At 43.3% G+C, this 142,500-nt stretch overlaps 5 protein-coding genes, 2 long non-coding RNA genes and 1 other non-coding gene across 13 annotated transcripts in view; 5 read left to right on the top strand and 3 right to left on the bottom strand.

Annotated features, from left to right (window-relative positions):
• gipr (gastric inhibitory polypeptide receptor) overlaps positions 1–30,712 on the top strand; it is a 74,697-nt gene extending 43,985 nt beyond the window's left edge. The window contains 5 exon segments of the mRNA XM_063205933.1: positions 2,763–2,901; positions 3,468–3,509; positions 28,010–28,174; positions 28,679–28,714; positions 30,154–30,712. Of these exon segments, the coding sequence (XP_063062003.1) occupies positions 2,763–2,901; positions 3,468–3,509; positions 28,010–28,174; positions 28,679–28,714; positions 30,154–30,306 (535 nt within the window). The 3' untranslated portion in view covers positions 30,307–30,712.
• LOC134454120 (uncharacterized) lies at positions 9,800–13,315 on the top strand. The gene is made up of 4 exons (XR_010035797.1): positions 9,800–10,302; positions 11,471–11,553; positions 12,134–12,165; positions 13,139–13,315. It is a non-coding gene; the product is annotated as an uncharacterized LOC134454120 (long non-coding RNA).
• Positions 16,398–19,433, top strand: LOC134454121 (uncharacterized). The gene is made up of 4 exons (XR_010035798.1): positions 16,398–16,496; positions 17,719–17,801; positions 18,381–18,479; positions 19,375–19,433. It is a non-coding gene; the product is annotated as an uncharacterized LOC134454121 (long non-coding RNA).
• A 12,645-nt stretch (positions 30,713–43,357) lies between the features above and the next one.
• LOC134454118 (adenylate cyclase type 10-like) lies at positions 43,358–83,860 on the bottom strand. The gene is made up of 32 exons (XM_063204917.1): positions 83,695–83,860; positions 83,141–83,245; positions 81,469–81,507; positions 81,003–81,146; positions 80,341–80,546; positions 79,868–79,958; positions 79,663–79,751; positions 78,735–78,926; positions 78,063–78,184; positions 76,956–77,032; positions 75,660–75,849; positions 72,685–72,740; positions 71,906–72,077; positions 71,228–71,420; positions 70,928–71,014; positions 70,185–70,465; positions 69,636–69,844; positions 68,897–69,049; positions 65,581–65,949; positions 64,643–64,960; positions 64,256–64,295; positions 63,696–63,909; positions 62,669–62,806; positions 60,970–61,136; positions 59,561–59,714; positions 58,371–58,575; positions 57,573–57,669; positions 55,634–55,749; positions 49,250–49,367; positions 47,916–48,111; positions 44,591–44,779; positions 43,358–44,015 (listed from the first exon to the last, which is right to left on the bottom strand). Exons 1-32 carry the CDS (start codon positions 83,843–83,845, stop codon positions 43,461–43,463), a joined length of 5,433 nt encoding a protein of 1,810 aa, XP_063060987.1. The 5' UTR covers positions 83,846–83,860; the 3' UTR covers positions 43,358–43,460.
• trnai-uau (transfer RNA isoleucine (anticodon UAU)) lies at positions 76,594–76,686 on the bottom strand. Its single transcript is given in 2 exon segments — positions 76,594–76,629; positions 76,649–76,686. It is a non-coding gene; the product is annotated as a tRNA-Ile (tRNA).
• A 272-nt stretch (positions 83,861–84,132) lies between the features above and the next one.
• On the top strand, positions 84,133–89,541 carry LOC134454117 (uncharacterized). 4 transcript variants are annotated; one of them, XM_063204915.1, is made up of 15 exons: positions 84,133–84,274; positions 84,695–84,970; positions 85,150–85,184; positions 85,306–85,338; positions 85,480–85,557; positions 86,443–86,541; positions 86,771–86,818; positions 86,962–87,042; positions 87,154–87,611; positions 87,846–87,915; positions 88,004–88,090; positions 88,329–88,421; positions 88,517–88,603; positions 88,699–88,803; positions 88,924–89,541. In XM_063204915.1, the coding sequence occupies exons 2-15, from the start codon at positions 84,715–84,717 to the stop codon at positions 89,062–89,064; spliced, it is 1,671 nt and encodes a 556-aa protein (XP_063060985.1). In that variant the 5' UTR covers positions 84,133–84,274; positions 84,695–84,714; the 3' UTR covers positions 89,065–89,541. The 4 variants fall into 4 exon arrangements, with proteins under 4 accessions (XP_063060985.1, XP_063060984.1, XP_063060983.1 ...); XM_063204914.1 differs by having other exon boundaries at positions 84,664–84,970; XM_063204913.1 differs by having other exon boundaries at positions 84,133–84,970.
• A 5,456-nt stretch (positions 89,542–94,997) lies between these two features.
• LOC134453478 (cytochrome P450 2M1-like) lies at positions 94,998–107,903 on the bottom strand. 2 transcript variants are annotated; one of them, XM_063204283.1, is made up of 9 exons: positions 107,693–107,903; positions 105,685–105,847; positions 104,984–105,133; positions 103,738–103,898; positions 102,792–102,971; positions 99,049–99,190; positions 98,404–98,591; positions 95,559–95,700; positions 94,998–95,296 (listed from the first exon to the last, which is right to left on the bottom strand). In XM_063204283.1, the coding sequence occupies exons 1-9, from the start codon at positions 107,885–107,887 to the stop codon at positions 95,112–95,114; spliced, it is 1,506 nt and encodes a 501-aa protein (XP_063060353.1). In that variant the 5' UTR covers positions 107,888–107,903; the 3' UTR covers positions 94,998–95,111. The 2 variants fall into 2 exon arrangements, with proteins under 2 accessions (XP_063060353.1, XP_063060354.1); XM_063204284.1 differs by lacking the exon at positions 95,559–95,700.
• A 27,614-nt stretch (positions 107,904–135,517) lies between these two features.
• Positions 135,518–142,500, top strand: part of clip3 (CAP-GLY domain containing linker protein 3) — a 42,506-nt gene continuing 35,523 nt past the window's right edge. For both annotated transcript variants that reach the window (XM_063204282.1, XM_063204281.1), the window contains exon 1: positions 135,518–135,643. The gene's annotated coding sequence lies outside the window, so the exon portion shown is untranslated. The remainder of the gene's footprint in view (positions 135,644–142,500) is intronic.

The following is a 142,500-nucleotide window of genomic DNA, read 5'->3' as shown; positions in this document are numbered from 1 at the left end:
GTTGGGGACATGTGGAACTTCCAGCTGCCTTTCTAAGCGATAGAGCCTATATATTATACCGGGGCATTACTGTCACATGCTTTTGATTGTGAGGCATTTGTAGATTATCACGTCAACGTGGACCACAGTACATTGTGACAAAAAACTTTCAAAAGAGAACTTTCAAAGGGCATATTTCTCCAGTGTCAAAGGGGTAGGTGCTTTACAGGACCAGTTTCAATTTCAATATGCTGTTGTATTGCTCACGCTACCCTTGACTTGTCAGTACCCGGTAATGCCACATTTTTCGGCTCAGCCCTTTCCGAGATATGAGCTATTCTAATGGGGGCAGCGTTCGTTAACATTTCTTTTTTTAAATTACCCTAGGCCTATTATATCTTCCCAAAAGGTACCACTGTTTGCTAGCAGGGCTGGACTGGGATCTGAAAAGGGCCCGGGCACTTTTTGACACCTGAGGGCCCAGCGCCTAAGCCTCTATCGGTGTATATATATATATATATATATAGTTATACAAAATATATTCTTGCCCACTGGAAAAAGCTGCTGTGAACCCTCATGTTCCCTTCATCCTGCTTCTAAAGTTCTGAGTATGTTTGGGGGTAGGAGATAGAGAGAAGAGCACAATTAACTTTATTCTTGATTATAAGCCCTGGCCAGTGAATCTCAAATACTCAAAGCAAAAAAAAAGTATTCATACCATTTCACACACACACACACACACACACACACACACACACACACACACACACACACACACACACACACACACACACACACACACACACACACACCAAATTGCTCCAGTCCACAGATAGGCCTAGGCCTACAGTCAGTAAAAGCCAGCTTGCTACATGGCATGTTAACACGCCCCCCCCCCCCCATTTCGTTTTTAAAAAAGCATAGCTGCACAAGCAGTACAGTGAAAAAATACACATAAGATTGTTGGATAGGCGGAAGGGGAAAGGGGGATGGCCGTAACACCAAATTACAAGACAGAACCAGTGCTGGTCGTCCTTGTGACCGCTGACATGTCAAGAGAAATGTAAGATTATATGTTGGCGCAACAGTACATGAAAAGTTTACGAAAACAAATCAAATGGGTACATATTTCTCACTGATTTGAGCGAGTGGGGAGGGAGTGTCAGGCAATAAATGGGGGAAACGCCGAAGTAGCTACCTACAGTAAACTGGTAGCCAGCGGGTAGCCTACTCGCAGTTCTGGAGAACAGGACATTAGCATAAAAACAGCAGCACATCATCACGACAACAGCTCAAGACAAATGAAAGAGTTCTTTGTGCTGGCGCAACATTACAAGAGAAGTGAATGGAAATGTATCAAAATTGGTACATGTTTGTGACTGATAAAGTCAGGATGACAACTTGGTCTCAGACAATAGGAAACGAAACGCCGAACGCATAACACCAGCGACGGTATGGGTAGGCTAATAGTGGGGTAATTTGGCTACACTGCATTGGCTACTATCGGGTGTGTTGGGGTTGAAAGCTAACCTCATTTTCTCCCTGGTCACGTCTCTTATATCGTCTCCTCCTCCTCTTTTCTTTCCCTTCTCGAACCATCTCCCACACCTCCTTTTCTTTCTGCTCCTGTGCGCTAGCGGCCACAGCCCCACTGTCTGTCCCAACCTGAGATCGAGCTTATGCTGTTAGCTTTAAATAAGTCAGTGATTTCAGCACATTTTTTTGCGTGCTCTTTAAGTTTTTGCTTTCTCTTTTTCTTGCGCTTGTCATAGCCACTATTTTCTTTCTCCGTTTTGTGTCCTCTCTGTCGTCCAGTTTTAACAGCATAGCCAGTCTACAGTTGAGGTGATGATGAGTTTTGTCAAAAGAGGGCCTGAAGGGAGGGGCGGGACTTCGAGACCCAAAGCATTTCATTGGACTAGCCAAATGTGCATCAAGAGAAGCATCCAATGGGCTCCGATGTGTCACTTTTTTACCGTCGCAGACAAAAAAAAGAAAATATATATTTTATTATTATTATTTCTGGCCCTCGGAGGGCCCGAGACGCGCGAGGGCCCACCGGGATTTGCCCGGTACGCCAGATGGCCAGTCCACCCCTGTTTGCTAGTTGTATGCTGATGTTGTATAACCTTTTGGATGTTTTTGGGAATAAATAAAAATGCCCCCATTACAATGACCAGGATCTCGGAAAAGGCTGAAGAAGGAAAAAAAAGTCTCAGGTACTGGCAAGTCGAGGGTAGTGTGAGCATTACAACTGCATGTTGAAATTGACTGAACTGGTCCTTTAACACCACCTCGTCCCTATTTGTGTATGCCTAAGATCAATACCATGAATACTGATATATCATGTGTTGCCTGTCCATTCCTGCTGACCTAGGGTGACCAGATTGTTGTAGTCTGAAACCGGGACACTTTGTGCGTGACTGAAGGACAATATTTGACGGGCGGGTCTGGGGGTCCTCCCCCAGGAAATTTTGTATTTTTTAGATGCAATTTCCTGCATTCTAATCAATTTTAGAGGGAGGAATGACAAATCGCAACTGACTCCTTCAGGCTTTCCATACAAGCGCTGGCTGCCATTAATTGTGGCAGGTAAACATGTCATCTTTTCCATATATTTACCCTGATAGACATGGCGCAATGTAGTGGGTGGCCAAAACCGGGACATATTTGTGTCCCGAGAGGGTTCGCTCGGGACCTGGGACACACAACTCCAAACCGGGACTGTCCCGGTCAAACCGGGACGTCTGGTCACCCTATGCTGACCTCTAAACCCCCCGCAGGCTAGCCAAGTCCACCCTGACCCTGATCCCTCTGCTGGGCATCCACGAAGTGGTGTTCGCCATCATGACGGAGGAGCAGACCGAAGGGACACTCAGGAACATCAACCTCTTCTTCGAATGCTTCTTCAACTCCTTTCAGGTGGGACCAGAGAGGCTACGTACGTACGTGTGTGTGTGTGTGTGTGTGTGTGTGTGTGTGTGTGTGTGTGTGTGTGTGTGTGTGTGTGTGTGTGTGTGTGTGTGTGTGTGTGTGTGTGTGTGTGTGTGAGAGAGAGAGAGAGAGAGAGACTCTGGTGTGTGTGGGGGGGGCTTATGACAAAGTATGTTAAGTAAGTGGACAGGATCAATCGTGTGTGTGCGTGCGTGCGTGCGTGCGTGCGTGCGTGCGTGCGTATATACAGTAAGTGAACAGGATCAATGCTTTCACCCCGTCCCACACAAATAGACAGAGCATGTGTCTGTTAGCAAGAGGACTGTAGTTGTTAAAAGTGTATATTTTCATATGATACTGTACATGCATTTGTACCGTATTTGCAAAATGACAATCCCATCAACATGTGAAATATGTGTATCTTGGCTCTGTGTGTGTTTCTCTCAGTCCGATCAACATGTGAAATGTGTGTGGCTCTGTGTGTGTGTTTCTCTCAGTCCAACCAAACTATGAAATGTGTGTATGTTGACTCTGTGTGTCTTTTTCTTTTTCAGGGCTTTCTGGTGGCCATCCTCTACTGTTTTGTGAACAAAGAGGTGGGTGAACCGTGACGTGAAGGGTGTCACTAGACACACACACACACACACACACACACACACACACACACACACACACACACACACACACACACACACACACACACACACACACACACACACACACACACACACACACACACACACACACACACACACAGCACTGTACAGTACATGCTCACACATGGATGAGTGCACAGACACTTGCGTACGCACACACAGACACGCATCCTTGCACACATGCATTGAAACACTCACACAAAGTTTGCTCTGTCCAGTATGACTTAAATGTGCTGAACTGGATCTGGCCTTGTCTGCTCTCAGACATGCATTCATGCACACACATGCATTGGGACTCTCACACACGGTTTGGTCTTTGTAGTATGACAGAAATGTGCTGAACCAGAGCTCACCTCATCTGCTCTAACTCCTTTATTCTCTACTTGTCACCGCTGATGTTGGTACAGTACAGTATAACCCTGCAAGGTCACTTCAATGCCATACAGAATGCCAGCACAACGAGCAAAAGTATGACATAGAATAGAACCGCGTCTCTCTCCCAATTCGCTTCCTGTCCACCTCTCACACTGTCCTATCAGAAATAAAGTCGAAAAAGACACAACAAATCTTTAGAATAGAATGGAATAGAATATACATTTATTGTCATTACATACATAGAGTTTAATGAGTTTTAAAGCTGCTCTGTACACATTCATGAATGTACCAATAAGCACAATGTACAGTAGCACTACTATAAAAGTACTAAATACACATAGACCAGTGTACAATGAAAACCCCACTGGAGGTACACAGACGGCAGAATGAATGAATGAACGAATGAACGAACGAATGAATGAATGAACAAACGAACTTGGGGATACTGTTCTGGAACACTTCTTCTCCCACAGCTATTTGTTGTAGAAAAGTCTGCAATTCTTGCTTTTTATTTTAGTGGGTTAGCATGACACAAACACAGACGTTTGGCCTGAGCCTTCTTCAGTGAGGAGGTGCAGAGAGAGGAGACGCTGAAGAAGGCTTTGGCTGAAACATCTGTCTGCGTGTCATGTTGACCCACTAAGTAAAAAAACAATAATTGCTGTCAAGAGTGCGGCTTTTGTACAAGAAATGTACAAATCCATTTGCTTGCACCTGAAGACTTTTTGTAAAAAAAACAACAAAAAAAAACAAGATAAGACCTGAAGTGTGCGGAATGTCTCCTTTTTATGTACAAAAAACCCTCTCCCATAGCTAGCCTGCTGCAGATAAGAGTAGAGGATTATCTCAGTGGTGGTATTCTGCTTCTTATCATACCTTTGAAAATAATATTTGCGCCACTGCTTTCATTTTGGCATCTCTTCATCTGTATGGTGTATGTACTGTATTTTAATTTTGATTTACCTGCCCAGGGACTGCAGATGGAAATGAGCTGTATTAGCTATAATCTGGCACAAGCCATCCTTTTACTTTGTACTCTGACTGTTCATTGAACTAAACTAAACTAAAATCTAGCATAATTTGATATTTTTAAAATTACATTAACCCTATTCAGACTGGGCTTTTTTGCCATTCCTGGGCCTGGGGGGCCTTTTGACCCCCCCCCCCCCCCCCCCTCATAACTCATGAACGGAATATGGTATGACCACCAAACTTTGGGGAGATGGGGGCGTTTTACAGAAACTTCCTATCTTCAGAATCGTATCTTATCTGTCTAGTTACCGCGGCAACGGCACTTTAGGACCGAATTTAGGAAAAGCGCATTACAGAACAGCGTCAGAGGTACTCTAACAAGGAGATAGAACACTGACGAATGTCTCCATAGGAATAAACGGTGTGAAATCGTAACGCCAAAACGTCGAATGCCTGCTTCTCTCCCGCCTACCCGCAACAAGAGCCAATCGGTTGCTGAGCTGTGCCATCATTGATCCAATCATCTCATCGCATCGACGCAAGCGCAAAAATGAGCTTTTACGACGGCTCGTTGTCGGTACCTTACCTGTCGCTTCTGCCTTATAGTTGGGTCATTTATAGCAGTTCCGTGACCGTGGAGAGGAAAGGTTCGTTTCTCACTGGATTTGTCATCTATAAAGGTTAAATAAAAAATTGAGCCGGGGTGCCCCTCACAAAAATGTGGGGAATTTTTTTAGAGCCCTATATCCCAAGTGGCTGCTGCCAGCCAAGCTGTAAAATAGCTTTTTAATGGTTTTGCCCACAATTCTGCATAATACATCGTTTCTGAGACTATTTGGGGCAAGAAATTCACAAATGGTGTAGATTTATTGATTTGACCTATTTTTGACCTTCAAATTCAAGATGGCTGCCACTTTTGGCTCTTTAAATGTCATTTTTTTTCAAAATCGTCAGAGAGCCTTAATATTAGGCTCAAATGAAAGGTCTGCTCATACTGAGTTCAGTTGTGGACAGTAAATTACAAGTAGGCTATGCAGAAGTCATCTGAAAGGTAAAAAAAGATCAAGGTTTGTGGTTGATGAGAATTAAACAGTCGGGTCATAATGTGACGTTCCGTGACCATCCTCTGGCAAGGATGTTTTGATGATTGATTTGACCTCTATGGACCCTTTAGAAAAGGTTTAGCCCCCATGTCCCTCCCAAAAATCCCGGCATTTTTTGCTAGAGACAAATGGCGTCCAGCGCCATTTCTAAGAAATAACTTTTGATCTGAATGACATAGAATCATGCATGAAGGCACTTTTTCATACAACTCAACCATGAGGATTCAAAATCTGACATCATTTTGATAATACAAATTTGTTTTGGCCGTGAAATTCAAGATGGCTGCCATCTAGAACAGTAGTTTTCAACCTTTTTAGGCAGTGACCCCCCAATTCAAGTTACTCCATTTCTCATATATAGATATTGAGAAAGTATCTGATCTGCCAGCCCACAATGCCTCACATTATGAGGAGTAGTGGGCTTGTAGATGGGCTATTTTCACAATGTTTGACTTCTTTGATAGCCTATTATTTGACAATTTGGCAATGTTTTAGCATTGTGTGATGATTATTCTGGATGGTCTTTAAAATTGAGAGTCCTTACATTGACATAAAGTTACTCTACTCTACATTGACACCTTCCCCCACAAAAAAGGGGATCTCAACCCACAGGTTGAGAACCACTGATCTAGCACATAGAAATTTTGACATTTTTCAAGCATTCTTGCATAAAGAAGCTCGTTGAGGGACTCAAAACAAGAGCTGCTGAAATGGACAGAAGTGCTCTCAAAAGTAGTGATAAGCCTGGTTCAAGATAGTCAACTTGAGCTCCCTGAGCTGCAAGAACACCATTTTGTTGAGGAATGTGTGGCCTTACTCACCTTATTCAACCCCACTGTCATATACAGGAAGATGCAAGGGAGCAAGCTCATCCAGAAGATCTCCGTCCAACCTATTGTGATTAAAGAACCCCATGTTGCTCTAATTGACAAGGGCATGATCTGGAGGATGGCAACTCCATTGGACACGGCACGGCACATCATACAAGTGGTTGGGCTGTGTCAAAAAGGTGTCATCCATCATCCTTGCCCGCCATTCTCATTCTCACCGTGTAACCAATGTCAATGATCCCTGCGATACAACATGCTCAACAGAAGATGATGAGCGAGACCTGCACATACAGGGAGCATCTTTTGCAGGATATGGCACGGAATCTGTGGCTGAACAGACTTCTCTGGTTAGCAAAGACTGAGTGCAAGGGGTGATGGTTATTGTCCACTACAGAGTCCAGTCTGCTCAGTGTCCTTTTCTCAGTTGTGGTACTGAGAGCCTCCAGTTCTGTGCCAACAACAGATCCCACTTTCCTCATCAGCTCGTCCAGGCCATGTGTCATCTGAGAAGAGCTGTTTGCGTTCATGAGACTGGTGATCTATGCACATAAAAAGAGTAGCACCATGGCTGAAGCCTGTACTTCCAAGTGGAAGACCATAAAGAGAGTCTTTTATCTGTCTCCCTTCAGATGCAAACAGCTTACGCCAACACTGCCTTCTTGACAACTACTTGGCGTACCTACAGCGCTACTCCACACTGGCAGGCAAGGATGCTGGAGACACCTTTTGGACATAGTCCAACCAATTGTATGGTGTGGCGTCCTGTGTCTGCCAATCTTCTACTGATGGAGTTGCCATATTCCAGATCATGCCCATGTCAATTAGAGAAACATAGGGTTCTTCAATCACAATATGTTGGAGGGAGATCTTCTGGATGAGCTTGCTCTTCTGCGTCTTCCTCTATATGCCATTGGGATTGAATAAGGTCACACATTCCTCAACAACAGTCTTCTAGCAGCTCGGAGAACTTTACACGTTTGACTGTCTTCAACCTGTCTGTGGGTCGAGACCCTTTTTTTTGGGGGGGGGGGGTGTAATGTAAGGACTCTCAAAGTGAAATACCATCACTGCATCTAAAGCTATCAACAAACAATGCTAAAACATTGGCCAAATTGTCAAATAATATTTAAAAAGCCGAACATTGTGAAAATCGCCCACCTACAAGCCCACTACGCCTCATAATTTAAGGTATTGTGTGCTTGTAGATCAGCTATTTTCTCAATATCTATGCATGAGGAATGGAGCTACACAAATTGGGGGGTCCCCAGTCCAGTTTTGGGGGGGTCATGACCAAAAAACATTGAAAACGACTGTTCTAGATGGCAGCCATCTTGAATTTCAAAATGTCAAAACAAAGTTGTATTATCAAAATAATGTCAGATTTGGAATCCTCATGGTTGACATGTATGAAAAAGTGTCCTCATACATGATTCATTCAAGATTAAAAGTTATTTCTTAGAGATGGCGCCGGACGTCATTTTGAATTTGCCTCTCTAGCAAAAAATGCCGGGATTTTTGGGAGGGACATAGGGGCTAAATCTTTTCTTAAGGGTCCATAGAGGTCAAATCAATCATCAAAACACCCTTGCCAGAGAATGGTCACTGAACCTCACATTATGACCCGACCCGACTAATCAGCAGTTTAATTCTCATCAACCAGAAACCTTCATCTTTTTTACCTTTCAGATGACCTTCAGATTACCTACTTGTAATTTTACTGTCCATAACTGAACTCAGTATGAGCAGACCTTTCATTTGAGCCTAACATTAAGGCTCTCTGACGATTTTGAAAAATTTACATTTAAAGAGCCAAAAGTGGCAGCCATCTTGAATTTGAAGATCAGAAATAGGTCAAATCAATAAATCTACATAATTTGTGAATTTCTTGCCCCAGATAGTCTCAGAAACCATGTATTATGCAGCATTGTCGGCAAAACCATTAAAAAGCTAATTTCTAGCTTGGCTGGCAGCAGCCATTTTGGATACAGGGCTCAAAAAAATGTCCCCACATTTTTGTGAGGGGCACCCCGGCTCATTTTTTTATTTAAACTTTATAGATGACAAATCCAGTGAGAAACAAACCTTTCCTCTCCACGGTCACGGAACTTCCATAAATGACCCTGTCGGTACCTTACCTGTCGCTTCTGCCTTATCTGTCGCTTTGGGGTCCTAGCTGCGTTGCCCTGGTAACAACTGTAAACAAAAGGCTGCGGTTAACTGCTCCGCTCCCTGACAGGATTTTTCGTTCATTCGTGCCAATGAAACAGGAGGCCTCGATTCATGCAGAAGATAAGGTACGTAACTGGGATATAAAAAATATATATGTAAGAAAACTATTTAACCTCACAGACTAACATTGTATACGGTACATTCTAACAATATATTTCTAATGTTTTGAGTCATTCCCGTTCATTTGAAGCGTAATTTCGCCCTTACTGTGGCTAGTTTGGATGAGATGACTTGACCCTAGCTAGCATAACATAAATGGCAGCTAGCTCTACACCAGGGGTCAGGAACCTTTTTGGTGGAGAGAGCCATAAACGCCAAATTTTTAAAAATACATTTTCATGAGAGCCATACAATATTAAAAACACTGAATACAATCAAAAGCATGTACAATTAAGCAAAACAATTTTAGAGTGTACTGTCAAGTTATTGCTTTTATTGATAACGTTGCCAACTGTCAACTTCATTATGGTGAAGGTCTGGGAGAATTTTTTATTTTTTGAATGTAATTTCCTGCATTTTAACACTTTCAACCTCCCTTGATCCGTTTCAACTCAATATGGAACCCGTACTTTTATTTATAAATACAGGACGATTCCATATTTCAAGGGATGGTTGTCAACCCTAGAAAAGTAAGAGCCATATACAGTTGCCAAAAGAGCCACATGTGGCTCTAGAGCCATAGGTTCCTGACCCCTGCGCTACACTATTTCGGATATTCGTTAACAATCAGTGTTCAGATAACTAGCGCAAACGTGCCGAGATATCTTGTTTATTATAAAAATAAACGCTTGTGTTGTGCCATGGCTTATATGGCGATGACGTTTGAGATTGTAAATTTACGGGCCACAGATGTGTCTATGGTAAGGCCGACCTGACGAGATAGCTGCCTACTGAGGTTTGATTGGATATGGACATTGTTTATTTCAGAAGGAAAATGTTTGGAGTGGAATTGTTTGGAAGACAATCTTGGGACAATTTTGCTCTTTGGGTCTTTGTGCCAACCATGCCAGCTATCGTAGGGTGCTCTGGGAACTTCTTAGATCTGTTTACTGTATGTACACTTACTGAAATAAGCATTTTGTTTACATAAAATCCCTTGTCATTTCACCACTAGGTTTGAAACCCAGACAGCACGAAGCATCTTGCCGACGTCAAAATCAGATCAACAGACAGGGACATCAGCCTTCTCTTGGGAATAGGCCAGATATGCCATAACAAGAAATGGTAAGTCTATCACTACATAAGATCCATAACAAAATACTCCTAATTAAATCTTAAATGTGACCTGGTGGCATTATTGTGTGAATGCTTATGTTGCACACTTAATGAATAAGGTCCTCAAGTGTGTAGAGTTCGTTTTACATTTTCCTCAGCATAACTGAACAGCTGACACCGCTGCCTTTAGGCTAGTGACAATGGACCCAAAAAGGCCTTCGTTTTCGAGATACCCCAACCGGAGGTAGAACAAAACCCAATAATGTTTTTCCTCATCTCTAGGGTGTCCCATACATGAAAATGATTCTTGGCCAAAGTGATTTTAATGCTAAGCCTAAAATTTTTACACATTTTCATATGCACCTCCAAACAAAAAAAGCACCCAAAATTAGGGATGCACCGATACACATTTTTTCACTTCCGATCCGATCCCGATATCTAAATTTGGATATCTGCCGATACCGATACTACTCCGATCCAATACCAAAACCTCATATATGCATGAATTTCAACTTGAGGTAGGCCAAAGATGACTATTTGGTCAGAAAAGGAAGTAAAAAGAACAGGAAACGAATTCATAAGTAAAAGTATCAAGTAAAAAAGTAACAATCCCATCCTGAAAACTAATATGCAAGTGTTATGACTTCAAATTAACATTAATCCTGGCTCAATATCAGTCCTGGGAAAATTCCGATACTTTGGGAAAATTCCGATCCGATCCGATCTCTGAAAATATGTTGATATCTGAACCCGATACCGATACACCGATACCGATATCCCATCCCTATTCAAAATGTGACTTCTCTTGGGTTTTGTTCTACCTCCGGTTGGGGTGTCTCCAAATTGTGAGGCCATTGTCACTGGCCTACTTCTGTATCATAACAAAGCCTGTCACTTCCACGTTTCGTTCTTTATGTGACCGAAGTCACTACTGCACCAGAGAGGGTCTCTGCACTCATTGCTGGTCCTATGATGCCATCTATTGGCGAAAACGTGCAAAAGCATAATTAAACTAAAAGACAACTTCTGACAGGACAACAAAAAGACAGGGAGTAAGAATAAGGGAATAACAAAAAGCCAAAAATGGGGGGTCCACTACACTTGCATATCTGATTGTGATGCTGTCACTCATTTTCTAGTCTATATCTTGGACTGAACAAGGATTACATGTTTTCAGGTGTTTTGCCCCTGCGGTTGTAAAGAGGATGCTGTGGAGGTGGCAGCATGAACGTGTCACACAGACATTGGCTAAACAACTCGGTAGGTACAACGAAATAAAATAAACCACCCCCTCAACCCTGTTTATGCTGCACTGTACCTATTATAACCAGTTTTTATATAGACCATTATTTGAAATACTATGAGAGCCTTTCTGTTAGCATACTGTACAGCAGGGATGGGCAACTGGAGGCTCGGGCGCCACATGCAGCCCAACTTCTCACTTTAAAAAAAAAAGACAAAGGACAGTTTTTAACCCCCTATAAATCAATAGTGTAAGCATTCAGGTATAAATAAAGAAAAAGTGAAGTATCCTTTTGTAAATTCTCTCAAGTGCGTGGTGATGTGGCCCACTGATTGTGGTAATTAAAAATGTTGGCCCACCTTATAATGAAAGTTGCCCACCCCTGCTGTACAGCCTACATCACTTGTACATGTCCTTACCAAATAGGACACTAGCTAGCTAAATGTAACTAATATGGCATTGTGAAAGTTGTATGCCTAAATGTAAACCATAATATTACATTGTGATGGACAGAATTCAACTAAACCAACATATTACATTGTGAATGTAGTTGCATAGTGATACTGAGACCGACTTATTCCTGTCTTTATTTGCCAGGCTTCTACACTTGACAACAAATGTGCTCTACGGTAGGTTGGTTATTACAACCCATATACAGCCCCTGGCAAAAAGTATGGAATCACCTGTCGTGGAGGATGTTCATTCAGTCGTTTTTATTTTTTAGAAATATGATGGATCACAGACCCGACTCAGAACTGAACTCATTTCAGCTGGCGGCTAACTGGTCTCATAGGAGTCCATGTTAACTGCTAGCTCGGAGGTAAAATTTGCACTGCCATTCTCAAAGAACGGTTGAAAGTACAGGAGAAAGGTAAACGTCAGTTATTTAACTCAAGGGGGTGTGTAATATGAGCTTATTTCAAAAAATGGGACAGTATCACTTTTAAATGGTCAATGGCAAGGTCCCAACCTGTAAAGATGTTCTGTCACTGTAATCAGAGACATTTGAAGCCAAATTGAGTTTTTTTCTCATTAATACTATTACTCCGAAGCTGTACGTTGTTCCAAAATCCAGAAAAAGTTTTTGAAGTGCTTGTTTGTGTGTTTCTTTTTCATGATTCCATATTTTTTTTCCTCAGAGCTGAGTGATTCCATATTTTTTTCCCCTATGCATGCTCTAAAAAAAGTAACTCTTTCTTACTAACGGAATTACTTTTCATGATTTCTTTTGGTGTTTCTTAAGGCCAGACAGTTGCCCTTTGAAATGAGTTCAGTTCTGAGTCGGGTCTGTGATCCATCATATTTCTTAAAAATAAAAATGACTGAATGAACATCCTCCACGACAGGTGATTCCATACTTTTTGCCAGGGGCGGTAAAAACCTAACTTGCTCAGCCTCTGAGGCACATAAAAACGTGAAATTAGTTGCATCATCTTGCATGAGAATGGACAGGAGTCTGCATATTGGAATGCACCCATGTCACTTCAGGCGCCTTGGACAATGCATCGTGTATGCAGCATCAGGCTAAAATGGGTTAATAACACACACACACGCACACACGCACGCACTCTCCTCTAATCTTCTCTCTTTGCCAAACTTTAGATGACATTTCCAGCATGTCCAACTCATCAGCATCAGGGGAGATTCGGTGAAGGTGGTGCACCATCCAGGACCAGTCATGGGTCACCAACACCTCTGCAAAATCTACACTTCTTGTGAACCCTGTAGAAGACACTACAACCACAAAACTGCTAATAAACCATCACATACTGCATCACATCATTGTTCTCCATGTGTTACTGCACCCTCGGCACAAGTTCTTTGCTAGATTGCCATCTGGCAGATGCATCAGGACAGGAATGTCGTTACTGTTTGTGATTATATCTCCCCACACTCTTACTTGCTTTGCATGGCAGTGTGTCTCAATGTGTGTTAGAATGGAAGGTGTCGCACCATTGAAGTCAATGGGCAGCGGCATTGCATCAATTTTGGGCCACCAGAAAAAAAAGAAAAGAAAAACATTGAAAATGAATGTAAGGTTTTGTCTGGTGATTTCTGGTAAATTAGAATGCCCATAACATCAAAGTGGCACTGGATTACTCAACCATTTGCCTCTTAAAAGATAGCTTCTGCCAATTTCAATATGCTGTTGTATAGCTCATGCCACCCTTGACTTGTCAGTACCCGGTGATGCTGGCATTTTTTGACTCAGCTCTTTCTGAGATCTGAGCTATTCTAATGGGGCAGACTTTGATTGCATTAAAAACCTTCTTAACATAGTCCTAATCCAAATACTATCCCAAAAGGTATCACTGTCTGTTTGCTAGTTGTCTGCTGATGTTGCATAACCTTTTGAATGTTATTGGGAATAAATGAAGATGTTTTTTTGAAATGTAAACAAACGCCTGCCCCCATTACAATGACATGGGTATGTGGAAGAGCTGTCCCTTACTCATGCACCTGTTTAACAAAATGTTATTTTTATTCAAGTATGCTGTGTGTCTAGGGGTATGCAGTGTATAAGGGGGTAGTTTTCTTTTATAATCTTTGTGTAGCAAAACCTCTTCTCAGTTGCATGGCTGAGACTGTTCAAATAGGCTACTGCCTGCCAATACTGCAAGCTTCTACTTAGTTGCATTTTAACCTTGATATGTTATAGAGAATATAATTATTATAGAATTGTTACCAGGTAAAAACGAAAAGCAAGTTAATGTAATCCAGTCACTCAGTCTGTCATAGTAGCAATATCAATGAGTGCATTCCCTCGTATTTTAGCGTTTTGCGTGGTATCTGTGGGGATCAAGGTAAGCAGATCGTGGAAATAGTAGGCTATAGATAGGTTATAGATGTAAAATAGTACACTGTATTAACTTACAGATGTAAAATATTTCGCGGCCAATATAAACTTAATGTACCGGTAGTCGTGTGTTACACGACGTGATACATTAGCTTAGCAGTAAACATAGTAAATCAGGGGGTATAACAAGCCTGTGTCGAAATTCATTTCAGTACATCAAGATGGATGAATGCGACGCGATTTCAATGTTAATGTTCTGCTTCACAGTGCTTTGTTTTTAAATAAAAACGAACAGTCTGCCAGGAAAACTTAAAATACGAGTGTTTATGAACAGGCGATAACCCGGACAGCATCTAAAACATGGATCGTTCATTTCAGCCAATCAGGTGACAAGAGCGACAGATAAGGCAGAAGCGACAGGTAAGGTGCCGACTAGAGCATGACACGGGAGTGGATTTTCACTCCTGTCCTGTCCCGCTCCCAGAAAAAAAATCCTGTCCTGCCCAATCCTGGTCCAGAGTAAAAAAAATAAATCCTGTCCTGTCCTGTCCTGTGTGGAAGGACTCCCAATCCTGCCCGCTCCTGCTCAAAAGTACTCCCACTCCTGTCCCACTCCTGTATTTTTTTTTTTTTTTTTTTTTTTTATGTTGTTACCTGTATGCATATTTGCCTCCTAGTAAGCAGTTGTAGCCATAATAATAGCCAATACAATTATACACAAGCTAATGGGGGTCTGGAGAAACCCTGGGTAGCCTAATAGAAAAAAATGTTTTTTCCCCATGTTTATTATAGGCCCTATTATTATTATTATTATTATTATTATTATTAGTAGTAGTAGTAGTATTATTATTATACTACAGGAGGGGGAGGCACCTACATCTTCATGCACTAATCAATAGCCTACAGTAGGCCTATATGCCATTTCTCTGTGCAACAAAAATACGGGGAGGAAATCAGATGCTACAATTAATAGTAGGCAATTGTAATGAAACCAGTTGGATTAGTTAAGACTAGTCATGCTACTAGTTCAGTAAGCATGAGTTTACCTAGGTCAACTTCATGATGCTGGTTACTGGTTAGGCTACTGAACTAGTAGCCTGACTAAATCTAAACATACTAGTTCTACTAAGCTAATCCAACGGTTTCATGACAGCGTTTGACTTAAAACACACGGTCTGAAACGGCGTGCAGTTAGAGCAGGGAGGCGGAGGCGGAACTTCTCTAACTTTGTTGGCTGCGCTTTTTGACACTCACAGCAGACGCGCACTGAACACTACTTCTGAATCCTCCTCATACTAGAACTACATCTTGACTACTTTGACTACGATTGCATTCTGTGCTAAATTAGCCTGTTATTGCGGAGTTGATTAGGAAATGCCATGACGGCAACGTCTTACGAGTCTGCAAACCCAGTAGTTCTACAAGTGGCTATTTCACTATCAGATTCAAGAGGTTTCATATCAACAATGCGAAATCCTGCCTGCCTTATTTGAACGTTTTAACCAGGCGTCTGTTGAAAAGCTGTAGAAGTTTTAGTACAGCACACAAAAATCAACTCCGACAAAGAAGGATGAGATTAAATCAATCGTGCGCGCCTTGACTGATGCCATGCGAGTCTGTTGTTCTTTCTCTGGTCTGTTTGCCACGGGGACAGAAGTTCCTCAATTATTGCCAACATGGAATTCAACATTCAAATAACATTGAGGACCGTTTTTATAGCGCATTCCCATTGACGCATTGACATTGTCGGACAGGCAGTGTAGGCTATGCGAGGACATCCCGCAGGAGTCAGGGAAAATGCGCAGCTCTCGCAATCATGCACACAAGGAGCGAAAATGCGAATGAAAGGTTTGAAATAACCGACATTCAGAACAATAATCATCCTATTTAACCATTCCCGCTCCTGCCCATTCCCGTGGAATATTATTCCTGTCCTGTCCCAATCACGAGATGGATAAATGTTTGACTCCTGTTTCACGTGTATCCCGCAGGAATCACGTGTCCCACGGGAATTCCCGAAAAATGTCATCCTCTAGTGCCGACACTCGTTCCTCATCAGCTGTTGCCATGTGTGTGGCCCGTTTTCCGACCGTACCGTAACCAGGTAATGGGATCTACCCGCCAGATGTACAACTGTCTTGGGAATCCTCATACAGACTAAAGGTACGTGATTTGGAGGAAATATATGTCAATGTTGGCACGTATATTACTTTATCCTCCGCTTCCACATTTGTTTTTTTTTTCACGTGTGTGTTAATAATGTGGTGTTTCAGACTCCATGACATCCGTAGGTAGGTCTACTACTGTATGCTAAAACTACTTCACCTCACCTGACAAAGTTTTCCAACATGAGCTCAACTTTACAAAAGCGTTTGATTCTAGGCTGCTTTAATCGTTCAATGTCTTGGCAGATATATTGTCAGTCTGTGTAATCTGACGTTGCTTGTGCATCTTGCTTTGGCTAGAACTTCTGGCTAGAACTAGCTTGTTGTCAGGGGTGTAGTGGGCATGGTACGCAGGGGTACGCAGTCCACCCACTTCTCCTGAAGTGAGATTTAAAAAATCCGATGAGTTACAAACTGTGCCTACTGACTATTTTAGTTGGCTGCCTGCATTCATTATTCTTGAAGATGTGGGATCGAAATTGCACCAACCATTCATTGGCTAACAATTTCATTAAGGTGACTGACAGGTAGTCGTGTTTTAAACAATAATCGGAAGTCACATCTGAAAATAAAGATTGGCTAATGTTACACGGCAAAGTGTTTTCGTGTGTCAGGTCGCCTCAGTCTTTGACATGTCCATCCTCCACACGAACCGCACTGTAGCATATTTCAACTATCGTGCCTGCTATTGTTTACATAGAGCTACTCACAGTTTTGTCCTGTGCTTGTTTCGAGCACAGTGCATATCGTAATCTTGCTTATAAACTGAAATGTGACCTGTGGCATTATTGCGTGAATGCTTATGTTGCACACTTAATGAAGTGTGTAGAGTTTCGCTGAGTTCGTTGTTTATTTACATTTTCCTCAGCATAACTGTACAGCTGACACCGCTGCCTTCTGTATCATAACAAAGCCTGCCACTTCCACATTTCGTTCCTCTTATGTGGCCGAAGTGGCTACTGCACCAGAGAGAGTCTCTGCACTCATTGCTGGTCCTATGATGCCATCTATTGGCGAAAACGTGCAACAGCATAATTAAACTAAAAGACAACTTCTGACAGGACAACAAAAAGACAGGGAATGAGAATAAGGGAATAATAAGGGAATAACAAAAAGACAAAAATGGGGGGTCCACTACACTTGCATACAAACTGATTGTGATGCTGTCACTCATTTTCTAGTCTATATCTTGGACTGAAAAAACCTTATTATGTTTTCAGGTGTTTTGCCCCCGCGGTTGTGAAGAGGATGCTGTGGAAGTGGCAGCATGAACGTGTCACACAGACATTGGCTAAACTGCTCAGTAGGTACAACGAAATAAAAGAAACCACCCCCTCAACCCTGTTTATGCTGCACTGTACCTATTATAACCAGTTTTTATATAGACCATTATTTGAAATACTATGAGAGCCTTTCTGTTAGGATACTGTACAGCAGGGATGGGCAACTGGAGGCTCGGGCGCCACATGCAGCCCAACTTCTCACTTTTTAAAAAAAGAAAAAGGACAGTTTTTAACCCGCTATAAATCAATAGTGTAAGCATTCAGGTATAAATAAAGAAAAAGTGAAGTATCCTTTTGTAAATTCTCTCAAGTGCGTGGTGATGTGGCCCACCGATTGTGGTAAGCAAAAATGTTGGCCCACCTTATAATGAAAGTTGCCCACCCCTGCTGTACAGCCTACATCACTTGTACATGTTCTTACCAAATAGGACACTAGCTAGCTAAATGTAACTAATATGGCATTGTGAAAGTTGTATGCCTAAATGTAAACCATAATATTAAATTGTGATGGGCAGAAATCAACTAAACCAACATATTACATTGTGAATGTAGTTGCGCAGTGATACTGAGACCGACTTATTCCTGTCTTTATTTGCCAGGCTTCTACACTTGCCCTCAGAGTTCACATATGGTTAAGTGCCCAGGTGTCCAGCCAGGTTCAGACTGATGCTGGTAACAAGAGGAAAACATGCTGATTGGTAAGTGAGATCCCTGCTCAACAAAATCCACACAGCACAACAAGTAAGCCTAGTTTGTGGTGTCAAATGTAAAATGTAAGTTTCATCAAAAAGTTGTAGAACACATCTGCATAAATTGCAGGCCATCAAAGTAGTGAATGGGCAGGGAAAACACAACCAGTAGGCTTATGAATGACTTTGACTCAGCACAGCACAGCAGATACGATGCTACCATTCCTTGGGAATATGACACAGAGGCCTGCTACTCCATTGTAAATATTGACTGGAAATGTTCATGTTTCAACTGTTTAAAAACATTGGACTCAGGGGAAAAAAATCTCTAGGTGTATATAAGTGAAAGCCCACCTTTGCCATTGTTACACAGCACACAAGTATACACTGTACTCAATGAAATTGTATTTTATGCCTCACCTGTGCAAGGGTGCAGCCTACATTGGCATCCCAAGGGAGCAGTATGTTGCAGTGTGGCGGGAAGGTACCATGCTTGGGGTACCTCAGTCATGGAGGATGGAGAAGAGAGCACTGGTTAATTACTCCCTCCACCAACCTGGCGGGCTGGGAGATGAAACGGCAACCTTTGGGTTGTTCAGCCCTGGGCTACAGGACACCCTAACCGCTTACCAATGACTGCCCCACTTATCCATGACTGTATAAAAAATACCACAGCGAGTACACTTTTAAATTAAATGGGTCAATATAGATGATAGACTTTTCATCCACAGGCAGGACTTAGTCTACATACAGTAGATGGTGAAATCCTGCTTACAAAACTGTTTAAATAAATAGTTGTAAACTTTTGACATGTCAAAGTCATAGCCTAAACTGTAGGGTATGTTATGTAAAGGGTGATTTTCACATCCGGCCCATGTTCACAGATTTTTTTTTTCTCCTGCAGGAATGATTCAACGATGGACATTTTGCTTAATTGTGGAAAAAAATAAATGGAAAAACTTCTATGGTTTCTTGTGTTTTCATTGGTGAGGCATATGGGTTAAGCACTGATCAGGAAGACCTCAAAAAAGGCGGAATTCCACTGCAGTGGTGAGAACATTCAGACGTCTTTTTTGTTTATGGAAAGAGCTGATTTTCTAGTATGCTAGGTTCATAACTGCAACCTAAAATCAGCTGTTCCTCGAGACGTCAGGATGCTTTCCTCGCGCAGATGGGGTACGTCCAGTAGGTCGTAATTAAATCGGGTAAATGTTGGCTGGATATAAAGCGGCTAAACGTCGGCGAGATGCATGTAAATAAATGCAGCGGCAAGATGTCTTTGAAATAGCGGCAGCTCATCGGCCAGATGCTGGGAGACGTCGAGATAGCCAATGCATCGGTAAAACATAGGCGTTCCATCGGACGCCGCACGTCTGCCCAACATCTTGCCGATGAGCAAACGTTCTTCTATAGACGTCTTGCCGATGTATTTTACATCTTGCGACGTTGGCAAGACGTAAGTGTGCTGTCTGGGAAGCGATGTCTGTCATCCGACAGCCGATGGAGGAGATGTGGATGGAGTGGAGAGACCCGGCAGAGATGGTATCTAGGAGACAACCAACAGACTGGAAAGCAGAACGTCATGTCGTGAAGTCTTGCACATGCGCAGTTCAAAATTAAGCTTGAGAAAAAACGTGTTTTACGGTGTTACAGTCATACATACGGTCATTCTAAGACAGCTGTTTTAATTCGTTTTTCATTGCGATTCCAACCCCGTGAGTTCTGTATCGATAAGTTGTCCCACTTTTGATCTCCCCATTAACTCCCCATTCACGAAAGTCTTACTAATCTGAATTAGAAGCCCCGACGCGTAGCCAAGATGGCCGCCGAGTGTTCTATCTCCCCTTAGCAACAGTATCTCTGAATGCGTTTCCTAAGTTGTTTTGCGCACCCTATCTTAAGTTAAGAAAGGGGTATTACAGAAGCATCCTAACTTCGAAAAATCCTAAATAATTGGTCCTAACTTTAGGACAGCCACCCAGCTGTCCTAATTCCAGTTATCCATTGATTTGTTAGCCAAAATTTAGCTGGTGTTCATCACCATTTACCCACACCACAGACTTCAGTGACCCACACTCAGCTCGCTGTTTCAGCCAGAGCTACAGTGAAGTCTATCCGGGAAAACAACCCAATTGTGAACGGATGATGTTAATTAAATTAGGCTATATTAACTGACCCAAACTATGCGTGAAGTGAAGAGTTGATGATAAATATACCCGACTTCGATGTGAAGTACGATATCAACTTCAACTGCGTCAAGCCAAGTCGGCTGTATTGTCATTTATACACATGCGCTACATTTCATGAAATTACGAAATTACGAAACTGTTTTGCGTGCATTCGCTTGGAAAAACAAAGCATTGGGATGAAAATATGGAAAATGGGAAGCACTTTATTGGGACTGAAACCACAATGCATAGTTTGGTCAACATGAGGTTTGCATGCAGCGAGAGTGACCTCATTTCGTCCTCACAGATGTTGCTGTATTAGAAATCCGTTCGGTGGAACGTCACTAATAAGTGCGTTATTTAAAAGTATATCACATCAATGAGCATAACAAGTTAAGCAAAATATTTACGTCCTCTTCCTCTCTGGTTTAGTATCACGCGGACCGCGAGATGCAGCAGCAGTCAAACTTGTGTATTCTAGCTTGCGTCGCACTACTGTTGCTAGGTAGCGGTGCATTTGTTGTCAGGTAACAGACATAAAAAGTAGATCGTAGATGTTTTGATCGCTACTTTAGGATTCCTAACTCAAGATAAGATAGGATTTCCAAAGATAAGATAAGAATCCTAAATGAAGTTAGGATTTGTTTCTGTAATACCAAACTGAAAAAAATCTTATCTCAAGTCAAAAGTTAAGATAGGACGACTGAAGATAGGACGTTTTCTGTAATACGCCCCATGATCTACATATGGACATCTATGAATGACATAATTTTTGTGTCATTATCTGGTATTATGACGTCATTATGACATCATCTGATTATAATGCCCAAAATCTCACCATAATGTATTTTCCATCAAATGTATGTAATTCACTTAAATTTTTATGATTGTATGCTTCAGACCACTTTAATGCTCACAAATCTGTCTGATGCTAATGGAAATAACAAAAAAATATGAAAAAGGAACAATAATGAGACTTAGATCATTGATTTTCGGTCAGACATACCTGTCAGAAAACCGTTGCCATGGCAACGGCAAAAATGATAAACATAATCTTTTGGTACTAAACCGTAGCCAACTAAATTTTAGGAAAAGTCACCAAGTTTCGTAGTCATAGCTTAAGTCGTTAAGGAATTATACAACATCAAAGTTGGTGCGGGCACTTTTAGCCCCCCCCCAGTCTGGATAGGGTTAAAGGTGGGGTTGCAGGTTAATCTTCTTAAGAATATGTACTATTATGACAGCACGTTGGGGTCTATTGTTGCCTTCACGGTCTCTGGACCTCTCGAGACCTCTCGAGACAGCTGACGTCTGTCAGCTGACGACACTGATCATGTGACAACCGAGTTTTGGACTTTGGTGCATGAACGCCACTGATCCCGCAACAATCGGGAATCATGCCTGTTTTGTTTTGGTCCTCTTTTCTTTTTTTCACCTTCACTTGAGCATCCACATCCACGACATATCATTTTAGCTGAACTAAGCTAAATTAAACAGTCAGAGAATAGAAATAGAAATAGAAAGCCTTTATTGTCAGTATACAAAGTATACCGAGATTTTAGCTTCCCTACGAAGTGCACAGTCCTTTATAGATGAACATTGTCCAGTAAGTGTGTGTTCATTGTTGTAACAGCTTTGGGGAAGAAGCTGTTCTTCATCCTATTGGTTCTGGCTGGCAATGCCTTGTAGCGCCTGCCAGAGGGCAACAGTGTAAAGAGATGAAAGCCAGGATGTGTGGGATCTTTAATGATACTCCTGGCTCTACTTACGCAGCGTGAGTTGTAGATGGTGGGTATGGGAGGCAGGGGGCAGCCTATGATTTTTGTGCTGTTTTGGTCACCCTCTGCAGTCTCTTCCTGTCAGCCTCAGTGCAACTTGAGTGCCACACTGACACTGTGTAGGTCAGCAGGCTCTCTATGGTGGAACGGTAAAAGGTCACCAGCAAGCTTGAGTCTAACTGTTCTTTCTTAAGTACTCTGAGGAAGTGCAATCGCTGCTGAGCCTTTTTTACCAGAGCCGAGGTGTTAGTCGACCAGGAGAGATCAGCGGAGATGTGTACACCTAGGAATTTAAATGAGTTCACTTGCTCTACACGTTCTCCATTGATGTACAGGGGGGCAGGAGCATCTTTGTTCACTACCAGCATTACTGACATATGTGCATCTGCAATTGAATGACATTAACCCTATCGCGCCGGATGCATCATCTATGATGCATCAAATTCAAAGCCCTCTCCACGCTGACACAAAAAAAAATCTATCTCAAAAACATCCTGCGTGTCATTTCCAAACGTCCTGCAGTACGCGGAAACCGCCACAAGAGAGCAGCGGTCAACAACAAGTTGATCACAGCTCGGCGAAAAATGCAAAAATGGAGTAGAAGCGGTTTCCCTGACCGACGCTGAGATATCGACAAATTGCAAAAGGTTTGTGTACAAATTTCCGAAATATAACTCTACATCCTTTAATTTGAACACTTGCTTTGTGCAATTAATCAAGGAAGAGTTTATATTTTTACACCGTGTTGCAGAGAGATCGTGCTAAAACTGATGAGACATATAAGCACCATCCGGCGGTGGCAGGAAGTCAGCCATCAATGCATTTGCTCCATAGGGAAACTTACAAAGCATACCACGACGATCGTTTAACAAAACACACAAGTTGTTTTACTTCAAGACAAAGATATTGCCTTAAGAAACACGTTTTACTTGCGATTTTGAAAATGTAATGCAAAATGTTGAAATTATGATCTCGTAAAAAATGCATTGAAGTGAATGGAGAAATGGTCCAATCCTAGTAATGGACCCATATATTCAAATTACACATCAAAAATGAATAATGATCTATATTACACTCATAAATAGGTTGTTAAGCATTCGATCAGCTATGTTTTTACATAGATTTTAAAAAATTACCCAACCAGGCTGTGGGAAATGTAAAATATGGTCCTGCTAAAACAAGGATAGGCTTAAAAAAATGGCAGGATCTCACTAAATATTTAAAGATAATCCTCAAATTAAATTGTCTGACAACTTTTTTAAATTAAAAAAAAGATGCAAATGCATTAAAAGTCATTTTTCAATGGTCATGAAATTGGAATTTTCATTCCCTTTAAAGCCTGATGCATCATATATGATGCATCAAATATCTCAGTGACCTTAACAAAATTTTGATTTTTTTTTTTACATTTCTTATAAGGGACCAATATTGAAGCAAATTCCAAAAAGAATATAATTTTCTCTCATTGCTTTCATGGTTCAGGTTTCACAGGGTTAACTGGTGTTGTTGATAGTGATTACAAGATGGTTTTGTCGTGGTTTCCAATCGATGTGTCAATCACCAGGCCATGTGAATATGGGGTAAAATACGAATAAGTTAGGAGACAAATCATTCAATAGGCAAATACAGCGGCATAGTTTGTTGATGGAGACTTTTATTAACTCGACTCAGGTTAGGGACATTGTAGAAGCAAGTTCAACGTACAAGTTTCCAATGCAATACATCTTAGACTTGAAACATTTCAGCAAGACAACAAGTTTTTGTAAAACCAAAGTCTTCTCCGGAGGCTAAGTTTTCTCCGGAGGTTAAGTTTTCTCCGGAGGCTAAGTTTTCCTCGGAGACTACGTTTTTCTTGGAGACTAAGTTTTTGTCAGAGACTAAGTTCTTTCCAGAGACTAAGTTTTTTCCAGAGACTAGGTTTTTCTGAGAGACTAAGTATTTTCAATAAACTAAGTCCCACAAACCAAAGTCGAGAATTACTTACTGCAAAGCCAGACAGCAAAGTTGATCAACTGAGGAGATGCGTCAGGTTGTCTCTTGGGATTCCGTTGGCATTGTCCTCTCGAGCTCTGGACTGGCCAGCTTTTATGCTACCAGGTCTGGGGCATCTTGTACACCTGACCAATCCCTGTCCTTTGTCCACCTGGTCCGATCATCTCTTGGCCAATCTAATCTCAGATGATGTTATGATAAGGTGACCACCTCTTGGCCAATCAAATATCAGATGACGTTATCAGATGTCTGCAAAATTTACGTCACCCTTCTGGACATCTAAGGGGTCCTAGACACCCAGACAGGGGCGATTCCAGACATTTATTTTTGGGGTGGCAAAGTGTATTTCAGGGGGCATGCTCCTGCACTAAGGGAAAATTATAAACACTATATAATCCACACACACACTTATGTGATACAGTGAATCCCTTAAAGTGAAACCCTGCAACCTAAAGTTCTATGTCTGAAATTGTCAAGCATTAAGGCTATTGGTCACAATCAGTTCTCTTAATTTGGGTGGCAAATCATATTTCTGGAGGGGCAAATGCCACCCCCTGCCACCCCTTAGAACCGTCCCTGCACCCAGGCATCTTCACTCCCTAATCTTCAAGGTCGCGCACCTGGTCTCTTACAGTGGAAACTTCCCAACGATGGCCTGGTATCACACAGTAAATGTTGCAGCGCCAATTCAACACCCAGAGAGTTCACCTAAGTCCAAATGATATCAAATCAACTCTCAAAGTGTTAAACGAGCACCGCAGAACCCACCGTGCACTTGGACTTTCAGTCAGTCACATTGTATGTGGAGAGGGACTCTCTATTATTATATGGTTATATCTAGGGATAATCACCTTTATCTTTTTTCATAAATAAAGCTTTAATAAGAACCAATTTAACGCCAACCTAATGTACTAATTAATATGTTTTTTCTTCTCCTTTCTTTAAGGCATAGGCGTTTAAGTTAAGGCACACACACACACACACAGACATTTGCCCACATACAAGCCTCCACTTGGCTGTCTGCCCAGATTTTGGCCTCTTATCAGGCGCAGCTGCCCTCACTAACACACACACTCCAGTTTCTGTGTCTCTGTTCAACATAAGAGAATTAAGATATTAAAAGTAAAAATGCAAATATAATAGAAATAAAAGTATATAAAAGTAATAATAGTAATATAAATATAATGCAAGTAATATAATATACTGTTCGTTTTTATTATCCTTAAGGTGCAAGCACTAACTAATCTGTCACTCTATATACCAGATTTCCTCCACAATATTTAAGCATTTATGATACTGTTTACATGCCAGTTGCATGCATGGACGCCATGTTGATGAGTTGATGTGTCGTCACACAAAACATAAGCTAGGGAACTCATTGTTCTATTCTTCCGCCAGAGATCAACCTTGATAATTATCGATCTGACATTGCGTCACCAAATGTTCACGCCCACTTTCCCGAGGTTTTAGGTCGGCTTTCTTGGGATTCTCGACTTTTTGAACGAGCCATATGTAGAACCTTAGAATCTTGGGGGAGTTCCCTCAACGTGATGTAATACCCGCAACCCCACCTGAAGCAACATTATTTAGGTATTAGGAGCAGGGAGTGGGTTGCAGCCCCTGGAGCAATGTGGGTCTAGGTAGGCCTACTTTAATCAAGGGCCCTTCAGCCATGGATGAAAGTACAGAAATGTGGAACACATTCTTTCTACTTCTAAGGTTTTGAATTTTGAAACTGCATTAGCATCAGACATGCATCTGACATGCTCTTCAGTAGGTGTTTATGGTCTGCTTTCATCATGTCAGATGTTTGAAGTGTTAATTGAAGACAGGGAGAGGTAACTTGAACACTACAGTAGTTGCAGAGATTCTAGGAGTATTATATACGTATATATCTTATCCACTCTCTCTGATAGTTGGTCCTACTCTCTACGTGTTGAATTGACACTGCTGCGTGTATTGTGCATGCTCTCTTCAGCAGGTACTGTATTTACTGCCCGTTCTTTTGATGTCGCTCTGGTGCTTTCCTCCACGTGCAATTGGCCACATGTTACGCTGGCAGAGGGGTTTTGCTTTGATCAAGTCATGGTTTATATTAGGCTATATTGCCCTCATTGATGCATGCATATACCGTATACAGGTATGTGCACTCACGGCACATACTAGATGCTTCAGGAGTTTGCGATGTTGCAATCTCACCTTTCAAAGTGAATTAATTCAGCTGCCACAACCTTCTCACAACAGGTTCCTTGAATATTCTAAGAAGTGGGAAGCATTTGTGATGAATACTGAATATAAATATTTCAGCTATATAGGCCTACTGAATATAACTTGGGCCCTCGGCACGCTTGCTGCGAGCCGCAAATTACGTTCATCACTGCGAACAACCGACTGCACATGCTTGCTTGAAAAGCAGTAGACCAGGGATGTCAAACTCAAGCCCGGGGGCCAAATTTGGCCCGCAGAGTAATTTTATTTTGCCTGCGAGATCATATCAAATGTGTATTACAGTTGGCCCCCCTTACACATGAATGTATTTTAATATGACTTGAACATGAAAGTTTGGGCATCACATGTTCAAACAAGTGCATCAGTGATGTGATGTCTTCCACTCATTTACAACAGACTGTGCAGGCATCTTTGAACTACAATCTGCTGGCATTGAGTGTAAGCATTTGAGTTAAGTATGTGTGCGCATGCACAATTTACGTACACTTTGAATATTGAGTTCGGCCCGCAACTTCGTCCCAGATTTAGATTTCGTCCCACTGTGAATTTGAGTTTGATACTCCTGCAGTAGACCAACACGAAAATACTGGCTGTGTCATCCAGGGGGCAGACAGAACAGCATACCCGGGCAAGGAGACGATACTGCGACTACTTCTACATTTGCACGCTCCTTTGTCAAAGTGCAACAGAGAAGTATGATCGCAAATCAAATGTTTGTAATTTCGGACAAGCTCGAGACGCTCTTGAAAAGTTGCTGCCATCGTCGTTTTCTTCAGAAGCACTCACATGGAACTGTGCAGTCTGTTGTGCGATCGGCCCCAGCGAGTTTGAAGATATCGCATCTAACGCACGTGTTTGGTTGCCGTATCTAACGCGCGTAAAATTGACATGAACTACGCAAGTTAACGAGCTCATGAACGAATCATGCCCTCGCATGCGTATCCTACAGCAAGCATACCGCGGGCTTTATATACTGAATATATTGAAGTGTCTAGTACATCTTTTGCAAATGGTTATCTACAAATAGTCTTACTGTGTAAGCCCAGGCATTTTCCAGATAAGTATCTTGTTTATCTAAAACAATTACTCAATTCTTAGTCTAATGGTTGCTCTCTGGAAAACATGTTAGCATGATTTCACTGCTTAAGTCATCATATGCAAATTATCAGCACAATTGTCAAAAATAATCAACAGCATATTTTCACATGTTCATTGAATTCATGGGTAAACGCATGACAGTAATTTGCAGTCAGGTGAAATTGGAATTTGACAAGTTTGTAGGAACACAATTCACCACAGCATCTTCCAATAACGGTTCCACGTGTAACCACGCCCCCCTCCCCTCTCTCCTCTCCCCTCCCTCCTCCGGCAGGTCCAATCAGAGATCAAGAAGAAGTGGCAGCGGTGGCGTTTAGGCATCAGCGTGCTGGACGAGCAGCGCAACACGGGAAGCCACACCCCTCAGGGAGGCGGGGCCGTCATGGGCCACCTGTGCCACCACAGCTCCTCCTGCTGCCAGGACTGCCCACACTGCACAGTAAGAACACCACTCTTGTTATAATCAGAGCTGGATAAAGTAGAAGTAGAAGTAGAACACTAAATACACCACTTTTATTATCAGAGATGTATAAAGTCAGGGGCAGATGGCGAGCAGGACAGTGGTGTAGTCTACTTTTTTTGTGGTGGGTATACTGTATACTTGAGCATTTTTTGAAGTGGGTATACTGTATATATTTGTGCTATTCTAAATAATGAATCAATCAATTTTAAGTGGGTATACTGAAATCCACTGAAATTTTGAAGTGGGTATACTCTGTATACCTGCGTTCTACGTAGACTACACCACTGGAGCAGGGCATTTGCCCTGGGGCCCAGGGCACTCTTGCATTGGTGGTGGAGGCCCTATTGCGAACTTGGTTGGCAATATAGGGGCCTCTATAAGTGTTTTGCCCTGGGCCCTTGTGTGCACTGGTTCCGCCACTGTATAAAGTAGAAGTAGAAGTAGAAGTAGAACAGTAAATACACCACTTTTATTATGCAGTACAAAAAATTATCTAACTAAGGCACTCCAAGTGGCATGAGTGGAGTGCCTTCTTCAGGGCAGTAACACAAAAGAACAGAGTAGTGCATTTGTTAAGGGTGTTGGAACGGTGGGTAGGACAGGTGCAGTAAAAACACCACGCATATTATCAGAGTTGTATGAAGAAGAAGTAGAAGTACTCTTATACATGTCATTACAACACTAGTAGTATGATATTACAAAGTTGAAACCATGTACTGGTAAAATCATACAAGTGTTGTTATTACACCTGTAAGTACTTCTACTTCACTTATTATTATACAGTTTTTCTCTTTTGGTTTAGCTCATTTCTTGAAACAGAGATGACATTCTCAAAACAGCATGGACAAATTATCCCCAACAAAACAGCATTTGTCATTGCTTTCATCCCATTTTAAATTCTTTGTATTCTATTTGCAGTTGTATAAGTTTACTCTTGAATATTACGTAACACCCCATTTTTTACTGTGCAGGACTGCCCGCACTCGCATTCCCACTCGCACTCCCACTCCCAATCCCCGGGATCCAATAGAGGTGGGTATTAGCAAAGGGTTCACGATTCAATGCGCATCAGGCCGAATTCACACCAAGGCGTCGCGGAACGGAAGCGAGACGAATGAGGTATTTCTGCTTAGTTTCGCCCGGTGTGTTCTACTCTGCCTTTCACACCGGCGTGCGTGGCCAGTCCTGTTCAGAACCCCCCCACAGCCAAAGCTAGAGCGCTACTTTGCCATTCATTTGAATGGGACACCAAGAGCTACTGCCGCCCAAACTCTGCTCGAGTTCTATTTTCCAAATGCAGCGCGGAGCGGAGCCGGCTCCCGCATCGCTGATGCCCGACTGCCGCTGGTTGGTGAGGAAAGACAGATGTGTTTCCATGTATTTTCGCCACCACCGGTAAAAATCGCTTCCATTCCGCGACTTCACTGCCTTGGTGTGAAGCCGACCTCACAATACACACATGCCACAATGCGTTTCTATCACAATGCAATGTGATTCATGTACTATTGCAATGCATTGTGATATTTACTTACAGTTTTACAGTTTTTTGTCAGTTGCTGTGTAGCATTCACAAGTCAATTCATTTTATTAAGCATTTTAGCATCTGGGAGAGAGCATCCGTCACAACAGAAATATTACCTACTCTCTACTGAGCAAAATGAACCAGTGGCAAATTAAATTTTATTATTATAAAATAATCGACTGTCATTAATCGATGCAGTATATCGTGAAGATAAGTATCACGATACATTCTCATGAATTGACGCAGTTTATCTTGAAAACAAGTAGGCAATAGCAATGCCATTGCCATGACGATTTTTTTTTGCACACCCCTAGGCTCCACCCAGGGCGAGCCCAAGCCTCTAGCCAGCAGCCAGGTCTCCTGTCAGCACAACCACAACCACAATCCCAACTCCAACCAGGTCCACCATCACCACCACCACCATCATCACCACCACCACCACCACCACCCAGGGGCCAAGAAAGGGAAGGCCTACTGCTACATCTCGGCACGCAAGCAGGCGGTGAACGGGGTGGACGGACACATGACGGGGAACGGGGAGGGAGGGGACGCGGAGGAGCTGAGGTATTCGGAGAGTTACTGCTGACCTCTGTTTTCACTGGACATGCAAGTTCATACTGCTGGCGTCTTTGCTGGACATGCAAGTTCACAGTACTGCTGGCATCCTGGACCTCCTTCTTCACCTGGGTGGCACTGCAGGCAGGACCTTGAGGGGATCTGACACATCTCACCTGGACTTTTACACCTGGGTGTCAGTACAGATGGACCGACTCGGGACCAACTCAGGATGGGTCCAAAGTTAGACCTTGAGCCGAGCGGATCATGACCAGATCTCACCGGATCTCACCCGGATCTTTCCCATAATGCACCTGGCTGTCAGAAGGTGACTGGGAATGGCTCATACATGTACATGTGTATGTGATCCAGAGATGCTGCTTTTGTCTGAACATGTGGACTCCTCATCCCTTCACACCTGGAGTGTTTGAGGGCGTGAATGAAGGGTCACAACTGGCTCATAAAGGCACATAAACACAGACACACAGATACACACACGCACACGCACACGCACACGCACACACGCACACGCACACACACACACACACACACACACAGATACGCACACGCACACGCACACGCACACGCACACACGCACACGCACACACACTCCTGTCGGTCAGGAATTATGAACATAAAGAGACATCAGCTGATTAACTCTAGTTTATATCCCTGCCTGAAACTGGCAATGGAATAACATGTCAGTTTATCTTGATATCCTTTCCACCACACACTCTTAGAGACGTGGAGGAATTTGCTGCATTCGCTCCCCTGAATTAACAAGAGGAGAATTATCAGTCAGACACAGTACAGGACGTTTGGTGAGAATGGAGAGACGGGATTTTTTTCTTCAGACATTCCTTGACAGACTTCTCAGACATCTGAAAAAAGAGATTTTCTGAGAAACCTATCTGAAGGGGCTGCTCTGAGTGGGAAGAGAGATGTGTTAGTGCACTACTGGAGAAAGGAGTCACAAGTGCATTAGACTCCTTGACCTTGAGCACATACAGTAGCAGACAATTAAACATACAAAGTGAGTTGCTCTGCTACCTTAAGTTTGGAAGGTAACTCAACTTTAGAAAGCCTCGAGTTGAGCTAACTTACAAACTTAAGGCAGCAGGGCAACTTACGTTTTTACGTTTAACTAGCTGCAACGTTTTACAGTGTAATACATGACTGAGGCCACTTTCAACTAGCCACCTCGGTACTATAACTATGTATGTACTGTATATCCAATGACCTTGGGACCTGCAATGTATGGTTTGCATTAGGGGTGGGCGATTTGACGATATTATATCGTGAATCGCGATATTGAGTAAAATATCGTCTCGAATCTGCCAAAGTGGAGAAATCGTATAGATCGTCTTGCAGTGAGGATGTTTATTATCAGTATCAGAGTGACGTTTTCTCACTTGTGTTGTTGTCTTCACTTCATTCTTTACATTACTGTATTCCAATTGTACACTTTATGAGAGTATCATCAGTGTGTTAACATTTTATTGACTGCAAATTACAAATTGCAAGTATATGAAAGTTATTTTTTGTTGTTTTTATTTTTTTGGATGGAAGATCGTGATAAAATATCGAAATCGTGATTTCATCTTAAAATATCGTGATACAACATTTTTGCCATATCGCCCACCCCTAGTTTGCATTTAGAAACAGAGAAGAAGTCGAAAGTTGGAGGGGACATACTATATCATGGGTTATTGTTGAATTTTGAATTTCTACCTCTTTTTGTCTTGTGGATCACAGGACCTGTACTGTGCCAGCCACAAAGCAGGTGTCACATACTATATGTTCATGTGATGTGCTTAAATTATGTTGACGGAATTAATAGTATATATTTTTATTCAATTTGCTTATGACATAGGAACAGAATTTGAGGAATGCTTTCTCTCTCTCTCTGACTCACTCACTCGCATACATGCGCACACACACGCGCACATGCACACACACACACGCACACACACACACACACACACACACAGGCACACAGACACACATGCACATGTACGCACACACACATGCACACATTGCAAACCAGAAAGTAAAAGGTAGCCCTACGACATACAACAGGTTAAAAAACTATTCCACTGCCTCAATCTGACTCCTTTTCACAACGTTGCCAAGACTTAACGCCTTGCGAATCATTCAGCAGAACTGGCAAAAATGTCATGACATTATTCAGGAAACCGGCATTGATTCACAGCCTGACTTTGCCACACGTTCCGGACAATACTCACGCCATTCAGACCAAGGGCGCTGGTTTTTAAGTGGTGGTGCATTTTTTTCTTCATTCTTTATTTCTTTCTGCTGCATTCAACTCATTTGTCTGCAGTAAAAGTTGACAAAGCCTCCTTCAGGGAGCCCAAAAGTGGCGATGCAAATGCACCACTGCATTCCCCTCTCCGGCACCTATGATTCACACTCATAGCGATGGCTCAAAAAGGACTCCTCAGCTGAGCTACATTCATATCATGGCAGTGTGGCATAGTGAAATCTACATCCACATCCGCTTACATGCACTTGGGAGTTTATGCAAATTGGTGTCTGCCAGAGCCATGGAATTAAGAGTCAGGCTAATCCCATTGACCTTTATGTGACATTTTTACACAGAGATGTCTGCTCATGGACCCTTTAACACACAGATCTCCATTGACATAGTTCCAAAATAGTTTCAGCAAGTGAGCGTCGAACACAGAAAGTGCATTAAAGGAAATTATAATGCAGAAATGTTCACGGAGGTATACTTGAGGGGGCATATACAAACGTAGTTGCATGTCAAAATTATTATTATTATTTAAATATGTTCATTTTTAGAGAGTGGGAAAGTGGAACACTACTACAATTACGATAAAATCTAAACTATTTATTTTGAAAATTGACGTTTCTGTCAGTCAGGCCTTCAGTAGAGTGTCCTTTAGTCATCCAGAATTAGCTGAACTCTCACATCATGCACATCATGTAGAAACCCTCCATGGAGAACTCTTGACATCCCCTATTGTTAAAACATATGAAATGTAATCCTTTACCTGCCACACAACAAAAGAAAACCAATTGCTTGATTTAACAGAAAGGCATAATGAACAAACGATAATACATCTACGGCTCACTTAGAAGTTTCTCAAGTTTCCTGTTTTCTTAGCACTGAACAATTGAACCTACGAGTAAGAAAGACGCTCATTATGGCCCATTGTTATACCAGACATACGGTACGCTCCTGACGGGTGGAGGAGTTGATATATTTTAATACAGTACTTTTATGCACCGAGGTAATGCAGTGTGAACAATGTGAATTTAACCAAGAGGGCAGAAAGAATATGAATATATTACACAGAAAAAAAACAGATTAATTTCAAAATGCAATTAAAAGTTTTGCTTCAAAAAAATTGAGCATAATGTGTTAATCCTGTGTTGACATGTTAAAGACATCACAAGGCTGCAGTTGTTAACCACTGGGGCACACTGAGGCACAATGTTAACCACTAGACAAGAGAAAAAAAAGCTTTTGATGTCAATTGACTACAGCACAAATACCTCACTGAATAATAAGCACACAAGTGCATTTTTATTGCAAAATATATTGTTAAAACATAGTAAGAGTATCCACTTCTATCAGAAATTCTTTTTTTTTGCAAAAAGCTTCCACTTTAATTTCAAAAGAAGTTAACACTTGTATGGATATTTTTGAAAACACATTGGTGTTGGCCTCTCAAGTTTTAGAATACGCATGTCAAAAAATATCCCATTTAGGGGACTAAAACTTACCTGTCACAATGGAGCTTTTTAAAATGTATCCACATGTTGTCTTTACATGTAAACGGATAAACACACATTTTAAAATATCTGCATATGTGTAATCAAGATTCAAGGACTTTTTTTGTCATTGTCAATAAAGTCAACGAAATTGTGGGTGGAGAAACAACACTGCGTAGTTTGAAGTAGGCCTATAGAAGTAACCAAAAAGAAGTAGTCAAATAAAGTCTAAATTCATGAAGTATATCATGAAGTATAATAAATTAAAGTAAATAATAGTAATAATATGAGTAATAATAAATTAATCAAGTAAATCAAACAGTAAAAAAAATGAGATCCCCTCCCCACAATTCAAGGCTAATAACAGAGTGCTATTGATATTTTTAAGGTGCACAACACACACACACACACACACACACACGCACACGCACACGCACACGTACACACACACACACATGTATGCACACATGTATGAATGAATACACAAATCAATAGGATGTTACAGTAAGGGCCATCCCTTAAAAGGAAAAGACACAGAACACCAGTCCAGAGACCTATGTGAGAGCACTAGAATTAAGCAGTCTAATGGCTTCAGGGTACAGGCTATTAGAAAGTCTTGTAGTTCGTGTCTGTAATTACCTGTATCTTCTGCCTGAGGGAAGCAGTTGGAACAGGTGGTAAGCAGGGTGGTGACAATATTTTGCACTCTTCGTAGACAGCGTGTGGGAGAGGTGTCCCAGTGATTCTCTGTGCTGTTTTCACCACATGCTGGAGTGCCTGCTGGTCTGCTTTTGTGGAGCCTGAGTACCACACCAAAGACCCATACATCAGAACGCTGCTGATCGCACAGTTGTAAAAGTTCACCAGCAGCGGTCTGGGGATGTGATAGCCTCTTAACTTCCTCAAGAAGTAAAGTCTTTGCTGGGCCTTACCCACGGCTGAGGCTATCTGTGTACCCCAGGACAGATCATCAGCCACAGTCACCCCCAGGAATTTAAAGCTGTTGACCCTCTCCAGACTCTCTCTCCCTCTCGCACCTGACCCTCAGCTATCAAACTTTACACTTTATACTGTAGTTTAATGAGGCCTCAGTACTGTGAAGAATCTCAGATGGCTAGACAAGGGATGGGCATTTGCACAAGCCACCACTCTAATTTAGTTTTGCACGTGAATCCTGGCTGGGAAAGCAGCAATTGATGACACACTACATAGGGCAGACATGTCAAACTTCAAAGATCTTTATTTGCCGATTTGTGCATGGACTAGTAGTGCAGGCACCCAGGAACTCTTGTGCAGGCCCTCTGAGTCAATAAATAGAATTAAATAGAAAAAAGGAAAAAGACATTTTAAAAATGGTGAAAAAAAAAACAAAAAAAACAAAGACATCAAAGAAGAAGGAAATCAATCAAGTCAAATGTTCTTTTTTGCCATCAGTCTGACTGTAGTTGGGGAAAAGCTGTTAAAAACCTTGCTTTTTTGTTAGAGATAGCCTGATCTACTGTGTCTGAGGTTGTACGTGCAGTGCTTGTGTCTGAGCAGAGAGTTAGCTGGATGGAGTGGGTCTGAAATGATTCTCTCTGCTGGATGCAAGATGGCTGGGACAAAGCCATCTGAGCCACCCCCACCACCACCAGACAATAGATTATTTTTTAGGGGTCTTTATGCCTGTATTGCCAGTGTGAGATGGAGACAGGAAGTGAGTAGGAGAGAAAAATTGAAGAGAATCGGGAAATGACCTCAGGCCTAAATCAAACCCAAATCCCCAGCGTAGCAGTGCAGTGCCCTACCGTTTGAGCCATGGAAGAGCCACCCACAACACACTCAATGTAATAGGGAGCCAATTCTGTGCCACCCTTCTCCCTGGCCCTGGGACAACTGACCCATTTGTCTCCTGTGTGTCAACTTCCCTGCTACTGCAGATAGTCAATCATCACCTGGCTCAAATGTCAGTCGACTGGCTGCCGCCTATTGATCTCGACATTGTCAATTATGGCATGTTCTCACATACAGTAGAACTCTTTTTCTTCCAAAGCCAAAAATTGATATAAACTTGGCCATGGCTAGTAACGATTTTAATCCACTTTGGCAGATAATTTGTTGTCAAGCCCTGAAACCCAGGGGCAAAATGGTCGCTCTTCATGTTAACACATGGTGACAATGACAACGTATGACTATTGGGAAGTCGTTGATAATTTGTTGCTATGTGAACGCCCTTTACCACTTATTACACTATCCTACATTTGGCCTTCAGCTAGGTGTGGCACATACAGAGGGATGCAGTGCATCAGGACACCCAAGGTCATCCAAAGCTTTTACAGCACCACGATATTCTGTCATACGGTTCTATATGTATGTGACAGGAAATAGATCAGAACATAACAAGGACAGACAGTCATTTATTATTTGTGACATACACAGCCTCAGGACTACACTCAAAAAAAGGTTGTGTGAAATAGAAATAAATTAGAGCTAACGGAATAAAATAACGAAAGCTAATGGAAAAGTTGTTTCTCAGAAAAGTGGAAGTAACTTTCCTCAAGTGGAGTTTTTATGCTGTTCTGTAATGCGTTTCTCGACATCCGTCTTTCTTCAAACCTTTTCACTACAGCAGACTTTGTTGTTATTGCCATACTTGATGGCTGATGGTCATAACCAACAATTTATTGAGAGCACTTTGAATGAGAGCACTTTTTACGTCCTTTCTAAACTTAGGTTCGATTGAACCACAGGAGTTTGGTGAGTCAGGCTTAGGTGGTTGGGTTGAGGTGTGTGTGTGTGTATGCGTGTGCGTGTGCGTGTGTGTGTGTGTGTGTGTGTGTGTGTGTGTGTGTGTGTGTGTGTGTGTGTGTGTGTGTGTGTGTGTGTGTGTGTGTGTGTGTGTATGCGTGTGCGTGTGCGTGTGCATGTGTGTTCATTCCATTCGCTTAGGTATATAAGGCGCAAATATTCATTGGGCAATCAGGCAAGCTATGTACTGCATTAATGTTTCATCATGACAACTTGAAGGATGTTAAATATTCTTGAGAGTTTCTCTGCCAAAAAAATCTGATACTTCATTTTCACTCTGTCAGTGTTCACACTGAATCATCCACAAATAGTTTGGTATTTGTTCATATGAAACTTCAGGGCTCAGTACTTACAACAAGGTTATATGTGATGTTAAAAATTCAGACAGGGTTCTTCTCTCATGTCTCACACACGTTAGCGTGCATGCACAAACACACACACACACACACACACACACACTGCTCTGAGTAAACGGTCTACCTTTTCTCAATACAAAGTCATATCGAAGTCAAGTGCATTGAGGCAGTGTACCGCATCAGTACATGGTGTTAGAAAGAATCTTTGAACACTAGCCTAAATTGTATTAAATTAGCTCTTTCCTTCTCCGTCTTTGAGCATTTTTACTTTGAAAAGTTAGAGATAGGCTGCTCCACTTTCAGCTCAGCATTTCTAATGGAGTTCCCTTATTTCCCTGTTACTTTCATTTGCTGATACTGTAGTTCAGGGCGTGAGTCATCTGGTAAAGTCAGTTTTTTGTTTGTTTTTGTATGTCTTAGGTGGACTATCATCTTAAACTTTCATGATTGACAGGGGACAGTGTTGAGTCTTTGTCATGAGGGGAAAAATAGATACAGGTACACAGAAGGAAAAAAAAACACGCAGTGTCTATTCAACACTTAAACATCCTCAGAGTGTGCGTATTTGGTCCCAATACACTCGAGTACACTCGAAGTCAGCGGTATCAAACTCAAATTCACAGGGGGCCGAAATCTATCTAGGATGAAGTCACGGGTCGGACTCAATTTCTTACATTTCCTCATGTATCTCCTAGTCCATAACCCCTAGTGCCCTAGTCCAACATGCATAAACTACCCCGCTCTCTCTCACACACACACACACAACAGGGATACTCAGTTTGAGTAGTCTACGTGTACCATATAGTATTGACTGTCAAGTGTCAATATCACTAAATGAGATGCTGTTTCATCTTCTAAAGCAGAAAACAACTCAATACAATATACAGTAGGCTATGTAGTATTAATTATACAGTACATTATACAGTATACTATCTACAGCATACTGTTTTTGGCATTAAAGATCATCTTTTTTGAAACATGTTGTGCTCTCGAAAACCTTTTCAAAGTAAACAGGATTGCAAGAGCACCTCCCGTGTGCACAAAGTGATCACTGCAGTGTGAAGGATGTCGCATAATTATCAGTCCTCAAGCATCTCTGACTATATCACTCTAATATCCATTCCCTTGAAAATCACCGTGACACCGCACAGACCAATGAGGCTGAATCCTCTCTTAAATGCAGCTGGAGGACAGAGCTTTGAGCCAAGATTGGATTTTTAAACACCTTAATCCACTGACATTCACAACACCTTCAGCAAGTGAACACAAAAGACTTCATCCACTCGAACAGGACCAACACAGTGAAAAAATACAAAACATCAGGTAACTCCAACTCTCATTATTAGTACCTAAATAGTCTGCTTCATACAGTCTTCTGATTAGGGCAGGTGTTGATTGAAGGGGGTGGGCACAGGTACAGCTATGCCTAATGCTGCATGTGAAGAGTTCAGATGCAAAACCCCCTAACTCCATTTCTGAAGACCTGCACTTCTATATTTTTAGAGAACCCCGTTGTTGGTTTGGTTTACATTTATGTACTTGATAATACATATAAATAGTTATATTATATAAATAAAATAAAAAATAAGCAATTTTAGTAGCTTTGTATTAAATAAAAATGAATTAAGATTATTTTCTGAAAAGGCACTTAGGGGGTTTTGCATCTGAACTCTTCATGTGTAGGAAACTTTTCCAATGTCTCCTCTCACAGAGACAAGAATGCAATCCATAATGGAACAAGAATACAATCCACAATGGAATCTGAATACAATCCATAATGGAATCAGAGCACAAAAAGTGATGGAATCAGAATGCAATCCACAGTGGGACCTGAACACAGTCCATAATGTCTTGTCACTCCATGAATCTCTTAGTGCTTAATATCAGGTCAGGTCATGCAATGCCTGTCAGAAAGGTGGTATATGTTCTTCGCTCTTACTTGTCGTGTTGTTTTTGGATCATCATAGATGTGGCTTCATGCTGGGCCTAGCTGTTTTTGTCTCCACACTTAATTGTTGGCTTATCAAAGTGAGTTCAGAGTTGGTAAAAAGAACTTTAAATGGTCATTAAATTATTTTATTAAATTATCTGCTTTCTTGTGTCTGATTATACCTCATTCCTTGAATGGAATTAGACTTGTGCAGGATTTTGACGGGGGAAAAAAGAGGACAAGCATTCATTTCAAAGAGATGAAAGTACAGGATGCACTTCACCATCAAAGTATTTCTTTAAGACATCAAAAGACGTAAGACATGAAATGAACAGTGCCACTGAAGGCCATAAACTAATGTAGCATGGTGTGGGTGTATGAGCATTCATGCAGAGATAAGAGCTTGATACGTGGTGTTCTCGCATCTCGCTCCACCTCCATGAGGTTGGCATAGGCTACCTTATCCTGTCCCATCCTGTCTTTTTTTTCCAAGGAAAAAAAGATATCAATAGTTATAGCCCTGCGCTCAAGAGCTGAGTTTTCATTAGAGAGGGACTACATGCACACACACACACACACACACACACACACACACACACACACACACACACACACACACACACACACACACACACACACACACACAGAATATGAGGGGAAATTAAAGTAAGCTCTTCCTCCCCTCATTCATCAGACACAATGAATGGAGCAGCAGAGCAGAGCGGGGCAGGCTTAAGATGAGGCACTGCATTGCCATTTACGTAATATACCGTAGGCCTAGTACATGACCCTGGGCTTGTTCCAACATTAAGAGTGTGTCATCCTTTGTGTTAAAACTTTAAAAACACTGACCTGGCATTGGCACTACAACTACTATATATTTTTTTACTAACACAAACTCAATCCAACTTGGTCATCGTCATTTTGGCTATAACAAACCTACAGTACTGTAAGGATTAAACATGTTGAGAAATTAAACAAATGTTTTGAGATAAATTCTGCTTTGCTATTTTAAGGTTCATTCATTTTAGATTTTAAAGTATGATTAAACTTGTGCTACCACTACTTGCACATCTCTTCTAATATTGCTGTCTGCTGATTACAACTTGATTTAGCAGCGCTGCTGCTTAAAAAGAAGTGATAAGTAAAGAAGCACTTAAAAATAGACATCTCACACTGAGAAAGGATGCCAGCTAGAAAAGATTTGTCAGGTGATTAAATATTGTATGCACTTTCAATTCCATGAGCAAGTTCACAAGGTGTGTAATCAAGCCCATCCATCTACATTGTATCCTTGCTGCACTAACCCATGAGGTGAGGTGAGGGAACATGCTGTCCTTGAGCCATGAGAGGAGGTTTTCAAGCTGTTCCTGAGATGCTGTTGACCCTCTCTCTTCTCTCTTAGCCCTGTAATCAGGCTACAGTGCTCGGGATACTAATGGCTGGAGAGCAGAAGAGGATGTGGAAATGGGCTTGCGATTTGCACTGCACGCCTCAGGTGACTGAAGTGGCCGCAGCAGAGAATAGCTTCCTCCTGACAACATGCCACTGACAGAACCAACTGTGTGTGTGTGTGTGTGTGTGTGCAGCATGTCTGAAGTGTGTTGACTGTGCATGGCTCCAATTGTTTCAGTCAGGTCTGCGTGTGTTTTCCACTCTTTATTTTTTTCAAGCTGTGCATCATAATTATAATAGCCGAAAAGACCCTTATTTTTCCCCCTTTTTTTCAGTGCAATCAGTGCCATTCCCTAAAAGCAGCCATTGATGTCTGTGGCTAATGCATGTTGTTCTACCAGTGGAACACTGCAATAGTTATTGACACTACTATGACATAACACAGGGCCTTTACTAATGCACTACAATTTGGTCATTGCCTTTCTGGTAACAGCAAATGTATATGCTGCGTCTTAAAGGGTTAATATTTAACTAGATTGCATTCTCACAGAAAATGCTGGAAGCGGCCTTGTCTTTTGGGGCAGAGATGAGCAGTTTTATTTTGTGATATCTCTATCCCTAAATTAAAAACAAAGTACTATTAAGAAAACAAAGCTAAAAGAAATGTTGGAAAAAATCCATCCACCCAGTCAGAAGTTATGGGCCAAACAATTCAGCCATCTTGGATTCAGCCATCTTGAAAGTGTTGTAGCTCCGCGTTTTTGGGATACTAAATGACATACATGGTATTTTAAGTTGGCTAAGGAACACTGCATATGATATAATTTTGAAAATCAACATGGGTCCGAGTGGGATTCGAACTCACAACCTCCATATCTGTAATCCAGCACCTTTGCCATTGATACTAAATGACATACATGGTATTTGAAGTTGGCTAAGGAACACTGCATATGATATAATTTTGAAAATCAACATGGGTCCAAGTGGGATTCAAACTCCCAACCTCCATATCTCTAATCCAGCACCTTCACCATTGAGTCAAGCAGCTGGATGTCATAAACATTCCAGCAAGACAATCATATTACATTGAAGAGCTGAACAATAGCCTTCTAGAACAGTAGTTGCAGGTGCTCGTTAAGAATAGAATGTTGAGAGAAAGTGACAGTTGAGATTGAACCCTATATTGGCTGCACCTGTTCTGATTGACTGTATGGCAGTTAGTATGGTGCTCTAAGGCAGAGGGCAGAATCAGAAACAGTTTATAGGTCTTTAGATTGCTGTTGTTAAAAAACTAAAAAAGATTTGGCACATGTCCTGTTCACAGATTGAAGTCATAAATGTGATCTTTCTAACAGTCTTTGAATGAAGTTTATAGGTTAAACGGTTCAGTCACAAATGGACCTCTTGTGGAAGATGTGCTGACCTCTTCAGAAAGGCACTTCAAGAGTCAATGGGAAAAGCCATTGGGCCAGCCCTGCCGTTTTTACACACCTGCCATTTAAAAAGTAATGGGAGTTGTGACATGATACTTTCACAGTTTGGAGACATCTCATAGAGCTCGCTAACAACGCGTCAACTAAACTTCTAGATGAAAGTGTTGATGTTTTATGAACAAAAAAAAGCTTCCTGCACTCTGATCCCTAGAGGGCTGGAATGCCTTGCACGAAGGTTCTACCATTGTTTTCAATGGGGACCCAAACTTGCACAAAATCGCCAAAAACGGGAAAACGACAAGAGACACGGACACGCTATAGCAGAACAAATGATCTCCAAGCCGAGCCGGTCGTTTTAGTGTTTGAACGCTGTCTCTATCTCGAAAGGCCTAGGAGGAGATCCATTTTCTATTTTTACTGCCCTGCACAAGAAAGCAACAAAGCAAGCAAGCATAAACGTACTTAGAGATTACTAGAATCGGGCCTTGCTCTGCAAGCCCGCTTAATAATAACTAAACAGGACTTAGAGATTACTAGAATCGGGCCTTGCTCTGCAAGCAAACATTGACAAACATTGACTTGATCTTATCTTTTCCACCTTAGAACTACTGGAACGCACATGTGTAGAATGCACGATGAGCAGCATCAGATGAGATGGAAAACATTTTGTGAGTGATAGACTGAGTGGATGAGTAAGACAGAAAGGGACAAATTAGCTAAGCATGTAAGAGCATGGTTGAGAGAGTGCTTTAGAGAGTCTGATGGCGTGAGGTGTGAACGGGTGTGTGCAAAGGGTTTTGAGCGTGCGTTCAGCTGTCCTTGCACATCGACAGTCTGCTTGCACCATTCAGGGCCTGTTCAATACTGCACAGAAAAAAACAAAGACTGACAGCGTTGATTTCAATGGAACCTTGCTCAACACAGGCAGAAATGCCTCCACACATTTGACATTCTATGTCCACGACGTGGGAGGACTTAGCTGTTTTCATGTGGACCAACCATTCCAAGTAGAGCAGGGAGCAATTCCGACAACTTCATTCATACCCACGCCCACGCCCACGCCCACGCCCACGCCCGACCTGGCAGACAACCTTGATGTGATGTGATGTTGATACTGGGTGACTGCAGGACAGAGTGCAAGGTGACTGACTGAGTGGCATGAATAATTTGTGTTGCAAAGAAGAAAAGGATATACTCTAGCTCAAACGGGTTTGAAAATGTGTTTCACCGCTTAAGACATGTTACACGTTCCCGTTCCAGAATAGCAATGACCAAGTCGTAGTGCATTACTAAAGGCCCAATCATAGTAGTGTAGTGCTACTGCTATGGTAGTGAACCTTTCAATGACTATTTTAGTCATCCACTGGTGGAGCGGAGTGTATCATGGGGCTACAATTAAGCTTCTTAAACATATGGTTTCTTGTATGTTCTTGACTTTATTTACATATTTTTCCTGGACAGCATCAGAAGAAAAACAAAACAAAGCGTGACAGTTCCTTAAACCATGTATAGGGCAAAAACCTATTCACACATTCCCGGCGACGTGCGGCGCCTCACTCTCAGCAATTTCGGAAGTGAGGAGGACGTCCTGCAATGACTGGAGGTCACTTGCCTCAACGAACGAGCCTGCCTCACCGTCATCGCCGGGCTCACCGTTGACCACCTCCCCATTGATGACCGTCGTGCCCGCAATGACCAGCTCACATTCTTCAACCCACCCGATCCGGGCCGCCTCCTTGTGCGTGGGGGTGGCCCACTCCACCCTCCCCGTCCTGGTGTCTGTCCAGGCCCCCTTCTCCTCCTCCTCGGGCGTGCTCTTGCGCGAGTGCGAGTGTGACCGCTCGGCAGGGCGGATGGTAGAGGCCTTGCCCATGACTTGCCCAGAGACGGAGCCCGTGAGCTGCGCGGAGGTCTTGGGGGTGAGGGCAGACAGCGTTGGCGTGGTGAAGACGTAGCGGTGCTGTCGCAGCTCCTCGTGCGTGGGCGGACACGAGTCGTCCCACTCGGGCATGGTCATGGTGGCCACGAACCACGACAGGTGGCCCTTCTCCTGCTCCTCCGGCGGCAGCTGCCAAACCTCCTGCGACAGAGAGAGAGAGAGAGAGAGAGAGAGAGAGAGAGAGAGAGAGAGAGTCATTTGGCATATTGATTAGCCAACGTGGGGGAAAGCAAGCAATTTCATGGGTGGGCCCAGAGTTGCCGACTGGGTCTATAGCCTATGCATCGTCAAAACCCAGAGTCCTTGGTTGTTTATTCGGCCTCTGCTCTATGCTGTAAGCAGCGTAATGGTTGAGGTGCGTTTCTGTGTGCACTACATTCCTGACCTGATGACTTATGACAAAAACCAACAAGGTCGGCGTCTGTGCCTACACTTTAAACCCGAATATTGCTTGGTGTGTCCGCTCCCAAAAACTAGTAATCACTTAAGGTAATGGAAAAAGAGGCACACACAATGCTTGCGTGAAAAATGTATATTGTAGCCGAAAATGTACAACTTAAGTCAGAGGTTAAAACTGGAGCAACAGACGTTTCGGACCTAGTCCATCCTCAATGTCTCCAATAGGAAGCGCATGGCAGGTTTTCTGACCTGACGACAAGTTTGTGTCTGTGTGCACATGAGTGTGTGTATGTGTGTGTGTGTGCGTAGTATGTTACCTGGTTCTGTTGTATCCAGCTCCTCTCCAGCTTGTTCCCCTGGGCGTCGCAGATGGTCAGGGCCTTCTGCAGCAGCTGCTGGGCCGCGCCCTCCTGGCCAGTCAGCTGGTTCAGGTAGGCACGCAGGTGCAGCACCCGCGCACTGTAGATCTGGTTGGTGCTGTAGCGCTGCTTAAAGTCCGCAAAACACTGGATGGCCGGGGGATATGGGGGAGAGAGAGGGAGAGAGAGAGAGAGAGAGAGAGAGAGAGAGAGAGAGAGAGAGAGAGAGAGGGAGGAAGAGTGACACAGAAACCATAATGAATGAATGAATGAATGAATGAATGAATGAATGAATGATGTGCTATCTACCGTCACTGTGGGATGTCTTGTATGGTTTTCTTTTCACCTTCAGTGTTTCCTGGTACAAAGTATATGTGGTATGTGTGCTGTATGTATCATGTACCTTGAGAGTGGCTTTGTTTAACTGCTGTATGTTGGGCGTCCGTTCGGTCAGGGCCTTCCTAGTATATGATGTATGGTCTATTACCTATCTTAAGTGTAATGCACCACACAGCGCACATCCACATTTTTTTTAAAGTATTTTTTGGGGCCTTCCCGCCTTTATTTACAGGACAGTGGAGAACAGACAGGAAATGATTGGGAGAGAGAGATGAGGGAGGGCCAGGAAATAACCCCAGTCAGACTCGAAACAGGGTCCCAATTCGAAACAGGGAAGGCAGCTGTCCTTCCAGTGAGCTAACTGGACATCGAGTCATGAAGTGTGAATCGAAACGAAAAATTGCTTTATTTCCTCCCTCGGCAGTTGACTGCATTTGTGGCCCTAACGAGGATATTTCGAGGATACATCAGATGTTGACTTCGCCGCCTTGGTACCCAACATGCTGTGCGCCACCTCCCTCTCAACCGGAAACCTGAAAAACAAACATGGCTACTACCCAAGCTACTACCTTATCATGCTCTTTATTCTGACACTTATGTATGTAGATATTGAAAATCGAATGGATAAATCAACATTGTAGTATCTAAATATGCTGTCGCTAGATCTATTTATAGCCTACTTTACGATTCCGCCGTCTGACGATCATTCACCTTTCAAATAGCATGCGTAAGCTAAGCGCTAACGTGATGAACGTAACTCCCGCCATAGAATCGCCATAACATCAAATGCACAAGGCAGCGCACTCGTTAGTGCCCTTCGTAACGGCTGCCTCATCAGCTAACTTCACCTATCTGAGTAGAGTAGAGTCATCGAGACACTGCCTCCCGTTTCGAATTGGGCCAGGGTCCCCGTGGGCTTGCAAGCCCAAATGTGGGGGGCTTAGCGCTCTGCGCCACAGTGCTCACCGGTGCATTACCTACCTTGAGTGTGGCCTTGTGTATATGCTGGATGTTGAGTGTTTGGTCAGGGCATTCCTGGTATATGTGATGTATGGTATATGGAGTGCTAGACGCAGGATCTAGTGTTCATATATATGGTGTATTATGTACCTTGAGCGTGGCCGATCTATGATGTATCATGTACCTTGAGTGTGGCCTTTTATATGTGCTGTATGTTGAGGTTTTGTTCAGTCAGGTCCTTTCCTTTCTGGTATATGTGATATTTGGTGTGCCGAATGGTTGATACAGGATCTAGTGTTCAACTTCATAGTTGTGATACTGCGCTATATACCGGTAAATACATTGCATTGTATTTATTGGTGGGCCGTTATCTGCGTTAACGTGCTGCGATAATGTGAGACTCTTATCGCGCGATAAAGAAAATATCGCACGTTAATCTATTCTCAAAATATGGGTTTGGAGTTTGGGTATGCACGTCACGTCTGTTTGATTGACAGACGCGTTCAGACTGCGCTCCAGTCGCTTCTCCTCTCCACCTGTTGCTTCAGCAGACCTACTAAATATGAACAGTGTTTGCATGCTGATAACATCCAATCTGTCTGCCGTGGTAGGTGTTGTTTGAGTGCTTTTTCATAAGTGGTAGACTAGAGAGACGTTATTGTTTGAGGTGAAGCCTAGAGAGACATTGTGTTTGAGTACCAGCCCGACATAGCCTACATTTTATCACGCATTGCATGGAACACATAAACAACTTCGAGAAATCTTGCCTGTGCCATAATTGCAAAACATTCCGTGTGATATGCATTTTGAAGATTGTCAAACTGAAACTGTCAATATCTACTCTCGCTGAATGTTTGTGTAATTGTATGCGTCACGAGTCTGCTCCATGCTCCACTATTGGGTAATTTCCACCACACACTGCCAGCTGCCACGCCTTCTCACACTCCAACTCTCAATCACACTCTAACTCTCAATCACCCTCTAGCGGCCAATCAGGTAGCTCAATTGATCAGTGGTCTTTATCTCTGCCACCTGTTCCTTGTGGCTGCTGCCTTTTGTGTTGCCTCTTGTGTGAGTATTTAAACCCAGGTCTCCACACACTCAGTGTCAGTTCGTCTGTGAAGCTACACTGTTCCTGCTCGCCGACTATCTTGAAGACTGATCCCTGCTACTGAACCTTGCCTAACCTGACAACGAAATCTCTCCTGCCCCGGATCTTGACCTGCCTTCGTCCACCGATTCTCCAACTGCGTCTTACTCCCGGTAAATCTGACCTGCCTTCTCTCATACGTTTACGATTTTGGATATTCCCTGAACAGTACTGCTGCCTCCCTTAACCTGCTCTGTTGTGTGTGTGTGTGTGTGTGTGTGTGTGTGTCCTAGGACTCCACATATCCTCCAGCCCTCCAGATCGTTGCTCTACTCCTGGGGGAGCTTGACTTGTTCCTGTGTTAGGCTACTCCTTGTGTGGGAACTTGGAGGACTTACTTTGAGGGAGCACAGCACAAGATCTGTGTTCCACTGACGTCTTTGGTGTGCTGCTCACTTGTTCACTGTCATCACAAGTCACTTGAAGCCAATTTAGCAAACGGGAGCTGATTCAAGTAAATTACACTTACACTTGTCTTATTAATGAAAATGTGGATCCTATTTATTTTGTTTACATGAATGTTGGCAAGAATGCATGGATAGTAGTAATTTGATGGATAGATCATTTACTATAGAATTGTATGCATCGTTGTAAGGCTACTTTGGTACCAGTGGGATTTCTTTTTTAATGGGTAGGCGTAATAATACATAGCATATCATGTGAGAGTCTGTGGTGCACTTTCAGGCCGAAAGTGTAGACTGGCCACCTAAGGTCTCTGTAGAAAAAAATCTGGTGGTTAGGGGTTTTTTTTGGGGGGGGGCATTGATATTTTTTTGTCCCGGGCCCAGCCAAACCTGTCAGCGGCCCTGTGTATATGAATGGTGTATTATGTACCTTGAGTGTGGCCTTGTATATGTGCTTTATGTTGGGGTTGAATTCCATCAAGGCCTTCTTGACGAGCAGCACGTTGACCTCCAGAAACATGATCCTGCCACTGATGGACTGCAGCGTGGAGGGGGCTTCACGAGACAGCGCACTCGCATGCATGTAGAACATACGCGAACGATTCCAGTCCGTCAACCTCACATACCTAGAGTAGACACACGCACACACAGTAGATCCATATGAATACATGAACACGCACAGACAAGCACAAACACAAGCACAAACACAAGCACAAACACAAGCACACACACACACACACACACACACACGTACACACAGTATAGACATGACAAATGCTGTGTTCCAGTATTCGCCCTGTGTACTGTGTACCTTGTTTAAGTGCAGTGAAGTGCACTTTCCACCCTCTGCCATTCACGAGGCGAGTAGGCCTTCACGTTCTGTCTGAACACTTCAAGGAAATGACAGTTTATCGCGTGTCATCAGAGTTTACCAACTGCCAACAATTCATCACGGAGGACACTGTTCGTTTTGTTGACACTTTTTAATGATACCCCGCCATACACATGGCGATTGTCTTTGGAATCAAAACTATGCCGTTATTACAGAAATTCGGCAGTTTGACAGATCAGACACTCATCTACGTAACAAACATGGCGGCCATTGAGTGCGAAAAGTGTATTTAATTCCTCACTTCAAAGATAGTTTTTACAGTACACTTCACTGCCATGATTACAAATGGAACACCCTGCGTAGTACCCAAACACAGTGCGTAGAGGGCGGTAAGTACGAGTATTGGAACACAGCAAAAGACTAGGGATGTCTGCATTTACATTTCTACTGGCCGATATTTGGCATTTTTTAGGATATCGGTATCGGTCCGATATGAAAAACTCGGCCGATATGAACAACCAATGTTATATAATTCCTGCAGAGTAGCCAACTGTGTATTGTTCACAGATCTTCCCAAACTGGGGGCCGTGACCTCCGTCCGCATACGGTATAGCGCTCGCTCATACCATTTTTTATATACATGTATGTATTGGTTAACTTAAACCGGTTATTGGCCATAACTGTAATATTAATATCGGATCGGATCTGGCAAATTTTGCATCCTTAACATGAACACACACACACAAACACTTGACTTTCTGTGAATAACATCTGTGTGTGTGGGTGTGTGGTGTGTGTGAGTAATTTGGTGTGTGTGTGTGTGTGTGTGTGTGTGTGTGTGTGTGTGTGTGTGTGTGTGTGTGTGTGTGTGTGTGTGTGTGTGTGTGTGTGTGTGTGTGTGTGTGTGTGTGTGTGTGTGTGTGTGGTGTCACCAGAGGGCCAGGGCTGAGTAGAGTGTGAACATCAGGCCTTTATCCGCCAGCAGACAGGGGTCAGACTGAGACTCCTCCACAAAAAGCAGACACTCATCCAGCTGCCTGACCATAAAACCTGAAACACACACACGCACACACACAGACCCACCGAGTAAAAATATAGCAAGAGCATAGTAACTACTTGCACAGCAAGCTCTGTACATTACAGTAGGTGATGCAAAATCAAGTCAAGTCAGGTCAATGGTCAAAAATCAATCTATGCAACAGGGTTAACACAGAAGTTTGAAATTCTGTTTGACCAAAATGTAAAAACTGTGAATGTGCCCTTTGAATGATTGAACAAATGTGCACTTGACATATTTTAGCAAATTATACTTCACGCCCGACCTTGCAGGCTCAACAGAGGACAACGTCACCCCTGAATGCCTGAGAGCCAGAGTAGCGTACCCAGGCCCGGATGAAGATGGCATGGGGCCCCAAGGCTACAGATTGCTGTGCCCTGACCCAGTGGTGGACAGTAACGAAGTAAATGTAATTCGTTACTGTACTTAAGTAACATTTTCATACTTTCATACTTTACTCAAGTATTTTTATTTGGTAAGACTTTATACTTTTACTTCACTACATTTCAAAGCGAAATTTAGTACTTTCACTTCGTTACATTTACAGCTACACTCGTTCCTTTTTTAAAAAATTTTTTAAGGCGATACACGGCAGGTGAATTAATTCATGTTTAATGCCCTGGTCAAATGAAATCTGAGATTTCATGCTGGTGTGAAGAAAGTGAAACTGAATCCGATTGGCAGACTCAGAGATTCGCCATTGTGATTGGTTGTAATGTGTCACGTGACAACAAGCTCTCCTGTACAGATTTAGTTTTAGAAGGAAAGCGAGCAGAGCAAGACCACTAAGCCCATACGACTTTGTTGCTGTCGACCAACGTTGACGGAAGCACGTGAGCGAGAACTTGTTGTCACGATGTGGGTGTTATTAAATACAGCGCATTTAAAGTCGCCACAAATATGAACGAGACGTTTGCTCTACTAACACACCACGTGTGAGGAGTGGGGGGACAGGCAGTGAGGAGGAGCTGAAGTGGGGACCTGCGCAAACTTGTGTAGAGGTGTGAGACAAGACCCATATACACACGTGAGTGAGTTGTTGACCAACCAGTTCATGGGCGCGTGACCTCGGAGGCAGTCCACCGACGAGCGTTGAAGGGGATAAGCAACTGCAGAGGTTGCAAGATCTGACTGCAGCCGCATTCATCCCGCGATAGTTTTACACCATGTGACATGTCACCTCGTCAACGCAACGTCGACGAAATTTCGAAGTTTGACAGGAAATCTAACCGTCATGCAGCATTTTCCATCCAGGGTGCATTGCTGTCTAAATGCGCATACATGCGTTGACACATATCGAATGCACCTACTGATGTGTCCACTGTTGCGCCTTGCGAGATGAATTGAAATAAGAAGAAACGGTACCTACTTTCTAGTAACATGCGGAAAGCACAGCAAAACAACAAAGCAGGCGACAATAACTTTGTTAGAGTGTATTAATCTGCACGTCGTATTCGTTGTGTGGGGGAGAGGTTTGGCTCGCACTGCAGGCTGCACTCTCCTGACAAGACGAAATTTGTCTGATAGGCTTCGCGTTTGAACTGAATAATCAGCGAATTGATACTTAATGTAGGCCCTACTGCTTATTTGACTTACTGTGCTATATCTGTGTTATGGCTTATAAGAGAGTCACATAATTGCCGCTTTTGTAGCGTGTTGGTTTATTGAGTCAAGTACACAGGATGCCTAAACGCTGCTTATTCCAAACCATCCAGGCGCACAACTCCGTGATAGCATTCTTTCCCCTCAATACATTGCAGTATTTTCTGAAGTAGTTGGGAATAACAATTACTTGTCTAATAGACTCCCCTGTCACCAAAAAATGATTTGCTTCAACTTTATGGAAAAGAGGCTTGTGTAAAGGGTTTGTATCTTTACATGAGGATTGCCATGCCCACCATATGTTGCAAAGTGAGGCTACATTCAACATGTATCCTTGCAACATGTATCCTTTCCCTTAAGTCAGATCAGTAGGCTACAGTGGATATGAAAAGCACTGGCAATACCACCAAAGTGAGGTTGTAAAAAACAACAGTAACAAAGTAATAAAAAAAAGAAAAGAGAGAGAAAAAAGTGGACTTTGGCTAAATATTGGCCCAGTGATGTGCACAGGCACAAAAGGCTTTTTCATGATCAGGCATAAGTGTTCCAATTAAGTTGTATCAAGTAGGCTATTGCAAATCATTGGCATCTAGCAAATAGAGACCATTACAAGTATATGAAGATGTTCCTATCTTTAAAGGTAGCTTAGAATCGCAAGAAGTCTGTTTGTCCATACATAGGCCTAAGCCAACCTTAACATAACCAAACACTACATAATAATAATAATAATAATAATAATAATAATAATAATAATAATAATAATAATAATAATAATAATAATAATAATAATAATAATAATAATAATAATAATAATAAGAAGAAGAAGAAGAGGTCTACCAAAACCATAATTATAATAAAAATTAAACATAAAGTACTTTATTGGCTACTACTCTAACTCCTTGCTGTCACAAATAAGTAGGCCTATACTGGACTAGGCCTACGGCTGGGGGGTATTGTAGTAGTTGTTCTAATAGGCATATAATCAATTTCAGCCTGATCATTCTTAATATTAATGGCCTTTCATGTGTTCTTTTGGGCATGTTAGGGTCAGTATTAACTGTTTAGAGAGGTGAAAATGAACTTCTGATGCTATAACATCCATGGACTTACTCCACAGTGTTTCTGAGGCCTGTTAAGGCCTAGTTCTAACATGTTCAGTTGGTATAGCCTATGCAAATCAGAGGATATTTAATTAGATATGACCAAACTAGGCCTACAACACTTAAATATTAAAATTGCACCAAAGGCCTCATTTTTAAGTTTTTACTTTTTACTTTTAGTACTTAAGTATTTTTGATGGCAGATACTTTTGTACTTCTACTCAAGTAAAAAAGTGAGGTGAATACTTTCACTTTTACTTGAGTAGTTTTCAATGCAAGGTAACTGTACTTTTACTCAAGTACATAACTGGTGTACTTCGTCCACCACTGCCCTGACCGTACCGCATTAGTGATTAAAGTTCCCTTTAAAAATGCATACATTGACTTTGCATGACCATGGAGACCCAGGTTAGAGTATGGCCTGGGTCATTTCCCAAATTTCCAAGGTCATTTACTCTCTCCCCATCATTTCCTGTTCACCTCTTCAACTGTCCTAAAAAATATATTTAAAAATGCATGCGTTGGTACAGAGGGATCAGGGGGTTTTATATCATTTTGAAGGTCCATGTCTAGTGCCTGCCTGCTTTTGAATTCAACTCAGTCTCTTTTAAAAGATGTACTCTGGAGATCACCTTGGCCGTACCGAAGTCCTGCAAAAGTATGATATTTAAGTTAAAAAAAAAATTGAAGTGAAAGTTGGTCCCCTTTCTTCAGTAGAATCACTCAGCACTTGGTCGTGGCTGAAACGGCTAAAGCTGGGCATACAATGCGCAATCTTTTCAGTCGTGGGTAATGTGATGGACAACTGTTTCTATTTCATTTATTTGTTTTTGTCCATTTTATTGTTTGAATGTGCTGTGTTTCAATGTAAGAACATTATTATTATTAATTGGGGTTGCATACAGTGTTTTCTGTGGTTACACTATTATTGTGAAAGATGAACATTTGACATGAACATTATGGGACTCCCCATTCGTCTAGCATGTGATTAATTTGGGATATTACGTGCAGTTCAGTTCAATTACAAGTGTTCAATTTTAGCTGATCAACGGTTGAGGACAATTTATCACAAGTCTCCTGACAAGGCAGACACAGCCGTTCAGTCTCTCAGTAGTGCTAAGTGAAAGCAGAATCACCACGCAGCTGCTTCGATGTTCAGCACTTTGATGGACATATATTGTTCACATCTCACAACTCATGTCCTCACACTATACGACCCGATGATAGAACGCTACCCGAGGGCTCACATTGTATGCCATGACAGACTTGTTTTCCAGAACAATTCTGGCCCTAGGTCATTTCCCAATCCTCCCTCATCTCCCTCTCCCACTCACCTCCTGTCACTGACATTACACTGTGATATCAAGACATAAAAGCCCCTAAAATGACAAATCGCTGGAGTGGCTTTGTCACTGTTACTGTGATTGGTCATAGCATGTAGAGGCAGTTTGAATGATAGCAGTTTGGTTCGCCCTACAGCACTGGTCTCCAAACAACGGCCTGCGGGCAAAGTGCGGCCTGTGGGCGGCAAACTTTTGGCCCGCCATGAGGTCCTTACAAATGAAACCATAAATGCGCCTATTTGTGGCCATGCGTGATTTGCGATCACGAAAACGCCAGTGATCTTTCCTAAGCATTCACATATAGTTAAATCTTATACTAACAGTCTCATGACAGACATTGGCAATGAGGGAAAACGATGAAGTGCAAATCTGATGTCTGCTAGACATCTAGACTATTCGTTATTTCTCATTGCATCGACCTCGGACATCACACCTTTCGCAATTGTGCGTGTCGAAGCACTTTCCTCTCTTCTGGTTGAAGATGAGGACAATTCTCTCCTTCACTTTTTTATGTATTTAGGAGGCCAGATACATTTTAGCTTTTGTTTACTCACATTTATTTGAAGTTTGTCTGACAATCCCCGTATTTGGAAGTATCACGTTATGCAAAGTAGCCTACATGCAGAGATGTTAACGCAACTCAAGCTCCAGAGAACAGTCGTGACCAAAAGAAGGGAGGACAAAAAGTAAACCTGTTTCTTAAAAATGTCTGGGAAATATAGAGCCAGGTAGAAGATTTGCTGAGTATTCCTGAAGGTCAACGTTGCCTGGGTGCAGACTGTGCAGTGAGCCGCGCCCTTTCTATTAAACCAGGAGAATCATGAGGCGCGAAGCGCACAGTTTTTTAAGCCGAGTTGTCTGAGTTTTCTCAACTCTCTTCTGTTTGCAGATGTAAATGATTCTCATTTTCTCTTTGTTACATCAGCTTTGATTTGTCTTTTACTCGTAATATTCTGTAGTAAGGAATCTCTGTAGTAAGGAAGTGTCGCATTATGCGAGGTCATTTATGTGAGAGCAAACGCGCTACGGGAGCATCTGAGAACAGTAGTCTACCTTGCCCCACCCTACCCCTAACCCGACTTTCAGAAATGTCCAGGAAACATACCTATAGCAGTTAGGTAGAATAGGGTTTAATATTCCTGACGGCCCACCTTATCTCCCTGACAGCCTGTAATCTGCACGCACGGTGAGCGTGTTTCCCTCTGTTCAACCAGAAGAGTCTTGAGCGCTCAGCAGTTGGAGCACTCTGGACGATTCTCCAGTCCCCTGCACTATTTTTGTGTATTAGTGATATCATCTTCATTGCATTTTAGCTTGCCTACTGTAGTATTCTAAATTTGGATGAGAATTTTTTTCCGTAGTTTGGATGGGGCACGTTATGCGAGATAATTTGAGCAGAGAATGCATCATATTAGCGCACATATAGGCCTATTTGTTTTAGGTCTTGTCATGTCAATCTCTCCCTCCCTCCCTCCGTGACTGAGGTAGTTCTGCTGGAGAGCACGCTCAGCAGTTGAACATGCATTCAGCAGTTGACCGTTGACCATTCATTCTCTCTCTCTCTCACTCTCTCTCTCTCTCTCTCTCTCTCTCTCTCTCTCTCTCTCTCTCTCTCTCTCTCTCTCTCTCTCTCTCTCTGACATTAACTTGTCCACAGTTGGACTTTATTTACAGTCCTTCCTGGCACTATAGCAACAGCTAATAATAATATTTTAATATTTTCAAGTGTTTCTATATATATTTTTATTTTTATGTATTATTAGGCCCCCGGCCTCACTTGCTCTACATAATTTGGCCTTTGGGAAAAGTTAATTGGAGACCACTGCCCTACAGCACTCAGCTATCTGAACCGTACAAGGCCAGTCTATACTTTCCATGCAAAATAGTCTGGCTTGACTATGAAATGTTTTTAAGTGGAATGTCTGGCCTCCAATGCAATATAATTCACAATATTGCTCTCAATTGACTACGGCATGGTTTTACATACTGTAGACGTTTTTCCAAATATCAACACTGCCCTTTCCCACTATATACAGTAATTGAAATTTAAATTAATTACTAGAAATGCACTCAGAGAGTGCGGACCTCCTCCAAGGAACAAACAAACAAACCAACACAACCGAAAACATAACCTCCTTGGCGGGGGTAATTGCTAAAATTGCTAATTGCTAATTGCAAAATGCTTTTTTGAAGACTAAATAAATAAGTATTTACCGGCGTAAAGCATGCAGTTGAAGCAGGCGGTGTAGAACCAGCCTTTAGCGGTGGTGACACCCGTCACATTGCTCAGGTGCTCCAGCCTCACGGTCATCAGATTACAGGAGCCATATCTGCAGGGCAGAAGCAGAAATACACACACACAGGTATACCGTATATGCATGCACCAGCCAAAACACACACAGATGCACGACAGAAATAATACACACATGCATGCACAAACCATGTCTGCAAAACAGAGGCAGAGATACGGTACAATGATATACATGCCAGCACGGCCAGGCGATATCTGTCGAACAGAGGCAGAGATACACACACAGATATTCATGCTAGCAAAGGCCATATCTGCAGAGCAGAGGCAGAAATACACACACACACACACACACACACACACACACACACACACACACACACACACACACACACACACACACACACACACACACACACACACACACACACACACACACACACACACACACACACACACACCATAGCCAGAGCCCACATACTGCACTGTGCCAGATGTGTGTGTGGGTTTGTAATTTGCATTGGCTGGAGGGAGCAGCGTGTTGCTGCAGCCTAATAGGATCCTGTGCACTGTGTGATGTACTGTGATGAGTAAGTGTGTGTGTTTGTGTAGTCACAGCCGGCATAGAGATATGTGTTTGTGAGTATATATTTCATATATTTATAATATTTCGACACAGAAAGCCAAATCAACCCGTCATTAGCTTCAGATAGAATAAAATGAAGGTTTTTGAGCGACCATCTCACTCTCCTGATCTCAACATCATTGAGCCACTCAGGGGAAACCTCAAATGTGAGGTTCCAGCAAGACACCCAAAGATATTATAGGAAATAACCATTCTGCCAGGAAGAATGTGCTGTTTTGTCATCTGAGAACATTAAGAGCCTTATCCACAACTACCACAAACAATTTAGAGCAATCCCTGATGTTAAACAGGGCCATATTCAGCATCAGAAACTAGGGTATGTAAACTTTTGAACAGGGTCATTTGGGTAGTTTGGGTTGTGATCATGCTTTTGAAAAAGTAAACACAAAAAATTGCTAATAAATATCTTAAGCCAGTCACTAGCAACGAGTCAAAAAAAAGGTTTTGTGTAATCCTTCATATTTGGTGAGAAATCGCAGAGAAAGCGTATATTCTGCTGGGGTATGTAAACATATGAGCACCACTGTATGTGTGTGTGTGTCTCAGGGCTTGACACTGGCACCTGCCAATCGGCCAAATGCTGGTAAAACTTGGCTGTTGCTACTGCTAGTAACAATTTTAGTGTCACTAGCCAATTTGGCAGGTATTATTCTATGGTATGACATATCAGAATAGCATTTATTCTTCACTTTGCCCTTTTTGTATAGATTGTTTGTATTTCAGTTCAAGAAAAATCTCAGTTACTCAGTTTCTATTTATTTGTTTTATTTCCATGTAGAAACCCATGCACTCATATTCTTGCATTAAGCACCTCATCTTCTGAGGTTAGATGTAAGGCAGGCTCAATCTACATGACCGATTGCAAATCGTAGAAATCAAACACTGTTTGATATTTGCGACTGGAAATAGTACGTCAGGCATTGTCTCTGTGGTTGTGATCAGTGATGAGATTGACAATTGCGATTCTCTTCATGTGTGCAGCGCACCCCGACGTCAAAATAGGACACAAAATCGTGAGTCATGTAGTTTGAGCCCGGCTGTGCAGCGTTATGATGAAAACAAAATCTAATTTGTGGCTAGTGGAATAGCTGGATGGCTGGTGACTCTAGAAAACCACTAGTCGCAGTGGCCAGCGAGCAAAAAAGTTAATGTCAAGCCCTGAGGTTTGTGTGTGTGTGTGTGTGTGTGTGTGTGTGTGTGTGTGTGTGTGTGTGTGTGTGTGTGTGTGTGTGTGTATGTGTGTGCGTGTGCGCGCTGACCTGCCGGTGAATAGCATAGGGAGGCAGAGGCTGGCCAGAAGCCACATGTCAACTCCCACCTGGTTCAACACCTTGATCGCCCTCCTGGCCTGGAAGCCTGCAGAGACAGACACACACACACAAGCACGCACGCACGCACGCACGCACGCACACACACACACACACACACACACACACACACACACACACACACTGTTTTTAAACCATGCCCACACATACACATTCTGGTACGCTGGTACACACCAGCACAGAGAACAGGCACTTCACTTCACAGCATTTGCCTCTAGAGTTGCGTGACCAGGCTAACAGATCACACAAACTGCCTTCTCTACTACCTCTCCGGGTTAATGTCAATTGTCAAATGTCAATTAATGTCTCATTACATGCATATTTTGTACATCAAAGTCTATCAAAAATCAATTAAAAGTGATTTATGTAACACAATATCCCAACTATAGTTGACTCAAAGTGTTTTGATTGATAAAGATATACACACATTCACAAGTTTAGAGCTATGGCGGCTGCCAAGAATGCGCCAATTGTCCGGAGTTCGCGTCAGAAAGTTATCACACACTCACACGCAAACATGCCCACGCACACACCATACAGTATGCCATCCTCCAGGTGTTCCTAGCACAAGTGTATGCAGAAGTCGTACACACACACACACACACACACACACACACACACACACACACACACACACACACACACACACACACACACACACACACACACACACACACACACACACACACACACACACACAAACACACACACAGACACACACACACGCACCATACTGTATGGCATCCTCTAGGCGTCCCTCGCATAGGCGTACCAAGCAGAGGTTGCGTATGAAGTGCGAGATGAGGCGGTAGGCGTCGGGCGTGTCGGGCAGCTCGCTGCACAGGGCCAGCAGCTTCTGCTCGTAGTGACGGCAATCCTCCTCCAGGCCTGCCACCTGGCTGAACTGGAACTTGTCCAGCATGTACAACATCAGCTGGAGACGGGGGTGGGGAGTGGGACAAGGAGGAGAGACAAGGAGGGAGAGAGAGAGCGATGGAGAGCATGAACTGAAGAATAATGTAAAGTGCATACTGTAGGTGACACCTCGCTGAAATGGAATTTGTCCAGCATGTAGAACAGCAGCTACAGAGGATGGGGAGGAGAGATGAGGATGGTAGAGAGGGGGGAAGAGAAGGAGAGATGGAGAGAGACAGAGAGGGAGATGGAGAGTACCATACATAATGGCTGATATCCCTTAGTATGCAAAGTACAGTACATGTACTGCAGGTGGTACTAATGTGATTTTGTTGAGTGAAGGGTTGCGTTGCAGCAAAAGAAAGAGAGAAATGTGTTTGTTATGTATGTACAGTATGTATGTATGTTTGTTACTATGGAAAGAGAAAGAAAGGGATGTTTGTTTGTTACGTAGGTATGTATACTACGTACTGTATACTGACAAGGACTCGATTGGAGCTAAGTTGTTTGGTTCATCGAAAAGTGTTTTTTTTTCTCTATACCACCATATGGTTAAAGATCTACTTTCATCGTCATTTCATTAATATTTCTGTGTTCACCATTATCATGGAATGCGTTGAAAACAAACAAACAAAAAAGTTGCTTTGTCTCAAGCCGTCTACGTAGGCTAGTAAAGCAGCTTTTGGTCAAGCGACAGGGTTTTCCGGTCCTTCTCATGCATACCCATGACGTGAGAATGAGGTGCCTCTGATTTGCTCCCTCCCCCTGCTCTGTATGTATCCTAGAGTAGCAACCAGCTGATAGCGAGGCTAATCGAAGTGTCGTGCCACCAGCCGCGGCTTGTTTTGAAAACTTGTGGAAAAAACGTACTCAACATGTTTTTAAAAGAACAGCCTTAAATCTATGGGCAGGCATAAACCCAAGTGGGCTATGCCTTTTCAATGTGACGTGTGTTTGTGTGTGTATATGTGGTGTGTGAGTGTTTCTGTGCTGGTCTGCCGGACCTTGTCCTGCTCTGTGGTGTACTTAGCACAGTTTCCCTCCATCACGATGGCCAGCGTGCCACGGCGGATGTTGGGAAGCCTCTTGATGCAGCTGATCTTCCACATGTAGGACAACGAGTAGATCTGCTCATGCAGATATGCCAGTCTCTTCTCCCTGCAAACACAGCAAGACCACAGGAGCCCATCTCATTTAGGAGAGTAAAGTGGACAGTAGAGTAGAGAACAGTAGAGTAGAGTGGAGTACACTAGACTAGTAGAGCAGAATACAGTAGACTTGAGTACAGTCATGCGTTACACCTCAGTGTGCATTATTTTTCCTGTTATATGCACACCGTGAAGTCAATTATCCCGATTATACCGCGGTTGCCACATTGTCTCAAATGCCCAAAAAAGTATTGGTGTAGTAGAACTAGAAAAACTAGAAAGGATTGGTGTAGTACTTCCTTCTGCCACAAGCTGCTTCTTTTCATACCTTTCTGGAGAACTGCCATTACTTATTCTAACTGGAGGTTGCTATGGCCAAGACCCAGTCGTTAGTGCTATCGCATTTGGTTGTCAAGTCAGTCGCCCCAATGTTCTACACATCCTTACACGCGTCCGATGGAGGCGCGTCTGACTTGCTCACTAGATAATGCTGCAGTTGGCACAATTCCTACAAATTAACAGATAGCAACAGATTGGAAAAAATACCCTGTACGTTACCGGAATTCTAAGCATCCGTTTCGCCATTAACTTAATCGAAAACAATCACCTCCTGAACCCTCTGCTCCCCTCCCATGGGAAACTATCTTTTAAAATGTATTTCCCGCTGCCTTCCCTTATAGTTATTGATCCGAAAACATCCCTTAATTTCCATATAAATTGGGCTACTCTCAATTGATAAACGATACGCCACAGGAAATCACTCTCCTGTCCTGGGGAAGGAACAGCCGTGTGAAAGGGGCGAGTTATTCAGTGCATCACTCTGAGGAAAAGGTGTGTGATACTTCACAGTAGCTTCTCACAACTGAGATTTTTAGACCAGAGTGAGGGGGGGGCACATGGTGCTATGTAGCTCCTGACTGGAGAGGCTGTCGAGAGAATAAGAGAGAAGTGGCGGACAAGGAAAGGTGACTGGGCACATGATGCTGTGAGGCTCCTACTATGTACTGTTGAAAACACAACGAGAGAGAGTGGACTCCACTCTATTAGAGAGAGAAAGACTGTGACATGGTGTGAGAGAAAGTGTGAGAGAAAGAGAGGGGAGTGATCATGCAGTGCGGTGCAGCTGCATGGCTCCTATTCTGGTTTGTCGACAGAGAGAGAGAGAGAGAGAGAGAGAGAGAGAGAGAGAGAGAGAGAGAGAGAGAGAGAGAGAGAGAGAGAGAGATGAGTAATCATGCAGTGCACTGCAGCTGTGTGGCTCTTACTCTGGTCTGTCGGGCTTGTGTTTGTTGACGTGCGTCCTGCGCAGCCTCTCGAAGACGAATTTGAGGGCCGTGGTGATGCTCCTTGAGGGCATGCGGTGGTTCAGCAGCTTCAGAGCCTTGAGGAACATGGCCTCCGCCTCCTTCAGCTGGCCTGTGTTGAACAGCACCTGCAACCAGAGTTGGATAGCGAAAGTCCACCTGGGAAACTCCAACTCACATTGTTATTGTGACACAGCACTCTTTTTTTGGGCTCAGACCTCAGGTAGCGCAACGGCATCTAATGCCCATAAATGAATTAGTAATCGCCTGGCCCGTGTTATTCAGCACCTGCAACCAGAGTTGTATAGAGTAGAAATAGAAGGACTGTCAAAGATGTAATCGGGTAAAATAACTTTTTTTGGACTCAGATGTCAGGTGGCGCAACAACATCTAATGCCCAAAAATTAATTAGCAATTGGTGGTTGACATACTGCAATGAATATGCTTCTTAGATAGTCCACTAAAATGAAACAAAAAAAAATCCATACCATAGTGGCATTGGCTGTCGTTGCGCCGCCCTGACGTGTGCTACTGCTGAAATGTCACTGACCCAATTATAACACCAGTGGTATGATATTACATGACTGCTACTTATCTTACTACTGGTGTTGTAATTACATCCGTAACAGTACTTCTACTTGTACTCTATACAATGCCTGCAACCATAGTGTATACAGTCTGCAACACATTCTATCTTACCACATGGCGCAAGGCAGGCACACCGATACAGCACATCACAACAACCCTTTTTTTTCACCCACCCACTATGCCCACCCCTAATAAGCATGCATACTTATTAACCTGAACAACCCCACATCAAAACATGAAGACCCCTCAATGTGTTTCCCAAGGCAGAATCCCCTTTGTAGTCAGTGATATAAAGGCTCATGACTTTAAAGAAAAACTCATTTTCAAAGGCAACAGGGGAAAGACCTCTCTCCACGGGGGGTCAAAGCAGTGCTCACGAGACAAATGTACAGTATCAGCCTCCTTGAAAACCTATTTTACCTCATCCTTTACTGCTGAGTAATGAAATATTTGTGCATACACGATAGAAATTCATTGAAATCCTTAGCACTCAGCAATATGTGAACAGTCTGTCCATCTATTAAATTTGAAAAAGCTCTGAAATGCAGTATGAAAGCAGTTGCACTCAAGATATTTTTTTTCTAGCCAGGAACTGCCTTGTGCATCTCGCTCTTGTTTTTGTGTACTACGTCATGGAGGAATGCTGTTGAAGAAAAAACTGTAAATGTTTTTGTTTTTTTGTCAGTTGTGCAATAGTCTTGTGATGTGATGTTATGTGTATGTCCTGTCTTAAGCGAGTGTTGCTCAGGGACGCAAAAAGAAATTCAGTGAAAACTGACAATAAAGTCTAATCGTATCTTAGTAACTGCTACAGTTCCCAACCAATCAAAACAAGGGTGGTTAAACTGACCAATGACTAGTCAGTGTATAGCACTGAATCAATTTTCAACACCCCAAATGTGGCCAATGTCACCTTATATGCCAGTGAGGCCAATATGATCTGTGGAAACTAGGCATCCACATACTGCATATATATTGTAAAATATTGTTTTCTTTTAAATCATTTAAAGAAGTAAACAGAATAATTTCATATAAATATATTAGATCTATGTCCCTGTAGAACTGTACGTACCTCTCCTTTCAGGCGATGCACGCAGGCCTTCTCAAACCTGCAGATGCGCACTTTGCTCTTGGCAGCGGTGTCGAATGCAGACCTTCCTGCCTTCACGTTCTCCAGAATGATCTGGCACTCGTTCAGGTAGGTCAGGGCCTGCCACACAGACACAGCATGCCTCGAATAAACAGGATCTGGATGTTGGACTCACATTCTCAACAACACAGGTAAAACACAAACCATAGTAGAAATAAAGTGAAAATAAGAGTCCAGAGTAGGGATGGCGAAAATTTAAAAAAATCTTAACCGGCTACTGAGCCTCATTAACCGGGGGTTAACCGGCAATCGAAAATTCTATAACTGCCATTTATGATACCCTGTCCTGTCGCACGTCTGTTTGTTTTCCGAATGTCTGTGAGCTCTGCTGCGGCAGAACCACGCTCTGTGCTGTGGTGGTGCTTAAGAAATTCCACCATGGGACGGCTCATGCTCACATTTATCATTTTTGGATAGTCTATTGAGTGATCATATCGCACCATACAATAGCCTACAACACCAATAATGTGTGTGCGTAGTGTGATAAGGGGGGCGGGGCGGTTAACCGGTTAACCGGTTAACTTTTTTTTAACTGGCTACCGTTGATCCTGGTGACTATCGTTTAAACGGCTACCAATTAACATCCCTAGTCCAGAGTACCCTCTGTCTCTCTCACATACATATACACACAGACACAGACACAGACACAGACAGACAGACAGACAGACACAAACACACACACACGTGCACACACACACACGTGCACACACACACACATACACACACATACCCTCCACCTCCACCCCTCTGACACACCTTGAGGTTTTTGGCCAGATAGACTGTGGTGGCCGTGGTCTCGTTGAGGTAGCAGAGAGACACATACACACACACACACACACACACACACACACACACACACACACACACACACACACACACACACACACACACACACACACACACACACACACACACACAACCTCCACCTCCAGCCCTGCCGCTTTCTCACCTTGAGGTTCTTGGCGAGGTAGATGTTGGCGGCAGCGGTCTCAATGAGGTAGTAGAGGGCCTTGGCCACGTCGCCCACCCCCATCCAGTGGCGCGCCATGGGATTCAGCACCACGTCCACCACCCGCACACAGTGGCACTTCTTACTCTGCAGCGCCCCGCTCTGGTGCTCCTGGATGATGTCATCAAGCGCCGCCAGCATGTCCTCCACATCCCTGGCGGTGGGCAAAGACACGAACAAACACACAGAGAGATAAAGATAAAATACTCATTTTAAAGCTGAGAAAGTATTCCTCACTGCGATGTCATCAAACGGCCAGATAAAAATAACATTACATGTAATATGCAATGTTATTAAAGATCCATTGACTTTCATTCATTTCACACTTCCCCGCAATCATTCTCTAAAGCGAAATTTAGTACAGTACCACTCAGACTAATACTATCTCCAAAAATAACATTTAAATAGTTAGTTGAAAAAAGTATTTTGTATTTCCAAAGGCTAGCTGTTGGGTGAGGGTAATGACATGGCAAAAAGAAGCTGAATTTGAGGTGCCTCACGTGTTTTCTGACATCATCTCTGGATTGACCATGACCGTTCCTACAACAGGACAGAAAGATAGAAAGAAAGAAAGAAAGAAAGAAAGAAAGAAAGAAAGAAAGAAAGAAAGAAAGAAAGAAAGAAAGAAAGAAAGAAAGAAAGAAAGAAAGAAAGAACAGAGTCAAAGTAAAAACTCTTTTGGTTGATCCTACTCTTTAAATGTTCCTTTAAAACTGTAAAATGTATTGCATATTAATGTATTCCTTATTTAACACAAAATGTATTGCTTATTAACTAGCGCAAGACGAAAAACATGCGTACGTGATGCAAGTGTTGGTGTCAAGTAGCACCTTTTCACAGGACAGCCCCCCCCCCGCCCCCAACCTTACAAACACACGTCTCCATACCTCTGCGCTTGGTCAGGTTTGGAGGTTTCTGCTTGACCTCCAGCAGCACCTTCTCGCAGGACTCCTGGACGTTGAGCACGGGGTTGATCTCGATGATGTCGCGGCCCACCACCTTCTTGTGGCCGTAGATGAACTCGTCGTCGGGGCAGTAGGAGCAGCGGTGGGCGTGCTTGAGCAGGTAGGCGGCGCACTTGCTGTGCATGTCGCGCCGCTGCTCCTGCAGCCACAGGTCGTAGGCCGTCTCCTTCACCAGGGCCGTGCGGAAACGCATCACCTCGCACAGCCACATGCCCTCCACGGAGGCCGGGTACACCTCCTCTGCACACGCGTGCACACACACACAAACACACACAGACACATAAATACACACACACATACAGAGAGACACACATAAATACACACACAGACAGACAGACAGACAGACAGACAGACAGACAGACAGACAGACAGACAGACAGACAGACAGACAGACAGATAGATAGATAGATAGATAGATAGATAGATAGATAGATAGATAGATAGATAGATGCGCGATAAGCCCCCCACATTTGGGATTGCATGCCCACGGGGGCCCCAGTTCGAGTCCGGCCAAGGTAATTTCCAGATCCTCCCCCATCTCTCTGTCCCACTCGCTTCCTGTCTCCATCTAACACTGTCCTGTCAAATGAAGGCATAAAAGCCCCTAAAAAATCCCCTACTGTATGGTGCAGGGCTAATTACCATTACTGTTATTTAATACATCTCAATTTCTGTAAATATATACAGTACATATACCTTTGTATTTGAGTGATATACATATCCAATGAGCCCTGGCACACAGACATTGTGTGGCACCACCCATGTAAGGAGGGCCTTAAGGCTGGAATCTACCGGTACATAGGGGCCTTGTCATGGTAAAATGTTGGGACCCCCTGAGCCAGACATCGCGCCTCCCCCACCTTGACTGCTCTTGCTGCTGCTCCTCTCCTCCTCCTGCTCCCATGGCGCTCCCTCCTTCCTCTCCTTCTTCTCCTCCTGCTGCTGCTGCTGCTCCCCCTTGGGTCGCTCCTGCTCGCGGTCGCAGAAGCAGCTGAGCAGGCCGTACTTCTCCGAGCCCAGGCTGATGTCGTTCACGTCGTAGCGCGAGCCGCACAGGAAGGTGCCCGAGCGGAAGAGTGAGACCAGCGTCTCGTTCAGCTTGTCCTCCGTCAGCTCCGGCAGGATGTTGATCAGCATCTGCGTGGTGAAGGTGTGGCCGATGATGGCGGCGCACTTCACCACCATCTGCTCGCCCGGCTGCAACTGGTCCAGGTGGGCCAGAGCCATACCTGGGGGAGAGAGAGAGAGAGGGAGAGAGAGAGAGGGAGAGAGAGAGAGAGAGAGAGGATTCTTGCAGGATTCAGGTCAAATTGTAGACTTTTATTTAGATCTTTTAAGACCATTGTGAGCAAACTTTTAGACCAACCCACCCCAGGCATTATCATTAGCCTACTTGTTAACACCCTGTCCATGCTCAGTAATCAAACAATTTAGCATTTTTACAAAGCAGGAATAGCAGAAATTCATTTTGGGGAGAGAGAGAGAGTGTGGGGGGTAAAGGGAGAGAGAGAGAGAGAGAGAGAGAGAGAGAGAGAGAGATAGAGGGAGATAGGGAGATAGGGAGAGAAGGACAGGCAGCGACAAAGTGTATACTGCTTATGGCTATGTCTAGCCTTTCGCATACATTACCATACATTACCATTCCACAGAAGTTTATGTAGTTTCAGTTTCTACATTTGGGAATTTGTTTAATGTTTTTTTCAGATCTTGTACAGAATTTTTAAAATACATTGGGAATCCTATTTACGTATGTTAAGTGTCTTGAACAGAATCCATTAAATTAGTTATGGGCCTGTGAGTCACAGCTTAAACAGCGTAGGGCCTGTGAGTCATTGGTTAGCCCCTTGACCCCCTGACTCCAGGCTCCAGCTGGCATGGAGATGATAATAAATACATACTTTACTGTAATCTCACATGCTGGTGTGTGTGTGTGTGTGTGTGTGTGTGTGTGTGTGTGTGTGTGTGTGTGTGTGTGTGTGTGTGTGTGTGTGTGTGTGTGTGTGTGTGTGTGTGTGTGTGTGTGTGTGTGTGTGCTTTTAATGGACTGAATGCAACTAAACCAGACATCACTATCATTGATGAGGACAATCGAACTGTTGATATAGTGGAAGTAGGATGTTGCTTTGACTCATATCTAGAAGAAACGTTTTGTGAGAAACTAATGAAGTATCAACCACTTGTGCAGGAAATCACTGTGATGGGCTACAAATGCCAATATATAGTGCTTGTATTTGGAAGTTTGGGCCACGTGCATAGACTGGCCACTAGGGGGCTAAGGATGCTAGGCTTCCCAAAAATGAATGCAAAAAGCTTGCTTAAATATTGTTCAATATCATCAATAATTGGTAGTCGACACATATGGAGAAGAAGGTGCTGTGTATATCCTTAAGACTTTTACCCCACGGACTATTGATCACTGTGGTGACACTTATCTAGTTCATGCCTGAGTATCTTTGCAACTGACAAATTTGTGTCTATGGAAACTCAATTTTGAATTGTGGGCACAAATAAAGAAGTAAACTGTGTGTGTGTGTGTGTGTGTGTGTGTGTGTGTGCATATGTGTGTGTGCGAGAGTACGTGTGTGTGTGTGTGTGTATGTGTGTGTGTGTGTGTGTGTGTGTGTGTGTGTGTGTGTGTGTGTGTGTGTGTGTGTGTGTGTGTGAGTATGTGTGTGGCAGTGTGTGTGTGTGTCTGTGTCTGTGTGTGCGTGTGCATACGTGCGTGTGTGTACAGGGGAGTGTGTGTACACGTGTGCACGTACGTGTGTGAGTAAATGTACAGTATGTGTGTGTGTGTGTGCATGTGTGTGTGTGTGCTTGTGTATTTGTGCATGTGTGTGTGTGCTCATACGTGAGTGCATGTGTGTGTGCGCATGCAGTGGAGCAGTGGTGCCTGAGGGCATGAAGCAACAGTAAACACACTAAGTAAACACATAAACACAGAGCAATCGCACCATGAAATCACAGTGTAAACACATACTAAACATTTCGTAAGCCCCTGAGTGGCACCATCTCAGGCCGTGATCATCATGCCTGAAGCCCTACAGCGTTAAAGCTTGAAGATAAGAGACAAACACATCGACACAAGATCAAACACATCAGAAGTGACTGTGGATGAATAAATAAAAAGAAAAACACACAAATCAAAAGGAACAAACACATGACGCTGTCACTGCAGCGAAGTGTGATGAGTAGAGCTGAATACCCTAAGTACATGGCATTCCGATTACTCTCAGATAGTTCATGTGTGCAGTACTATATTTCAGTAAGAAGTGGAAGTTCATAGCAAAATGGCTACATCAGTGACGTTCAGCTGTTTGACGGACTCACAAGCAAGAGGAGAGAAGTGCCGCACACTCCCGAGTTGCATAAATAAGTTTCTAATGTGACAACGTTTCGGCCTGTTGGCCTTCCTCAGGTCACAAAGCCGACAGACCGAAATGTTGTCACATTAAAAACGTCTTTATGCAACTCGGGAGTGTGCGGCACTTCTCTCCTCTCGCAAGTGTTTTGTTGGTTGCCAGCCCCTCCTTTTCTTGTGTGCATTTTGCACCTCCACACATCGACTGACTTACAAGAACATATAAACAGCAACATACAGATGTATGGAAAAACTTGTAGCGCTTACGTGGGCATATGGAACAATCCTAATGCAATTGAGCTATGTGCTATTCCGAACACTACCGGTAAAGCGGTATCTCCAACCCAGGAGAGATTGAGTGACTGAGTGTCATTGTTCTAGAGTAAACTTATATAAGTCCAGGTAGAGTATTTACAACACTGTGGAGAGTCAACTTACTGTAACATGGAGTCAAAAAACAGGGTAAAATTATGCAGGTGATCTAATTTCAACTGTACAGATTCCCAAATATTGAATAGAATTAACTCTGAACATGTTACACTACTAACTCACTAATCTTTTAGAGTTGTATTAACACTGCTATTTTTTACTGTGTACGTTTCGAGAGTCGCATTACATTGGACCCCAGAAGGCCAAAAGGAGGACAGGCCTAAAATGACATCACGCCACCGGACCATGGAGAAGGAGCTCCAGCAGCACGTTCAAAGCTGGGAGACCATCAAGAAGTTGGCTACAGACAGATTGAAGTGGAGACACTTTTGTTGCCTCCCTATGTGCCGAATGGCGTGATGGGGTTAAGTGAGTGAGTAGGTAACCTTTCAGTGTGAGAGGGATGGGGATGTCGTAGAACTTGGCTCCTTTGCTGGCCAAGCAGATGTACTTCTGGTCGCCGCAATTTGCCTCGTCCAACGCTTCCACCTTCCGACACTTTAGGGCCGAGCCGCCTTCTTTAAAACCCGTTTCAATGCCTGACAGGGGGAAAAAGTCCTCGTTACAAACCAGATTCCAAAGTATGAAAGCAAAATGCTACTATTTTCAAAACATTCAATACTTAAACAAGATGAAGAATTGTATAAAAATGGCATATCATCTCTTATAGCCTAGCAAAATTATTGTTTGGAGGGAAACGTGTGCTCATTTAAAATGTACTATATGCAGCAAATCTGAAAGACATTAGGACATGGCTAACAAAATTCAGCTCAAGTTGAACAAGCCTAAAGACAAGATAAAGGAGGACACCTAACAGCTACTTACATTCACAGATGACATGAAAGATTACGAATCTTTTTTTTTGTTCTAGACTCAACTGGTAGGTGTCTTTTCTCCATCATTTTCAACATTTAGTTTGAAGGTGAAGATTGTGCACATCCCAGGAAAAGATGCAGGACAAAGGCTGACTGCAATTATTGGAGTGAGGAGTCCACAAAAGTGGAACAAATATCAAACAACAAAAGGGATTCTAAGTGTGCATACTCCTCACTCCGAGAATGGCTGCCATGATGGAGTCACCCTGTTGAAACACAGCAGAGAAGGCAAGGTGCGGGGGTGAATTACCGGTGGAGGCTTTCCGTCTCTGATCGTCCTCGGTGAAGGACTTGGTGGTCCTGGGCACAGTGACGGTGGGGCCGGGGAAGAGGATGTCCAGGTCGGGGCACTCCTCATCCTCCTCCAGCTCGGTGATGTAGATCATGCCACACAGGTAGAGGCTCTTCACCAGCTCCCAGCAGTAGTACGGCACCCCGTGGCTCCTCTCCACCAGGAAACTGCACAGCACAGCACACAGTACATTTCATTACATTACAGTACATTTAGCAGACGGCACTTTTGACCAAAGCGACTTACAAGGAGGACATTCAAGCAAGTACAGAGTGTGGGGTCAGTATAGAGTACAGCAGTATACAAGTTACGTACAACAGATAGCAGAAAAATAGTTAAGGACCCACAAAATGTTGTGCAGGTTTTTAGAGACAGAGACAGAGACAGAGACAGAGAGACACATACAGACATACAGCTCGGTAGGAATGCGAATGTAAGAGAGACAGACAGAAAGACAGGCAAACATAGAGGCAGAGCGACCGCCACAGACGCAAGATAGACACGCACAGCTCGAGCTCAGTGGGTATGCGTATGACGCCGAGGATCTGGCAGGCAAACTGTGCGATGATGGTGGGCTCGAGGCCGATGAGCTTGAGGAAGACGGTGCGCGGCGCCTTCAGCAGAGCCAGCAGCTCGGGCGTGCGGTCGCGCTGGCTGGCGTACGGCAGCACGGACAGGAACAGCATCACGTGCGCCTGCGCCAACATCTCCAGCAGGAAGGCCCAGGACGAGTGGTCCACAAAGTCCGCCTGGTCGATCACGTAGATGCACGGCTCGTCCCGGGCAAACTGGGTGGGGCAGGGCGCACGCACGCACACACACACACACACACACACACACACACACACACACACACACACACACAAACACACAGATGCATTACATTACATTTATTTAGCAGAAGCTTTTATCCAAGCAACGTACAAACAAGGACATAATAAATTAGCATAAAATGCATGCTGAAATACAGCGCATACAGGCCAAGCAGGGCAAGGATACAGACAAGCAAGGACATGGAGGAAGAGACAGACAAAGGCAGACACAAGAAGAATTTAGACAAAAACACACACATGCACGCACACACACGCACGCACACACATACACACACACACACAGGAAGAATATTCAGAGTATAACTTTTTTTCCAATGCTGAATATACATGCAATGTCAAAGTATGTGTTACAAAATGTTAATACATCTGAATACATATCTTGTACATATAACTGCACTCAGTGTATCATGTGCTTACATCACAGAAGAGCTTCAAGATGAAGTTTTTGGTCTCCTTTTCACGCGTCTCCTTGTCCATTAGAGAGACTGTGGTCGACACAGGAAACTGCAAGGTAGAGAGAGGGACACAAAGCACGGACACAAAATAGTACCATCAGCAGGGCTCTAAATTAACACCGGCCAAATGCAGGTGAAAATTCCGTTTGAGCGCAAAAAAAATGTCATTGACCCATTAACATATTGCCATTTTGGCAAGTGATGAAAAAAGTTAATTTAGAGCACAACAAATCACAAAGCAATACAACACATTAACATTCACCTTAACCAGCAAGATCTCGTTAAGCAGACACAGTTTGTCCTTCATCTCTGAGCTGTCGATCTGAGACAGGATGACCCGCTCGCGCTCAGCAAAGCTCTTGCACGACTCCACTTTCAGCAGAAGGGCCAGTAGGGTCTGTAAGGTGTATGTCTGCTGGTGTATGTCCGTCTTCACAAGCTCACAGGCCACCACTCTGCAGGCGCGGGGGGAGAAATAATAACCCACATTATTCAATTCAATTCAGTATGACATATAAAAGCATCAAAGCATGGTAGAAACTAAAATAATTAATAACTATATAATAATAATTATTACATCAAAGGGCAATAAGACCTTTCCATAACATTAATGAGAGTAGTTATTGATTAAGATAAAACGATAAAGATAAAACGATAAAGATAAAACGATAAAGATAAAACTTTAACATTTACTTTCTAAGTCAAATTCCATGCTGTGGCTTGTGGCGATCCGAGTTCAAATCCGGCCTAGGTCATTTGCAGCCCCCCCGTTTCTCTGCCCACTAATTTCCTGTCTGTCCTTCACTGTCCAGTCAAGAATAAAGGCAAAAAGCCAAAAAACATTTGAGCCAGTTCGGACTGGCCCATTTCCCAGAAACTTCTTGTCATAATGTCCACTGTCCTATGGTAGCAGGATAGCAGGGTGTCTGTTCTGCATCACCTGAATCCGTCTCGCCGGGCCCGATAGACCACCTCTGCCAGGATGCGGCTCTTCCCGTAGCCACTACCGCCACCAAAGATCACCACGTTGTCGTAGGTGTGCGTGTCAAACATTCTGCCGTCCTGGAAATGCTTCATACTGTTGGAGTAGACCTCCATCTCCTTCTCACGACCTGGCAACAGCAACACAGGTTGGTGGAGTAGTTTAAACACATGATGAAAAAGTCCACTTCAACCTGGATTTTTTTGCTCCCACTTTTTAATTGGTGTTCACCCGAAACGTTACGCAAAAAAAAAGTGGGAGTTAAAAAATCATGGTTGAAGCTGACTTTTTCATCTTTATATAACAGCAACACACGCTCCACATGGGTAATGAGGCAGTCACCGGTTTATAAGCGATTAAAGCAGGAATGTCAAACTCAAATTCAGGGGGGCGAAATCTAAATCTGAATCGGACGAAGTTGCGGGCCGAACTCTATTTCTTCAACAAACAAAAAAAACCTCAACGGCAAATTTCACTAACACTCATACATGGTAGCTCAAATAGCTGCACATAATCTATTGTAAACAAGTAGGCTGAGCTATCGGCCTAGACATTTATTAATACCAATAAAGCTCCAATTGTGCTCCTAACTGTGAGTGAAATGTCATATGATCAATAATGAAATGACAGATCAATGATGAATTACTCAATCTCTTTGATTAAGGCACGCCAAAGCAAGTGATGAGTGAGATAATGGATGAGGTATATGATCAGTACCTGATGGGCAAACAACTCACCTAGAAGAGGACTCTCTTTATCTCTCTCCACAGACATCGGAGACTGACCCACAGCTCTAAGTGGGACAAAAGACAGGTTAGTTTAGATTAGATTAGATTAGATTAGATTAGATTAGATTAGATTAGATTAGAATAGATTAGACAAGACTAGATGAGAGTAGATCAAACGTAATTGTCTGTTATACATGAAACAGAAAATGGCGTGGCTTCAGTTATTCTCACAGATATTTGAAAAGACTTGACTAAACAGCACAAAACAATTTACAAAAAAACAGCCTCAGGTTACAAGAATTGTCTGTTACACATGAAACAGACAAGACTTTACAAAACAAGACAAGACAATACACAGAAAACAGCCTCATATTACAACACCAGAATTGCTCGGAAAGCTAAGAGCATCACCTCTGATCCTTCACATCCAACACACCACCTGTTCACACTCCAACCATCAGGGAAAAGGTACCGAAGAATCCCAAACAATACCCACACGCTTTAGGGACAGTACCTACCCACAAGCCATCCACCACTTGAATAAGCACCAGCACTTTACAGTCACTCCACTACCTGGCCTTCTACCTTTTTCTTATTTTTGCACAATTTGTTTCGTCTGGTTGTGTTGTTGAATTTGTCAGCAAACCAAAACCAGAGGTGGAAAGAGTACAGAAAATGTGTACTCAAGTAAAAGTATCTTTACTTTGCTTAAATTCTACTCAAGTACAAGTAAAAGTACCTATCTAAAAATCCACTCAAGTAAAAGTAAAAAGTACTTCACTTAAAATGTAATTTGAGTAAAAAGTACTTAGTTACTTTTAATTAGCCTTCCTCTTGAGAATGTCATGTTTATTTTTCTTGAATATCTTCATCCATAACCTCTATCTCTTGCTTGGCACCAGCCATCATCCAATACATTGATACAAGATAGTAAAATAGTGGAAATGCTGTGTGCCATCCTGCACAATCTTTCATTTCCGGCGGATTGTGGCATTATTGTGCATGGCATTTTGTCTCTCAGTCATTTTTTTTTACTCAGTACTCAGGCCAGGTTCCAGTGTAATTGAGTAAAGTACTTGGGTCAAAATGTACTCAAGTACAAGTAAAAGTATTAATTTTAAAAATTACTTAAAAAGTACAAAATATTCATAAAAGCTACTCAAGTACAATATTGAGTAAAAGTATTAAGTTACTTTTCCACCCCTGACCAAAACACATTCCTAGCAACTGTATGTTATACTGCTGATATGGCTAAAATAAACTTGAATTTGAACTTGAAATGATAATCAATAGCTTGCAAAATTACCTAGAAACTAGCACAGCACATACTACTAATTACCGTCAACCTCCACTACTACAAAATGCTCAATGAATAATGTGTCTGGCTGTGAAATAATTGTGACCACTGAAGTGTTTACTATAGACTAATAGCTAATACGTACATATAATGATACTGAGTGTGTGTGTGTGTGTGTGTGTGTGTGTGTGTGTGTGTGTGTGTGTGTGTGTGTGTGTGTGTGTGTGTGTGTGTGTGTGTGTGTGTGTGTGTGTGTGTGTGTGTGTGTGTGTGTGTGTGTGTGTGTGTGTGTGTGTGTGTGTGTGTGTGTGTGTGTGTGTGTGTGTGTGTTGGGTGGGCATGCCAGTCTCAGAGGAAACTAGGACCAACAAGTGGGTTGGAGTAAGAGCCTCCACTTAACCCTCAGAGCACTTGACGATGCCTTGCCTTCACCTCCACATGTGGTCCTTTGCCTGTGCTACTCTCTGATGTTTACGTACGTGTATGTTCTGAGGTCCTTCCAGGTCAACTTTAAATTGACTGGACCACCTGCCGTTAATCTCAGGGCCGCCAACACGGGGGGACAAACAAGAATGCTGTCCCGGACCCATGGAGAGAGACAGGGCCCAGAATAGGGTCCTCAATATATTGTATGCAATGAGAACGGGGGCCTTTTCAGATGTTTTTTGTCCTGGGCCCAGCTAAGCCTGTCAGTGGCCCAGGCCAATGTCTCTAACCGCACTAGTTTGGATGAGTGGGCTGTTCCCACTGTACAGTTCAAGTTCAAATTATGGAGCACTCTGCTTCAAACCTGTCAACCAACTGCAGACGATAATGCCAGTAGTCAGAGATAGCATTATGGCGGCCTTGCAAATGCCTGATGCGTGTGTGTTTGGCAGCACACCCAGGAGACCAAAAACCACGCAGGTGGATGCAAACAAGTAGAAACAGACAGGCAAGGTTATTGCAATCCGTTGAAGGTGAAGATTGCACACGTCCCAGGAAAAGGTGCAGGACAAAGGCTGCCTGTAGTTTTAGAGTGAGGAGTCTGCATATTGTTTCTCTATTCCATGGCAGGATAGGATGACGTTTTGACCAAGAAACAAAGAAACAAAGATTTTGAAAGAAAAAAGGATTTTAAGTGAGTGGACTCCTCACCCTAAAATTAAGGTTACTGCAATACCTGGTCCAACCTCCTTCAGTACCAGGGGGCCAGGTAATAATCAAGAGTGCTGTCTCTGAATTGAATACTGAATACAGAAACACCTGTACTGTAAACAGATGAAGATGCACACCTGCATCATCTGAGGAAGAGTAAGCACATCCAAAACGTCATGGTAAAAACAAACAAAACAAAAAATAAGTAAAATAAAGACATCTGGTTGGCCTTGGCCGTTGCCACCACACTGTTATGCTAAGGACCCAGCATCGACTCCGGCCCGAGGTAATTTCCAGAACATCCATTATCTCTCTCTCCCACTCTTCCTGTCATTGTCCCTTATACTATCAAAAATTAAGGCATAAAAGCCAACATCTTTCAAAAAATAAAAAATCAGTTTGAGGCAGACTTTTTTTGCAGGCTATGTCACTAGTCTCACTATACGTCAGCCCCTCTCTACTTCTTCCATTCGTGCTCCATATACAATTCATTGCCTTCTGTCAGTAACAGCAAATCTCTTGAATGAATCTTGAATCCTGGGCTACTCACATGCGAGCCTTCTTGGTGGTGAACTGGTAGATGGGCCCCGGGTCCTTGCAGCCCTTCATGGGCTTCTTGGGCAGCTCGGTGAAGTAGGAGGGGGGCAGACGCGAGTAGTGGTGCGTCTCGGAGTCACAGGACACCACTCCGGGGTAGTACATCATCAGACGCGCCGCCAGGTTCACCTTCTTGCCAATCACTGAGCAGAAGAGAGTAGAGCTGAGTAGAGTAGCAATGACAGTTCATAAAACACCATAAACTGATTACTATTCATTTTTCTAATTCTATTTCTTGGAAATAGAAATAGAATTAGAATAGAAATAGAAATGAAATCGAATAGAAATAAAAAAATAAAAAAGAACAGTAATCAGCGAGAGGTGTATTCTGAACTTTCATCTTTGATTGATTTTCCTGCCTCACACCTGCACCTGTACTACTGAAGGCTTGTGTACAAACAGTGAGTGCGTTTATATGCAGTTCTGTATCCCGAATATGAGGTACTGTATATCCCAGTTATGATCATAATCGGGGTAAGGTGTTTATATGAGCACAGAGCGTTACATTCTTGGCCGTTATAGAATTCTCCTCAAATGCGTGTAGCCTGGATACCAGCAACAGTGTTCTATGGGAAGCCTCGCCATCCGGGATAAGGTGTTTACACCTAGCATATCCCAATTTCTCAAAGTCCCGAATAAGAGCTTATCCGGGATACTGAAGATGGGATAAGGTGTTTATACTGTATGTTCAATACTTGGATACTTAATATCCCAATCATATTCGGAATACTGAACTGCATGTATACGCACTCAATGACATTCCAACATCTGATGATGACCTGCTCCAGGTGAGGCTCCAACTCATTTAGAATAGCACATAGAGATACTCTATCATCCAAACTTGCATGACCTCAATGACTTATTCTTCATGACATCTAAATGTAACCTGCTCCAGGTGAGGCTCGAACTCACAACCTCGGCATTGCTCAGCCTGTACTGCCTTATAAGTACCGCGCGCTAACCGATTGCGCCACTGGAGCCTGCTGTTGAGCAAAATAATGACATGACACCATCACCATGGAGACAATACAATGGAGCTATTACCATGACAGTATTACCATAGTGTAGAGTAGCAAAACAATGACAGCATGCTTTGTGTGTGTGTGTGTGTGTGTGTGTGTGTGTGTGTGTGTGTGTGTGTGTGTGTGTGTGTGTGTGTGTGTGTGTGTGTGTGTGTGTGTGTGTGTGTGTGTGTGTGTGTGTGTGTGTGTGTGTGTGTGTGTGTGTGTGTGTGTGTACTCCTGTATACCTGTATACTCGTGCCTGAGAATATGGCCCACTACACCACAGAACACAGGGCCAGTGGTGACACCAACAGAGACAGTCCTGGAAACAAGTGCAGCAGAAAGTCAGAGAGAGGGAGCGATGGGGGGCAGAGAGAGTAAATATTAAAAGTAAATTAAAAAGTAGAGTAAAAGTGTGTGTGGTGTGGTGGGTGACAGACAGACAGCACCAAGCCAGTCCTATCCCACACGGTAATCCCCCCAGACTTACAAGTAAGTCTCAATTTGCACAGATAACACTGATTAAATGTCACAAAGTTTTGGGAATACGTAGATCAACAGGGGACATCTGGCTTATGTAAAGTCCAATCTCTTTTGTACAGTATGTGCTCTGCATCTTGAAAAATGTGAACTGATAAACCAGCCTAAATGTGAGATTGGATGTGTAATTTAGTCTGGCCCCAATGAACAGTACATCCGAAGATTGTTGATGAGAACAACCCGTTGTCTTTCAGACGGTGCCTGTGCCTAAAGGGTCGGCGCTCTGACCAATCAGCGGTATCTTTCTCGTTGATGTGCTTTCCCAACGTTGCAAGCTTCGTCGTCACTCCCTCAAAACCCTGCCTGCTTTGATTCAAAACAAATCTCTGCGTTGTGATTGGTTTGCCAGATTCTAGGCAAGCCTGGCAGACCACTCCAACGATGCGAGGCTAGACCACTCGCAGTCAAAAAATCTTGGAGTCCAGTGGGTGGCACTGGTTTACTAGGCTACAGTTATCCTTCAGCATGAATAAAATTAATTATCTGACAGCTCTTTTGTGCGCTGTGGCACAGCTCTCTAAGCCCGTCACCTTTGGGCTTGCATGCCCATGGTGACACCCATGTTGAAGTCCGGCCTGGGTCGTTTCCAAACCCCTACCCCATATCACTCTCCTGCTCATTCCCTGTCTCCTCTCACACTGTCAAGTTTGGGAAGCAATGTACATTTCAAAATGTGGGTTTCAAAGAAATTAGTGACAGACACAGCTCTGCACAGGGTGTACTGTATCGGTGGATGGATGGATGGATGGAGGGAGGGAGGGAGGGAGGGAGGGATGTATATCCTGCCTCTTGCTGATGATAATAATACAGACCTGAGGCTGCGGATCTCCTTGCTGCAGAACTCATAGGCGCCGAAGGCGGCCTGCAGGGCATGGGCGCTCTCGTCCTCTCGCTTGTCCCCCGGCAAACCAAACAGGCACAGGAACGTGCAGCCCTGGTGGCAGAAAAAGTTACAGCCACAGTCATGCACTGTCAGATGAGATCCAACAACTGTAATGGCACAAATACACCACTAAACCCCACTTGAGTGATTCCGGCAAAGGAAGTAATTGACTTTGTATTGAATCGTTGGCTACTGAACCTTACACTGTAGATGATGTTCATACACATTGATTAGACAGACCAACATGGACACCCGGCTCTTAATTCACAGATCAACTTCCATATAAAAAAAAAAAAACGCTTTTACTTGCTCCTTTTGAAAAACGGACGGTCACCCCTAGTTGCGTACATACACATACAAAGCTTCTTAGTGGTGCGTCACCTCCCAATGCGGTGTTTCCCAATTTACATAAAGAATGCAAATTTTGCAAAGTTTTATCTTTTACCTGACATGTTTCGACGGCATAGCTTCCACGTCGAAATATGTCAGGTAAAAAAGATAAATCTTTTAATTGCCTGAAGTAAAAGAAAAATGTAAGTAACAGTTAAAGATACTGTAATTAACGTCATGCATCTACTGTACGTGGCATGACGTGACTTGCCTTGTCGAACATGAAGACCTTGTTGATGCGGCCGTGGTGATGGGCCATGTGCCGGCCGATGCCCAGGGAGGCCTTGTGGATGGCCATGCACTGCTCCGCGTCCGCATGCTCGCTCTTGAACTGCAGGTTCACAAACACTATGGTGGCCGGCCTCATCTCGGACAAGTACTCCAGCGCCTGCTCTGCGTCAATCTAGAACAGACAGACAGTAGGCACACAGACAAACAGGCAGACAGGCAGGCAGACAGGCAGGAAGACAGGAAGGCAGGCAGACAGGTAGACAGACGGACAAACGGGCAGACAGGCAGGCAGACAGGAAGGCAGGCAGACAAACAGGCAGACAGGCAGGACAGATGATTGATCGAGTGACACATCGAGGGCTTTTAAGTGTACTGTCAATAATTCAAATCAGGTGATCTCGGGTGAACGTCAATCCAAGAGACAGACAGAGACAAGGCTTTGAAGTGCAAAGGCCATCACACGGAATTGAAGTGTCTTTCTGTCCAGCTTATCACTTTTAAGGGTTTTTTTCTGCCTTGTTACTTTTATTCACCTTGAATCTCCATTATTGGATTAGGAAGAAAATACGCTTTCCTTCAGACACAACAAACCAATACAAAACATTGCAGGTCTGGTGTGTGTTTACTGTTTACTCATGAAGTTTGATGCAGATAGGATTTTTACATTTTCGTAACCTCTTTGTGCAAATGTGCCTGCTGGCAGGCCTGTTCAAACTTTTGCTAATTAAAAAGGCTAAACTATATCATAACAATATAGCAATGACATTACTGAGAGCCATAGTAGCAGATAAAAGACTTGGTCCTTAAAATTTGGTGACAAACAGGTTACAACATAGGCTCTGTGCAAAGGGGTTATAGTACACGGTGGTACATATCACTGTGACTGTGGTTAAGGTGTGGTGCTGTACCTTCTGCAAGACGGTTTTTATGATGTACTTTTGCATAAACATCTCTCGTTCCTCGTTCGGCATGAGCCTGGAGGCCTTCCGGATGCAGCCTGAATTCATTAGTGACCATCAGAGCATAGCAGAACACTGTTATCAGGACGGCAAATCAAATTAAAGTCTCCAGCATATGCAATGGATTTATGAGGCTTAATATTTTCTTTCTTACCCTTAATAGTCTTGTCATGCTCAACATTCTTGCCGACAGATGCTTCATATGCCTCCACCGAAAAGTTGGGATCTCTCTTCAGATATCTGACCTGTTTGATGTATGGAAATTGAATTTCGGCTCAACTTAACATGTCCCTAAAAAGCTTGACAGAATGGTAATTGGAGAAGAACACGGCAGGTCACTATAAATTCCATTACATGTCCTTTAAACAGACATTTTCATCCAGAGTGATTCACAGTGAACTGGCGTACTACAACGCATTTCTCTACAGCCGTATCAAAATCTTACAGGCATGTCATAGAGATCTAAGAACTGTTGCACAGTAAAAAATGCTGTGTTAATTCAACATTTACAAAGTCGATTAACATCTTCTAGAGTGCATTAAGGCCCCAGCAGACTCTCTAAATGTTGAATTAACACTGCATTTTTTTTACTGTGTTGCTCTCAGTATCGTGCTGATGTGGTCTGACCTTAACAGCGCGTTCATTCTCAATGAAGTCAACGGCGATGTTGGCCCTGTCGCACAGCTCCCAGGCGTTGGGGGACAGGATAATGTTGCCGGCGACGGCCAATCCCTCGGCCAGGCGCACCTCGTCCACCGCTCGACCAATCACCACAAAGTACTGGTTTTCCTCATTTCCCATGATCACCTTGGACAGCTTTCCGGCTGATATGCCTTGATACATACAGTATGTATATTTTTTAAATGAAGAATAGTTCAGAATAGAAAGAGTGCAGTTTTAGGGGTTAGAATGATACAATGAAATTGCAGCTCCAAGTAAGAGTTGAGTCTCTAAAAGCAGATGTAAAACTTCCCTGACCTTTAAAGGGAATGCAACCCACCCCGCTGCAAATGCTCAATGGTGAAATATTATTATAACTAAAAGTATTGTAAGTAGAAAAGAACCTTATTATAAGTAGACAAGGCACTTCCACATAGTAGACATATTCTAGAAAGTATGAACCCCTAATACAGATTTAACAGATACCCTGTCATTGAAAAATAAAATGAGACCAAAAAAAGGTCTCATTTCACATTTTCGTTAAAGTATGAACTCCTAATAGATTTAGCATATATAAAAAATGTACTCATTTTAGTACCCCCCCCCCCCCAATAAAAAATCTTTTGCACCTATTTTCACCCGAAGCACGGAGCCCACAGCAGTCTCTCGAACCCCACAGTTGTCTTGAATGTTGAGGCTGCATTTGACCACCAGAGAGATGACCTCACTGAGCAGTGACCGCTCCACTGTCCACAGTGCCAGGATCGCATCCCCTGAGGTGACCAAGAAAGGGGTGATGAAGAACACACGCAACACACTGTGGTCTCATAGCCTAGTAAACCAGCGCCACCCGCTGGACGCCACAAATGTTTAATCCAATCTCACATTTAGGCTGGTTTATCAGGCTAGTGGTCTCAATACAACATGCCAGTTGCTTGTTTCAACATTTGCAACATTTTGAACAAATACTACCGGTGCATGCAATTAACATACTATGCTGTATACTGTATTATGCTAGACCCGTTCACCCATTTCATTCAACTCAACCATTGTGCCTGGTAGTCACTTGGACACAGCAACTTGACTGGGTGTTACCTGCATAATTCAGGATATCTCCTCCTGCTGCCAGAATATCTGCAAAACATTGAAACACTGAATGATGTGGGGCAATGTTGGGGATTAATGCATTTAAAAAGTACCAGTAATAAAGGATTATAACACAGTAATGTAAGGCATTGTGGGGGGGGGGGGCAATAATATTAGTTGCAATGCTAGTAACTCAAGTTACAATACATTTTTACTATGACCTGCATTTTAATGGTGTTCAGTCTGGTGGGGCCAGAAAAAAAGCTATTGAACCTGCCAGTTTTTCATCTGGATGCCGCTGAAACACCTCTTGGATGGGAGGTGAACGAGTCATGACTCATGACTTTGATTTACATCAGGGGTGGGGAACCTTTTTCATTCGAGGGGCCACTTCAAATTCCTACAAGGGCCGTAAAAGTCCTCAGAGGGCCATACCATGAACACAATGAACATTAATTGCATTGGAAATGTAATTTCTAAGATTCCTTTACAAAATACATGTCATATTTCATGTGAAGCTGCATATTGGGCGCCGTATAAAACGGCCTCGAGACATACAGGTTCCCCACCCCTGATTTACATTGTAAATTGCCAGATCAATATCTAGTTTTTGGTGCGCGTAATTAAAGCAATGCAAAAATAGTGCAATGCCTTACATTTTAAATGTAGTAATATTTTCATGTAAGGGTCGGGATTACATTTAAAACACAGTATGTGACATACTTAATACACATACTGTGTTTTAAGTCAAGTCAAGTCAAGTTGGTTTTATTGTCAATTTCTTTACATGCACTGGTCATACAAAGAATTTGAAATTACGTTTCTTGCTTTCCCATGCAGACATAGACTAATCTAGGTAAGGACATAGACAGTATAGACATAGACAGTACTCATACATGGACATAAGACAGTATGGACATAGACAGTGCTCATACAGACATTTAAAGTGCAAGACTGGACAACAGAAGACTTGTAGAGAACATATATTAAGAGGAGGTATTTTGTTGTGCTTTTTCTAAAAGTCCTTTATAGCGTTCTGACATAGTAAATAAATATTAAAATAGGTCTATCAAGTACTCCAGCAGCAGTGTGTGTGTGTGTGTGTGTGTGTGTGTGTGTGTGTGTGTGTGTGTGTGTGTGTGTGTGTGTGTGTGTGTGTGTGTGTGTGTGTGTGTTTAGTGCAGGTAGAAAGTGCGGTGTGCGTCTGTGTGTGTGTCTGTGTGTCTGTGTGTATGTGTGTGTGTGTGTGTGTGTGTGTGTGCGTGTGTGTGTGTGTGTGTGTGTGTGTGTGTGTATGAGTTGTGTGTCAGTGTGTGTATGTTTGGGTTTAGTGCAGAAAGTGCAGTGTGCTTGTGTGCTTGTGTGCGTGTGTGTGTGTGTGTGTGTGTGTGTGTGTGTGTGTGTGTGTGTGTGTGTGTGTGTGTGCATGTGCATGTGCATGTTTTGAGTTAGTGCAGGTTGAAAGTTCAGTCACAGATGTAGTAGTGCAGGTGGAATGTTCAGTCGCAGATATGGTGGTGGGGATGGGGGGGGGGTGTCAGTGGCCTGGCTGGCTAGAGGCTGACAGTGGAGGGAGAGTGGGTTGAGTGTTCAGTATCTTGATGTATCAGTAATAACAGTTTTTCAGTAACTTGCCCAATGTTGTTATGATGCATAATGTGGAGGAGAATGCCTGGCTTACGGGTTACTATATCACCAATATAGCTGTTGAGTGTGCGGGTTAACTCGTCTGCGCCATATCCCTTCTTGTTGCTCAAACTGAATTTCTCAGTAAGTGCGGTAAAACCTGGACAAACAAAATATGTCTATGAAGTTAGTAGACTACCATGAAAAACAAAAGACTGTCAATACGGCAAAAACAAAACCTTCTCACACGATAAACTTTACCATCACTAAAAGTAAGCTAAAAGTGCTGAGACTGGTTCGAAAAGGATAGATGGAAACATCAACTACGTAGTCATTTACTTCCATATCACCAATGCACAATGACATTTGACATTTTAATGTAGGTACAATTTCATCAAGCCTTGACATGGATTGCCTCAATGTAGCATGCCCATTTGACAGTAGATCTGTTAATGAGCCTAACCCTAATTAGCCTAGCATGCACAGAGTAAGCTAATAACTATCTACATTTTACATGTCATGTGACAACAACACACCTTTCCTTTCATTATGGATAACACTGGGGTTGTTCAGAGTCAGACTGTCTATAGTTTTGTCCACATAGCCTACCTGATACATCTGCAAATAGTAAAACGCCATTGAAATGTTCCACATAGGGTATCTTTCTGAAGTCACTGTAGACGACTAAATCAGGAACGTGAGCAGCAATTCTGCTTATCCTTCTCATCTCAGCTTTGCGATACACCTTAGTTTTAGGCATTTTTGCTTTAGGTTTAATTCAACCTTAGTTATACTGTAAATATTATAAATCGGTAAGGAACGAGTCCCTGTGTTTCGATTTATCAGTCATAAATCAAACCCTGACAGCTGACATCCATGGTCTGTGGGTGACACGAAATCTCTTCCCGTTGCTAGGACGAGGGTCGCTGTGGCAACAGTAGCTCGCATGGAACGTACACTTCATAGAATTTTCAAACTAGAACGCCTGATGTTACTTTGATCAGTTCATTTGAACACTCTTGGCAAGCAGACGCATTTGCATACTCCGCAAGACTTTCCTCGACAACTTCAGAAAGACTTCCACTGTTTTCGACAAATTGATAATCAGATTGTTTTAAGTAGATTTATGTAGTATATTACAAGCTGGTGTATTGTTTCTTGAGATCTACCGTGTGCCGAGTGCCGACTGGTAAAGTTGATTTAGCTCAAAGTTAGCTAAAATTAGCTAAAAATTAGCCGGTGTCAAATTGGTTGTTTTTATTTAGTAATCCTTTGAATTTGTCATTTTTTTCAAATTGTTTACTCAATTTGTTTCCATAGTAAGTTGACTTGTTTTAGCTAAAATAGTTAGCTCAGTGAGGTCCTAGGTCTATTGCTTGTGTTTAGTAGCCTAGCCTACTGCAGTTTGGGTTTGGTGATACAGACGTAGACTACTAGTTGTTATTATTATTATAATTATTATTATTATTATTACTTATTATTATTATTGTTTAATTTTGAGGCTATTTAAATGTACTGATGTTAGAGACGGATAATATGCCATCCCGTAGTAGCCGTAGGCGCCGCGCCTCGCGGCAGAGATGGGCGTTGTGGTGTTGTGGTCTTGCAGGTGCTGATGAGAGGGAGACGATGGAGATGGCGACGCAGACGGAGTCGCGGACTGTGGAGGTGGGGATCCAGGCTGGTGGACCGGCCACGGCGGAGGTGGCGATCCAGACTGGAGGACCGGATACGGCGGAGATGGCGACCCAGGCAGGGGGACCGGAGACAGCGGAGATGGCGACCCAGGCAGGGGGACCGGAGATGGCTACGCAGTCAGGTCAGGCTTCCATCCAGGCGACGTGGGAGACTGCAGAGGCCAACACGCAGGCTGACTGGATCGAGGGTAAGAAGAATTCAGCATTTGATAACAAGCGTTGAGTTTGCTTAAAACGCCACAAGACAGTAACATCAGTAATGTATTACAGTTTTTGAGTAACTTGCCCAACACTGGTATTATGGTCATAATTTCCTGATGAACTTGTGCAATGGTAACTAATGTAATGATAATTAATTCGCTTGCAGCAACCCGCCTTGGATTGAGGATGAGCTCTCAGGCGGTAAGTGCTAATCAATCAGGCATTGACATCATACCATAATAAGTCTGAAAGGACTCAGTATTATTGCACATCCAGTGGCTTGAATATGAAACCTCTCCTTTATTTTACATTCACATATCAGCATGCGGCCAGAGGACAGCTGGTGCTGTTCAGGGTATGCACATTTTCATTCCCATTTCCATCAAACATTTTCACTTTGTTGTTTGTTCAATATATATAGATTTTGTGGTTGTTTTCAAGCCATAATCCACTTTTACTTCATGTGCTTGTGTGTTTTTGTATGGTTAAATTTCAGGCTCCAACTGGGACAGTCGTGAACATGTGCCAGACATGTGCCTTCGAGTTCTCTGAGTTCTTCCGCCAGGGCGTGATGGTGAGTTACATACTGTAGACCAGGGCTTGACATTGACTTTTTCGCTTACCGGCCACTGTGGCTAGTGGTTTTCCCGAGTCACTAGCCATCCAGCTATTCTACTAGCCACAAATTAGATTTTTTTTTTATCATGACGCTGTGCATCTAACCTCAGAAGAGGAGATGCTTAAAGCAAGAAGATGAGTGCATGGGTTCCTACATGGCAATAAAACAAACAAATAGAAACTGAGCTTTTTCTTGAACTTAAATACAAACAATTGATACACAAGGGTCAAAGTGCAGAATAGATGCTGTCATACCATAGAATAAGCTACCTGCCAAATTGGCTAGTGACCCTGAAATTGTTACCAGCCACAGCCAAGTTTTACCAGCATTTGGCCGGTTGGCAGGTGCCAGTGTCAAGCCCTGCTGTAGACATAGGTATCTGTAGAGATCTACTGTATACAGTGTACGTACATTATGGTGAGTCTTCTTCCGAGGTTTTGGTGGTGAGAACATTCAAGAATTCAAGGGATTCAAGGATATTTATTTGTCGTATGAGACAGACACTTGTCTTCATGTCCCATGTAATGAAACGAGTGGTCTATAACATAGTCTATCACAGAGAGTGAGTGAGTGAGTGATTGAGTAAGTAAGAGTTTGCCCTGTTGAGATTAAGTGTTAACATCTCTGTGGCTTCTGGTGCACCTGTCCAGTCTTGTTTGGAGGCAAACAAACCGTGATGTAAAGGTCCTGCCATGTTAATTAAACACCTGATTTGTTATGTTAGCTCATCCATCAGGTCGAAGATAATTCTGCCAGAAACATACTGTAACTGTAGCAGAGATTTCAGTTATTTGTAACCCGGGATGTCTGGCTCTGCTTGTGTCCACATGTGTGCTGTAGTGGGTTGAGGTCAAGCTGAGGTTCGAGGAGACGCGTGAGGGCCCGTATCTGAGACAGTACTGGTACCTCACCAACACCTGCTCTGAGGAAACCCCAGAGGTACTTTACCTAGCAAAGATTGGACTTAAACATGGCTTGATTGCTACTACATAATACAATGAGTGAATACACAATACAGATACATAATGCAATGTAACGTTGTGCATTCTCTGTTGCTAATTGAGTTGTTTGTTACATAATTGTTGAAAAGCCTCTGCTGAGTACTGTAGTGGTCATATGTCATATTATCTATCCTTGTACCAATGAGAGCTGTTTTGCTTTAACCTAGGAGACCCTTGTACCATACGCCTATGGAGAGCTGACCACGTACGTCGAGGTAGTTATACTTTAGCTGGAGAGAGCAGTAGATCTGCAAACATCATTTACACATCCTGGACACATACTGTATTTCTGAGTAGCAGTTCTAAGCAGCTGTTAAACATTTTGTTTGTTGTTTTGTTTGTTTTATTCCCACTGTAGCGCCACTCTGGAGGCATCACGGCGGTGTACTCACATCACCTGACCCAGGTCACAACCATCTTGGAGATAGGAGGACTCCTGGTATTGACTCTCGAGCATTTCAAATTATTAACTGCATGGCCTTTGTTACTTATGGAAGCTTTTTAATGAAAGTATCATGTCTTTGTATCGTACCATGAATGTGTACAACAGTACTGTGAGACATCGACGAGGAGCACGGGGGTGGCCATGGACGCTGGTGGGGCCTGGACCCGCTTGGAGAGTGCCGAGACTCTTCGGGCGCCCCTCTTCACTCCTCAGCAGGCCCCTGATGACGACGCTGCTGACGCCCGTGGCATCGACTACCCTGCTCCTGGTCCTGACGACGCTGCTGGTCCTGAGGGTGGAGACGACTCTCCTGCTCCTGAGGGTGCTGACGACGCTGCTGGTCCTGAGGGTGGAGACGACTCTCCTGCTCCTGAGGGTGCTGACGACTCTGCTTCTGGTCCTGAGGGTGCTGACGACTCTCCTGCTCCTGAGGGTGCTGACGACTCTCCTGCTCCTGAGGGTGCTGACGACTCTGCTTCTGCTTCTGCTGGTTACGACACGGTTGACGATGCTGCTGCCGCCCCTGGTGACATCTCTGTCAATGGCCAGGTTCCCTCTGTGTAGTAAGTATGGTGGTTGTGAATTTGGCTCAACCCCTTTGAAGACAATCAAAGCATGGTATGGTAGTATGAGCAAATGGATTTAACGTGAACTAAGATACCACCTGCTACTTAGGTGACATGAACTTCTTTACCTTAAACTTCAGTGCTATTTCAGTTGTATGTTTCATTTTGTATTCTGTGAGAAATGTAAAAAATATCAAATTTCACTAAAACATTTATTTTGCCCGTCCACAGCTACATCTTCCAGTCCACCGGTCTGGGGGACTTCTCCCTGAGGCTTGCTGGACTGAGGGAAGCCTTCGCTGTGAGTACAAAAGTCAATAGTCTAAAAACTCATAGAACAATATTCTCTGACATTGCAGTGTCATTGAAAAATGTTTTGCTTTGTGTAGGTCTTGCTTGCGCAGCCAGAGACTGCCAACTTCATCGCCGTGACGGGCTCCATGCTGTTGAAGAACATGGCCACCTTCAACGGAAAGGTACTGTCTTTGGGGAGGATTTAATATCACAGAGCTTAAGACTCTTGATTTATGAACATATTTATAAACACAGTATATTTTTCCGATTGATTTTGATTGATTGATTGATTGATTGATTGATTGATTGATTGATTGATTGATTGATTTTGAATGACAACAGACGTACATACTGTATATATCAAGTAGGATTCCCTAAACAGAAGTCCTCTTTGCTCTGCTTTACTCCATCTCTCTTCAGGATGCTGGTGCATCTCAGCAGGCTTTTGATGAGCTGGTGGCTTTCACCCAGACACTGACTTCCACCGTCACTGCTGAGCTGCTGGAGGTTGGGGTACGTCAAGGTTTTTTTTTCTTTACACATTGGCTCACAGTCCATCTCTAAAATGAATGTAATTGCAAATAACGCCTGTATCCTTCTGATTTCAGATCCACCACTTCAACCTCCTGGATGTGGTCTTTGAGCTGCTGCTGTTCAGAAACCTACATCAGTGGACTGCTGTGCGGGTGGTCCCTGTAAGTCATGACAGTCCTTACTGTTTGTTACTGACGTGCTGTATTTACTATGTGGTTCATCCTACTAACTCCACTCTTTGTTGTTTCTCCTGTAGCAGGCACAGGGCAGGTTCCTGGATCATCTGGCAACAGTGGTCCAGTCCTTCCTACCCTATGAGGCGTGGCCACCCCAGGCATTGCAGTGCTGGGCCCTGCTGCTGGTAATCACTCTTTTCACTCACCCTTCACCCTTCACACACATCTCGGCCTGGTCTTTATTTACCCGTGGCATGCTTTACTGAATGATTTCTTTTTTTTTTTTTTTACTTCTTTCATCCTAGTCTGAGGCGCTCTCCTACCTGGTGGAGACCCTGTCCCTGGACGTGTGGGCGTGCCACCAGCCCCAGCACCTGGCCCAGAGGGTCTTCTGCAGCCTGGAGTGCCACATCGACCAGCTGCTGAGTGTGATGCCCTCCGCTTAAAATCCCTTGTGAAATGACTTGTGACTTGACTCAGACTTTACTGACTTGAGTCTAGACTTGGACTTGACAGTTTTAACTTGCAATGGCATGTCAAGTCTAAACATGTTACATTTTTGTATTTTTATGTGAAGACATTGCATGAAAAATGAATGAATAAGATAATTTGCCCTCAACCAGTACCAGTAGGCCTACTAAAATGTATGTATGTCTACATAGCAGTGTGGAGAAGTAACGAATTTATGACCAAAAGTAGTCGTCATGGCGACTTGGTTAAAAAAAAGGACTTGGATTTGGTACGACTTGGACTTGACTTGGTCAAAAGTGTCTTTACTTGTGACTTGACTCAGACTTGATTGGAAGAAATAGAGACTTACTTGTGACTTGCAAATTGGTGACTTGGTCCCATCTCTGGTGTGTACTTAGTACTGTATGGGTTGGCTTCTTAATGCTTAGAAAGGTTTAAGTTTAATATGAATGGGGTATAGAGCTCTTCAGCGTTGACGTCAACTTGTATGCGGCGTTTGGACTACCGGTTCCCTGGCGATTTTTTACATTGCAAAACGCCATAGAGATTCAGGTTTGGCAAAAATATAAGTTGCACGGCAACAACGAACATTAGCGTGTCCCCGCATCCCTTTCTCATTAGTGGAACGGATCGTATCATCATGTTGGTGTATTCACATGACGATTATAATTCAATATTGCTAACCCCTTTCTGATCATTAAAACTTCCGAACTACATACTTTCCTTTGGTTGCCATGGGTACAACCTTCCGCACGTACATGCCGTTAGATACTGGCGCCGTTTCTGTAGTCGCTAAAAGCTTCCGGGTTTAGCATATGGACGCAACATCGTATTTATGTCGAAGTTTGACACAAAATGATCAACCATGTCATACCTACAGCCTATTTTTAACACCCTCGACAGTTTGCGGGGGTTCGCTAAGCGCGTGCTTGCACTCGGAGCTTATTTGAAATTTACCCCTATTCATTCCCAATGGAGGCCGGAAGCCGATAGGAACCAGGACGTCCTTAAATGCTAACATGAAAGACTACAATCTACTACATGCTTCCGCTTCCGCTGAAGAACTCTATTGGGGCTAATGGATGACCTAGTGAGGTTAAGTCTTTAGTGTGACTCAAATTTTAGAGAGTGGGATTAGCTTTTAGCTTTTGGATTCCATGATTTAATATGGGTTATTTATATAGGTACATGGGTTTATTTTCAATAGGTTTGATTTCCAGTAGTTTAATGTGGATTAAATTCAGGGCTTAGTAGGGTTTTATTTTAGTGCACAGTTAGGGTTGTGTTCATTTGTTTAGTAGGGCTTTGTTTGTTAAATATAGTGTGGGGGAGTTATAGTGTTACAGTACGTGAAGTTAGGTCAGGTTCAGTTGGTAGTCTTTAATGGGGTACTTAGTAGGGTTTAGTTGTTAAAGTGATGGTTCGGAGTAGATTCACCCTAGGGTCATTTGAACCATGACTTCAGTCAAGTAGCCCAGCCGAAGTTAAAATGCATTAGGAAGTTTGTACGTCGTCCAGGAGTTTAAATGTTGATAATAATAAACTCCTGGACTATGTACAAACTTCCAAATGCATCGTTTTGTGAGTACAGACCATATTTGCACTACAGTAGTCGGGTGTCATGGCATGTGATTTTAGTGTGGTAATTTTGGAGATACTGCCAAGATCTATTAGCGCTTGTACTAAGCTATTCGGGATCACTCTGTAACTCGGCCAAGGAAGAAAAACCTTCGGCTGGGCTACTTGACTGATGTCACGGTTTAAATGACCCTAGGGTGAATCTACTCCTAACCATCACTTTAATATTAAGTAGAGTTTTGTTTTTTTGGTGTGAAGTAGGGTAGCTTTTGGTTCCAATTGACTTATGAGGAGTAGTGCAATGCCCAATGCATAATACGCACAAAATTTGTCTGTGGTTATGTAGTCGATATGCGCAACCAAAAACCCTTTCGACAACCAGACTGAAATGTCTTCAGTTGTCATTGGCTAACGCAGCATTTTCTCAGGGGTTTCCCTGTGGTCACATAAAATACTCAGCTGTTTTCTACCCAAGTCCTGCACCCCTTCCTCCCTTGTCTGTCTGTGATCTGTCTTTTCTGCAGGTGGTATTCCCTGTTGGTGCCTTGCTGGACCAGAGACCAGGTACCTGTGAACACCAGATGTAGAGGGCCTTGAAGACCGAGGATGACCCCAGAAGAGCAGCCTAGGACCCACACAGTGAGGATGACCCCAGAAGACCAGCCTATAAGGACCCCCTATGAGGAGTATCATCTTTATCATCACACAGCTGCTTGACAGAACTCGACAGGTTTTTCGACAAGGTTTTTTTCCCCTGCCATGGGAAGACTGAAGATGACCACACCAACATGGAATGGAATGCAGCGACACAAAGGAAATTGACTTTGTTTTTTGTTTTTTTAAAACATGGAACATTTTTGTGATGTCATACTTTTTTTCTTAGTAAACAATATTTTTGATTTTGAACAAGCAGTTGTATTCATCACTTTTTTAAAAGACACGTTCATTTTCAAGTTGATTTTTATCAAATCATGGTGTTAACTAAGAATTTGCACAGTTATTGAAATATTTAATTTTGGACATGCATCAGCCTCCGCAGAGTGTCATCACAGTCCCTTGGCCAGCTGTAGACATGGGTGTTCTGAGACCAGGTGGGGACATGACACTGTAAACACACGTACACACACAATTCATGGTTTTATTTGGACCTACGAATTTTTCATATATTTCGAGGAAAAGACACAGAAAATGGTACAAAGCACATTGTGGAAAGGCATGAACCATATCATTCATGTCAATTAACATGCCTGGAGAGAATTGCCCATAACCCTCTCTACTTAAGACATGCTGTGCAACCACACACATGTTCTTGTACATGTACACATTCAGGTTCATACTGTATATGCAATACACACTTGCACACATCTATTGCACTGTATGTATATCCATACCCACACAATAATTATATTGCAGTCGTCGTTGCCTCAATAAGAGGCTTAGGATGAGATGCCAGGGCATCGGAGTGTGTCGGTTTTCCCTCAGGACTGGGTATTATGTAGTCTCTGAAGTTGGATTAATGTACATATTGCATCATCATTGGCTCAAGGAAATAGATTGTGACCTTTGTGTGATAAGCTATAAGTTAAATGTTTGACTCGTTTGATTTGTTAAAACTGTTTTGAGAATGAACATTATGTTTTGCAAATTGTGAGAGATTCGAGAAATGCACCAAAGCAATTGAGGAAAAACTGTCAGCACTGTATAATTTCCTTTGGATTTTTGTCTATACCGGTAAATATGATCTGAATTGGTAAATTGCTTCCAGGTAAATATTGACTCTCTCTAATCAAAGGCAGTAGAAGGGAATCATATGTCAAAGATAAAAAGGGCATGCAATAAAACAGTAGGCAGGGTACTGCATTACATTACACTATGCCTCATGTGCCCTTTATAATTACGCTCAACGCAAAATTACAATATTTCCCTAGAATTTCACATGAGAGTAAGTGCGCTAGGGATGGGATATCGGTATCGGTGTATCGGTATCGGGTTCAGATATCAACATATTTGAAAGATCGGATTGGAATTTTTCCAAAATATCGGAATTTTCCTGATACAGACATTGAGTCAGGTGCAATGTTAATTTGAAATCATAACACTTGCATATTAGTTTTCAGGATGGGATTGTTACTTTTTTACTTGTTACTTTTTAATTTACTTTTTATTAATTGGTTTCTGGCTCCCTTTTCTGACCAAATAGTCTGCTTGGGCCTACCTCAAGTTGAAACCCATGCATATATGTGATTTTGGTATTGGATCGGAGTATCGGCATCGGCAGATATCCAAATTTAGATATCGGATCGGAAGTGAAAAAATGTGTATCGGTGCATCCCTTAAGTGCGCTTTATAGGCCTACAATATCAATATATTGTTTCAAATTTGTTTTGCTTTACATTTCTATTTTTTCACATTTGCCTGCAAGACAAGTAAAAAGAGTGGTAGAGGGCAACTTAACCAGTTGGATTATTTTCTTCTCCTTCTTTCTGACATCTAGTGGTCAAAATGTGTAAAAACAAGCAATTTTCCCCTCACACCAAGCAACAGTGTGTGTGCACATTCAGAAAGCCAAATAGGGCCTAATAGACCAACAACGAAATTATTCACTGAAAGTTAAACTGAAATGTTGATATCTGCCCTTATTCAGGATACTGAGAAATCGGGATATGCTAGTTTAGACAGAAATCGGGATACTGACACATGTAAACACCTCATCCCGAATAGGGCTTCCCATACGCTGTTGCTGGTATCCATGCTACATGCATTTGAAGACAATTCTATAACGGCCAACAATGACTGGGATATAACGCTCATATCCTGAATCACCCTATCCCGAATATGATCATAACCAGGATATGCCTCATATTCGGGATACTGAACTGCATATAAACGCACTCACTAATGTGAATTTACCAATATGCTGCTTGAAATGAATAATAATAAATGTTCTAATGGTTTTTAACAGTAGGCGAATGGATGTGTACCCAAATGCATCACACGAATCACAAGGTTGTTGGGATTATTTTAGGGTTTATTGGTGGCGAAAACATGGGAAAGAAAGACACAATGGAATGCAGGAGGCACACGCAGAAACAGGAGACAGGGGACGGGTACAAAGGGGGACAACTCGGAAGGCAAGACACAGGTGGATATGATGGTGGACATGAATCAGGATGGGACAGGAAGACATTCACAGACAGACAGGGGACACAACACAGCCACATGGATTCAGAGGGGGGACAAAGGACAGAGAAAAGAGGGGGAGAGAGGAGAAAAGGAAGAGGACAAGAGGGAGACTGGAGGACAGAGGACATGCATATAGGGACAGAGACATGGAGACAGAAGAGGGAGGACAGAGACACAGGTGTCCAAGGAGGGAGGACAGAAGAGGGAGGAAAGAGACATGGGGACAGAAGAGAGAGAGGAAAGAGACATGGGGACAGAAGAGGGAGGACAGGACAGACACACAGGGACATAGGAGGGCGGACAGAGGACAAGAGGGAGGAAAGAGACATGGGGACAGAAGAGAGAGAGGAAAGAGACATGGGGACAGAAGAGGGGGGACAGGGACAGAGAGAGTTCAGTCGGCTGTTGCAGACCTCCTGAAACAGGACAGGAGGCTGCAGATGGAATGGGGTGTTGTCCCCTCCTGCTTCTGTTTTTGTGGTGTTTGGTGGTGGCTGGAACAAGCTCTGTGCTACTGCCATCTACAGCGTCAAGGGATCTCCACTTATTCTCAATCTAATGTCTCCAAAGGTCTCCTAACCCAAGGTCTCCTAAAGGGGCGTTCACCTGACATCACATGGATCCAGGAAATGTCTGAGCCTGAAGTATCTTTCTCTACTAGACACTTCTCTGGCCTGACCTTCCATTTCAGTAAAATGGTGCTGCTGCCACCTGCTGCCTGAGTTTGGCATAGCAGTTGTGGGTGCTGGTGCTTGTTGGTTGCTCCTTCTCTCTTTTTAATCTACAGCAGTGTTTCTCAACCTTTTTTTAGGCGAGGCACCCTTTCAATTCATGAAAAATTTCAAGGCACCCCAGTTCAACAAGCCGTAATATGGCATTGCATCCGATACCACAAAAGCTTAGAAAAGTAACACATTTGGAGACATCACACAACCTACATTCAAAGTTGCAGCTGACTGGGGCGACCTATATTTACTTAATTGAAATTGAATTGAATTGAAAGATTCCGCTGACTAGCATTAACTTATCAATTTAGACAAATATGTATCATATTACATAATTTATTTATCAGCCACTTTTCCGCGGCACCCCTGAGGGGGGCCCGCGGCACACCAGGGTGCCCTGGCACCCCTGTTGAGAAACACTGATCTACAGTACAGTTATCACAGACGGCTTGCTTCACAAGGCATGTTATACAGACTAATTCATCTCTATGTATGTGACTAATAAACACTCCTTCAATCCTTGATGTTGCCATCTACTACTGCCTGGGTTTGGCGTAACAGTCGTAGGTGCAGGGCTGTCGGCCGAAGCTGCAGCAGCTGGGGGTGGTGTCTATCTCGTCTGGAGGCACAGTGCCCACAAAGGTGAAGCGCTGGAGCAGTGAGGTGAAGAAGAGGAAGAGCTCCGCACGGGCCAGACCCTCCCCCAGGCAGACACGCTTACCTGCCAGGTGGAAAACCAACAGAAGAGGGATGCAGAAAATACTTAAGCCTTTGTTAATACTTTAAAAAAAAAACACACACAAAAACTAACCCTACATCTGGCATCTGCACTTGCTCTGTTATTTTATTTTATTTATGGAAATTCAATATATCAATATTTGTGAAAAAGTTAACATTTGTTGGCAATTGGCAGCATGAATTCTGGAAATAAACTACTAAAATATTACATAGTGCACCTTAAAGATCGTCAGATATAGCCATACCTAATCCAAAAGCAAGAAAGCCAACATTCCTCTTAAATTTCCCCTCCTCATCTAAGAAGTTCTGGGGGTCAAAGCTGTCGGGGTTCTTCCACAGTTTTGGGTCGATGAGAACTGATGAAAGGAGAGGCAAGACCATAGTACCCTAAAGAAGGGGAGGGGGGGGGGAGAATTAAATTTGGTCCTATTGTTCAGTCTCAGAATGCTATTGGGTCACACATTTGTATATAAGGCCTGCCCTAAGGTCAAGAAGTCACACAACCTCCAGATTTTTGAGAGAGCATCGACCCCTTAATTTACTAGACTGGATTTATCTGATTGAAGTAAGTAAAATGCTTTAAATATTTGTTTTGGGTTTATTAAAGTGTCTAGAACATCTCCATATGTTTTCATTTTGGAAAATGTGCCTTACATTTTATTTAGAGCTTGTTTTGTAATTGTTGCAATATTACAACGTTAGGTGAATGTGGTAGTCAAAACAACCCTGTTTTGAGAGGAACCTCTTCAGAGGAACTTCCATTTAAATGTCAATCTCAATATAACTTTAAACTACACATGATTTATACATCCTAGCCTTATTTTAGATTACATATTATTGTATTAGAAACTAGTGTGCAAAGGTATATATTGCCATATATAATCATTTTCATTTACTTATGATTTCTAACCACCTTCAACATTCAATATTTCCCCTCATCACAGAAAGTAGGACTTTCTAACAAAGAATTTATGTTAAATGCATGTCTGATATTTTTCTTGGCTATTGATAAGAAAATGTTCCATCAATTCATAGACATAGAAGTTGTGGAGAATGATGGGGGAGGGCTTTTTTCCCATTGTTCTGGAGCAGGTGTTGATGTTCAGGACTGTAAGGTGTTGCTGTAAATTGGAGGTTACCTGCATACCTATTAGTATGGTAATCAGAGTTTACAATTGGTCAGCTATACACTGTTGTGTAATCAGCGAAATGTGTGAATAGGTTATTTCAGTGCAATTTGTAAACACTTCATATTGAAATCAATCTCCCCATCATCCCCTCTTTTTCTGCAGGCTATCTAGAATCTAATAAGCATGTCTGCTGTTTATATATACATTTGTTTCATTGTTTTTCCATTTCAGAATGCCACCAGCAAGGAGAGATCCTCGGTAAAGTGTGAAGGATGTGATTGAGATCGTCCAAAATGGAGAGAGTGACGTGGGCATAGAGTTTGATAACACTGATGCGAGTGATGAGGAGTCAGATAACAAAGGGACAAAGAAAAATAGGAACCCACTGACTACCCAACCAATGTGGACATTGAGCCCCAATCAAATGAATACATCAAGCTCCGTGACAGATATCGCTGCCAAAAAAAAGATTTAATCAGTCCCAATACTGATTTTTCTGGTCCAGCTCTCACAGGCGATGCAACTGTCCTCCACACACCCTGCAGTACTTTGAAAAGTTTGTCACAGAAGACATGATTCAAGCTCTGGCACCCATACAAATGAGTACAGCGAGATCTGTGAACACCACAACCAAGGAAATACAGAAAATGTTGGGCATGTACCTGAGGATGGGCTTGGTACAAATGTCTGGAACCCGTATGTATTGGGAGACAGATACACGGCACCACCCAGGTGCTGATGTGACTTTGCCGTAGGCCTACCTGCTGCGCAGCTCCTCCCTCTCTAAATGAGCCGCGGCCCTTTTTAACAGTCAGTGGCAGATTCATTCTCTCTCTCTCTCTCTCTCTCTCTCTCTCTCTCTCTCTCTCTCTCTCTCTCTCTCTCTCTCTCTCTCTAAATGTTTGAGAGATTTATCTGTATTTGCCTCTACAATTTATAGCACTGTTCATTTTGAAATGTCAGTATATTATGACTGTAAATGCTTCCTAACATATTCGAAACACTTTTCAAATATTGCAGTGATTTTTTTTTTCATCACCAAATATCAACCATTTTTTTGATGATGAGATGCATTTTGGAAAAAAGAGATGAGCTCTGGTCTAATGCGCCATCTTAAGAAACCCCCTAGGTTTTTTTCGTCATTATTTTGCTAGCGTGCCTATTCTGAATGAGCCATTTTGATATAGATTAATCTAGATTAATTTCATAATTACAGTGAGATTAATCTAGATTAAAAAAATTAATCTATGCTCACCCCTAGTAAAAACTTTCAAAAACATATATTTTTTAAAAACACGTCATTTTCAACCTCGAAGGCCTCCTACAACAACATCTTAATGGTTGAAAAAAATGTTGGGGGTGTTTTTCTATATTTGGGTTTTAGAGGGTTAAGGTACATTTTAAGTACGTAATCGTCCAGCAAAATGGTCCTACCGGGACGACAAGCTTAGGTAAACAATACCCGAGCCTGCTGCCATTTCTCTGTCGGCACTGTTAAAGAGTAACAATATAGCAGGTCATCTATTTTCCAGCGCTGCCTATTTCAGTTTACTGTTGTTATTTTTTAACATTGTTGACTTTGTTTAACATTTTTGAACATAATCTTGTACACCACCTATAGGATATGCCAATCCCACATTTCACTGCACACTGTGTTATAGGCCTACAATACATAAGTTTCCCATTTACAAACATTCACGCTGTGAGGAGGGGAAAGGTGTTAAGCAGCCAACCACATGAGCGCATTTTTTGAGTGACAGCAGTTTCCAACAATAAGAGGTTGAAGAGTACGCAGCCAGGGGGGCACAGCCAGAGATTGTTTACAAACTGGAAACCCATGTATAACCATTCATTTGTCATTATAATACGTGCAACAAAATTGAGCATGCACATATGAATTATGCACTGCATGTACAGGTATGTGACAAATAAACAAAGAAACCATGACTGTGTGACTGACCTTGGGGATGTGGAAGCCTTTGAATTCTGTGTCGGTCATGACCTTGTGAGGCACGGAGGTGGGCGCCAGGTCCGCGGTGCGCTGAGTCTCGTGGATCACGGCGTCAGTATAGGGCATCTTAGAGCGGTCCTCCAGGCACGGACTCCTGTCCTGCCCAATCACCTCGTCTATCTCCCTCTGGACACATTCTGTTCGTACAGGGAAGCCATTACACTTGATAAATAAAACATGCACATGTACTCCTTCGTTACCTTCCCGCCAAACTTAACCAGCATTTGACTCATTGGCACTTCGACTTGGTGCCACTTGATGACCTCCATTGTGTAAATGTGACAAAAGTAGTATACTGACTATCATAAATAATGCCATATTATACAGTATAGTCATATTACTGGAGCATCCCCAGTGTGCAGACCACTTTCTCCATAAGTGAGGCAAGCTTCCACTGTAAAACATTTTGGCCAGTTAAACATTAAAAAGCAAGTTGCCCTGCTGCCTTAAGTTTGTCAGTCAACTCAACTCAACTTGAGAAAGCCTGGAGTTGAGTTAAATCTCGAGTTGAGTTAACTTACAAACTTAAGGCAGCAGGGCAACTTACCTTTTGATGTATAACTGTTTAGCAATGTTTTCCAGTGTGGCTCAGACCTTGAACGTCAGGGTGTTTGGCCATCAGCAACAGTATCTGTCTGAGGGTGGAGGAGGTGGTCTCTGTGCCCGCTGAGAAGAGGTTCCACACGGAGCCCAACAGGTTGTCATAGGTGAACTCGGTCTTGGGTGAGTCTCTCTCCTGAAAAAGAAAGCACACAGATTACATTACATTACATTACATTACATTGCACTTAGCTGACGCTTTAATTTATTCAAAGCGACTTACAGTTATTATTTTTCAGGGTACTGGTTACAGTCCCTGGAGCAATGTGGGGTCAGGTGCTTTGCTCAAGGGCACTTCAGCCATGGATGGAGATGTAAGGAGAGATCAGGGGGGATTATAAACCTGCAACCCCTAGATTGAAAGACCAACTCTCTAACCACTAAGCCAGGGCTGCCCACCCAAATAGCGATTTAACATCACATCACAACAGTGTAAGCCTGTCACGATATACGATAAGTCAATAAATCGGACGATAACTTTTTACAAGAACGATCACTTTTCTGGCCCCGATAAGTAACGATAAGTCATTTGCGTGATGTTTTGTTTTCCCTCTCTCCCTTTCTCTACCATAGCCGTAAGACTACTAATGGCGCGTTATAGGCCAACGCAGCGCAATGACGCTTAAATGTTGGTGTAATTTTAAGTTTCAGTGCAGTTCTGGTTGGAAAAAAGTGCATTGATCTGGCTACTTGCGTCTTTGAAATAGAACGCTGGTGTTCCCGCGCGTCGCTTATAAGCCTCGACAAAGAATCAGCGCTAGAGACTAGGAGCGCAATATTCTTCCAGTCTCAGTCAGCGCATCTGCAACGTTCCTCAGAAAGGGGAATGAACAGCTCCAACACGGAGGCTCCAACACGGAGGCAAATGTTCATTTTGAAACATCCGCAGCAACCCAATATCCACGACGAAGACGTGTTTGTGCAAACATGAAATAGTGGTGCCGTCGTGACAAACTTGCTCTGAGGCTGTTATTTTAAACCTCGCCGAGTTTCCCCTATTATTTCAATGCGCCTCCTACCCCGACGTTCGTTGTCTGTTCTTTTTGTGATTTTCGCTATAATCTCTTGTTTATTTACACCTAACAATAGGCTATGAGTAGGCAGTCCGCAAGCAAATAATGAAGATAAGATTTGTGGATTTAAATCAGTCACACCAGGAGAATGTGAACGGTTGAGCGCGCTACAGGGGAAACAGAGGCATGGCGACTCATAACTCATAAGAATCAATGTATGGGCGTTCATAAAGGACTTTAAAGTGCGCAGAATTGCAATTTGTTCCAGTCGAGGGTATCGGAGAGAGAGAGAGAGAGAGAGAGAGAGCTGGAACTTGTGCATCTGTTCATGCTCTTTTGCTTTTTGCTGATGTTGAAATGCCTTTAACAGGGCTGATTTGGGTTTTGACTGACAATTAGCTAGTAACAACGTGCATTTGTTTGAAATAAGCTGTCTAAGTGATAATTTGTGAATTAACAATACCCCACCAGTAGGTTATTTTACATCACACCATGGATAGGCCTATAAGCCATTCAGTGTGCTTGAGAAAGATAAATAGCAGAAAATGTTAAAGAAAGACTATATAACTTACCTTAATAATAAATACAAAAAAGCCTATTTAGAGCCTATTGTGCTCCATGAGGATGTATTTAAAAACATATATATACCCCCTGCCGTGATGCTTTAAAAATGTGAAGGGGTGTAGTCACATTTTTATTGCATTTTTACGTCATTATATTGTTTGACACATTTCTTCTTGGAGCAGGCGTCAATCTTAATTATTTAAACCTCTGAGTCTGCTGGCCCAAATGTTACATTCAATGTTTCAAGAAGGAGGCCGCACCTTGCATAGCAGTGTTTTTTATTGCACATTATATTGTTTGAAAATGGCGAGAGAGACAATATTATCGATTATCGCAATAATTTCTTGTTATCGTTATCGTCTGGCAAAAATTGTTATCGTGACAGGCCTACAACAGCGGCAATTTTTTTCAGGAATCTTTGTTGAGCTGATGTTGTCTCTGACACACACACACACACACACACACACACACACACACACACACACACACACACACACACACCATGTGTATGGGCACCTTGCCCATTGGAACCCATGTTCGAATCCATCCTGGGTCCCAACCCTAGCCTGTCTGTCTCTCTCCCAATCACTTCATATCTTCTTTCGGTCTATCTATTGAAGCCAAGGCACAAAAAGCCAAAAAATAAAAACAAAAACAAAGGTTTAAGTGGGCACTGTGGTGCAGCACACTTTTCACTCCCACATTTGGGCTTGTGTGCCCTTCGAGTCCAGTTCGGATTCGAGTCCAGCTTGGGTCATGTCTCAACCCTGCCCCCATCGGTCTGGCCCACTGATATGTTGTCATCAAAAAAAGGCTTGAACGCCCTTAAAATACATTTTCAGAGTTTCAGAGAAGAGCAGGAAGTTTCTTCAGGAATTTGAGTCAAGTTGTGGCTTGCGATTTAAGGTCATCTAGTGGCTATGCTCTCTACCAAGAGGCTCATGAACAGAACAATTCAGAGCCATGGAATTTAAAAACATGTGAGAACAGGTGGTTGGAGCCATACATATTTACTTTTTTTCATTATGGTATCAACTTTATGGGGATTGGTCACTTTAATTTGTGTTTTTTGTTTAAAGGTTATTGTGGACATGGGCATGGCGTGTGGGCGTGTGTGGTGCATAATTGGAAACCCTTAATTAAGGGGTGAGCATAGGGAAGGCTATCCTTTTTCGAAAGCTCTGTTAACCTGGAATAATGCTCTACCTTGCATCTGAAAGACTTTTTATTTATTTTTTTATGTCTCCTTTATTTTACCAGGGTAATCACATTTAGGCAGTTGCCTCTTTTCCAAGTGGGCCCAAGTTGGGGTCTACAAAGACTATTGGAGTCTCGTTGATATGGTGAGCAATAAACTTCAAGACACGGAGTTAAGTGTTTGGACATTACATCTTTGAGTGCGCGTAAAGAGGTTGATTTCCCCCTGCTTAGCCTACTGCCGCGCTGAACCGTAGTAAGATTTGGTAGCCGCATTAACTGGGTTGCAGGAAATTAGTTGATAGATTCAAATAATTCTAGTCATCGGGCTTTCTGTTCGCTAGAGATTCACACAGAACCACTAGTAACAAGCAAAGATGAAGGAGAAATTAATTGATGAAATTAAATGAAACACAGAAAGTGTTTCCGGCCCACTTCCTGAAACTATAGTGGAAGTGGCAATGTATTATGTCCATGACTCACCATTGTTGTGTAAAAAAAATGGAACACTGAGGTCAATGGCATTAACCTAACTCTTACTTCCACGGTCTAGCACAAGCCATACAACATACAGTAGGCCTACCTCTTGTGCTCTGCAATACTTCCAAGCATGAGCATGAACTGATTGACCTTTCTCTATCCGAAAAATCTTAGATATATGTCTACAAAATGAGGATATTTATTCAATATAAGCAAGAGCAATCAGCAATGACAAGGGACGTATAGGCGTGCATGTGACATCAGATTGCATTGAATATTTCTATTCTTAATATGAGTATACAGTGGAAACCAAATATGGTTACAATCAAGTAATTAATTTATTATTGTAATTTATTATTATTCATTGAAAAAATGAATTGGACAGACAACCCGAAAAACAAACAGGTCATTGCAATACTACTGTATCTTGCCGTAACAACAACAACCTTCTTTTTCCCTTTTTGGCATCAGACAGCGCTTTACCTGTATCATCTTGATCATGAAGGCCTCTATGTAATCCTGAGGGATGGAGTTGGCGTCCAGATTCCTGAGTCGGATCTCTGCCTGTTTCTTGACATAAGCATGGGATTTATCCAGCTGGGAGAACAGCTCCTTGTGACTTCCAGGGAAGAGCCCCATCAGTCTTGGCGAGATGTTGTAAAGCTGGAGGGAATCATTTTACGACATTGAGGTCTAACTACTGTCGCTGCCACATTCACTACGTTTACATGAGACATTTAATTCCGAATTAACTGACTTTTAATTCTGAATGAACGTTAATTCCGCATTGAAAACACTTAAGCACTTCACAATTCGGAATAAAATGAAAGATCAAATTAACTATTTAATTCTGAATTATTCATTTGGAATTAAAAACACCATGTAACCAAAGCCATTTTCTCAAACTGTCTTTAACTCTTTTACAGTAACTCACTGTATGTAGTGTAAATAACGTAAACCAATTGCTTTATTTTTTGTATGCCTATTGATCTCCTCCAAATCCAATGTACCTACAACTCTACTTACAACAGTTAACCTAACCTGATTTCAATCAGTGAGGCATTGAAACCAAACAAATGCTTTACGTACCATGCCAAGTGAACTGTTGAGCACATTGAAGTATGCGTTGACAGTAATTTTGATCATCAAAACATTAGCATTGCCAAGTCCAATGTTCATACAACTATACTTAAAACAGTTGACCTAACCTAAATTAAAACAGTGATGCATTGAAACTAGGCTATATTAATACAGTGATTCATTCTATACCATGCCAAGTGAATTGTTGAGCACATGGACGCATGCATTGACTGTAATGTTGATCATCAGAATATTGCAATATACCTACAACTGTACTTACAACAGTTGACCTACCTAAATTAAAACAGTGATGCATTGAAACCTATGCTAAAACAGTGATGCAACGTACCATGCCAAATGAACTGTTGAGCATGTTGAAGTATGCATTGATCGTGTTGTAGAGCAGCAAGAAGTCTGGATCGTTGTACTCAAACCGGTGTCCAAACACAATCGAGGAGATGACATTGGCCACAGAATTACACAGCAGATCTTTGGGGTTGAACGGTGCACCTGTTTAACCCCGTTAAAAAAACAGTATTATACATTTGCTGTTACCGGAATGGCAATCAAGTCGTAGTGCATTGCTGAAAGCCCTGTGTTATGTCATAGTAGTGTAGTAATATGGGACTTCACTTTTCAATGACTGTTGCAGAGGCCAATTTCAATATGCTGTTGTATTGCTCACGCTACCCTTGACTTGTCAGTACCCGGTGATGCTGCATTTTTTGACTCAACCCTTTCCGAGATCTGAGCTGTTCTAATGGGGGTAGATTTTCTTTACATTCAAAACTTTCTTAACATAGGCCTACTCCAAATATTATCCCAAAATGTACTGTTTGCTAGTTGTCTGCTGATGTTGCATAACCTTTTGGATGTTATTGGGAAAAAATCAAGATGTTTTTTTTTTTTACTGTAAACAAACACCTGCGAGATCTTCATCAGACGTAGTGCTGGGGCATGCTGCCCGAAACATCACATTAAAATAAGAGAAACAGCAGCCCGGCGTAACGGAATTGCCATTGCTTATTTCCATTTCCACCACAGTTAATGTTGAAACTCTAAAAAATGATTCACATATTATATGTGGAGTGGTCTGCATAGACCAAAATGGCATCATGCTTTACCTTAAAAGGTACACTGTGGGAGATTTTTAGTTGTTTATTTCCAGAATTCATGCTGCCCATTCACTAATGTTACCTTTGTCATGAATACTTACCACCAGCATCAAATTTTAAGTATTCATTATGACTGGAAAAATTGCACTTTTCATACATGAAAAGGGGGATCTTCTCCATGGTCCGCCATTTTGAATTCCCAGAAATAGCCATTTTTAGCTGCAAAAATGTCTGTACTTGGACCATACCAGAAAATATGTGTTTATTACTTAGTAAACTTTCATGTAAAGATCAAATTTGGTAATAGGCAACCCAGTTTCGATGAGCAGCATAGTTGCAGTACCTTTTTTGACCATTTCCTGCACAGTGTCCCTTTAAGCTGAAAACTCTTTCATCAAACATACCAGTAATCAATTGATCAATAAATCAATAAACCAGCCAATCAATCAATCAATCAGTCAATCAATCAATCAACCTCACCATCATATTCCTGGAATGCCCTCACCAGGCTCCTAGCTTCCTCCTGCACGCGCTCCTCGATGCTCCTCTTGCCCATCCCAAAGTTCTTCAGCGTCGTGAGGGAGAACTGACGCAGATCCTTCCATCGCTGCCCACTGCTCACCATCACACCTGGGGACAGGAGACCGGAACAAGGAAATACTGTATGGAGCTGACCAGGGCTGCTGACAACTTTAACCGGGCCCGGGACAAAACCTTCCCCCCACTTACTCACTTGATGTCAATGATGCATTAGTGCATCATGTTTTATCCTAATGCTCAGTATCAATGATAAGCATGTCAATTTGTTTTTTTTCTATATAATATTTAGATATGTAAGTTAAGTCACACTCACCAAAATGTTTAATCTAAATGTTAAGTTAACATTTAGATTCAACGTTTAGATTCAACATTTGGATTTAGATTTAACATTTAGCTTTAAGTTTAGATTGAACTTTTAGATTTAGATTTAACAGTTAGATTTAACATTTATATGTAATATTTACATTTGACATTTAGGTTTAGATTCATTATTTGTATTTGACATTTAGATATATTATTTTGTGTGTCTGTGTGTGTGTGTGTGTGTGTGTGTGTGTGTGTGTGTGTGTGTGTGTGTGTGTGTGTGTGTGTGTGTGTGTGTGTGTGTGTGTGTGTGTGTGTGTGTGTGTGGTGAGTCTCACCATATCCTCCAGTGGACCTGACCAGTAGCGGGTACAGAGCCCTCCCACTGAACGCCTCTCCCTGGGTGATGAAGGCATCTCTGATGGTCTGGTATCCAGACACGATGACACATGGTTTACTGGCGAGCCATATCGTGCACACTGACCCATATTTCTGGCTTAGCTGAAGAGGGTGAGAGGTTAAAGACAAGGTATACGTCATTGTAGTGGCACATCGTGTCTCCAAAGTTCGTTGTCCCACCGTTGCAGCTTGTCAACAACCAGTATTTGAATCACTCGACTGAAACCAAGTCTTCCTTTTATGATGTTTACTTAAAGAACTCAAAAGATAGTTACATATGAAATGAAAAGGCTCGGTACAGATCGGTCAAAAAACTGTGTTGCTTCCACCGTATCCAGCTGCAATCTGACCTAGAAAGTGCATAATATTACGCATTACGTAGTGGAAGCCAAAATTACATTTCACAATAAAAGTATGTTTTTATCTGCCTTTTTAAACTAACTTATTTATGCATTCTAGAAAATATAATCATCATGATTTTCTTACAATTAAATCAAGCATTTTAAAACATGTTTAATCTAAATTATTATTCTACATGAATTCCCCATGAATTACTCTTACAGTCGTGTTAATGTGTTTCTAGGTAGCCTAACAACACACTTGGATTAATGATTGTTGCACTCGGTGGCGCACAGACGGATGTCTGCTGAGCTTTAACTTTACACTTCAACTTAAAGCCTGAAGATGACTTGGAAGCCCTCTACTCTGACCACCCTCTTAGATCTGAAAGAGAGAATTTTCAATTACATTGTAATAAGGCCAAAAACCCAACTACGGAAATTCAAGGCCCTTAGATCGCTTCCGCGTTGGACTGTAGAAAAGATTTCATTATAACCTATTATCCAATACCGCAATTATTAGAGTCCCAGCCGTAGGATCTCTCTAGTTCCTATGTAATTATGTATTTGTACTTAATTACTATATTACTGTTATACAATTGATTAGTCTACCAATCTCTGTTACGTCTGGGTTCAGATAGTTAAGCAATTATTACATCGGTACCTCCCAGCGCGCGACTATTGTTTATTTGGGGGTCCTAAACTGTAAGTCGTTAAGAGATGAGGCAGGGGTTTATGATGCCGAGAAGGTAGGCCCTACCGTATCTGCCGAGAGAGGTGTCTCCACATCCCGCACCTGATCGACTGCCTCAGACTAACAGGCTGTGGGTACACGGCAAACGGAAGATAAAGTCACCCCGCACTTGTCTCGGTTCTCATAACATATCTCAACCTAGGTAAACACCATTGACGTCGGATCTAAATCTATGTTAGTCCAAAGTATGTGGGCCTCGCTCCATCTACAGCGAATAAACCTTAGGCCTACTGCCTACTTAACCAGTTAACATATGAATAGACAAAACGTAATTCTTCCCCAGATTTTTATGAAAGTTTTATTATAAGACAAGATCTACTTTGTCAGCAATACGACTACGACAACATACAATGTTGAAAGAAATCAATGCATTCCCTGAACAAGGAAGAATGGGCTACACAGAGATATCTGAGGAGGTCCTGAGTTACAGTTACCTCCTGCAATATGTTACTTCCATCTTAAATGCATATTTGTCACGTGGGACACCTTGGTCAGCTGAGCTACGAATATTTCATTGGGCATGAGGATGACGATGTCAGTGGGTCAGAGAACGGTCAAGACAGTGGGGGGGATTACAATATAAAATGAAGATATAAAATTTTTGCATGGCATATAAAAGAAAGAAAGAAAGACAGACAGACAGAAAGAAGATATGAAGCGCTCTCTTCCAAAGTGCTGTTCAGTTCTAAAAAGGATTTTAAAAATTAGAGTTTACATTGTTATGGGACTATCAAAATAACATTAACACAGGTCTGTCTTAAAATCAGATTTTAAAACGTATTTATGAACATTAGTGTTTTAAATCAATTACTTATCAATTATTATGCTCAGACCATCACAACCTTTGAGACTTACCCCAAGGTAATATTTGTACGGTTCCTTCGTGTCTACTTGGAATAGGTTGCCAACAAGTGGAGCAGGAGGTGGGCCGGGTGGCAGTCTTTGAAAACTACTCTGCTTACCTCGATTCATCCAAAGCAACCCCACTATTATCACGCCTAAAATGAGAGAAAGAACATTTGTTTGAAGAGCAGAAATAAGGACTTCCATCTTGCTGGAGGATGAATCTCAGGTATGTGGATCAGAGTGAGTGAAGTGCTGTCCACATCTTTCCTGGTGAACCAGAAGCTATGTGTTGACGCCCAGGGGGCTGTTACTTACTGGCTACTGGTTCACCAGGAGAGTCCACATCAGCGGTAGGCCAAAAGGGTGGAAGTGGGTGGGCAGAAGATGATATAGGCCAGTGTTTCCCAACCAGGGGTACGTGTACCACTAAGGGTACGCGAGCACACTCCAGGGGGTACTTGGAAAAAATTTATTATTATAACAAATGTATGGAGCAGTCACATCAGGACAGTGAAAGCGATATAGAACATGAATTAGGGGGTACTCATCACACAACTAAGATGCTTAGGGGGTACGCAAGACAAAAAAGGTTGGGAAATACTGATATAGGCTACAAAGTGCTAGCCTGGGCGAATAGCCGACTGTTGACTCCGTCAATCAGACGATGTGCGGAGCCAAAATCTTTGGGTGTAGAGCAGGGCTTTTCAATTGGCGGCCCGCGGGCCAGATTCGGCCCGGATGCGGCCCAGATGCGGCCTGGACGCGGCCCAGGTCCGGTGGCCAGCCGCAACAGTGAAACGCCATTGGGGAGTCTCCAGAACAAATTAACATTTTAAACCCTCGCGGAAACCAGTTAGTTTGTCTCCCTCTCTAACAGTTAGTCTAGTCTCTAATAGTTTTGCAGTCTCAATATGCCAGTTATTGGACTATGCATACAACAACCTGTGTGAAGTTGGCACCCCATATGTTGAAAATCTGATTAAAAGCATTTTGGTTCGATTGTGCATCGTTTGTGCACGATTGTGCAGGCAAAATGAGCGTTTGTGCACAAACCCTCTTTAAGATATTTACATTTTAAGAGGTTGGTGACCTTAGGTCACTCAGCACCCCATTAACCTCCAAATGACTAAAAAATGGTTGGAATCGTTTGTGCACGTTTGTGCAGGCAAAATTAATGTTTGAGCACAAAACGTTTTTATGTTATTTAACTTTTAATTTTTTGAAAGTAGGTCACTCATTACCCCATTAACATCCAAATGACTTGAAAATGGCTGGAATCGTTTGTGCATCGTCAACCCTCCCCCGTCAACCTCCAGACTGATCCTCCATTGAGGCAGTCGGTTCATATGCAAAATATGGGGGAGGTTGACGGGGGAGGTTGACCTGAGTGACCTACTTTTGAAAAATTAAAAGTTAAATAGCATAAAAGCGATTTGTGTACAAACATTAATTTTGCCTGCACAAACGTGCACAAACGAAGCACAAACGATTCCAACCATTTTTTAGTCATTTGGAGGTTAATGGGGAGCTGAGTGACCTAAGGTCACCAACCTCTTAAAATGTAAATATCTTAAAGAGGGTTTGTGCACAAACGCTCATTTTGCCTGCACAATCGTGCACAAACGATGCACAATCGAACCAAAATGCTTTTAATCAGATTTTCAACATATGGGGTGCCAACTTCACACAGGTCCTACAACAAATAGTCTATTTTCAATTAGGCTGCGTCATTGGAAGAGGTGCCGTTGTGCAACACGCAATGTGCAGCACACGCTCGCGTGCCAATGCTGCATTGTGCGAGGTGCCTGCGTTTGAGATGTGTTTGAATTGAAATACGTTGAAAAACAATCTCCCACCTGCAGTAATGAGACTGAGGTAGCAATAATAGGTCTGTGCTTCTTGTGGAAGATTTGCCGACTGAAAAAATGAGCAACTGTATTCATGGAGCGACTTACAGCGGAGATATGAAGTTTGACAACACAGTTCATGCAACACGGAGGCGAGGCGGCATCTAGAAGTTATGTTCTTAAAATAAATGAAATCTACAAAGTCTGACAAAACGACACGGCAGTGCTGATGAACATTGCACACTGTACGTTTGAACTGTGCACGTACCCTCTATGTCCGTATCCACCTGAAAGAAAGAAGTGTGTGACCGTGAAGTAGGCAGGGAGTGCAGACGCATGTGGAGAGGGAGAAGACGTTTAAGTAGCCCATTTTAATGCAGCTGAATTGGAAGGTGTGGATGATAATTGCAGAATTGACTTGTTTTAATGTGAAGTTGCAACGGGCGGTTATCCTCAACGCAGTTAGTCAAAGCCATTAGTTTCGATTTTTGTTCCATTCTGTCTGCGCTATCCGTTTCCTGCAACGGTAGGCGCAGCGACAGGACAGGAGTAAACTACACGTGTCTGTTGTTTTGTAGCCACACAGACTCGGCGACAATGAAAATGAATCATTAAATATTTATGTCACGTGCATTTTTGATCGCACGACCGGCCACCGCGGTAGTTTGGGAGACGTGGATCACCCCTGCAGATTATTGCAGTAAGTGCTGTAGCACTGCAGTTTTGATATTGCATGGACAACAAATATATGTTTTTTTTGTGAATCTCTGTCCTGCTTGTAGGATTGAACATTCAATGTTAAGATTAAAACTAGCTTTTAAAAATCTAGAAAAAGTTATTTTACCACCTATAGCCTAGTAATAATAAAATAATAATACATTTTATTTTGAGCGCCTTTCAAGATACCCAAGGACACTTTACAATCAGAACAAATACATAACAGTAGAGAAAGTATAACAAAGCTTCAGTGAATTAACAATAGGAGAGTAATTAAAAATGCAAAAATAAAATAGAAATAAAAGTAACTTACAATAAAAATAAATGTTTTTAAAATAAGAAAAAAGAAGTAGAATGCATCAGAAAATAAAATAAAAATGAGGGGGGAAAATAATATGTAAACCTGCTGGCCAGATGGTGCAAAGACAACAACCTCCTGCTGAATGTCAACAAGACCAAGGAGATTGTTGTCAACTTCCAAAGGGTCCAAAAACAACTGCCACCACTGACCATCGACGGCGATGCTGTGGAGAGAGTGAGCAGCACCAAGTTCCTTGGAGTGCACATCAGCGACGACCTCTCTTGGACCACCAACACTACATCACTGGCGAAGAAGGCCCATCAGCGTCTCTACTTCCTGCGCAAACTAAAGAAGGCAAGTGCTACACCCTCCATCATGACAACATTCTACAGAGGAACCATAGAGAGCGTCGTGTCCAACTGCATCACAGTGTGGGGAGGAAGCTGCATGGAGAAAAACAGGAAGACACTCCAGCGTGTTGTGAACACAGCGAAGAAGATCATTGGAGTACCACTCCCCTCCCTGCAGGACATTTACACCACACGCCTCACCCGGAAAGCACTGATGATCATCAAAGACACAAGCCACCCTGCACACAAACTGTTCAGCCTCCTGCCCTCTGGAAAGAGGTACAGGCGCCTCCGTTCCCGTACCACCAGGCTGGCGAGCAGCACAATGCACCAAGCGATCAAGATGCTGAACACTCAACCCACTCTCCCTCGACTGTCAGCCTCTAGCCAGCAAGGCCACTGACAACCCCCCCCCCCATCCCCCACCACCATATCTGCGACTGAACATTCCACCTGCACTACTATACTTGTGACTGAACTTTCAACCTGCACTAACTCAAAACATGCACACACACACACACACACACACACACACACACACACACACACACACACACACACACACACACACACACACACACACACACACACACACACACACACACACACACACACAAGCACACTGCACTTTCTGCACTAAACCCAAACATACACACACTGACACACACACACACACACACACACACACACACACAGACACACGAACACACACACAAGACGCACACCGCACCTTCTACCTGCACTAAACACATACACACACATACACACACACACACACACACACACACACACACACACACACACACACACACACACACACTGCTGCTGGTGTACTTGACAGACCTTTTTTAATATTTATTTTCTTCAAAATGCTACTATTACCATGTCAGAACGCTATAAAGGACTTTTTTTTTTTTAGGAAAAGCACAAAAGCACAACAAATACCTCTTAATGTATGTCCTCTACAAGTCTTCTGTTGTCCAGTCTTGCACTTTAAATGTCTGTATGAGCACTGTCTATGTCCATACTGTCTTAAGTCCATGTATAAGTACTGTCTATGTCTATACTGTCTATGTCCTTACCTAGATTAGTCTATGTCTGTATGGGAAAGCAAGAAATGTAATTTCAAATTCTTTGTATGACCAGTGCATGTAAAGAAATTGACAATAAAACCTACTTGACTTGACTTGACTTGACTTGAAATGTTTTAAAAATGTTTTAAAATAAGAAAAAAGAAGTAGAATGCATCAGAAAATAAAATAAAAATGAGGGGGGAAAATAATATGTAAAGTAAAAAAAATGACTGATAATTAAAATAAGTGGAAGTGCCTGTCAGTGAAGTTAAAAAGCAGAAGAGAAAAGGTGTGTCTTTAGCTTAGATTTGAAAGTAGATAGTGTAGAGCATCGACGAACTGACAGTGGAAGAGAATTCCAAAGTTTGGGACCAACAACACTAAATGCCCTGTCGCCCATGGTGCGCAGGTGTGTGGAGGGAACTGTAAGGAGGAGTGAGTCAGTGGATCGTAGTGTGCGGGTGGGATTGTATGGGGTGAGGAGACTTGTGATGTAGGAGGGTGCAAGGTTGTGCTGGGCCTTGTATACGAGGAGGAGAATTTTTAAATGGATACGTGAATGGATAGGAAGCCAGTGTAATTGATAGAGGATAGGGGTAATGTGATGCCAGGGTCTGGTGTGTGTAAGTAATCTAGCTGCTGAGTTTTGAATGTATTGTAGACGGTTAATCAATTTAGTGGGGAGACCAGTGAGTAGGGCATTGCAATAATCTAATCTGGAGGTTACGAAAGCGTGAATGAGGGTCTCAGCAGAGGTAGGGGTGAGAGAGGGGCGGAGTCTGGAGATGGTTTTAAGGTGGAAAAACGCAGTTTTGGTGAGGTGTTTAATATGGGATTCAAAGGAGAGCGAAGAGTCGATGATGACGCCCAGATTTTTTACTTCAGAGGAAGTGGAGGTAAAATAGGGATAGAGAACTGAGAAAGGTTTATCTTTCTAAGTAATGATGGGGTGGCGATGATGATGGCTTCGGTTTTGCTTTGATTAAGTTTAAGAAAATTTTGGGTCATCCAATTACTAATTTCATTGAGGCAGGTTGTTAAAGGGACAGTTTGGTCAATTTCAACATGCAGTTGTAATGCTCACACTACCCTGGACTTGTCAGTGCCTGAGATTTTTTTTTCTTCTTCTTCAGCCGTTTCCGAGATCCTGGTCATTGTAATGGGGGCAGCTCTTTGTTTACATTTCAGAAAAACATTTTTATTTATTCCCAAAAACATCCAAAAGGTTATAAAACATCAGCAGACAACTAGCAAACAGCAGTACCTTTTGAGAAAATATTTGGAGTTGGCCTATGTTTCATTTTTTAAAAATGTAAACAAACGCTGCCCCCATTAGAATTGCTCATATCTCGGAAAGGGCTGAGCCGAAAAATGTGGCATCACCAGGTACTGACAAGTCAAGGGTAGCGTGAGCAATACAACTGCATGTTGAAATTGACCAAACTGTCCCTTTAAGTTAGCAAGGGGGAGTGGATGGGAGGGTTTAGTGTGTATGTAGATTTGGGTGTCATCTGCATAACAATGAAAATTTAGGCCATGTTTTCGGAGAATGTTACCAAGGGGAAGAATATATATGATGAAGAGTAGGGGGCCTAAAACTGAACCTTGTGGAACACCATGTGTGAGGAGTGAATTTGGAGACCGGAAATCACCAATAGAGACAAACTGCTCTCTTCCAGTTAGATAGGACCTGAACCATGAGAGTGCAGTACCATTGATGTCCAGTAGGGTTTCCAGCCTTGTGAGAAGGACGTTGTGGCAGACTGTGTCAAAAGCAGCTGTTAAATCAAGTAGCAGGAGGATACTGAAATGGCCTGAATCCGCAGCTAACAAAAGGTCGTTTACGGCCTTGACTAGTGCAGTTTCAGTGCTATGCTTAGCCCTAAACCCAGACTGCAGTTCCTCCCATAGGCTAAATGATGTCATGTGTTTTTGAAGCTGTAAGGCCACAGTACGCTCTAGCAGCTTGGAGATGAAGGGAAGGTTTGAGATGGGACGATAGTTTTTAAAATCATCCGCTGCAGCTCCAGCTTTTTTGAGGATAGGCGTGATGGCTGCAATCTTTAGGGAGTTTGGAACTATGCCTGTCAGGAGAGAAGTGTTAAAGGGACACTGTGTGAGATTTTTCGTTGGTTATTTCCAGAATTCATGCTGCCCACTCACTAATGTTACCTTTTTCATGAATACTTACCACCAGCATCAAATTCTAAGTATTCATTATGACTGGAAAAATTGCACTTTTCATACATGAAAAGCGGTATCTTCTCCATGGTCCGACATTTTGAATTTCCAAAAATAGCGATTTTTAGCTGCAAAAATGACTGTATATGGACCATACTAGAAAATATTTGTTTATTACTTAGTAAACTTTCATGTAAAGATCAAATTTGGCAATATGCAGCCCAGTTTCAATGAGCAGCATAGTTGCAGTACCTTTTTGACCATTTCCTGCACAGTGTCCCTTTAATCATGTTAGTAAGGAGGGGACTGAGAACTGGTAGAGAGGCCTTGACAAGAGAGGAGGGCATAGGGTCAAGGAGACAGGTGGTAGGCCTGGCCTTCGTGGCAAGATCACAGACAGTTTCAATATTAACGGGAGAGAAAGAGGAAAATAGTTGTGGAGGTGGCTGAAGACAAGGGCTGTCATTTAGAGTGGGGGAGGGGAGAGACTGTAGTTGAATGTAAATGGTGTTAATTTTGTTATTAAAATAATTCAAGAACTCACAGCAGAGATCAGTTGAAGGGGTAAGTGGGAAGGGTTGAGGTGGTTTGAGAATATTGCTAACAGTGGAGAAGAGTGCTCTGGGATTGCCCTGGCCTGTACTGATAATAGAGCTGTAATACGAGGACTTGGCCTTGTTTAGGGCTTCCTTTAGCCTAGCGAGCCAGACCCGTACAGCAAAAAGCTGTACCAGGGTCTAGGAGGGCTGGGCAGCAGTGTGGGCGGGATAAACGGTTGCTTCAGCACTCAACGCCACGCAATTGGATGGCAAACAACCAATCCCCACACACTTCTGTGTAACGTCACAGCTGTCTTGTGAAGCGGCAACTTCAAGCCGTCGTAGCAGTGAATGCGTGTGATCACCACAGCCACAAACAAGTTTCCTAATAAATCGTGTTTTCACTTACATAGTTCAAAAATGCCTCGTTTTCAACCACACGGCCCTTCTTGATCATCCAGTGAAATGTTGAGCAATGTGGGGCTTGTTAAATGGTTATATTTATGATTGTTGTCAACATGGCATGTTCGGTGTTAGCTAGCTAGCTGTATACCCATAACTAATACACAGCTGAATATTAGCTCTGTGTAATTGACGACAGATTGGCTAGCCGCTAGCTCGGTAGACTCTAGGTGTCATTCCCATCTATTTAGTAAGCGACTCACAGACTTTCAAAGCTCCCAAATGTCTCGTTTTTAATGACATGGATCTTATTAGAATTTGGGGCAGGCATATAATACAAGGCTGGATACCTAGCTCTGTGTTATTGGCGACAGGTTAGCTAGCCAGCGAGGGCCCCTTTGTAGGTGGAGCGGCAAATTCGAGCCGTCGTAGCAGTGAATGCATGTGATGACCACAGCCACAAACAAGTGTCCTAATAAATCGTGTTTTCACTTATACAGTTCAAAAATGCCTCGTTTTCAACCACATGGCCCTCCTTGATCAACCAGCGAAATGTTGAGCCATTTGGGGCTTGTTAAATGGTTATATTAAGACTGGATACCTAGCTCTGTGTTATTGACGACAGGTTAGCTAGCCGCTTGGTAGACTGCCATTCCCATCTATTTAGTAAGCTACTCAAAGACTTTCAAAGCTCCCACATGTCTCGTTTTTAATGGCATGTGTCTTATTAGAAATTGGGGCAGCAATTTCATTCTACACCTACAGTAGTGGTCTGATAATAGCGTGTGACTTGGTCCTGTAAAATGCTCAACTTAGCTTACCGAGCTAGTTTAAAACATCGAATGATCAAATGGTATTGTGTTGTGATCTATTTGTGTCCGATAAGTTCATGGTGTATTATTACATCAATCCATGTCAGACACGAAATGTATTATCATCCAGGCTTTTTAAATTAAGTGCACTTTCGTGCTATACGTAGCACGGACGGACACCATGCTTCTTCTTAGAAAGTTTCCTGTTTACTAAGTAGCCCGGCCCCCCTCGCGATTTGATTGGCCCTGTCATCGGATAACTTTCAGCCTCGCAAAACGACCGGGGTCCGCTAGACTGCCCCCGGGAGCAGATTCAATTTGCGGTCGCTAGGGGCGTCTAGATTTCTAGGCTAGGCTTCCTTGTATGCCAGGACATGGTCCTTATAAGCAAGCGCATGAACAGTAAGCTCAGTCTTTTTACTGAGGCGCTCAAGCCTACGGCCAGCTGCCTTCATTTCCCTAAGCTCAAGTGACCGGCGGCGGCCGCTGACATGTGCGGCCCACCTTCACCTCCACCTCTTGGTTTCAAAATGTGGCCCTCTTGAAAAACTAATTGAATAGCCCTGGAGTAGAGGATGGCGTCGCGAGGCTAACAAAGTGCATCAATCATTATGCAAAGGAAAGCAAAAGCCCACCAGGGAAACTCCAATTCCCGGCGCTGTCATTGTGACAAAGCACTCCACAGCACACAAGTACACACTGCACACAACATAATTGCATTTATGCCTCGCTTGTGCAAGGGGGCAGCCCCCAATGGTGCCCAAGGGATCAGTGCAGCAGGATGAATCGCCACCCAGGGAGAGGATTTCAGTGGGAGGTCTCCGTATCCACTACTGGTCAGGTCCACTGGAGGCAGGGCTGGATTAAGATGATCTGGAGCCCTTAGGCTACAGGTTGCTGTGGGCCCCCTGGAAGGCCAATTTTGTGACAAATGTAGATGGACTGTCATAATTACAAATTGGAATTAAGGATACTGTGTGTATCAACTATAATCAACATGACCAGAGGGGATTCCAGTGTAAATGGGGGCCACCCAAGCAAAAACCCAAAAGAATGAACATTCAAAACAAATTGCTGCTATTATAGTTTGAAGTTGACCCGTTTTTGTGCTGGGGGCCCCAAGCGACTGCCGCACTCCGACACCGGGACATTGTGGGACATGTTCAGGAAGGTAGGAGTGGTCTTGGCCTTGGAACTAGCAGACCAACTTGGAGCAAGGCCAATCCAGCTCAGAAGCGCAAGCTGGTGGTCCAAGAGGTACGGTGGGAAGAGGAAACAGCAAGGCGCACAAGCCGTGGCACAGGCGAAACAGGGGCAGTGGATGGCGTGGGAAGGAGTTGAGAGAAGAAAGCTCTCTTGGAAAGACCTATGGGAGATGGAGGCATTCAGGGCAAGCTTTACCATCAGAGCTGCGTTTGACATCTTAGGCACCTAAGTCACGCCCTATACTTCCTGGTTCATGGGGCAGGGTGAGTCAAAAAAATAATTACTGGGCTTGAAATGAGTGGTTTTGCGAGACCAATCCATACCTTAGACCTCCACCAATGCACCACAAATCCACCACGACTCGCCTCGTTCACTTCCATTCAATTTTTTGCAACTTATTGCCCCATGAACCAGGAAGTAGAGGGCATGACTTAGGTGCCCCATGGTATGGTGGTGACCCCACATGCTCCTTGTGCCCAAGCCCAGCAACACTAAAGCACATCTTAGTGGGATGCAAGACCAGCCAAGGGCGCTACACAGTGGCAACACAACCAGGTGCTCAGAAGTCTTGCAGCAGTGCTGGAATGCCAGCGGATGAGTGCAAATGCGCTCCCCCCCTCCATACCATCGGCAGCCAACACTTTTTGTCCGGGAGGGTCAAGCCAGCTTCCCCATCACCAGCAGGGCTGACATTGGGAAGCTGAGCAGAGCACAGGACTGGAAATGCTGGCAGACTTGGACAAAAAGCCTTGTTTTCCGCCATAAATCGCATCCACCAACCTGCATCCTGACCTTGTTCTGTGGTCTTCCTCACTCAAGCTGGTGTACATCATTGAACTCATGGTACCCTGGAGGGTGCCGTAGAGGATGCCTTTGAGCGGAAGAAGCTGAGATACACTGATCTTGCAGCAGACGCCCAACAACAAGGATGGAACGTGAAGATACGCCCGGCGGAAGTAGGCTGCAGGGGATTCATAGCCACCTCAACATCTAGGCTACTCAGGGAGATGGGGGTGCGAGGGAAGGCGTACAGGCAGGCCATCAAGGACCTCGCCAGGGCCGCTGAAAAGGGGAGCCAGTGGCTGTGGGCCAGAAGTAAGGACCTGGCCTGGGGCTCCAACCAGAGCCATCTAATAACAGAGTTACGCCACTCCCATAGACCTCTATGGACCAATCTTTCCACAGCAATGGCGGCTCTCATGGAGCCTCACAGAGCGTTAACATGGAAATCCCCATTGACTTTAGTTCTATTAGAAGTTACTTAGTTCTAGGAGGTGGCCGTAGAACACAGAAAATGTGGTAAAGGTAATGTAATTTGTTTGTACTTAATCTTTGTTTGGTATGTGATGGTTCTGTGTTAGTTTCCAACGAACAGAAGTTTACTGTTAAGAAACATTTTAATCCACGCGAATCACATCACCAACCGACTTCCTGGTCCCCGGTTTGCGCAACTCTGTTATTAGATGGCTCTGGCTCCAACCAAGTGAATGATGGTTGATGGGAGTGAACCTGGGACGCTGGGATTCACTGCTGAACCCTCTTGAGGTGTCGTGGACCCATCAGCGAAACACCCAAGATGGAGGGAGCCCACTTGATAACCCAAGGGATTCCATCATTCACTTGATCGCCACAGTGCCTCGTCGGTGCCTAAGGTATCTATTGGGATAACATCATCTTGTCCTACTCAACAGATCGGATCAACTGGTTAACCAGTGACTGCTGTGAATGTGCAGCTGGCAACAAGGGGAAGACCTTGCAACAGCATGGACAGACAGCTGACAGGAGGGAGTACCCATGGAGGCGGGACCCAGCACGAGTGGTGTATGGGTCCCACCCAAACTTGGCTACGAAGAGTTATAAGAGTAAAACACCCCCAGAGCCTGCAAGAGTGGGGGCGGAAGATGGCTCACTGACTGACAACCCGGTAACGAACACAGGAACGGAACAGGCTACGAGAATGATGATTACCATACATGAGGCTCCGATAGATACAGCAGGACGCAAACTTCAGAACTGCGTATGTGGCTAATACACTGGATTTATTTAAAGATGGCCTCTCAACGTCATTTGATTAATATTGCTGTGTTCCCCATTGTTATTGAATGTGTTACGCGTTGGTCCTGTTTTAAAAAATGTTCTGGTTGCTTTGTTTCAAGCTGTTTTTGCAAGCCAGCAAGGTGGCTTGTGGAGAAACGAGAGGGTATTCCGTGTTTCTCGTGGAAATGCGTCTCTGATTGGCTCACTCTTCCTGCTCTCGTGGAAATGCGTCTCTGATTGGCTCAGTCCTTCTGTTCTTGGAGAGAATGTAATGGGAAACAGAGTCGCCACTTCCCCGGGTGGTACTGCACTATAGGGGCGCCAACGGAGGCGTGCATGCTCCATTCAGGGCTGTGCTCTTTCGACAGCGACCCCTAGGCGAGCTGCAGGCACGGAGCAACCAGAGTGGGCTTGCTATATGGATGAGGCTTTGTGCTGTGTGTGTACCTGAGAGTAGCAACCAGCTGATAGCTAAGCTAAGCTAGATTTCGGGCCACCAGACGTTGCTTGTATTGAAAACAAGCAGAAAAAAATTACTCGACATGTTTTTAGAAAAATGGGTCGACATAAACCTTTGTGGGCAACGCCTTCTTTCGACGTGATGAAACACAGAAAGGCTTTTGTGATTCGCTCGTTTCTCTGCATTATTTATGTCAATTGGGAAACACCGGGAAACACAGCCAGGCGAGGTGACGCACCGCTATGAGAGCCTTGCAAGCACTGGCGATTCTAGGGGGGGGCAGGGGGTGGCCAGGGCCACCCCTGGGACGCTATTGTCCACCCTACTGGCCACCCTTGATTCGACAAGTAATTAATAAAAAAATATATTTTTAAAAATAAATAAATAAATATACAATAATAACAACAGTATAAGACCAATAATAGGTAGGCCTAATTATCAGGTAATCATTCAAGTTCGTAAACCCAACAACAAACAAGAGAAAACTGTCAATCCATGGTGATCGCTGGCTGACAGATCTAGGGTCAGTTTTACACTTTAACTAACACGACAGTCGTTGGACTGATGCTGCACAAGGCTGATTTCTGATCAGTAGGCTTACACGAGATGACCACTGCGTGTCGCCTGCTGTCCCTTATTTATCGTGAAAGATCTGGCAACCCCGCACCAGCGATGCTGAGCAGTGTTGCCAAGTCCGCTTATTATACGCGACTTTGGGCTTCTTTTTTTGAGCAGTCGCTTTTAATTTTGTAAAGTCGCGGATTGCGGTTTTTTGGGCTTGTTCTTTTCAGGGTTGGGCTTGCTGTTTTCTCCTGCTCTGGTGGTGATTTGAATGTGTTTCTCAATGGCAACTCGTTTTTTCTCACTCATCCTTACAAGTGACCCTGCTACAATATTGTTAACTCCCACTTTCTGTGGTCACTTGTGGGGATTTTAGCAGCCACGCAGATCCCCGTAAAGAGCAAGGTCTTCCCTGACCAGGCACGCGACTGACAACCCACCCTTTCTGTCGCTTCTTTTGGGCTTGTTTTCACGACGCCCCTCAGTCGCTTCTTTTGGGCTTGTTTTTAGGGCGTCAGCCGCTTATTTGTCGTAGAAAATCTGGCAACACTGACGCTGAGGAGCACTGTGTCACCTGCAGTTCCTTCACGAGAGACCGCATCCACTAACTGCCTGGACAGTCTAATTTGGACAACAAGGTTGTTGTGTTTACAGTATTACTTATTATGCTTGGGTGCATGTACTCCACCACCAGTAGGTGGCACTGCAGAGGTGTAATCATTCCATGGTATATATTGATACTGCGCTACTTCACATGGTTCAGTGTGCCCGTGACAGTTCCATTAAAAGGATGAACTTGACATACGGTCTCCTCATCATTTGAAGTCTCTACAATTCCTCCTGTGAGCAACACCACAAATTGGCGACGAGGATGAGCACATTGGTACCGAGTCCACCACTTTTCCTTCCACAAGTGGGTGAGCCACCGATTACGTTTGCTACATGGAGGAAAATCTTCGATAATTATATGCTAGCAATTCATGCTACTGGAAACACATGGCCAGACGTACGAAAGCGTGCAGTACTGCTACAATGCCTAGGTCCGGAGGGACAACGCATTTTCTACGACTTACCAGATCAAGGTACGACTTTTGATCAAGCCATGGCTGCTCTAGAAAAGCATTTCGTACCGAAAGTGAATGTGATTGCATGGAGGCACAAGTTCAGACATCGGTTGCAACGAGCTGATGAAACTGCTAGCCAGTATGTAGCTGCTTTGAGATCCCTAGCTTCACAATGCCAATTCGGAGCTATGGAAGGGGAAATGATTCGTGATCAGCTAATCTCTTGTGCTTACCTGAGTGCCGTAAAAGACAAATTACTGATGGAGGATGATCTGAATTTAGACAAGGCACAGACACTTGCGTGCCAAATTGAAGAAGCCGTTAAAAATTCAACGCTATTGTCTTCAGCTAAAAACCCGCCAACGGCATCCGTGCAAGCTATCAGGGCTACGAGTGCACAGTTTCGAGGGAAAAAGGGAGCGCGCCCAGCTAAACCCTCAGCTACAGACCGCCATTCTGCGAGTTCCGATCGCAAGTGTTACAGATGCGGGTCCAACAAACACGTAGCGAATGACAAGAATTGTCCAGCGGTGTCCGTGAAATGCAATAAATGCGGCAAAAAGGGACATTTTGCTAAAGTATGCAAATCCTCAGTGAGTGAAGTGAGAGAAGTTACGGTGCCTGAGCTCGAGGTGCTGTGCGTGGATGATAAGCCCGCGGCTGCGGCAGAAGAAAAGCTAACATGTGCGGTGAATGTCGAAGCACCACAGGGAAACTCTCACTCCCTGAAACTCATTGTTGACACTGGCGCTTCTGTGTCTATCCTGCCTGAGTCAATGTACAAAAGCTACTTTGCAGATTGCTCACTCTGTGAACCAAAAATCAGATTAGTCACTTATGCAAAAGGTGAATTGAATGTACTTGGCTGCTTACCTGCTACAGTTTACATTGCAGATGACAACAAAGTCTCCACTCACTTCTACATCGTGAAAGCTGGATCGCCACTGATGGGGCTTGACCTGATCAAAGTACTCAATGTGAACATCATGGGAGGCAAGGTGAACACTGCTAGGCAGCATGCTCAAAATGTCACTGTGAATAACATTGATTCTACTTCACCCCAGCAGCTCGGTTGTGTGAAAGGTTTCATTCACAAGGTCCAGGTGAACAGCACGGTGCAGCCAGTTCGTCAGAAGCTGAGACGGCTGCCGCTGAGCATACGAGAGGAGGTGTCGGAGGAGCTGAATCGCTTACTTCAGGCCGGCATCATCGAGCGTGTGGATGCATCTGAATGGGTGAGTCCTCTTGTGGTTGCACGAAAGCGCTCAGGTGGAATACGGCTCTGCGTTGACCTCCGTGAGCCCAACAAAAGTGTGATCATGGACTGTTACCCGCTTCCTCATATGGAGGATTTATTCTCATCACTAGCAGGCGCCACACACTACAGTCAGATTGACTTGAGCTCAGCTTACCATCAGTTACCATTGCACACTGAGAGTCGCAACCTCACTGCCTTCATTACACACGATGGCCTATACCGATTCACACGAGTTCCATTCGGACTAGCGTCCGCTCCATCTGCATTCCAGAAAATGATGCAAACAATTCTAAAAGGCCTGCCTGGAGTTCAGAACTATTTAGATGATATAATAGTCAGTGGAGAGTCCAAAGAGCAACATGATGAGCACTTGCAGGCAGTCCTGCAGCGCCTGAAAGATGCAAACCTTCAGATTAACTACGACAAAAGCTCATTTGGCCAGACAAGCATTCCCTTTCTGGGACACGTAATTTCCAAAGAGGGCCTACGCCCAAGTGCAGAGCATCTTACTGCCATTGCTGATGCACCTGCCCCAAAAGACATGCCTGCCCTGCGTTCCTTCCTGGGGCTAACATCATGGTTCAGCAAATTCCTGCCAAACTATGCAACACTAGTCGAGCCACTGCGTCAGCTGCTCAGATCAAGTCCACAGTCTGAGCTACAGTGGGACAGTGACGCAGAGAAAAGTTTCACCAAGCTGAAAGCGATGCTGTTAGAGAGCCCTGTCCTGGCTGTCTTTGACCCGAAGCTACCTACCTTCATTACCACAGACGCCTCTGATTATGGCCTGGGGGGCGTACTGACTCAGCTACACTCTGGCAACCAAGAACGCATAGTGGCCTTCGCCTCACGCACACTATCTGCAGCCGAGAGGAAGTATTCCACTACAGAAAAGGAAGCCCTCGCCTGCGTGTGGGCTGTGGAAAGATGGCGCACGTATGTGTGGGGACACAGATTCACTCTTCGAACAGATCACCAAGCGCTGACCACTCTCCTCAACACCAAAGGCATGAACAGAGCCGGCATGAGGATCGCAAGATGGTCTGCTAAGCTGATGTGCTACCAGTACGACATGCAGTATAAGCCAGGGAGCGAAAACGTCATGGCGGACTGCCTGTCCCGTCTTCCCCTCACTGATTCCAACACTGCTGCGGAAGCTGACGGAGACCTGAGCACAGAGATAGCTGAGATCACAATTCACAATGCACTGCCGCTTGCAGACTTCAAAGCTGAATGTGAAAATTGCCCCATACTTACACAGCTGCGGCAAGTGATTCACTCAGGGTGGCCCAAGGTGAAGAAAGCTCTCCCTGCTGAACTACAGCCATTCTTCCTAGTGCGACATGAACTTGCAGTTGAGGCTCCGCTGATCGTACGAGGTACACGCCTGCTGGTTCCCAAGGCTCTTCAGGAGAGAATCGTGCATCTGGCGCACGAAGGCCATCAAGGCGTGGTCCGCACAAAGCAACGCCTCAGAGAGCTCTACTGGTGGCCACACATGGACGATCTTGTCCATCAAGTCCTGCTGTCCTGCTCGATCTGCCAGTCATGTGACAAAACCGCCAGAGCTGCTCCAGCCCCATTACAGCCTGTTGACCTTCCTGGCGGCCCTTTCCAGCATGTGGCAATTGACATTGTAGGCCCATTCGAGCGTGCGGCCTATGACTGCAGATTCGCCATTACTTTCATCGATTACTTCAGCAAGTGGCCGGAGGTAGCCTTCACCTCAAATGCAACTACTGCAACAGTGCTGAAATTCCTGTCCAACGTGTTCGCACGTGAAGGCAACCCCCTCGAAATTACCAGCGACAATGGGCCCCAATTCACGTCCTCTGCTTTTGCTGACTTCCTAAAGGAAAGAGGCATTAAACACATCAGAACGAGCGTATACCACCCACAGTCAAACGGGTGCGTGGAACGCTTCAACCGTGTCTTAAAAGACTGTATCCAGGCAGCAGAGGTAGCCCAGCGTCCATGGAAGCCTGCAGTGACGGAGATGCTGCAGAACTACAGAGCTACTGATCATGCAACCACCGGCGAAAGTCCTTTCCAGCTGCTGAGAGGACGACCGATGAGGACAAAGCTCCACGTCCTACCGCCGACAGAGAGCAGAGAGTACGACGGCGTCAGAGCTACAGTCATCCGCCGACAGAAAAGGAGCAAGCTGTACGTCGACTCCAAGAGAGGCGCAAAAGTCCCCAAGTTTTCCCTTGGTGACAAAGTGCGCATCCGCAAGCCTTTCCATGTGGGAAAGGGAGAGAGACGGTACACCAAACCCCTCACAGTGCTTAGGCGTACCGGCCCGAGCACCTTCGTCTTGAGTGATGGGAAGAGGTGGAATGCTGCGCGCCTGTCTCTCCACAGGGAGACACCTCGGCGTGACGAGAGCAACGACCGTGCCACTCCAGCAGAGACATCTCCTAGACCTGCGGCACGGCACAGAGAAAGTCACTCACCTTCATGGATGAAGGATTACGTGATGAAGTGACAAATGAAATAAACAGGGTGCACGCCGAACGCTGCCCTATGAAAAAAAAAAAAAAAGAAACATACAGGGTGTACGCCGAACGCTGCCCTATGAAAAAAAAAGACAATGAAAAGAAGAAGAATTTAATACTGTTCAATGTGTTGATTTTGACAATGAAAAAAAAAAAAAACATTTGAATGTTTTCAGTATGAGTTTAATCTGCCTTATTTCAATGATACACTTCTGATGCACTGATATAATGATTACCTGAGTTATTGATGATAATACTTACCTGAGTTATTTCTGATGCACTGATACTTGAAGAATCTTAAGTTTACAATTTGGTGCTTTGCAGTTAACACTAATGTTGCCGTTTACAGGTTGGCACTTCTAATCTTGTGTTTCTACAGGTTACTTATGGTTAAAGAATGAATGGATCATTATATGCACAAATGTGGTTCAGTGAAATCTAATCTCAGTTTCATATGGGTAAAGTAATCTTATGAGAAACAGGGGAGATGTTGTGTTTACAGTATTACTTATTATGCTTGGGTGCATGTACTCCACCACCAGTAGGTGGCACTGCAGAGGTGTAATCATTCCATGGTATATATTGATACTGCGCTACTTCACATTGTTCAGTGTGCCCGTGACAGTTCCATTAAAAGGATGAACTTGACATACGGTCTCCTCATCATTTGAAGTAACTACAATTCCTCCTGTGAGCAACACCACAAAGGTATGGCAATTTAATGATTTGTTGGTTGTCTGAATGTGTTGGACCTAATTTTGAAAACTTTATGCAAGTATTAGCAGCCAGGAAGAGCCAAAATACGAGATAGCTACACGAAACAACAACATGACTAAATGAGAGCAAGTTAGTGTTGTGGCAGCTGCAAACCAAGTTAGTAGCACAGCACAATCCTAACGTGCACGTCAGTTTATTTTTTGTTGATAGATAACAGGATAGTTAATATGAAACCGTTTGGATAGGGACATGGCATGGATAGCATTGGCCCATTGGCCACACATTGGAAAGGGTAGTCGGTTGTTATCTACAGTCAGGATCGGTAGGCAGACGTCAGTACCTAGCTCGAAACCTAGCATGTGAAATGAACTAATGCTAAGCTGGACTATGATTGTTGTGATGCCTTCTCTCAGTGAGAAGCTTCTCCTTTGCTTCTTCGATTGTCTTGACTTTTCTTGGAGTTTAAATCAAACTTAAATAAAGTCGGAGTAAGTCATAGTAAAGAGCACCTCTGCCTCTTTAGAGTAAGCAAGTTCACATCAGTCACAGATGTGTTGCCTAAACCCACAGCGCTAGTCCACTTCAGAGTATGACTCCTCCCCAATAGCTAAATTTGCGGTACATATTTGACCTCAAATGTGTCAATATATCGTAATCCTTTTGTTCAAACGTAGCGAAAATAAATCGTCACGCACACAAAATCATGGTACAGATGAGTTTGTTCACCAACGAAATTCACGTCATGTAATTTCTTTGCTAAAACCCTGCAGCCACGGCTTTAGAATCAGCCACTGCTCACAGCTGTAATTGCCTTGCAGGCCGACGGCGCCTCAGACTTGAAATTCACGTCATGTAATTTCTTTGTTAAAACCATATGCCACTGCTTTGACATCTGACACTGTCAACATCAATAATATAGGGTTTTTTTGTATTCTGACATTGTTGAATGAAGTCAAAGTTTATACTCTAAGGGGAACCACAACCACGAACACAAAACTCATGAACACAACATGTGTACTCTGCCAATTCGACAATAATCCCTCTGATATTGTAGCCAGTTACTATGCTTAGAAGTGAGTTGATTGAATGATTAATTGGTTGCATTGATTTGATTACATTTCCTCCAGTGAGTGACATTAAGATGAAGAGAAGAAACGATATTGAGAGCTTCTTTATCAAGAAAAAAAAAGAGTCAGAGTCAGCTACAGCCAGTACCAGCACCAGTGCAGATGCCCACACAAGCCAGCAGCCTAGGGATAGTGTTGATGAGCAGTCCACTACCCCAATACAAGATGGTAGGTTGTGCATGGAAAGTTTGAATTAGTTACATGTAGCCCTTTCATGCACACCGTTCAACCAGTGGAACACTGTTATTGTCATCAAAAAGGTTCTGTCATAGTGCCACACTACATAACACAGGGTCTTTAGTAATACACTATGGTAACTCTGGTAACGACAAAGGTATAACGCCATGCAGGGTTTAACAGCTGACAAATGTTGAGACAGAAGATGATGAACTAAATATTTGTATTATATGTATATGTGCATGGACCTGTCTGTCTGTCTGTCTGTCTGTCTGTCATTTTAAACTATCCTTGTATTACCACAGTTGACCAGCCACATTTGGAGGAGGAGGAGACGGACTGTGAATCTGTGTTGTCTGGATCTCCACCTACTGAGCATGGTATGTCAGGTTCAGATGTCATTCATGAAGTTGGTGTCTACTCTCTCATACTTCAGTTATTTAAAAATGGCCAATTATGCATATTTATATGTGAATGCATAGCATTTAACCAGATTACACTGCACTTTCAATTAAAAGCCTGGCACATTAAAAGAACTTAATGAGGATATGTGTGTGCATTTATCTTTAATTTCTGTGAATACGTACATAGAAAACAAAGACCTAAACATAGAACATTTCAATACTATATATATATATATTTTTTTTTATACTACTACAAAATATTGTATTTGAAGTTCACTGGTGCTTTTCTTTAAAATGCAGGAAATAGCATAGAATAAATGCAACATTTTCTGTGTGGGAGGACCCCCGTATGTGTATATAATTCCATGATTCCATGGCCACCTCAGACTATATTTGTGTGTCATCTTGGCCACCCTAGTAAAAATGTCCTGGATACGCCCCTGCTTGCAAGTGAGTTTAACTTGGGGTGACCGTCCGATCTTCAAAAGGAGTGAGTAAAACTGTGTTTTATCGGAAGTTGGCCTTTAATTTCTTCATTCATTCATCTTTAGAACAGCCAACAACTGCTCACCAGTTACCCCTACACTCTGTTGCTCTTTTATTTGAGGTGGCTATTTGTGGTAGGCTACCAATATGTGAATAAAGGTGATGTCATGCAGGATCTCATAATGCACAGTTAATTGTGGGATTGCTGCTCTGAAAGGGTTAATTATTACCCCATATTGGGTTTGTTTCAATGACGGCAGTGTTAAGACAGTCCAATGTAAATATTTTTTCAGATAATATAAGCAATTTGGTACATTTTGTAACATCATTCACAGTAATATTAGGTGTCTGTTATTTTTTGTCATAATTTGCATTTATAGGACAATAAAGGCTCAATATCTGGAAATGCTCAAGGGATATCACCGGGCACCCTCTGAAATCTTGAAGACCTACAGTACCAACAATATATAAGATAAAGCAAAAAAATAAACTTTATCAAAAAATTCTGGGTCCAACCCCACGGCTCCCGGACTATTTTCTTTTGCCCTTGTTTTACTGTGAGATTCAAAGATCTCTCTGAATAAGTGCTGAAATCTTGATGTTCAGTTAGGTGGTATTTTCACGAGATGGTTTTCAGTAGGTGTAGGCCTACTTAAAAGGTATCTGGTGAGTAGTCTATATCTTTTTCTTATATCTCTCTGGTTTTCTGTGTCCGCTCTGTGGGTCTTTGACTGAACTAGTATTACTTGACTGAATCAAAACTTTAGCGTACCATTGTTTTAGGTGAGATGGTTACATTAATATTGACACTGTTCATATCATACCTGTATCCAAGATAACTTCCATTGCCTCTTTTGGCTCATTTAACTATTAATTTCTCTGTTGTTGTTTGGGAAGAGTTTGGTTCCCAGTTCATTGATGTTTGTTCAACAAAGAGTTTGAACAAGAGTTTGGTTCGGTCTTCATTGATGTTTGTCCTTGAATCTTAATCATTTTCTTTCAGAATGCAGAGATCTAATAATAACATGTAGAGGTCACGATAATGTATTCATATAATGTTACGATTTGGCTACCAACAGGAGCTGTGAGTAGAATCGAATTGGACGTGGTCTGAGAGTTAGAATACATTTCAATGTGTTCTGTGTGACACCATCATTGCTATTGTCATTCAATTACTTGTTAATTGTGCTTGATTAATTTGTTTTGATTAACATCTGGTTATATGATGCAACTTGATTGAAAAATGTGTGTGATGGCCTAGAAATAGCATAAAAGCAAAACTGTGCATATGGAAAAAACGAATAGAAGCTGACTTGACTTGACTTGACTATAGTGCAATCAATTGCAAAATTCCATGAACATCTTTCATTATTCTATACAGTTACACTGGTATCATTTTTAATGTATTCCGCTATGTTTATCCCTGAATTTGCTAACTACTCATTTTCACACACCAGTCGGCTAAAGAAAAGAGGAGGTGGAACAGGGATCCTTATCAACAAGCATTGGAGCTATGCCCCCCTGCTGCCTGCCAACAACTACAGCTGCCTGGAATACCATGCCATCAAAGTCACAGCCCCAATCAAGGTGTCTGTACTTGTGATCTACCGTCCTCCAGGAACACTGGGCGACTTTATTGACGAATTGGATATGCTGATCTCCTCCATCACGGACCTAGGCGGCCCCCTACTTGTCCTCGGCGACTTCAACATACACCTAGAGAAGCCATACGCCACAGACTTCAAGGCCCTGATGAACTCATTTGACATTCAACTAGCCAGCTGCCTCCCGACACACAAGAGTGGTAACCAGCTCGACCTGATCATGACTAAGGACTGCCAAGCAGACAACATCAAGGTAACCCCAATGCATGTTTCAGACCATTTTTTCCTCCATTTCACCACCTCCCTACCCAACCCTACACACACCCCCCCTCCCTTGGTCACATATAGGCGGAATCTACGCAACCTGTCACGCACCACCTTCGCATCAGTGGTGGCAGATGCCTTGCCCTCAGCAAGCGTTCTCTCCTCACTCGATGTTGACACTGCTACGGATTCGCTCAGCTCCACACTGACCTCTTGCCTCGACAACCTGTGCCCACTAGTCACTAAACCTGCAAGACCTTCACAACCGCGACCATGGCTGACAGAGACCATCTGGGCTCTACGTACCACCCTCAGAGCAGCGGAGAGGAAATGGCGCAAAACCCGCAACCCATCTGACCTCGAAAAACTTAAATCTCTACTAGCCTCCTTCTCCGCCTCTGTAACAGCTGCCAAGACGACCTACTACAACGACAAGATCAGCAACACTACAGACCCACGTAAGTTGTTTTCTACATTCAAGTCACTGCTCAACCCTCCCCCCCCACCTGCGCCCACAGACCTGAAACCAGACAACTTTGCCACCTTCTTCACGGAAAAGACGGCAAATATTAGCAAGCAATTCTGTGAGCCGACCTCCCACCCAGAAGACACCCCCGTGGGAAACACGCCGACTCCTGCAACACTTAAAGAATTCACTCTGCTCTCTGAAGAAGACGTTTCCAAACTCATCACAAGAAGCCGTCCCACTACCTGCCTACTAGACCCAGTGCCCACGAACCTTCTTCAAGACATTGCCCAAACAGTGGTCCCAGCAATCACATCCATCATGAACTCCTCACTCTCCTCCGGAACGGTCCCCTCCGCCTTCAAACAAGCAAGGGTGACACCACTACTGAAGAAGCCAACACTGAACCCTGCTCATGTCGAAAACTACAGACCTGTCTCACTGCTTCCCTTCCTATCCAAGACGCTAGAAAGGGCAGTTGCAAAGCAGGTCACCAACTTCCTAAACCAGAACGGATTACTGGACCCAAAACAATCTGGTTTCAGAAGCGGACATTCAACTGAAACTGCGTTACTCTCAGTGACTGAAGCTCTAAGGACTGCAAGAACGGAAGGACTATCCTCGGTCCTCATCCTACTAGACCTGTCTGCAGCCTTTGACACAGTCAACCACAAGATCCTCCTGAGGATACTCACAGCCATGGGAATCACAGGCGTTGTCCATTCATGGTTCAACTCCTACCTCTCTGGACGCACCTTCAGTGTGTCATGGCAAGGGAAACTGTCTACGACTCACACCCTCTCCACAGGCGTACCCCAAGGATCAGTGCTGGGACCCCTTCTGTTTGCAATATACACCTCCTCTCTGGGACGTGTCATTCAAACACATGGGTTCTCCTACCACTGCTATGCTGATGACACCCAGATGTACCTGTCGTTACGTCCAGATGACACCACGGTTTCGGAACGCATCGCTGCCTGCCTCACCGATTTGTCAACATGGATGAAGGACCACCACCTACAGCTGAACCTGGCCAAGACAGAGCTCCTGGTGATCCCAGCTAAAGAGTCGCTCAGTCACAACATCAACCTCAAGATAGGCTCCACCATCGTGACCCCAAACAAAGCCGCCAAAAACCTTGGCGTCATGATTGATGATGAGCTGTCATGCTCCAACTACATCAACTCAGTTACCCGGACCTGTCGATTCCAGATGTCCAACGTACGGAATATCAGACCTGTGCTGACACAATATTCTACACAACGACTGGTGCAGGCCATTGTCCTGTCCCGCGTTGACTACTACAACTCACTCATGACAGGCCTACCTGCTTGTGCGCCAAAACCTCCGCAGATGATCCAGAATGCGGCGGCACGGTTGATATTCAATCAACTCAAAAGGACCCATGTTACTCCTCTATTTATTGAGTTGCACTGGTTACCGATCGCCGCCCGGATCAAGCACAAGGCATTGACCCTTGCCTACAAAACCATCACAGGAACGGCCCCAGCTTATCTGAAGGACCTACTAACGCCCTATGTTACTGGAAGAGATCTGCGCTCATCCAGCACAAGCCGTCTGGCTCTGCCATCCAGTCGCTCTAGGTACTCCCAGTCAAGATTGTTCTCCGTTGTGGTACCCAAGTGGTGGAACGGTCTCCCAGAGACAGCAAGACTAAGCACATCTATTGCAGCCTTCAAGAAACAACTGAAGACCTTCCTCTTTCGAGAGAATCTACTAGACTAATGCTTGAACTGGCCTTGCCCCAGGGCAGACTCCTGACATGATGTTTAGTTTAGTTTAGTTTGTGTGTGTGTACTCGTTATTTACTCTTTAATTAAAAAAAAAAAAAAAAAAAAACTAACCCCTCTGAAACTGCACTTGTTGTTCTGTATATCTCCTGTGCACTTTGTATTTGCTTGTGATGTTGGCTTGAATATGTCCTCTTTTGAAAGTCGCTTTGGTTATAAAGCGTCTGCCAAATGCAATGTAATGTAATAATGTGTAATCAGTGGTTTCTTTTATCTTGATCAGGAGCAGCTGTGTGCCATGGCTTAGATGCAGGATGATGGGTCTCAAGGCCAGAGTGTCACCGATGGGGTGTGAGCAAACAGTGGTTTTAATTTGTCTGAACAAATTGCGTGCTATTTTTTTGTTTAATTATTATTATTTAAATCCACTGATTCTGTGAACCTTCCTTACCAGGAGGGTCCACTATTTGGAAGCAGGTCAGTGAACTCTGTGTCTGTGTGTGTGAGAGAGATAATAAAGCCCTTTCACACACCTGTGGTTAGCATACACACACACCAAACTATTAACTTACGGAGTGGACAGGTGGTGGCTCTTTTGGCCACGGTGGAGTATTTTAGAGTCGGAAGTGTTGAGTATAGTTTAATGTCGCATTAGACCAAGAAGGGAAGTCTTGAAATAAGATAAACTGTAAACATGTTTTGGATAATAAGTATTGTTGCTATAACAGCAGTTAAAAATTGATTGATCTTCTGATAGTTCCCTAAATGATCTTCGCTTGTTATCATGTTATTAATAACCAAATAATTGCATGTCTTTTGTCCTTCAAATAAGGAGTGCACAGGCAGTTGAACAATGAACATGTTACTAATGAATAATCATACTTGCTATCCTTTTGAATTAGGACCACACTCACTGCTGATGGAAAATAGACATACAGTAGTTAAATGGACAACAATGTACTGTGTTGTGTGTGCTAACTTATGTTTCTCAACAGGCAATAATAGATTAAATGCTAAATTGAAACAAAGATCACCTACGCAAACCAGGAGTTGGAAGACGCACACACACACACACACTCCCATGGCCCTAACACACACATACAGACACACACACAAACACACACACAGTCCTTAGCACACACACTCCCAATGGCCCTCGCACACACAGACACACACACACACGCACACAGCCCTTGGCAAACATCCCATGGCTCTTGAGCATACACGCATACCGGTACGCACACACACACACACACACACACACACACACACACACACACACACACACACACACACACACACACACACACACACACACAATTCTCTCAACAGGCAGTGATGGACTGGGATCTGGCCCATTGAAGAAAATGCTACATTGACACCAAGGCCACCAGCGCAAGCCAGAATCTGGATGACACACACATACACATACCCGCGCAAAGACTTTTTGTGTGGACTGAAAAGAAAAAGAAGCATATTTAATTTCTGTTTGGCGATTTGTAACCATGACTGTAACCAATGACATGTGACCAATCGAGCAATATTTGTAGGTTGTAGAAATGTGTAGGGACAGGCTCATGGCTGCTTTGCTGTGTTTTTATTTTTCATTTAGATTATGATTTCTCTCTCTCTCTCTCTCTCTCTCTCTCTCTCTCTCTCTCTCTCTCTCTCTCTCTCTCTCTCTCTCTCTCAGTCTCTGGCCTACTGTCTCTCCATCTCTGTCTGTCTATCTCTCTGCATACACAGACACACTGATGATCGATATGGACTGGTTAGTTACGTACACATAGTCTTCCAAACTGATATAGGTTTGTGGGTGCGATGGATTGTTATCTGGGTGACCCTTGCCTATGGCGTTTTTGCCTCCGAGCTGGCTGGCATTGTGGTCCGGAGGGGGGCCGGCCACCCATGGGGGGTCACAGTCCATGGTGCCCTGCTCATTGGCCGTGCTTTGCTAGCACTCCGCTTCACGGGTTAATTATTAAGGTATGTTAAGGTTGTTAAGGTATGTTATAAATGTATCATGAAAGTCTCTGAAGGTACTCTGTAGCTTCTGTCAGGATCACCCGACCAGGACAGCCAATCAAAACTGACAAGACAAGTTCAATAAAACTACCTTACAGACACAGAGACAGGCAGAAATGCGCCTTTCTCCGATGATATGACTGATTAAGCGGTATCGTTGTAATGACCTGAGTATCCTCAGTAAACTCTGAACATGATTGACAAATCTATGCCTCTGTGTCTATCTTCCACCTGTGAACACACACATGCATATATGAGCCCTATCTCACGCCTTTTGCAAAGTCTTCACGAAAAAAAATAACTTTAATTTTCGTGGTGCATTCACGTTATTGCCCGTTTCTCATGGTAGGGCAACGAAACGCTGCCTATTCACTTGAATTGCCCCACTGCTGCTATGGTTATCCAAGCGTCTGCAGGGGCGGGGAGGGGGTGCTGACAGAACACTGCTGATACACTAGGGACTCACTAATTCGACGCCCTTTCGGTACTTATGCCTTATGTCACCTAAACCTAACCCTAACCATAACCCTACTTAACCCTAACCCTAACCCTAACCTTAACCCTAACCTTGACCCTAAACCTAACCCTAAATTGCTTGTTTGAAATGTTTGATTACCATGTGACGGTAGGCTACCGAAAAGGCATCAAACTAGTGGGTCGCTAGGCAACAGTCGGACAATTCAAATGAATAGGCAGCGTTTCGTTGCCCAACCACGAAAAATGGGCAATAACGTGAATGCACCACGAAAACTAATGTTATTTTTCGAAATGAGTGAGATACGGTTGCATATATATAGAAGTCCAAAGGGTAAATAAAGAGTAGGGTAGAGTGGGTCAAGTAGAGCAGAGTAGAGTAGGAATAGGCCTACACCAGACTGTTGTTAAAAGGCCCAAAATGCCTAGCCTACACAGCTGGTAGTGGCAAGTGGCAAATGCCCAACAGTGGTCTACTACCCCCTCCTCTCCGCAGCCAAAAAGCATTGGAAATAGTCAAAATAATAAGCCTGCTATATTTTGTTAGACAATTAACTTAATAAATGACTGGCAAAAATGTAATTTTCAGCACACAAGGGCGATTGGGTAGATGTGCGAAGGGCCGTGCACCATTAAGAAAAAAAAGTCGATTTGATGGTCAAAGTGTCCAGGATTTTTGTCAGAGTGAGGTGGCAACCCTAGTGAGAGACCAACTAAGAAGACTTATTTCACACCTCTCAAAGACGTTAGACCACATTGAAATTTTTGAATTTAGGATGAAAATATAATATACATTAATTTTGCCATAGTGTTGCATTTAAATGTGAAAGACAGAACATAATGAAGGCTAGGTTAACTTCGTGCAGGTTGTGTTGCTCCCAAGTCAACAACAAACCAACAGCAAAACGTATGGGCGTCGGGCATCATCATCAAGCTTGGTTGCTTTTGCGCCGCTGTGAATGGATGCGCCGAGTGGTCCATGCGTGAGTCAGAGGCGTGACGCAGGCAGGCAGCAGGCGAGGAGAAGGGCACAAGACACAGCCTGCCATCAGCATCCATTCCGCCTCCCATCGCCCTTGTATTGCGTCGCAAACGGGGAAAACAGGCCAGCGAAGAAGAAAGACGACACAAACCAAGAAACGCCTTGGCTTGTTTTCAGGTGAGATAGAACTGCGAAAATGTGAATTACAACGATTCCAAGGGTTAGAAATGGCTACTAAAGCGATAAAAATATGCTAATGCAGAGAGTGTGTCTCTGCTGTTTGCATTGGGAATCCATGTTCTCTTGGTGATGGGCTTGAGAGGAAGAAAGGCTCGAGGATGCTGAGGATTTCCTTGGCGCAAGGAGAGAACTGAACGTTGGTTACCTTGCCAAGGGGAGATTAAATCTGAAGGTTAATTTGTTATTCTATACCTTTTCGTGGTTTGGAGAGATTTCCGTGTGATAATTAGAACGGCGTGTGGTTGAACGGTGGGCTGTTTACATGTGGCGACAGTCCTAAATGCGTGCGTGCACGCCTTGGTGTAACCCTGGCTGCGTAGGCTGTACCTCGAAAACGCGTGAACAACAATATTATATGTAACTATCGGAATATCAACAATGCGAGCTGTATCCATTATTAAGCTACATTAGGTGTTTACGTCTACAAGGGATGTGTAGGCCTACTGTGTAACATCTGTAAGGACGGTGTCACGATCGAAACACTGCTCAATGTGGCCTACATAGTAGCTTATTATAGCCCATAACATGAAGACAGTCTTGTCTCAAGCAGAAAAATAACATTTCAGTGTTATGATAGGTCTGTTAGCCTATAGTTTTGTTCATAGACCCTAACCCACCCTGACAATTCAGTGGTTACCCACTTTTTAAATGATGCACTGTGGGAGGCAATGTCATATTATTAAATGGGTCATATAGTCTATTCTATTAATTTCAATCAAAGACTATATGAGTATCAACACCAGTCATGGTCATCTTGTATTTAATATTTAATGTTGCATTTCGGACTGAGTCCCTGGTCTAATAATATATTCTGGCTGTAGGTAATCATGCAGACCTTGTCATTTTAGCCATTGTAACGTCCCTCTCTTGGATATCTGGCTTTTATGTCAAGATGCTGGGAATCGCTAATCTACTCGACTCATGAACAAGGCTGCGTTCCTCCTTGATGAGGGGCAGGCAGTCTTAATCTTCTGGGTTGATGAACAAGGCTATAGCCTAGCTGATTGTCTTGGTGATGAAGGCCAGGCATAGACTAAAGGGCCAAAATGGGCAGCAAAGCACTCTGGGTAAGGGCTGCTTAGTGCTTGGATAAATCCAAAGTCAAACTGACATTACAGTGCATTTATCTGTGACTCACTCATTCATTTACTCATTCATTAATTCATTCATTATTCAAATTGTTTTGTGTTTGGGTGCATTTGGTGTCATGGTATAGCCTACATCAAGATCCCTGCAGCTATTTCCAATATGCCCTGTCATGTGCTTGGTTCTTCCATGGCAACAGACTGCCTGTCTGTATTACTTGTGTATAGTAGAGTCAGTAGCCTAACTTGTGTTAAACAAAATTCTGAAGTGCTAATACTAATCCAACAAAACCAAGGTTAAAATAAGTCACAGGAAGTGCATTTTCCTTTCTTCTAAACTGTAAGCGTAGTGCATTGATGAACATGAATGAAATATTATATATTATATATAATAATTTGATGGTGGTGCGGTAAGTATTTGTGAAAAAGGTAACATTTGTGAATTGGCAGCATGAATTCTGGAAGTAAACTATTAAAAAAATATTACACAGTGCACCTTGAAAACCACTCAGAACCCACCACAGATTTGATTCAACTAGCACAGAGTCCGCTGATCGTGATGAGTGATATTATAACATTATGCCGAGTCCTCCTCCATAATAAATTAAGACCTGATGATTGGCATTCTGGTAACAGCAAATTTAGTGTATGTCTTCACTCTAAGAATATTCCATTACATATTATATTAATATTCCAAACATGGTAATTAGTTTACAATAGTATTCATGACACATCACTGGCTCTGGCTCCCTCCCTCCGTCTTTCTGTCTCTCGGTCTCTCTCGCTTTCTCTCTCGCTCTCTCTCTCTCTCTGTTGCTCGTGACTCCTCGATTCTCTCTCCCGGTCACACATATAGGAGGAGTCATAGCCTCTACGCAGATGGGACCGTCAGCAGGTCTGTTCTTTCATTGCAGAAAAGACTCAACAACATCACAACAACATTGCTATGACATTACAGAGAACCTTAAGTAACAGTGATGTTATAACAGAGCAAAGGGGTTAAAATGAAACTCTGGAATTTTCCACACTTCTTCCATTTTTCCTCTGCTGTCTTTTCTGCACAGTCAGCTCAGCTGCAGGTTTCCCTTATCTACCCCCTTCCATGCAGATGGGATCGTCAGCGATCCAATTCACTATTTGCTTAAAAAAAGGTTAACTACATCATAACAACACTGCTATGACGGTGCCAAAAGTCTCCAGTAACAGAGTAGACACGGTTCCCATTTTGATGACAATAACATAGACTCTCCATGAAATGGATAATCTTTCGACCACAGAACAAACCAACACAAGCCAGCCCAGGGCTGTCTGCTGTGGCTGTGCAGTGATTATGCAGTAGTGTTGGTGGTGGCAGAAGACTTTGCTGCGGTGACAGCTGATGCTGACAGCACCTGCCCTGCAGTGAGACTTCAGGGTTGAGAGAGTGTGAGAGATGTTTTGGTGACATTTTGTGGTGAGGTGTGTGGGGATATTGTGAGGGGTTAAGGAATCTCAGGCTAGCCATGGAGATGGAGACGAAGGCAGGCTGTGAAGGCCTGTAGTGCATGGACCAGTGTTACTCTTTAATTTCAGGCATCCCCAAACATCCACCACACGACTCTCAGTGACGCCAGCATTGTGAGCATCACCAGCGTGCGTATGTGCATCTGTTCGTGGGTGCGCACAGGCACATCTGAGTGATGCAACTGTAAGAAATGTTCAGTTCGGGGTTGATGCATTTCTAGAGTGCCAGGGAGTTACAACCAGTTCCATAGACTCCAACCCTTTACATTAGTTAGTGATGCCTTAGTAAATATTATTGTCGTAAAGGCACGTGTCAGCTCAATGCCTCTGTGTGTGTGTGTGTGTGTGTGTGTGTGTGTGTGTGTGTGTGTGTGTGTGTGTGTGTGTGTGTGTGTGTGTGTGTGTGTGTGTGTGTGTGTGTGTGTGTGATCCCTATTTGGGAGAAAGGAAGAAAGGCAGTGAGCCCACACCCAAATTACCTCCCCTAAATCTTGTGCTTGACTGACAACAACACTGCTTCAGATGGAGATAATGTTACAAACAGCCCGTAGAACTTACTCCTGATGTTTGGAAACAGCAACAACAACAACAAAAACGAAAACAAATAAGTACTTCCTCCTTGGCTAATGCGGTCTCCTCTTACATTTTAGGTAGGAACAGCAATCTTCTCATTGAATAATCGTCCAGGGAGAATTCCCTCTGCCGTATGCTTTTTTCCAGAGCTGCTGAGTGCTACTCAGTGCAGAACACTATGCTGCCGTACAAAGTAGTGCTTTAATGATATTGTATCGAATTGAGAAAACGTGATACACAGTCACGATACTGTATCGTGATGCAAGAAGGCAGTATCCTAATATGCCCTTTTGATTTTTTTGTTTCACTTCAGTCCAGAAAACAACCACACGATATGATGTGATGGTGCTTCCGAGCTTTTTTTTACATTATTAGTAACCCCTTGTTACCTATTTTACCGATAAATTATCATCAAAAAAAATCATTTAAAAACTTTTGGGATGTATCAAACTATTGGTCAAAAATTGTAATACGAACCGAATCATGAGTTGAGTCTATCGTTACAGCCCCAGTACAAAGACGAACTGCGGTAACTACTATATTTTGTCAAAATCGATTAATACTAAAAATGGTTTTGATATCACCTCCTTTATCTTGTGACAAAGCCCTATCATCCAAATTTGTCCCGTTTTAGAGATATTGCTATGTCAAATCTGCAGTAAGTGCAATATTCACTGCAATATTCAACCTAATACCAATACTGTACCTTGAAGGCCCTTTTCTCAGTTTCAATGTTGCTGTTGTTACTGCACTTTGCCTTTGTAGGGCAGTATAGTCAGTGCTGCTGTCAGTGACAGCTGACAGCATCACCACCCCTCCCCCCAAACAATGTAATGAGGATCAAAATGCTGCCCCCTACCTCTCGTTGTGCCCAGGTAAACTCACCCCTTTGTGTCCCCTACCCCGGTCAGCTTCCCTGACTGCACATTACTTGACTACATTGACTAGCCTGTTCTACTGTAGCTTGCCCCACATATCTCACGTGCACATCATCAGACTGATCCTGATGCATACTGTACAGTACAGTAGATGTGACACTGACTGACTGCAGGGAACTGCGGACTGTGGCTCTGTGTCACATTGACCCACATACTCTACAGAAGAGGGCTAGTTTTCTAGTTTACATGCGTGCACTGCTGTCCTTTGCAGACTACCACAACCTTAGTATCGACAGTCTAGTCTTGTATGGTAAATATCTCAGAGGAGGCAGGGGGCTAGAGCTCAATCCACTGCTTGTTTAACACCCATTGATTCATTTCGATTAACTTGGGTAGATTTTTGTCGAACAGCAGAGGAAATGACCTTGTAGACTAGAGCTAGTCTTCACAGATAGTAAGACTGGAGATTGAGTTTATAGCACTTAATTTGTCTTGTAACCAGGACTCTTTCTTGCTATCATTTTCGCTGATGTAAAGTGCATAACACTGTTACACTGAATTGTTCCTGGGGGGCCTTTGTCTGTTACTGGATAATGTTCTTAAAGCCAGCCCCTGGCAAATTCATAAGGGCAAAGCAGAGGTGTGAAAACTAAAAGTAGAAGTAAAGAAAAAACGCTGCCGCAATTTTGTCTAACACCTTGGACTTCACTGAGAAGTGTTAGCTTTTATCTGTCTTACAATCAATTGATTCGGAGATGGTTGGATCACATTTGTGGCAAGGTTTTTAGTGTTTTGCTATACACTTTATTCAAGGGGTCATTGGTACAGTGTAATAACTGGTGTAACAGCTGGTGTATAATAACATCATAAATTTACATCTTCTTTCAGTTTTGACACGTGTACATGGGCAGTGTGATTTGTTCATCGTCATGGCTATGTCTAAAGCTATATGAGGCAGAGCAGTCAAGGGTAAGCGGTTAGGGCGTCAGACTTGTAGCCCAAAGGTTGCCAGTTTGACTCCCGACCCACCAGGTTCAGTTCAGTTTGGTTTATTTGATAGGGACAGATACACATCATGTAGGCTATGCAAGCCCAACAGAATAGCATCATAGCATTCATAGCCTTGGCTAATTTACAATGCCCGTCCCTAGATTGGTTGGGGAGGGGAGTGATTAACCACTGCTCTTCCCCATCCTCCTCCATAACTAAGGTACCCTGAACATGGTACCACCCCACCGCACTGCTCCCTTGGGGCGCCATTTGGGGCTCCCCCCTTGCACGGGTGTGGCATAAATGCAATTTCGTTTTGTACAGTGTGGAGTGCTTTGTCACAATTACAATGGGAGTTCGAGTTTCCCAGGTGGGCTTTCACTTTCATCATCATATGATGAGTATTAATTGTGGTTGTTTGATGTGTGCCCTTTTTGTGAATGCCTTGGGTTTGTTCTGTGCATGGCCACTGATACTATCACAAAACATGTCTAATGTCTGAAGACTTAAGATTATTCTGGGTTCTTTGTTCAGAATAGCGTTCTGGAAACCCGTTGCAGCCTATCTTGCCCACACCCAGACATATGCCAGCAGTGTGATGTGGTCGTTGGTGTAGCGTATTCTGAAAGAGGACACCAAGGAAACAGTTCTCCTCCTCATCTGTCAGAGGAGAGTTCTGGAAGCATATTCATGCTCGGACACACGTACGCACATGCACACACACACAGGCACACACACACATACACACACACACACACATACAGGCCTGCCAACAGGGGAAGACAAATGGGTCCGTTTTCCTGGGTCCAGTGAGAGAGGGGGCCAGAATTGGGCTCTGATTACACTGAATGCATTGTGAGCGGTGGGCCCTTTTGTTTCAGATGATTTTGAGGCCGGGCCCGGTTACATTTCTTAGCGGCCCACACACAGACGCACACACTTGCGTAGGTGGCGTGACGTGGTCATCGTCGTAGCTAATGGCAAATGGACACAGCCCATCTCCACACCGGCCACATTAGCGCTGTCAGGAAGAGAGGATGGATGATAGCATTAGGATTCAACCAAGATGGCAGCCAGTGATTAGCTAGATGCTCTCTGATCTGTGCTGTACTCTGTAGAAGAACTCAGTAAGTGCACCCCCCACCACCCGTCAGTTACTCATCCTCTCTTTGAACTCTGGCCATGGGGATGAGCTGGTTTTATTTTGTTCGTACCTTTATTGATCGACGTACCGCAAGCACTTCAAGAGGCACGTGGTACACCCCTCACCTCAACTACTCTACCCTCCCTTAAGGACAGGCTCCTTAAGTATGGATCTCAACAAGCACTTTCCTTCTCTCTCTCTCTCTCTCTCTCTCTCTCTCTCTCTCTCTCTCTCTCTCTCTCTCTCTCTCTCTCTCTCTCTCTCTCTCTCTCTCTCTCCGTCTGTATATCTGTCTCTCTGTCTGCTCTGCCCATTTCTTTCTCTCTCTCTCTCTCTCTCTCTCTCTCTCTCTCTCTCTCTCTCTCTCTCTCTCTCTCTGCACTCCCACCTGTCTCTTTTCTCTTGGCCTCTATCTGAAATACAGTGTATCTGTTATGCAACCAGAAGCAATGTCTGCTGTCTTGTTGTTTTGGTTTACACAAACATATGGAGAGTCAGGCCACCTGTACAATGCTTCCGCAAGGAGATTCTAGATAGAACCTCAGGGTGCCATGGAAACGCTCGAGTCATTCGTCTGTCGCCGTGCCTACGCGGCTATGCCCAGCCACCCACGCGGGTGCT

This window comes from Engraulis encrasicolus, chromosome 8 (genome assembly GCF_034702125.1).
Source record: "Engraulis encrasicolus isolate BLACKSEA-1 chromosome 8, IST_EnEncr_1.0, whole genome shotgun sequence".
Taxonomy (NCBI): Eukaryota; Metazoa; Chordata; class Actinopteri; order Clupeiformes; family Engraulidae; genus Engraulis; species Engraulis encrasicolus.
This window is presented reverse-complemented; position numbering and strand designations above follow the sequence as displayed.

Excerpts from the sequence above, each read along its gene's own strand:
- LOC134454117 (XM_063204913.1), top strand. The coding sequence starts at position 84,604 with ATGTTAGAGACGGATAATATGCCATCCCGTAGTAGCCGTAGGCGCCGC. Across the intron at positions 87,043-87,153 it reads TGGAGATAGGAGGACTCCTG|TACTGTGAGACATCGACGAG; the intron begins GTATTGACTCTC and ends TGTGTACAACAG. Across the intron at positions 87,612-87,845 it reads GGCCAGGTTCCCTCTGTGTA|CTACATCTTCCAGTCCACCG; the intron begins GTAAGTATGGTG and ends GCCCGTCCACAG.
- LOC134454118 (XM_063204917.1), bottom strand. The coding sequence starts at position 83,845 with ATGCCTAAAACTAAGGTGTATCGCAAAGCTGAGATGAGAAGGATAAGC. Across the intron at positions 72,741-75,659 it reads ACCACCAAGAAGGCTCGCAT|AGCTGTGGGTCAGTCTCCGA; the intron begins GTGAGTAGCCCA and ends TGTCCCACTTAG. Across the intron at positions 69,845-70,184 it reads ATACCCACTGAGCTCGAGCT|TTTCCTGGTGGAGAGGAGCC; the intron begins GTGCGTGTCTAT and ends TGTGCTGTGCAG.
- LOC134453478 (XM_063204283.1), bottom strand. The coding sequence starts at position 107,887 with ATGGAAGTCCTTATTTCTGCTCTTCAAACAAATGTTCTTTCTCTCATT. Across the intron at positions 105,134-105,684 it reads CAGGTCCACTGGAGGATATG|GTGTGATGGTGAGCAGTGGG; the intron begins GTGAGACTCACC and ends TCCTGTCCCCAG. Across the intron at positions 95,701-98,403 it reads AAGGCTTCCACATCCCCAAG|GGTACTATGGTCTTGCCTCT; the intron begins GTCAGTCACACA and ends CCCCTTCTTTAG.